The sequence below is a fragment of the Lutra lutra genome, chromosome 6, assembly GCF_902655055.1.
Source record: "Lutra lutra chromosome 6, mLutLut1.2, whole genome shotgun sequence".
Classification (NCBI taxonomy): domain Eukaryota; kingdom Metazoa; phylum Chordata; class Mammalia; order Carnivora; family Mustelidae; genus Lutra; species Lutra lutra.
Window position 1 is genome coordinate 85,692,759 of NC_062283.1, and position 144,179 is coordinate 85,836,937.

Sequence of the window (144,179 nt, forward strand, 5' to 3'; positions counted from 1 at the left end):
CTTTCATCTTCTTCTACCCATCTTGTATTTCCTCTACCATCAGCTGGAAACTCAGCTGGCTGGGATTCTTGGCTTTCTGGAGTGGCCCAAACCTTCAATTCCAGAAGATCTGAGTCCTCAAATACCCTACCATTTCTTTTCAGTTGCTATAAGTTTTCATTAACTTAAATATTAGACAAAATATTAAGTACTAAGGGGACCCCAGAGAATCTTCTGAGTTCTAGCCTGTCTTTCTTGCCTACACTGTGTGTAAGTAAGCCAATTTCTCAAGCAGTGTCACTGTTTAAATATATCATTTCAGGAGGGCCTGACTCGCTCAGTCAGTGAGCGTCCAGCTCTTTATCTCGGCTCAGGTTTTGATCTCAGGGTCATGAATTTGGGCCCCATATTGGGCAAGGGAGCCTACATTCAGAAAAAAAAAAAAAAAGAAAAAAGTGTATCATTTCACTAACTGTTTACAGCTTTGGGTAGGGATTTTACTTGTTGCTAAATTTAATTAAGTGTAAGAGTTCAAAATTGCTCTAATTTGTGTGTGAATTTTCTGTATACTTTATTTATAGAAATAAGTTTTTAATGGATTCTTTATACATTTATATGATATTTATGCAGTAAATGTTTGGTGGAAGTAAAAAAAAAAAATCACTCCAGCCAGTAAATTACCTCCTGTTTTTGTTTTTTTTTTTGTTGCAGGGGCATAAGGAACCCAATATGGCCAGGTGGTGGTCTTATCCTCTGATTTAGCGGAACCACTGACACAACTCATGAAAGAAGCACTCGCCCCTTGGGGACTAAATTCTCTACACCAGCAGCAGTCAGAGTTTCCAGATAAGGGAAGAAAAATTCTAAGTGGTTTATTAGGTGAAATTGTGAGGAGAGCCACTCCTACTGGCATACCTTGATTCAAATTTATTCTGGCAATGGAAGAGAGGGTACCATGTGATGGTCTCTGATTCAAAATATATCCTGTAAGACAGAATTTCATTTTTCCAGGGTGTTGCCTCCCAAGAAGGCTATTGCTGAGTCTTCAGTAAGTCATTTCACTGTTCAGTTAAGCCAGCTGCTTCCAAGTGATGGCAGTTGTGGGAAGATCTGTTAATTTCATAGACACGGACCCATTGCTGCACTTCCCTTTGCTGGGAAATGAGTTCCCTGATTGGATGCCGCATTGTGTGGGAAGCGCTGCTGGCAGATAAACCGTTCTGTGAGTTCACAGATAGTGGTGCTGGCAGAAACATTATAAGGGGTAAAGGCTAATCCATTTTCAGAATATGTGATTATTCCAATATGGATGAAGCTTTGCCCCCTCCATGATGGAAGAGGTCCAGTATAACCAGTCTGCCACCAGACAGCTGGTTCAAACCCTGGGAAAGTGGGCCATATCAAGAACTCAATGTTGTTTTCTACTCTTGGCAAATTAGGCACTTAACAGTAGTGTCGAGATGAGCCTTGGTTAAGGAGAGGTCCAGATTGTTGAGCACATGCAGAGCCTGCATCCTTACTGCCATGGCCATTTTGTTCAAGGACCCGTTGAACAAGCCCTGGGTGACTGGGTAAGAGGCTGGTTGACAGCCACAGATAGTGCCATTTTGTTCTCCTGATTATTAGCAGTCTCTCCTGCAATGGATACATTAGCGTGCATCAGAATGCAACACAGATACCTTCCCAGTGTGTGCCCATTTAGAGAAATTGATCTATATATCTCTTCCCCACACTTCCTTGTCACCAATCTTCCAATCTTATTCCTTCCAAGTCCCTGTATATCTAGAAAAACTGTTAGCAATTGCCCATTCTGGTCACCCCTCGCTCTATACTTGGTGCACAAACAAATATACTGTTCTAATTATTGCCCCCTTGGGAGATTTTCCTTTACCACTGACTGTCCTTCAGACCCCTGAGTGGGCAAAGGGATCCATCTGTGCTGTAGGAGGCAGATTCTAGAGAAGACTTCCGTGCTTCAGGAGCCTGTCCGGGGGATAACACTGGAACCAGGAAGCAAAACACTTTCCTACTTTAGTGTCTCTCCAGCCTTTTCTACTGATAAAACTTAACATTCTGATAGCTAGCAAACAAGAATATTTAAAGGATCAAGATCCATCTTCACAAAGCAGACACAAGGTGAATTTGGCAGTGGGAGTGACAACTCCATTTCAATACAGTTGCCCCAGTTTAGCTCAGAAATCCGCCTCTCTGCCAATCATTATCACTACGGCAACTCCCATTAAGATGCACATTGGATTGGAGAAAGGTAAAGAGTATGCATAGTTCCCCAAATAAGAGGCGAGAGTACTCTTCTCAAAGGAAGAGAGGTGTTCTGAGCTGACAAAAGGATACATGTTTCCTACATGTTATCCTTTGGCTGTTCAGTGCGCATATGCATACACACACGTGCACACACACACACACACACACACACGCTGGTTTTTACATACCTATAGTTTCTCTTAACATAAAGCAACTATACCTTATGTAATTGAAAATGTGCTTAATTCCTGTGCAGTGGGAGGGGAAAACTCAAGTCACATCCAGCCCAAATTCAGGATCTTTAAGTGTAGTCAGTCTTGATAAGGTTCCCCATCTAGCTAAACAATAAATAATGCATTTTTCCCCAATGCACAAATATATAATAGAGGGGATGGGGAAAAGGATAACAAAAACTAAAAAGAAAGGGCAAAAAGGAGACTCACTGTGCAAAAGTTGAGCATATACTGCATCCTGTTGGACAAGAATAAGGGTAAGAAGGGCTTCTCTTCTCCAGCAGAGAACTAAGATCTTTGGTCAGCCACTCTAAGTGTCGAGATTTCCTTTATCTATTATCCTCAAAGACCCTTCCTTACAGGAGTAGTGACAAGGAGTTTCCAGGGACCGCTCTAGCAACTGTTGTCATCTCTTTGCTGATACCGAGACTGGGATGTTGTCTTAGACAAGCACACCAGTAGAGGCCTTTTGCAAGGACAAAGGCTTTCTGGCAATCCCTTAAAATTTCCTTGGCTGTCTGTCAATGTCATTTGGGGTAAATCCATTAGGTTGTTATCAGAAATCTCATTGAGACAGTAAGCTTGAGTTAGGTACTTTGCCCTTCTTGTTTCTATCTCTTGGAAACTGGCCTAGCAACTCTGTCAATCACCCTGCATCTTAGTTCACTGTCTTTGCCACAGACTCTATCCATGACAGGGAGAGAAACAGGCTGGGATTGTAAAGGCAGGTTACAGCTTCAGACTCTATCCCTTAATTTGTGCACCATTCAACTGGAATAATGGGAGAAATTACTTTTAGTTGGTAAGGGGGGCACAGTGGAAGATATTTGAGAAGAGTGGTGAGGAATGAGATATCCCTGACTCCACTGCCTTGCTGTGGATCTACATTCCTGGTTAGTGTATGAACCTTATGGGGGCAGAAATTTTAGTTGTTTCAATTGGCAGAGTAGATACTATATAATCATGATCAGTAAATCCACTGGCAGAAAGGACTCCTCTTAACAGCTACATAAGTATCATCCTGTATCACTGCTCATCTTTTTCAGAATGGCTCTACTGAACCATTTGTCTGTCTCATAGCACTAAGGGAGCAAGAAGTAGCCAATATATTCCAATAGGTTGATTTTTTAAAAACCAAGCTAAAGCTAGAAGCCTTAGTGGGCATAGCTAACTGTTGTGAAGGATCACTGTCTGATTGTTTTTAGTTAGCAACCCAATGCAGGCAAATGCTTTCGTAAATATAAAACTGCATGCTTAGATTCCATGTTAGTGTCAAATTACTAGAAGTTTTGAAAGTCTCCTCTCAATTTCTATAGCTATTTCATTGCTGATTTCACTGCAGTTTGCAAACTGGCTTTGGTTCATACACCACATTTTAAGTAGTACTGATCTAACAGATAAATATCACTCTTTTCCCAGCCAACTTATCAATTTCTGTGTTAATGGAGAGTCTTGGTTTGGAACATACACTGTATATTCTAACCTCACCTACCACCTGAATAATGAATGATATTATAATCTTACCGGGCACGTAAATAATGGAGCATATTCTAAGACCAATGAAACCCACAGACTGTATCTCATTGCCTTACTTCTTTTATCATGTGAATTCCTTGGTCAGAGGAACAGTGTATGGGCTAATGTGGCAGTGTACGGACATTCAATAGGTCTATGGAGAATGGTGCTTGCAGCAAAACCAAAATCCATTTCCAGAATGTGGAACCGTTGTAGTAAGACAAATCGTTGACTAATGTATGACAAAAAGGATTCCAAAGTAATTGAAATGCTTTATACCAGGTTGCTTGCTAGTCCCCTGAAAGAAGTTGCCTCATAAAGACCTTAAAATTGGTCACCGCTGCAGGAAAATTGACTTTACAGCAATGGCACTGATCATCGGATTACGCCATTTCCCTTGCCATTCCCTTGGTAAGTCACGTTATGCTGCACATTATAACCCTTCACTTCTCCCAGCACTTGGAAGAAAATCCAATCTCTCTTCTATGTCTACAAGGCACTGAAGGTTTAAGGCCTTAGTCTCTCTCCAATTTCATTTCATGTCACTCTTTTCCTGGATTTGATCAGGATGCCCCATCCACCCTAATGCGCCAGCATAGCAAACTTTTAGCCTCTTGCTCCCTCTGCCGGTAGCACTATGAACATCCCTTTCACTCCCATCCCTTCCCGGTAACAGCGGATGTTACCTCCTAAAAGTCGTCTCCCCACTAACACACAGACATAACTTTCCAATCAAGCTTCTTGTTTATTTTCTTCACTTACACCTAACACAAGCTACAATTATTTTATATTATCCTAAAATAAGTTAGTACAGAAATTGAAACAAAATGGAAATTCCATAGATCTACAGGGCTTTTAAATGCTCAGATATTCTTCTGAACAGAGAGGGAAGCAAAAGATCAAAAGGCATTCTTCGAGACCCAGTAAATAATAAAATACCCAAATGGTCGCATACTCCCAAATCCCCTGAAGTCAGCCCTCCCCTTTTCTCCCAAAAGGACAGTGGCTTTACCATTTTTCATCCAAGAGTCACACCAATCAGAGGCCAGGTACCCCATGATCCCGCCTTGCGGCCTTTTATTAAATCAGAGCTGCCCCCCGGCCTCAACCAGGGGCCAAGGCTTCTGACTACAGCAGCTGAGCTCGGGAACGGAGGCCCGTGCCTGCCTGAGAGTAGGGCTCCAGGGGCGTCTCAGGGTTCTGCACTGCCTGGCGCTCCCCAGGCCGTTACTCGAGTCTCGCTCCCGCCGGCAGCGTCTCTCAGGCCACCCCCCCCCCCCCCCCCCGAGGGCTCCTCTGGCCCCAGCGCGGCCGTTCAAACTGGCCGGTGTGCGCCTCCCGGGGTCCCCGGATCATTCCAGGGCTGCTTGGGTGCAGAGCCGTGGAAGAGTCTCAGCCCCCAGGGGCCCAGCTTGCCAGTGAGCGCCCTCCTACGCCCGCTGGTCTGAGCCTCGGCTGGACCCACGCTCCAGCCCTAGCCTGAAGCCGCTCTCTTCCCCGTCCATCGTTCCCGGATCTGGCTACACCGCGTGAAAGACTCTGAAGTGCTCGGGCTCCAAGGCGGAGCCCCGACCACAAACCCAAGTTGAGTAAGGAATAGCGAAGGGAGAGGCGACGGAAGTGTGACCTAAACTCCCTGCCCTATCTTTCTGTCTGTCCATCTATCCATCCATCCATCTATCCACCCCTCCATCCGCCATCACCGCCTATCGCTGTTATTTTAGGACCACAATTAGAATTCCTTAATGAAACCTTTATCGCGACGTCGTACATGAACGCGTTTAACTGAAAAAGCGAAATAGGACTTTTTCAGACAGAAAATACCTTAGAAAATAAATTTTGTTGTTGAGAACTAGTTTTGCTATGTTAAATAGTGGACCTTTAAGTTGAATGAGCTAACGAGAAAGTTCTATGGTTTTGACAAAAAAAATTAAAGTTCTTTTATATTATACTGTATGCCAGGTATTACGTACTCATGTTTAAATATCAGCTAAAAATGTACAGAGATCACGCAGTTTTGTTTTCTTTTCCAAAATCTTTTTAGGTGGTCCTCAAGCAAAAAAAAAAAAAAAAAAAAAAAAAAAAAAGTCTAGCCCAATAGCAGTCCCCGTCCCCAATACCCGGACGTCGCCCAGCCAAGGAACGGGAGGGGCCTGCTTTGAGGAGACCAGGAAGGAGGAAGGGAAAGTAGGGAAAGGGGCGGGGGGGGGGGGGGGGGGAAGTGACGGGAGCAGTGAGAGCCGGAAATGACTGGCTAGCGAGGAACACAGGGGCACCCTGTCCGGCGGCGCTCTAGCCCCCGCGCGCTGTCTCTATGCTCCCCCTGCGTCTGGTCTATTTATTGTCGCGGGGAAGAAGCGGCCGCCCAGTACCCGGAACAACAAAGCGAGAAAGACGGAGCCCGAGCCTCGGGGGCTCCTAGCAACGGGCCGGGGCGGGAGTTCCATGGAGACTGGGGAGCGCGCCCGCCTTATCATCATCCTTGTCCTCCAGCTTATCCTTCGCGTCCGACGTAACCGGCAGCAGCGCTGCCGCCGCGTTCTCTGCCGCCGCCCCCTCTTCCCACGGTAACCTCGGAGGCGACCCTGGGCGGGGGGAGCGCGGGCGACTGGGCGGCCTGAGTGCCGGGGCTGGTGTGTGCGAGCCCGGCGGTGCTGCGGGTGGGAGGTGAGGGGGCGGACGACCGGAGGAGAGGAACTAAGGTGGGGGCAATTGGTCCCGGGGCCGAGGGAGGGTCCACTTCTTAGGAGGACAGGGTGATATTTGGGGAGCTCATCAGGGATAACGGCGTGGGGGCGGGGCGTCCGTGCCTTCGAGCGTTATCAAGCAGGGTGTAGCATAAGAAAAGAGGTATTTTTATTTTTCGTGTTAGCCACCCCAGGGAAGGCAGGAGAAGGGTGATTCCCCATCTGCTTCTGTGAAGCTCTCACCCGGAGGAAGAAGGATCGTGCAGAGATGCTAGGGGGTCCATTGCTTCCCGGAAAACTTCCAGCGGCCTGTGCCGCGGCGGGGAGGCTCCCGAATAGCATCTTCGCCGGTTCCTGGTGCTGGCAATGCCAACAGCCCGCTTTATTACTATTGTTATTAACCAAATTAGGTTTGATGAAGGGTCTGGAACTAAGGAAGAAAAATGAATTGTGGGTAGGGCTAAGCAAGGAGGAGAATTAGGATAAGCGCTTAATGATAGCCAGTAAGAGCCCTAAAAGTAAATGTGTTTCCGAATGACGGTTTTTCAGACTCCTTCTGCGCTGATGTGCATCTGCGGGCTCTGTCAGTGTGCTCATTGCAATAAGACTCACAGTGCAGCTAGTCCACATCTGTGAGCTCTCTGGCTGCATCTGTCACCTGCAGTTCCAAAGCGACACCGGCAGTTAACCAGCGTGGGCTTGTGTATTTAGGGTTAAGAACAGTGCTTTAAAAAGGGCTCGAGGAAAAAAAAAGAAAAAGGAAACAAGCTTGGTGTGATTTTTGTGTGAAGAACCAATTACAGAATCCCTGAGAAAATTGAAAAAGAGAAATGTAAGGAAAAATTTCAGCTATTGGAGCATAATCTGCTCTTAAAGTTTGAGAAAATGGCAGTTCATACAAATGGAGAAGGGACTTTTATCGCTATCTGTTTTGATGAATTATTCACAGTCGGCTACATCCAGTTACATATTTATCAGCTTATATTACCTCTTTATGCTTTACATCTCTATTTAATGGTTTTATACCTTCCCAAATCATTCCAGGTCAGTAACTGAGGTTTCCCTATGGCATACTGAAAAGGCTACATATACCTACTAGAGAACATAATTTTTGTGTCCAGTGAGAATAAAGCTCTTTATATTAAATCGAGGATTAAAGATGAAAATAAAACTGATAAGTCATAGAAGCAATTATGTCAACCACAGCCTCTGTTTGTCTCCCACTTTTTTTTTTTTTGTTAAGTCTGGCTTGTCTTAAAATGTGTCATCCTTATTGCCAGCCCTCTCTTTTCATATTCTCTGCCTTCAAAATCAGAAACTGTAATGGTCTGCTACTGAGTGTTCTTGATTGGTTGACTGGTGCCAGAATAGAGCTTTTAACTCAGGCATTTTCATGGAATTGAGATGAATTGAGGTTCAGTGTCTCTTGTTCAAGGAAGTTCACAGATGTGCAAAGAGGTGAGCAGTTTCCTTTAATGGGAAGTATAAACATTGGGAAACTTAAAATTGCATTTTAGGACTCCTCAGTGGAAAAACACAGTATTGTCACCTTTAGGTTAAAGAATCAAGGATTGTTTTTTAATCTTTTCACAAAGCTGTTCTTCTGTGAAGGATATCCTGGGGGATGACCCCACTCGAGGCTGTTGGCTGTTGTGTCCCAAGATTTTTATAGTGTCTATGAAACTTAGGAAATTTCCTCAATCTCAGGGTTGCCGTCACGCTGACTTCACCCAGACCTATTTGTGTTCACCTCTGTCCCTTCTGTGTTAGAGTGGGGGTCAAGCCCTATCTTCCATCTTTAGTAACAGTCCCAGTTTCTGCATTCCCTGCTCTTTACTATAACATTTTCAGTGTTCAATGGTGTTTTAGTTTCTCTCCTTATTTAATCATGTCTCAATCAAAATGATTTTTTGTGCTATTTGTATTATTTGTTTCTTATGGAGTTTTCAACATATGTGGTTGGCCTATATATCTTTTTCATTAATGTTACTTTGTTGTATTTTCCTTCTGTATCCCTCCCCTTTATTTGGAGAATTGGAGTAGTCATGTCACATGTCTGTATTCATTCTATTTGTGCAATACAACAGGTTAAGAGCCTCATGCTGAGACTCAAAAGACTGTATTGAAATAAGGCATGTACAAAATGTTGTAACTTTGCAGAATTAAAGGTGTTTTTAGAAGTTCAAGGGGGGGGCGCCTGGGTGGCTCAGTGGGTTAAGCCGCTGCCTTTGGCTCAGGTCATGATCTCGGGGTCCTGGGATCGAGTCCCGCATTGGGCTCTCTGCTCAGCAGGGAGCCTGCTTCCCTCTCTCTCTCTCTCTCTCTGCCTGCCTCTCCGTCTACTTGTGATCTCTCTCTGTCAAATAAATAAATAAAAAAATCTTAAAAAAAAAAAATAGAAGTTCAAGGGGTAGTATTATAACTCTAGACATAGTCACTTTTTTAAAGGTAAGACAGTATTATAGATTTTACTGTGTGCTTTTAATTGAATCTAAGATTTTCATAATTCTTATTCTAAAAAAGTTTCCTTAACATCAGTCATTTCTGATTATTTTGCATGTGAATATTTGACTAAAATTACATTTTGCCAAATTTGAGGAAACAATTTCAGTGATTTCCACAAGTTTTTCTTTATGTGGAAAATTTTTGTCTCAAAATTTTTGTGGATATATGGTAGTTCCCTGTTTATCTGTGGTTTTGCTTCCCATGGTTTCAGTTACCCTTGGTCAACCATGGTCTGGAAGCAGATGGTCCTCAAAATGTTAATAGTAGCTTAACACTAGGTCATAGTACCTACATCATTCATCTCACTTCATCTCAACACACAGACATTTTATCATCTCACATTATCACAAAAAGAAGGGTGAGTACAGTACATGAAGATATTTTGGGAGAGAGAAAGACCACATTTACGTAGCTTTTATTGCAGTATATTGTTACAGTTCTGTTTTATTATTGTTGTTAATCCCTTTCTGTGCCTAATTTATAAATGAAACTTTATCATAAGTCTATAGGAAAACTTAGTATATATAGGGTTTGGTATTACATAGTTTCAGGCATCCACTAGGGGTCTTGGAACATATCTGCCACAGATGAAGGAGAACTACTATATACATATATAAAATGTGCAGAATTTGCTTTAAAGTAGAACAAATACATGTGAAATATGCAACTGAATTTTTGAGAGTGTTATTTCTTACAGATCTATCACATCATTTAAAATAAATATTGTATAATCTAGTTGAGTGGGTATCAGTGTTTTTAGGTGAAGGAGGTCTGTAATAATCTGGTGATTGATTTCCTTCTGTTGCATCATCGACCATGTGATGAAATTATTATTGCTTTGAAAAATAAAATTATATTGATTTTAGAAGAATTTATAGTAGAGTATTTCCACAGTGTCTCTAACTGAAAACTTGTAGTGCTTTGAAAATTTAGCTGTGTTGTGATATTTGAATTGAAAAACAAGGATTTCCTGAAATTTATATTCATATCTGTTGCACCTTCGAGATGCCTGATGCCAAATCAGGTATGGACACCTGGATGAAAGATGTTTCTCTTCAGGTGTTTTTGTGACCTTGTAGATAGCAGAGAAACGCTGTACATGAATACCAAAACATGACACACAAATCTGAATTTTAAATCCTTTTTTACCTACTGACTGGTGCTATTGGTGTACAGATTTCATGGTGCTATTGGTGTACAGATTAGAGGTTTCTTGAGGATCAGGACTGTGAGTTGGCATCCTGTTGTGTATTAATGTCATGCAAGTGTGTGTGCATGTTTGAAGATTAACATGCTAATAAAAGGAGATATATATATATATAATATATATATATATATTTATCTTTCACTTCAGGAAGCTCTCTGGTAGATGAGGGCAGTCTTTCAGATATCTAATCTAATTAGTAATCTGATTCTTGATGCCTAAAATTTCAACTTTTCTATGCTGGCTACAAGGTAAAAGCAGCAAAAATTTCTCTGATGTGATTAGGGCCTGATTTTTTTTTTTTAAACCAATTCAGACGATAAAAATAATGGTTTACTGCCTTGAGTAGATGCAGTCTTTTCTTTTGAGTAGATGCAGTCTTTTCTCTTGTCCCCTGAATACCACCTTGGGCAGTTTCAAAAAGGAGAAAGAGTATATGCATGTTTGAGGTCTTTCCAGGCCAAGGATGCAAATTTGACTTTTGATACCGCCTTTTATTAGGTAGGGAGATGGAGTGTGTGTATGTGTAATTGTGGAAAAACCACGATTCCAGAGGTATGTCATTAATGAAAAATAATCAGGTTGTATCAGAAATTGTATTCATCTTGCAACTGGTGATAAAATTCAAAGTTTGGTTTAAATGGCTTGTTTTGTATGGGAGACATGCTGCTAGGGATCCCATTGAATGATTAAAAAAATACACTAAGGTGATTTTTGGGACAGTTCAAATTTGCCTTCATGTAGGAATCCATAGTGAAACTGTTTAAAATTTCACCAAGAAAATGCAGCACAAAACTTTGGCTGGCAACTTTGACCACACAGTATTCATTCAAGCAAGAGTACTGCAAATCAGAGTCAATGTTGTGTTTTCTCAGGACATGTGTGGGTGACCCTTGGTATTTTAAGTCGGAAATTTTTTATTAGTTAAGTAGTTCCAAAGAGTCATGTGCTAACCTCCTTTTGCCCATAAATTACAGGTATTTTCGTTGTGAGGCAGAACATTTTTGATCAAAATTCTTTCTTGGGATTAGGGTTAGTTACAGGACTCTGGATACAGGTTGTCTGTGTGCAGCACAGTGGCTTTGCTCTTCTTGGTGGTGTGGCCGTGAGCCAGTTATTTCATTGCCTGGATTCCCCAGTTTCCTCAACCGCAGTATGGGGTTAATACTAGCACCATGCCTGTGGGGGTTGCTGTGAGAGCTAAGTGTAAAGTCTCAGAACAATGCTCAGCATAGTGAGCTAAAAAACTATGAGCTGGTCCTCCCAGCAGCGGTACTGGGCAGCACATTCAAGATGAACCGGCTGTACGCTTTGTTTCTTCCCTCTGGGGGCTTTCTGTTAAAGCATTGGAATTCTTGATTTGCAATCACGGACTGTTGGACTCATCTCTGCCATTTGGTTTTGGCAGGGAGGGAAGCACTTTTTAAATTTTGAAGTATCACACAGGCATCTGGTTATCACTTAGGGCAGATGGACTAAGTAAAAAGAGACATCTCTGTTTCTTGGAAAAGGAAGGCCAACAAAGCCTGGTCTGGCACCACATTGCAGCTATTGAAATGCTATTACCCTGTGGACTTGACTGCTTATTTTGCTGTATGGTGCTTCTGAATAAAGGCAATAGACCCGGTGGTTTCATTTAGCAGAATTCGACTTTCTTTAGAGGACACTATTTTTGCTCGTATAACCTGAAATGGTGGTAAACTTGAAACTTGCTGGTGTCTTTGTCAAGCCATTTAACTTGAGTTTTCTCTTTCACCATAAATGTTCTACATAGTAGCTTTCTTGTAATTTTAGAGGTAGCTGAAACTGCCGCTCCGCTCTCGTGATTCAGGCAGCTCAGGAGTGACTGCATACGATTGGAGCAGTATTTGTTTATGGTAAGGCTGGCGCCATATACTGAGGCTTACCTAATCGGGGGAATAACTTGATAATTGTGGCTTTGTTTAGGGGGTTATTGGAAAGGTTAACTTTTCATAGTTAAATCCAAGTGTTTTAGTTCAGTTATATGGGCATTTGAAACAGCTGACAGAAAATAAATGTTTCTGCTTTTTCATTTATACACTGAATGGCAAACTGTTCTTTCCCGTTTTGGCTAATATCCAGCTCTTGGATTTAGTTGATAGAATATTTTTATAAAATGTGTGTTACAGAAGTTTATATAAAACATGCTATTAAAAATGTGTTTTACTTCAAATGTACAGGAGTAGAGTTTTATAACTCTTTCTTCCATGCTGTGCTGTTTTTGTTTGTTTTAGTTGGGTTTTATACCTTTCCGCACTAAGAAAATTGGCCAGTATGCTTGTATTTGGAGATGTGGCTTTTGTTTTCCTGTTTAAAGAGAATGAAGTCTAGTTGATCTTGCTGATTTAGTTGGGTAGTCACTACATTGGCCAGATTGATTTTGTATTGATAGAGTACTGTTAACATTATTCCTATAGCCATCATGGATTGTGGATCTGAAAAATCTTGAGATACGCAAAGAAATGGTCATGGCTATTTTACTGATATCTTTATAGATATGGATATAGATAAATTGATGTATACATACACACTTAACTTATATCCTTTAGCTTTAGATATTCGAAGGACGAAAGTGGGGAATTTTTACAAAAACGGGTCTCCAAGGTGTCAGTATTGCCCTGAATAAAAGCCTGTTTTGAAATAAAAGTTTGACTGACACATTGTTAATGTTTCCTTAGAGTTCTTTCTACCAAACTTCCTCAGGGATAGGTGTTGCTGTCCTTGAGATACAAAGACAATAAAGCTAATGTGTAATCCAAAGGTTCAAATATGAAGATGGGAATTTGGTTTTTGACTATGGTCAACATTTATAGAACCTATCATTGTTTGAACCTTAGCTAAGATTCGTGAAACCTGAAGCTTTTATGGAAAAAGAACCCTCTCATTTTTTTTTTTTTTTTAATTTCCCACATAGTTTTGTTGTGGGAAACAAAGCCTTTTTTTTTTTTTTTTTTCCTTCCCAGCTTATGGCTACAGTGAGCTTCTTAGCTATCTCCAGTTATTGTATGCATGTGTAACCTAGTGACATTGTAATGAGCATCCTTTAATTGCTCATGGGTTGACCATATCCCAGGATCCCTGCTGGTGTCACATTAGGGTAGATGTGGAAGGCACAACCAAGCTGAAGGCATATTCACCTATTCATTAGACCTTCCTCAGCATGAACTTGGTATGCTAATCTCAAAGGTACACCAGATTTCCTAATGCAGTTCTCTACTCCTTTTTTTTAATGGGGACCTAGAGTAATGTATGTGACACAGCTCAACAGTTTATAACTTATAAAGCCATGTGAATAATATGTTTTTAAGCTTCTCAGCAGCATATTGTTAATATAAATCTTTATGTCAGTATAGCGGAAAAAACCTTTGGCTGACTAGTGATCTTGAAATTTCTGCTTTAGTGCATAATACAGTACTGCTTGGATAATTGTTTAATTTGTGTGTCCATTAAGAAAGTGTGCCTTTTAATTTACTCTTCCTAGCCTGTTAAATTGAAAGAGTATCAAATGTTTGAAGTTACATTCATTTTTTTAAAAGATTGTATTTATTTATTGGACAGAGATCACAAGTAGGCAGAGAGGTAGGCAGAGAGATGGGGAGAAGCAGACTCCCTGCTGAGCAGAGAGCCCGATGTGGGGCTCAATCCCAGGACCTTGAGATCAAGACCCGAACTGAAGGCAGAGGCTTAATGCACTGAGCCACTCAGGCACCATTGAAGTTACATTCTTAAGTTGTCTTGTGTTATATATCCTTACTCTCACTTCCTAAAGAGAGGAAGGATGGCTTTATCATCATACCCATTCAATTGATAATTGATGTGTGCTATAAATAACTGACCTGTTAACTAGTCTCTGACCAGCTATTGTGGAAAGGATTTAGGATACGGATGAGTAAGGACCCTTGGGGTTACAATGGAGAATGTAACTCTCAGGAGAAAGGGAAGGGAATATACATATCAAAAGCGCTGAGGATCCGTATGCGTGTTTCAATTAAAACAATTCTTTCTTTAACATCAGAAACATGTTCCTATATTTGTAAAAGCTCCTAAAACACAATTACCTTTCAGGATTTGGGGATCTAAACGAAAACCAAGAATAACTTGTTAGCTGAATGAGCACTAAGCAGAACATACCGACAAGTTAAATAAGGAAATAATAGGATGCTGCTAGAGAACTTGGAGTGGTTTGGGGGAGACTAAGATCTTACTTGTCATCATGGAAGATGTCTACCCTTCCTACTTATTCCCCAGCCCCACCATTCTCTCTTTCAGTTGTTCTTATTCATTTAATTTAGCAACTCTTTATTGAGTCAATGACCAGTTGCCAGCTAAGCCAAATTCTAAGGACACATGTTTGTATTAAATGGTTGTCTTTAAGGAGAGTGGTGCCTACAGTCTTGCACACAGTGTATGATACAGACAGTACCTTTGCAGCACCCTCTGCTTGGATTCCCTCTCTCAGAGTTTCATGACTGGCTCCTTATTCTGCAAGATCTCATTTTAATAATTTGTCTTCTCTGAGTAAGGTAAGAAGCCTGCCCGCATCATTCCCCGTAGAGTTTCTCTTTTGTCATCTTATTTCCTTCATAACTTAAATCACATTCTCTCATTGTTTTAGTTGCATGTCTGTTTGTTGTCAGATTCTGCAGTTGCTGTGAAGGTGCCTTACCTGACCATTTTGTTCTGAGCTGTAATCCCAGTGTCTAGCCACGGTGCTTGGTTCACATCAGTTGCATGTTCAGTGACTCCAATTAAAAGTATGAGTCTGTTGAAGCAGTGAGGAAAGGGCATCGTAAGCAAATACAAAATTAGGAAAAGGTCTGCTATTGCAGGAGAAATGGTAGAAAGTTGATATTGTTAAGGGGTGTTGGAAGTGGAAGATTAATTACAAAAGGTAAATTGGGGACTTGGAGCTCACTGCATTCCAAGCCAACCAAGCTAGATTCTGTTTTGTCCGTGCAAGAGAGCCAAGAGACTTTTAAAGCAGGGGTGTGGCACAATTAGGAAGATAATTCTGGCAGCTTATTTGGTAGATGGACTGGCTCGTGGGGAATGCAGGCAGAGCTCTGTTAGAAGGCTGTAGCCATAAGAACATGAGAAAGCCTAAAATAAAGTGCCAATGCTTTGGATGCAGAAAAGAAGCTAGATGAAAAGTTCATGGGGTGGAAGAGAAAAAGAAGAGCTGAAGGATGATTCTGAAATCTCTGACTCAGGTGTGTGAGTGTTGGAGGGTGTCTCCATTGACTGAAAGAGGAAATTAAGAGACCCCAAGTATTTCTGAGGGGACTGATTAATTTCGGATATGTTGGTTTGATTTAATGAATATGCCGAACTGCCAGTTAGAAATATGGATTCAGATCTCTCATAGGTTAGGATTGATGTAGGAGCCATAAGTCAGAGACAGCAGTTGAAGCCTGGAAAGCTTAAAGAAAAAAAAGGATTTATGGGAGTGGTTTATAACCTTCAGGGATCTTAAACTCATTGAGAATATGGGAAAAAAAAAATGGCCTCCTCAGGTATGCACCCAAATTTGTATGTATACAATTTCAAGGGGTCCCTCACCTCTGGAACCTGTTGATGAGCTTTTCAGGACTGTCGTGGATTTCAATGAAGGACTTCGAGTTTAAGGAAGAGACAGAAGTATTTGAGATGGAAGAAGAATGTAGGAAAGGTGCCTTAGAAGCCAAAAAATAGGGGATGGTGAGGGAGAATTTTGAGAATCAGGAGTGCCCAGTGTTTTATCTTCTGGAGAGGTCCTTTAGGAGGGAGTTTCAACTGTGACATCAGATTCAGAGGTGAGCCACACATTCGTAAACATCTCATACCATGCAGAGGACAAGGCAGACTATAAAGGTTTAATGCGTGAATCCAGTTAAGGAAACAATGTGTGGTAAACAGTGTGCAGAAGTCTTGATGTTCTCTAATGATAAACAGTCCTGATCTGAGAATAGAGCCCATTTTAAGGACCTGCTGAAAGGGAAATTCCATTATTTTGATGACCTATTGTGGCGTTTCAGCCCAGTGGCTCTCTACTGGCTGCCCATTAGAAACAACTCAGAAATGTTTTAAAAAATTAGAGCCCCATGAAGGTTAGTTAAACAATATCTTGGGGGATTGAGGCTTTTCATAGTTTTCATTTTGTTTGTTTTATCTTTTTTCTTAATAGTTAAGAACTGGTGTTCCAATCAGAAAACTTCGTTATCACTCTTGTTTTATGTTCTATGTAAGAATCCTTTCTTTTAGTTGTATGTTATCTAATTACTCAGCTTTACTATTGTGCTGTTTTAAAATATTTTTTTACTTTCTCAAAGATCTTAATTTCCAGTTTAAAAAAACATTACAGCTTTCTTCTACTCTTCAGCTCCATTCTCCATACTGACTGTTTTTGAGTGACGCAGCCCCCGATCGATTAAAAACCCGACAGCTCTGAGAAAAATAAGGAATTCTTAATGGTGCTTACGTGTGGAAAGAGTATTCATTCTCTAATCCTGTTTGCTTTTGTTTAAGTATGTTACTTTTTTTTACTAAATAGTAAAAATTATTTTTTAGCCAGAAGTTTGCACTCTGTATACTATTTTCCCACTAGCTAACTTACCTTTCTTTTCTTAAAATGGCAGTCATGCATGACATAGACCTTAAACAGGTTGTCTACACAAGAGCACATGGTTTATATGAGGGGTAAACCTGTAAAAGCAGTTGCAAGGGAACTGCCAAAATAGAAAATTCTACATGTTGTGTTTTCACCTTGCCGTTCTTTCTCTTGATTAAATTCTTGACGAGCTGTCAGCATTCGAGTTTGCACCCGGTATTCACACCCCTGAATAAAAAGCAGAATACAGAGAAGTTTGAACTTCATGCGTTGTCAACCCTAATACCAACCAGAAGCTGAAAGAGGGGTTATTTGGTTTGTTAGCCACCTGGTGAGTTAACATGTACACTTACGAAGAAAAAAATAATCTTTTTAAAAGTATGCACTTTTATTAGCTTATTATCAGGTAATGGCTTAATTAGTCTCAGAAATTATAGCTACTTATGGGCATAAGTTAGGACAAATATCAAGATTCTCTATAAAGTGATAAACTAACTGGTTTTTTAAATGATAGCCCATAATATGGGAAAATACAGACCTAGCTAACACAAGGAACAGCTAGACCTACCTATACATAATAGACTTGGTCCGTTTCTTTTTCCCTCTCTCTTCCTATTCCCTTTCTCTCCTAATCCCTCTCCCTCTGCCCCAGACCCCACACAGTCAACACTTGGTTTGAAATGGTTTTGTAATTACGGGGGATTTAAAAAATGCTAAATTTATTTTTTAAAATACTAATTTTGCTTACTAGATAACATCAAAATTATATTCCTTATTTTTACCCCCTTGCTTTTAGACTTGAAGGAACATGATCTGTTTTTGTGTTCCAGAGCTTCAGGACCACCACGAATAATTGGAAATCCTTTCCATTTTTGAGTATTTCTCTATTCATGGAAGATGAAGCAAGGAGATTATAATTGTAGCAATGAGAATAGCTAAATATGAATGCTTACCATGTGCAAGTACTGTACTAAGTGTTTTGCATGAAACATCATCTTTTGCAAAACTCTGTGGTAGGTTCTATTACCTACCTCTTTTTTATAGATCAGCATGTTGAAGCACAGAGGCATTAAATAACTTACCTAACATGACACTACTGGTAAATGGTAGAGTCTGGATTTAACCCAAGTGATCTACTGCAGAACCTAAGCTCTTAAATTTTAGGGGGGGTGTGTGTGTGGTGTGTGTATACTGCTTTTTGATCTCAAACTGTTAAGCTCTTGCAGACATTTTTTGGAATGTGTTTAGTATCTCAGGACCTGTGCTAAGGATTGGTACAAAAATAAGTGAGATTTGATCATATCTCTGAGAAGTCTGTTGTCTACCAAGGAAACATAAATAAATAAGAAATTTTATTGTAGTGTGGGAAAATGCTGGGATAGTGGTTTGCATAGCAACATGGTAATGGGACTCAAGAGTAGGGATACCCTCGTTTAGTCTTAGGGATCAGATATCTTAGTTCCTTTAATTTCTTTTTTTTACCCATCATGGTTTTAATTACCTTCTATTCTAGGGTTTTCCAATTTTTACCTGTAATCTAGACTGAGCTGTCCTGAGTGATGGACTCGTATCTGATTGTCTGCTCTGGACCTACCTTTGGATGTCTCACAGGTTCCTTCAACATTTCTCCAAAAGAATCCTTGCTCCTCCTTCTTATCCCATCTCCTGCAACCTACTCTCCCTCCAGTGTTTCTGTCTCAGTACATAGTATATCTTAGGCCACAAACCTGGAGTCATCCTCTGTCTCCCGTTTCCTTTTCCCCATATCAGCCACAGAGCTCTGTTCCCTCATCTCCCAAAATGTCACTCTTCTGTCTACTTTTCATCTTCATCCATCCTGCTCTCCATTGCTGTCCTCTCTCACCAGGACTGTTCCACTAGACCCTGACTGAGTGTCCTGCCCATTCTTATCATCTAGTCCATTCTCCCATTACAAAAGTGCCAGTGATATATTTTTAAAAAGCAAATACGTCATGTCATTTCTTGCTTCTTTCTAGTTCCCCATCACTCTTAGGATGAATGTGAAAATCCTTAATATAGCCCAGAAGGCATGATTTGACCCCTCCCTGCATTTGCAGCCTGATCTTATGCCACACTTTCCACTCTAGCCATGCGGGCCCTTCTTCATGTATGAATAGTTCATACTCTCAGCTCACTTCAGAGCTGAGAATACCTGCTATTCCCTCTACAAGGTCTTGTTTCTTGCTGGAACCCTGTCCCCTAGCAGGAGGCCTAATGCTTAGATTTCTAGTTCATTGTTATAGAATTGATTGAAGGTGATGCTGAGCTATAGAACAAATAGAATTTTAGCAGAAGAAATAGTTTAAGAGGCAAAAGGTTAATATTCTTTAACATGTAAGAGTTTGCATAAATCAGTAAGGAATCTCAGAAGGAAAATGAACAGGGATCCGAGACAGTTAACAGGGAGTAAATATGAGGAGCAGTACTTTACAAGTTCACCCTCATTAGTATTTAAGAAGTTCACCCTCACCAGTTAATTTAATTTTGCTTTGTCTCATATCTCAGATTACCAAAGACTTTGACAAAATACTTCATTTAGTAGACATGGACCACGTATACATGTGATCTCAATCTTGTTTAATATGCAGATAAGTAAAAGGATTCAGCAGCCTAGAAATGTGCCTATATAAGCATAGGGGGAAAAAATGATCACTTTGGTAGGACTGTGAATGACTTTTCTTTGAGTATTTTTCATGTAATCAGAAAATGACATGCTATCTTACTTAAAAGTCATGCAATAAGACCATTTATTTGAAATATTAAGAAATCTTTCCAGTAGGTGCCTGGGTGGCTCAGTCGGTTTAGTGCCTGACTCGATTTCGGGGCAGGTCATGATCTCACAGATCCTGAGATCGTAGGGCTCCACACTCAGTGGAGAGTCTTGAATTCTCTCCCCCGCCTCTCCTGCTGCTTGTATGCCTTCTCCCTCTCTCTCAAATAAATAAATCCGAAAGAAAGAAAGAAAGAAAGGGATCTAAAATAAGGAATTGATGCACCTGATTTCTCATCTTTTGAGTTTGATTCCCCAAATTTCAAGTTGTGTTCAGTAAAATATATTATTTCTCTTCTTATCTGTAATAATACATAAGTTAATATTAGCATTGACTCATATGGCATTACTTTAATTGAGCTTATTATGATTTGCGAGGTGCTCATTAATTCCTCAAAACAATCATGTGATGAATAAATGGTGTTGTGTGCATTTTACAAATAAGTGTAGGAACAGTTCAGAGCGAGTCCACTGTCACATAGCTTCCATGAGGATCCAGGTTTTCTTTATAAGTAGGTTTTAGTACATAATGAAATAGTGAAATTCAAGTAGGCTACTGTTTAAACATTAATATGAGATGGAGATTAGATTATTTTTTAAAGATATATTTATATACATATATATATTTTAAAGTTTTTATTTATTAGAGAGACTGCACAAGCAGGGGGAGGGCCAGAGGAAAAGGGAGAAGCAGGCTCCCCACTGAGCAGGGCTCCATCCTAGGACCCTGGGATCATGGTATATATTTTAGAGACAGAGCGAGCATGAGCAGGAGGGGTAGAGGGTGAAGGGGAGAGAATCTAAAGCAGACTCTGCACTAAATGTAGAGCCCAGTTTGGTGCTCGATCTCACAACCCTGAGATCAGGACCTGAGCTGAAACCAAAGAGTTGGACACTTAACCAACTGCAACACCCAGACGCCCCAGATGATCTATTCTTAAATCACAAAATATCTTTTTAACTGAAACTTTTTCACAAGAGTGTAAACCATTGGCTTATCTTTTACTAAGCACTCATTCAGAAAATCAGCATTGTTTAAATTTTCTTCCACTACCTTTTAGGCACCATTACAAATATTTTTGTTGACCAAAGCATAATATTTTTTCCTTACTATTTATTTAAAGTAGATAGTTGCTGACAAAGCCCCAGTTGTTGTTAATTAATTTCCAGAAAACAACAACAACAACAGTATTTTTTTTTTTAGTTTTCTTAATATGGATTTTAAAAATTTTAGCAGTTCATTTTGATGCAAGTTGTTTACATGAATGCTTCCTGCTTACTGGTCTTCAGAATTGGTATTTAGACTAAGTCATAGATAGTAGGTAGAAGCAAAAGTAATGAAGATGCTTTAACTCTCTGTTTAACTTAATGTGATAATGGTTTTGTATATCAAATACTTTTTGCTTCATACTTGAGTATTTGTTAAATGTTTTATGTAATATAGGTGGCATAATATATAATCCTTTCCTTTGGAAAGTACAAGCGTTTTTGAGGCCAGGCCTACTGTTAGTAAAATTTTCTTCCTGTGGATAGAACCCTGTGGATAGAACACAAAAATGCCAACCCTAAGGATGGCCCCCTAAAGTCTAAGCTTTTGTGCCATGCGTGATAATGTCCTTCTGATGGAATGGCATGCCGCCACACCAGTGGAAGGGCTGGTGTTTGGGTCATGTGCCTATGATTTGCCCCTTAGTGCTGCTAACAACTGTCTTCTTTATTGCCCCTTTGAACACAAAAGAATGTTGAAGGGAAAATGGTAAGTTGAGAATTGGGATGTTAATTTAACTAAACTAACATAATAGCTTTAGAACTAAAAGCAGAATTTTGTATATAATTCCTAAGTGTGTCTATAGCATGTCTGCTTCTACAATGTTAGAATCTGGGGTTTTAAAATTAGATGGGATTTTAGAGACCACCTAGTCTCTTCATCCACTAAATGGAAGACTCCTGTAACATTCCTATCTGTTGGTTAATTCTCTAGCCCCATTGCCCCTTTTCTTGACACTTCTCTTCTGCAGAGCCTATGCTTTGCAGGTACTTGTTTATTGGTGTAGCTTTGTGAGATCTCCTTCCATGTGACTTTAACTGGTTCTCTCAGGTTCCTTTTTATTCAGGTATTTGAGAACAACTGCTGTCTTTTCTTTCCTGTGCTAAATATCCTGAGACTTTCCTCACACACTATTTTTATATTTCATACCATCCTACTTCCCTCTGGATATCTGCTTATCATTGCCCTCTTTAAATGATAATGTTAGGACATTCTAGATGTTTCAGTCACAAAAAAAGGCTATCGCACGTCCTTTGCTCTGGACACTCCTATCTAACCCCTCTTTCATTTGTTTATTTTCTAAGTAATTACAATTTCATGTTGGCTTAGTATGACCTAGTGTGAAGTAAAGTATTTTTATTAAAGACTTTTCAGACAGAATTGTAGGGAGAATAGTATAACGGGTACCCCTATGTCTATCCCCTAGTTTTAACAGTTATTGAGATTAAATAGTATCACAGCATTTTTTGGTCCTAAAAACAATTATATCTACTATCCATATCTGTTCTGTACCTCAGAGTAGGTCGTCCCAATTTGTTTGATTCCTGTGGGAAGGTGCCAACATCTAGGGGGCCATCTGAAGCCATACCCAAATCTAGTGATACTCATAGTTCAGACATGAAAAATTCTTGTATTTTAATGCAAATTATATACATGGCATGCTTCCATGAATATTTTAGTATGCATCTCTAAAATATAAGCATATTTGTCTCCATAAGCACTCTATCATTCCATGTAACAAAGTGAATAGTAATGCCCCAATATCATCTACCACTCAGATCCATTCTGGTTGCTCTCAGATATTTCTTCCAGCTGGTTTGTTCAAACCAGCCTTCGGTCAAGGACCATGACAAGCAGATCTTTTGTTTATCTTAATAAAAATGTGGGCTTTAAAATTTGTCAGTGTTACATTTTATTTTATTGATGTTGCCTCATTGTGCTAGCCCAGGAATTGAGAAACTTTTTTTTTTTAAAGGCTTAGACAGTATCTATTTTAGACTTGCGGGTCATTTGGTCTTCCTCATAACTACTCAGCTATGTCACATAGCCATTAGGTAAATACTTGAGCATGGCGTGTTCCAATAAAACTATTTTTTTTTAAAGATTTTATTTATTTGACAGAGAGAGATCACAAGTAGACAGAGAGGCAGGCAGAGAGAGAGAGAGAGAGAGGGAAGCAGGCTCCCTGCCGAGCAGAGAGCCCGATGCGGGACTTGATCCCAGGACCCTGAGATCATGACCCGAGCTGAAGGCAGCGGCTTAACCCACTGAGCCACCCAGGCGCCCCCCAATAAAACTATTTTTTACAAAATAGCCACTGGCCCATTGGCCATAGTTTGCTGATCCCTGCCTAACCTGTTGAGATCTCAACTCTTTCCGTCTGTTAATTTGACTGTTCTAAGGTTTTGCATCAGTTCATTTAATAATACTATCTGACCATAAAATTCAACTACCTGTGAATCTATCAAACAGTAATAGCTACCATTTAATGAGCACATACTGTATGCTATGTACTGGACATAGATAACTGTATTTAATCCTAAAAGCACCTTGAGAGGTGCAGTGATACCACCGATTTCCAGAAGAGGAAAATAAGTAAGGGATCTCCTGTGCTATTAAACAGATGTGAAAAAAACACTGTCTTTTAGAAGGCAAAATGTTAGCTTGGTCACAGGCATGTGTTGAGAGACTGTCAAGTAATCTGTTTGAATCTGGGCACAAAATGTCTATTTCCTAATGTGCTGTTTTGAGAGCTTCATAAAGAATAAGAGATTACTTGGATGGCATGCCTCGCTTGTAGAAAAGAACAATTTCCAGGAGACCATGAGGGTTCGGGTTGTTTGCAAATTGCTATATATTCATTCTTCCCCTACTTCTGCCATTACGCAAATCATGGATGGTAATTTTGTGGTTAGAGCGTTGGAGGCCCCTCCCTCAGTATCCTCAGACGCCACTCGAATACACTTGAAGTAGCTAGAATCTACTTTTCTGTATTCTCAGGTTTATTTGGTTTTGTTCTTTGGCTTTTTACTGGATTTTAGGGGTATTTTTGCCTTGTTTTGATGACAATGTTTATTGTAGCCTTTTCAGTTTAAATATCTTCCCTGGCGTGGAAGATATAAAATGTAGTGCAGACATAACTGGATTTATTACACTTCACAGATACTGTGTGTTTGGCAAGTAGAAGGCTTCTGACAGCCTGCACCAAGCAAATCTAGTGGCACCATCTTTCCGGCACTCTGATAAGTCTCTCAGTATTTCAGACTTAACTCATTATTACTGTATTTGTTATGTTGATCAGTGATCTTGGATGTCCCTCCATAATTGTTTTGGGGCACCACAGAATGTCCCCGTGTAAGATGGCAAACTTAGGAAATATTGTGCATGTCCGACTGTTCCACCAACTGGTCGTTCCTCTGTCTCTCCTCACACCCCCCATTCCCTGAGACACAACAATCTTGAAACTAGGCCTTTAAGTGTTCAAGTGAAGGGAAGAAATACACAGCTCTCACTTTAAATCAAAAGCCAGATAGGATTACACTTAGTGAGAAAGGCATGTCAAAGCTGAGGTAGGCCAAAAGTTAGGTCTCTTGTGCCAGGTAGTCAAGTTGTGGATGCAAAGGAAAAGTTCTTGAAGGAAATTAAGGGTACTACTCCAGTAAACACATGAATGAATGTGTGCATTCTTGCTGATACGGAGAAAATTCGAATGGTCTGGATAGAAGATCAAACCAGGCACCAGATTCCCTTTAGCCAAAGCCTAATTCAGAGCAAGGCCCTAACTCTCTTCAAGCCTGTGAAGACCAGAGAGCTGAGGAAGCTGCTGAAGGAAGTTTGAAGCTCATAGCAGTCAGTGCATGAGGTCTAAGGGAAGGTGCTGTCTCCATGACAGAGAAGTGCAGGGTGAAGCAGCAGGTGTTGGTGGAGAAGCTCAACGTGCTCCCCGGAAGATCCGCTGACCTCACTCATGAGGCTGGCTGCACTGGACAACAGATTTTAAATATAGACAAAACAGCTTTAGATTGAAGAAAATGCCATCTAAGGCTTTCATAGCTTGAGAGGAGAAGTCCATGCCTGGCTTCAAAGAATAGGCTCTTTTGTTAGGGGCTAATGCGGCTGATGACTTGCAGTTGAAGCCAGTGCTCATTCACCATTCTGATTGTCCGAGAGCCCTTAAGAATTATGCTAAAGCTAATCTGCCTGTGCTCTAGAAATGTAGCAGCAAAACGTGGCTGACAGTGCATCTGTTTAAACATGGTTTACTGACTATTTTAAGCCCGCTGTTGAGGAATCAGAAAGAAAGATCCCTTTCAAAATATTACTGCTCATTGACAATGCACCTGGTCACCCAAGAGTTCTGATGGAGACATACAATGAAATTAATGTTATTCTCATGCCTGCTAACAGAGCAGCCGTTCTGCAGTCCATGGATCAAGGACTCTTTTCAACCTTCACGTCTTACTTTTTAAGAAATACATTTCCGTAGGGTTAAAGCTGCCACAGATAGTGTGATCCCTCTGGTAGATCTGGGCAGACGAAATTGAAAACCTTCTGGAAAGGACTCACCATTCTAGATGCCATTAAGAACATTTGTGATTTGTGGGAAGAGATCAAAATACCCAGATTAACAGGAGTTTGGAAGACCCTGTTTGTCAACCCTCATGGATGACTAAGGGTCTCAGGACTTCCATGGAGGAAGTGATTGCAGCTGTGATAGGAAAAGCCAGAGAAATGAGAATTAGAAGTGGAGCCTGAAGATGGGACTGAATTGGTGCGACCTCATGAGCAAACTTGAATGGATGAGGAGTTGCTTCTTACAGATGAGCAAAAAAGTTTTCTTGAGATGCAGTCTACACCTGGCGTAGAGGCTGTGAAGATGTTGAAGCGACAGCAAAGGACTTAGGATATTACATACATTTAGTTGATGAAGTAGTAGGTTTAGTAGATGGAGAGGATTGACTCTCAATTTTGAAAGAAGTTCTAACAGTGGCCCAGTGCTGTCAAACAGTATCCCATGCTATAGAGAAACTCTTTGTAAAAGGAAGATCCAATCCATCTGGCAAATTTTATTAGTTCTTATTTTAAGAAATTTCCACAACCTCCAACCTTCTGAGGTCACCACCAGATCAGTGAGCAGCCTTCAACATCAAGGCAAGACCCTCCACCGGGAAAAAGATTGACTTGCTAAAAGCTCAAATGATGGTTAGCATTTTTTAGCAGTAAAGTATTTTTTAAATAAGGTACGTATAGTGATTTTTGTAAACATAATGCTATTGCACACTTAATAGACTACAGTATGGTGCAAACACAACTTTTATATACACTGAGGAACCAGAAAATTTTTTGACTTGCTTTATTGAGTTCTTAACTTTATTATGGTGGTCTGGAACCAAATCCACAATATTGGCAAGGTGTACCTGTAGTCTTTGATGCACTTTGTCTTAAGAGCCAGGAGGTGGCGGTGTTTTCCAAGTAATGCTTTAAGGTTGCAGTTTGTGATGGTTCTCTGAGTACTGTTTTTAAATACCGCTTGAAAGTCAGAAAACCTAAAACACAAATTTGTTCTTATCCCTAAAATCGTTGAGTGAGGAAGAAGCTGCTTCCACTTCTATGATGCATTTTTTTCTAAGACTGACTTAAAAGTTTTTATTGAGATACAATTGACATGTAACATTATGTTTCAGGTATACAACTTAATGATTCAATGTATGTATGAGTTGCAAAATAATCACCACACTATGTCATTAACATCCATCACCACACATAGTTGCAAATTTGTTTTCTTGTCATGAGAAGTTTTAAAATCTCTTATCAGCTTTTAAATACAGGATACAGTAGTATTAACTCTAGTTACCAGGGTGTACATTATATCCCCAGAACTTACTTATTTACCAGAAGTTTGTACTTTTGACCACAATTATAATGTATTTAATAAAAAGCCAAAAATATAACATTTCCTGAAGTTAGGACAGGTGAGTTTTGAACTTTGCTTTTTATTAGAAGAAAATACTTGACAACTCATAGTAGGCATTTACCTGAGACACAGGACAGAACACCTGATTAAAAGATGGACAGTGAGAAAGTTATTGATAATAATTGAAATCAAAATAGAATTAGCTTTATTTTTCTTATAGTAACTAATATATGTGTTTTACTATACAAAAAATTGAAAATTATTAATACTCATATAAAAAAACAGAATCTTAAAATTTGAGTTGAATTTTTATTTCTACCATGTTTACTTTTTTAGTTTTATTATTTTCTTCCTTATATACTTGTTTCCTTATACTTACTTACTATATTACTATATTATATATATATAATATATACTATATATTACTATATTACTATACTTACTATATTTCCTTATACTTCCTTATACTTATATACTTCCTTATATACTTCCTGATATACTTATTTACTTGATTTCTTGGATCAAATGCTTAAGTCATTTATGTTTCCTTTCTTCTTATTTTCCAATAGGTATTTCTTGTTTTTAACCTCCTCTTTAATTGCAGTACAGTTGACATATACAATATTATATTAGTTTGAGGGGTACAACATAGTGATTCCCCATTTATATGCATTACAAATTGCTTATGATGATAAATGTAATTACCATCTGTCACCATACAAAGTTACTGCAGTATTATTGACTAATATTCTCTGTGCTGTACTTTTAACCCCAGTGAATTATTTATTTTATACCTGGAAGTTTGTATCTCTTAATCCCCTTGCATATCACCCATCCCAACCCTTATCTTCCCTTCTGACAACTACCAGTTTCTTCTCTGTATTTTTTAGTTATTTATTTTTTTCAATTCCACATATAAATGAAATTTTTGTCTGATTAATTTTGTCTGATTAATTTCACATTTAGTGAAAGTGAAAACACTTTCAGGATTCATCCATGTTGTAACAAACTGCAAGATTTCATTCTTTTTTATGGCTAAGAAGTATTCCATTGTATATATACCTATTCCACATCTTTTTTTTTATCCATTCAGTCACTGAGGGACACTAGGTTGTTTCTGTATCTTGGCTGTTGTAAATAATACTGTGATGAAGATAGGGTGCATATATCTTTTCGATTTAACATTTTCCTTTTCTTCAGATGAATATCTAAAAGCAGAGTTGCTGGATAGTTCTATTTTTAATTTTTTGAGGAACCTCCATACTGTTTTCCATAGCAGCTGCACCAATTGACATTCCCACTAACAGTGCACAAGGGTTCCATTTTCTCCACATCCTCACCAACATTTGTTATTTTTTGGTTATTTGTTAACAACCTTTGTGACATATGCAGTGATATCCCATTGTGGTTGATTTTACATTTCCCTGATGATTAGTGGCATTGAGTATCTTTTCATGTGCCTGTTGACCATCAGTATGTCTTTTTTGGAAAAATGTCTCTTCAATTCCTCTACCCATTTTTTAATCATATTATTGGTTTTTACTGTTGAGTTATAGGAGTTCTTTATATTTTTTGGATATTTACTTCTTATTGGGTATATGATTTGCAACCGTTTTCTCCCATTCTGTAGGTTGCCTTTCCATTTTGTTTGCAAGCAAAAGCTTTTTAGGTTGGTGTATCTCCCACTTGTTTATTTTTGCTTTTGTTGCCTTGGCTTATAAAGTTAGATCCAAAAATCAGGGGCTCAGTTGGTTAAGCGTTTGACTTTGGCTCAGGTCCTGATCTTGGGGTCCTGGGATTGAGCCCCAGGCCCAGCTCCTTGCTCAGAGGGAGTCTGCTTCTCCCACTCCTTCTGCCCCTTCCCCAGCTTGTGGGCACAGTCTCTCTCTCTCTCCCTCTATCAAATAAATAAATAGATAGATAAATAAACTTAAAAAAAATAAAGTTAGATCCAAAAATTCAGTGCAAAGACTGGCATCAAGGAGTTGACCACCTGTTTTCTTCTAGTATTATAATTCCCAGGTTTTGAATTTAAGTCTCTAATCCGTTTTCAATTAATTTTTGTGTATGGTATAAGATAGTGTAGTTTTATTCTTTTGAATATGGCTGTCCAGTTTTCCTAACACTACTTATTGAAGAGACTGTCTTTTCCCCGTTGTATATTTTCATCTCCTTTTTTATAAATCAGTGGACTATATAGGCATGAGTTTTATTTCCGAACTCTATTTTGTTTTATTGTTTTTATGCCAGTATCATTTTATTTTGATTACTGTAGCTTTGTAATAGTTTGAAATCAGGTTCCAGCTTTGTTCTTTCTCAAGATTGCTTTTAGGTTCCGTACAAGTTTTAGAATTGTTTGTTCTATTTCTTTGAAAAATACCAATAGAGTTTTGATAGAGATTGCATTGAATCTGTAGATTGTTTTGTGGCAGCATAGACATTTTAATAATATTAATTCTTTCAATTGAGTATGGTATATCCATTTACTTGTTTATTTTTCAGTTTCTTTCATCAGTGTCTTACAGTTTTCAGTGTATTGGTCTTTCACCTCCTTGCTTAAATTTATTCCTGGGTATTTTATTCGTTTTGATGCAGTTATAAAGTGAGTTTTTTAAAATTTCTCTTTCTGATAGCTTATTGCTAATGTATAGAAACAGAACAGATTTTATATATTGATTTTGTGTCTTGCAACTTTATTGAATCCATTTATTAGTTATAGCGTTTTGGTGGAGTCTTTAGGGTTTTCTATATTTAACATCCTGTCATCCACAAAAAGTGACAATTTTACTTCTTTCCTTTCCATTTTGGATGCACTTTCTTTTTCTTGCCTAATTGTTCTGGCTAGGATTTCCAATACTGTGTTGAATACAAGTCGTGAGAGTACACATCCTTGATTCTTGATCTCAGAGGAAAAGCTTTGAGCTTTTCACCATTTAGTATGATGTTAGCTGTGGCGTGAATCTTTGTTAATATCCAGAACTACACCCTTATTTTTTAAGATAGATAAATTAAATGGAAGTGGGTTTTTTGTTTGTTTGTAATGCTTCAAAAATGTAGGATGCCACTTTCTTTTTTAAGTACTGACTTCATGTTATATCCTTGATTTAAAACCTATGAGAGCAATAGTATTTTCTGAGGCTTCTTGCCAGATTATATTCATGTAAAATATGAACATTGAGCAGCTTAAGATGAACTATGCCTGCAACCTCATTTTTAGAATCTAAGTTGCTAAAGTACAGACATAATCACCTATTTTGTATTAATTTTGAGGCTCCTTTGCATTCACCAAGATTTGTTTTACACCCAGTCTTATTTTTACCCTATATATTGCCTTTGTATTCTTCCCTTAATTTGTTTTAACCTGTTTGATGTAAAAAAAAAAAATCTGTGTGAAACAGTAAATTTGACAGAGTGTCTTCATAGTTTCTCTTTAAGTAGTGCTTTCTGTAGCCTCTCTCATGGGATGTATATCCATTAGGATTAGGTTTGGCAGCGTATAACAAAAGTCTAACGTATGTGGGGGTCGGTATGGAAATTGATTTTTCTCTCACAGTCCTCAAGTCTGGAATTAGGAAGTGCAGTGATAATAAGGAATCTCACTGTATCAGCCGTTCAGGCATCTTCTGTCTTCCTTCCTGTTCCACTCTCCTTATCACATAGTTTCATGATCCCAGATGCCTGTTTGAGCTCCAGCTCTCATATCCAGACTCCAGGCAGTAAAAGTGAAGAAGGGTGGGAGGGAACAACGGGGTCTTTGCTGGCTTAGTTGATCATTCTAAGCAGTTTTTTCTTCCCAAAAGACAAAAAACCATTTCATTTTACATTTCATTAACCATGACAGGGCCATGTGGCCTCTGGGCTATATCCATTAGCAGGGAGCCTTGGAAGTATGTTGAGTATTCATTTCTCCCACAGTGTACCCAGCTAGATTCTGTTGGGTTCTGTTCACTGTGAAGGAAGGATGGGATGGATGTTGAGGTGAGCAACTAAGAGCTTCTTTACCTCACGGTTAGTGCAGAGTTTTTATAGCAACATAGGAGACATGTTGAGGTCTAGGTGGCTCAATATCTGGGTTCTAATAGAATAGTGGGAAACGATACTAAGGTATCTCTGCTCTGCCTGCTGATTTAAACTTACTTGATCTATAGTAACATCATTTTTGTGTTATTGTTACCAGATATATGCGCTAAGTACTTTTTATACCTTCTCTGTAATCCCTACAACACTTTTTAGTAGGGCACTGAATTTCATGCGGCAAATGAGAAGATCGAGGCCCAGAGAGATTGCATAACTTGTGGCGTTCCCATGACTGGTTAAGTGATGAGTCAGTTATTAATCCCATACAGTTTAAGATCAGTATTGGTAACTGCCTCTGTCCTCTTTATGCATCTGTCTACCCATATAGCTATTCACTGCTACCTCTGCCCCACTCCTTGCACATAAAAATTATTTGAGGTTGCCCAGACACACAGAAAACAACAAAACAAGAAGATAAGCAGATTGAAGGGAACATAATCATGAGAAAACCTGATGAGGCTTAGATAGAAGTGGTCCACAGAGCTGAATGCTCCATCGTCCCAGAGAGGTGCTGGAAGGCTGGGTCTGACTTGTGTTCTATCAGATACTAAAAGACAGGAAAACAAGCTTGAATTTTCTTCGTTGGGACTCTGGGCATCTGCATTATTTTCATCATATAATAATTTGAATCCTTATAAAGATTACTGGCTTTTCATATTGCAGCTTCAACGACTCTTTAAAGGTCATTATAATGGTAATATCAGTATTTTCCGGTTTTCTCTTTGCGTGTTAGTTAAGCTGAATTACTGTTACTTATTTTTTAAGAAGTGGAAACCAAGGACACCTGGATGGCTCAGTCAGTTGAGCTTTGGACTCTTGGTTTGGGCTCAGGTCATGATCTCGGTGTTGTGAGATCGAGTCCCACATAGGCTCCGCACTGGGCGCGGAGTCTGCTTGAGACTCTCTGCCTCTCTGTCTCTCTGCCCCTCCCATGTGCGTGCTTGTGCACTGTCTCAAATAAATAAATAAATATAGAAACCTAGTCCAAGAGCATTTTTTAGCTGGATAAGGGTCGTATACTTAGTAAAAACTATGGCTCACTTTTTATTGTTTATAGAAATGCTCATATCATAGTTTTGAAAGGTACATTTTGGAAGACAGAAATCTTGACAAAAATTGTGTTGTGCTGTTTGCCAGAGCTCCTTGAAGACAAGATTTTGTCTTACTCATTTTTATGCTCTGGTGTCCTCAGTGTATGGAAGATATTTGATAAGTGAATAATGAATGAATGACTGGTAAATGAGAAAAATCTGTTAACAAATATAATTAATCTTTCTCCCTTAAGCAGGTAAGCCAATTACCTAAAATAGAGGAAAAGTGGGTCTTTTTTTTTTTTTTTACCCTTGCAAGTTGTATGAGGTGGTTTATAGTACCATTAATGATTGGACATTGGGACCACAAAGTCCAGCCCTTGAACTTGGTATATTTGGAGAATTGCCATAACTGTGCTACATCTGAAACATAGTGGTTGTAAAGGCAAGGAGCAGGAGATGAGTCTGGTAGGCTCCTGGCATGTAAAATTTCCTTATTAATTGTAAGGAATACAAGTTAGTCCCAAATTTTCAGAGATTTTTTTTTTTTTAAGATTTTATTTATTTATTTGACAGAGAGAAATCACAAGTAAGCAGAGAGGCAGGCAGAGAGAGAGGAGGAAGCAGGCTCCCTGCTGAGCAGAAAGCCCGATGTGGGGCTCGAACCCAGGACCTGGGATCATGACCTGAGCCGAAGGCAGCGGCTTAACCCACTGAGCCACCCAGGCGCCCCAAATTTTCAGAGATTTTATATGACATGTTTGTTATCTTTTTAAAAATGACTTTAATGGGGAACAGAAGGGACATGATTTGCTTTGAGTAGCATTTAAAAAATAGATAATATAATTTCCTATATTTTTATTTTCAGGATTATTTGTGAAAAATAAATTAACAGAATATTTAATTACTTTATTTTGTTTTATTTCTCAGGATGTGATCTTCGTGGTGGGAAGCTAAGTTTTTAAACTACCCCAATGGATGCAGACAGTGATGTTGCATTGGACATTCTAATTACAAATGTAGTCTGTGTTTTTAGAACAAGATGCCATTTGAACTTAAGGAAGATTGCTTTGGAGGGAGCAAATGTAATTTATAAGCGTGACGTTGGAGTAAGTATCTAAATTTTGGTATGTATGCTACATAGACTAATTTTATAGTGCTATGAATCATATTCTAAAACATATTCTCTATACAAATAGTTTATGAGCACCTTACCATGTACCAGTTGTACTGAATACAACACTGAGCCTTGTAGAAGTGGCCCCTCCTCCCCTGAAGTGTCAGCTTTTGGATATTCCCCATCTCCAGGACTCAGCAAAGAATTCACAGGCTACTAGAATTTGATTGTTCTCTCAATTTCTTTTAAATGAAGAAGGAGGCATTTATACATGGTGTATACTTATTCAAATATAATTTTTTAAGGGCTGCTGGGTGGCACATTTGGTTAAGTGTCAGACTCTTGGTTTCAGCTCAGGTCATGATCTCAGGGTCTTGAGATTGAGCCCCGTGTCCGCCTCTGCTCTCAGCTTGGAGTCAGCTTAAGTTCCTCTCTCCCTTTGGCCCTCCCCCTACTCTCTCTCACTTTCTCTCTCTCGAATAAATAAATCTTTAAAAATATTTATATATATAGTTTCTTGGTTACATGAATGATGTATGATACGTATGATGCTGTAATATATATATTGTGATTTTTGTAGTATATGTTAATACCCCTCTTTATTTAGCCAAAATAGTTGGTATTCTTTAGGAATAAATTGCTGAAAATAATATGGTTCTTATCCTAACCTGGACAGTATTAATTTTAGTTTTTGTTAGACCTGTATTATTTAAAATAGAAGCATTGATTACTTGCTTTTAACCTTACTGAGATTAATACTACAAAGGACAGTGTGTGTTCACTGGCTTTTATAAACCAAATGATGTTGAGATATAGATTTTATACATTTATTATGAAAACTATGAATGTATATGAAGGCTCTAAGCTCTAAAAATTCGATGCCAGTATACCTCAGTAAATTATCATTAGCTCTTAGTTCTAGAAACTAAGTTAAGATGAATTAAACTCAATTAAAAATTGCAATGACCCACAATTAAAGATTTTCAAGTTCATCAGTCTTGCCATCGTCACCTAAATAAAGGAATGAAGATATCTGCTAAGAAGGTTAATAAAGTGCCTAATACTGCTTTGGAACTTGAGCATGCCATGTGATAGGGAAGTCATTTTTCGTAGGAGGTTAATTGAAAAAGCTGAATTGATGGATAAGGTGGTGGTGAAAGACAGTTAAATGCAGAATAAACTCAGTTTAGTGTTTCTCAGCCACTTGTGTATGAAATTTGATAATATCTTTTAATTCAAGTTTAATTTGGCTCTTGGTTAAATTTTATCCTTCCAGACATTATAGCTTTCTCGTTTGGTAATGTGACCTATGACAGAGAAAGGGTGAAACTTGAAAAGTAACAGAAGTTTTAAGGAGAAATATCCAATTCATTTATATGTTACAGTATTCAGTAAACATTTATCTCTTATGCATTATGGGCATATGATATTTTCCATAAATGAGAAATAGTAATAAAAATTTAAATTCACATTGTTCTCTTGGACCTTAGTCCTTGACTGATTTATACTTACTCTGTAGATAATTTCATTCAAACCCACAGCCTTCAAATGCCTTTCATATCTAAGGAATCTAAAATTACATCTCTAGCTCCAACATTTGTCCTACACTCAAGATTTGTATATTGAACTTGAATCTGTAGTAGTCATCTCCACTGTAAGATAATATAATGATGAGTACCGTGAAGCAGAATAAAGTAGGGTATGAGGTGAGAGCAGTGAGGGGATGGGTTGCTTTGTTGGTCAGGGAAGACCTCTCTATCTGACATCTGATGACAGACTTGAATGAAAGTGAGAGTATTGAGGGAAGACTATTCCAGATGAAAATATTAACAATTACTGCAAAACCCCTGAGGTTTGAATACGTTTGGCATCTTTAAGGATCCATGCAAATTGCAAATTCCAGTTACGTGGCCAGGGTGGAATGAGAGTTGAAAAGTTTGCATGCTTGTAGTACATTGATTTCAAGTATATAGTAAGAGGTTGATACAGACCTTGTATTTTTAATTAATTAAATGTCTTTTTTAATTAATATGTCCTTTGTGTTCAGTATTGTACTTAAATTCAGAATGGATGATTTGGAGAGCAATTACTTATTTCAGTCTTGGGTAAGCATCGAGTACTAGTTACACTTTTATTAAAATGGCCACATGGAGTAGGAGCGTAAATGAAAATTAATGCTTAGTATGTAACCGTGTGTTTTATTTTGTTCTTTTGTAGAAAGTATTAATGAAGCTGAGAAAACCTAGAATTACAGCTACAATTTGGTCCTCAGGAAAAATTATTTGCACTGGAGCAACAAGGTAAATTTTAATTGGATTTCTTACTTTAACTTTAAAATTTTTCCTTCATGGAAAGGACATTTTCCTAGACTTAAAATCATGTGTACAGTTTGTCATATTTGTCAGTATAAAATTTATTTCCTGTGTAACTGATGATCTTTTCTTTCCTTAAAACCATAGTGAAGAAGAAGCTAAATTTGGTGCCAGGCGTTTAGCCCGCAGTCTTCAGAAACTAGGTTTTCAGGTAACATTTTCAAAAAAACATCCAAACTACAAATATTAAAGGATTTAATTTATAGAGTTAAACTTTTTAATTTGATAGACTAAGGAAATCACACAGATGAGGACCTGGGCGGCTCAGTCAGTTAAGTGTCTGACTTTGGCTCTGTTTGTGATCTTAGGGTGCTGGGATTGAGCCCTGCCTTGGGGCTCCCTGCTTGGGGATGGCCTGCTTCTCCCTCTACCTCTGCCACTCCCCCTGATTGTGCATGCTCTCACTCTCCCCTCTCTCTCTCAAATAAATAAAAATTTTAAAGGGAAAAAAAAAAATCACACAGATACTCTTTTCATGATTGACCTTTTTCTTACTGTCCTTCAGTACAAAAATTTAGTAGCAAACTCTAAACCATGTGAGTACTTGTAAAGGACCTTGGCATTTTCTCTAACCCCTTGCTCACTGAGAGACTTACTGCCTTACAAGTGAACTGCCTTTTCAGCTCTGCTAGGCTGTTCACTTCTCACCAAAAAGATCTTGTTTTTGATCATCTCAAGACTGGTATGTCGGGATGGTGAGAGTAGAGAGTAGGGCATATGTGTAAAAAGTTAAAGTGTATTTGTTTTTATTTGTAGATAGCTATCACATAAATTATAAAGAAGAAAAAAGATACTAGAATGGAACCTGCATAGATTTATGCATTTAATGGCTAAGAGTAAACAGTGTTCCTTTGTATTATGGTTAGTGAGAATATTACCATTATAACAGGATATTGTGATTATTTAAAATATGCCAAACTTAAGTAATCTGTGCTTTAGAAATAACTACATTATGTGGTAAGTTGAAAAGAATTCACATGAATAACTAATTCCAACTATACACCTGTATATAAGGAGTCAGAAAAGCCTGCATTCTGTAAAAATCAGAGGTATTAAAAATGACATAAATTCTAAACAAAATGCACATTGTATAAAAAGGGACATTTATAAGATTGGCTTGCTGTGTCAAATCTGTGGTTTGGTCTACAAAAAATACACACTGGTTGGCGGGCTCTTACATGTAAAGTGACTGTTGTTAGCCGGTTAACTTTATCAAATATAATTTTATGGAGGCATAAATTTGAGTAAACTTAGTACGTATTATGGACTTCTTACATCACTTGCAAGTGATGAGTAAATGAAAAAAAGATAAAGATGAGCTGTGGTCCCCAAAGAGGTGGGTCCAGGCTGTATGGAATGAACACTGATAAAAAGTTGAGTTTCTGTCTGACTTCTTCAGTCTTCCTTGAGGTGAAAGGTGCTAGAAAGGTATGGAAGTTCTGGTGGGTAGGGGGAAGGTTGGTGCTTGAGGAAAGTGACAATATTGAAAGTCTTGACTGACGGTGGTGCCATTTTGGACAGTTTTGTGACTCATCAACTGCCTTGTGCAGGTACTCAGCTGGAGAACAGTTAATCCGGAAGTTTTACTGGGAACATTTCAAAGCATAGTAGGATATTGTGGTATTCAAGTTATTGGTAGGAGTGGCTGAAGTTACTTTTTAGCCTTGGAGCTTCTCATCTTAGCATAACATTGGAAGTGTTGAGAAAAGTCAAGTTAAAAACACGGTTTTCTCACCCTCCCCCCCCCCCCAAAAACAAACGTAAACTAACTAAACTCATAGAAATATCATTTTATTCTACTGCATATAAGAAGATGACCTTTGGAGCTCAGAGTACACTCAGTATTTATTGACTTTTAAGTGGCAACTTTTCCATTTTGACTCTAGAAGGAGAACACTGCTTTAAATTTTTTATCACTCTTTTTTATCCTATCCTTGTAGATTAAATATCCCATTTAAAGTATTAAAAAAAATAAACATAAGATTCAGAGACCCAGGTGTTTTAATCATGCAACTATCTCAGGTTTCATTTAATTTTTTGATTAAGTTTTTGACCTTTTATTTCCCTTTAATTACAGTTGACCCTTGAATAACACAGGCTTAAACTATGTGTATCCACATATATGCAGATGTTTTTCCATAAACATAGTATAATATTATATGTTCTCTTCCTTACAATTTTACTATTTTTTTAAAAGATTTTATTTATTTATTCAACACAGAGAGAGAGATCACAAGTAGGCCGAGAGGCAGGCAGAGAGTGACAAGGAAGCAGGCTCCCCGCTGTGCAGAGAGCCCGATGCGGGGCTCAATCCCAAGACCCTGAGATCACGACCTGAGCCCAAGGCAGCAGCTTAACCCACTGAGCCACCCAGGCGCCCCATTCCTTACAATTTTAATATCATTTTATTTTCTCTAGCTTTATTGTAAGAATACAATATATAATATAAGATGCAAAGTATGTATTAATTGACTATTTTATGGGTAAGGCTGCCAGTCAACTGTAGGCTATGAGTAGTTGAGTTTTGGGGGAGTTAGAAGTTATAGGTGGACTTCTGACTGGTCGGGGCACTAATCCCTCTGTTGTTCAGGGTCAACTGCATGGCATTAAGAAATCACTCATAATCTAAAATACTATATCGTATCGATGTTTAAGATGTGCTTGTTCTTTCTTATGTGCTCTAATTCTCCCCCCCCCACTGTCTTTTTATATTTATTTATTAACATATAATGTATTATTTGTTTCAGGGGTATAGGTCTGTGATTCATTAGTCTAACACTTCACAGCACTCAACATAGCACATACCCTCCCCAATGTCCATCACCCAGCCACCCCACTCCACTCCAGCCCCACACCTTCTACTCCAGCAGCCCTCAGTTTGTTTTCCAAGATTAAGAGTCTCTTATGGTTTGTCTCCCTCTCTGATTTCATCTTGTTTCATTTTTCCCTCCATTCCCCTGTGATCCTCTGCCTTGTTTCTCAAATTCCACATATCAGTAAGATCATATGATAATTGTCTTTCTCTGATTGACTTATTTCACTCAGCATAACACCCTCTAGTTCCATCCATGTCACAAATGGCAAGATTTCATTTTTTTGATGGCTGCATAATATTCCATTGTAGATATCTGTACTACATCTTCTTTATCCATTCATCTGTTGATGGACATCTAGGTTCTTTCCATAGTTTGGCTGTTGTGGACATTGCTGCTGTAAACATTCAGGTGCACGTGCCCCTTCGGATCACTACATTTGTATCTTTAGGATAAATACCCAGTAGTGTGATTGCTGGGTCATAGGGTAGCTCTATTTTCAACTTTTTGAGGAACCTCCATGCTGTTTTCCAGAGTGGTTGCACCAGCTTGCATCCCCACCAACAATGTAGGAGGGTTCCCCTTTCTCCACATCCTTGCCAACATCTGTCATTTCCTGACTTGTTAACTTTAGCCATTCTGACCGTTGTGAGGTTGTGTCCCACTGTGATTTTGATTTGTATTTCCCTGATGCTGAGTGATGTTGAGCACTTTTTCATGTGCTCTAATTGTTTTATTTTGTTTTAAGATTTTGTTTGTTTATTTGAGAGAGAGAGAACTACTGGTGGGGAGGGTTAGAAGGAGAGAGAGAGAAGCCTACTCCCTGCTGAGCAGGAAGCTAGAGGATTGAAACAGTTATTTACAGTTGCCCTGATGAGCAGAGTTTTTTTTTTTTTTTCCTGATAATTTTTTTTTGTTTCAAAACAATTCATTTAGTTGTACTTCTCTCCTACAGGTAATATTTACAGATTTTAAGGTTGTTAACGTTTTGGCAGTGTGTAACATGCCATTTGAAATCCGTTTGCCAGAATTCACAAAGAACAATAGACCTCATGCCAGGTAGGTCTTTGCAGAATCTAGACAACTTACCAAATTTGTAATGACTTGTCAGCCTGTAAATATTTATATTAATTGTGATTTTTTTTTTTTTGGTATAGTTATGAACCTGAACTTCATCCTGCTGTGTGCTATCGGATAAAATCTCTAAGAGCTACATTACAGATTTTTTCAACAGGAAGTATCACAGTAACAGGTATTTTATGATATTGAACCCAAGCTTATGGTCAGTTATGGTTTGAATGAGGTGTCTATATTAAAATGGAAATAAAGTCTCGTTTGTCCCCTTCAGTCACTTCTGCTCCTCAAGGGGAACCAGTCTCTGGACTTCTAACACTGTAGTTTAATTTTCCCTACTTTTATATACTGTTTTAAAATCGTAAACAGCTATTTTAGGTCTGTCTTCTTTCACTCATTATTATCTTAGTGTGGGATTCATCCATATTATTCTATATAGTTAGAGATCATTCATTCTTATTGCTGTGTAGTATCCAGGATCTGAATTACACTGTCCATAAGCATTTGGATAGTTCCCAGTTTGGAGCTATTAAGAATATTTTAGTATATATTTTCATAGTGTGATTTTTTTTTGATTTGTGATATCTTGCGTTTAAAATATTCAAGAGAACCCATTTTATAAACTTAATAGAGAAGAGGTTTTACATAAGTAAAATAGTCAAATATCATTGGTAACTATTTGTCATGTCTCATATGTATTTTGTTCTGTATCTCTTGAGTCGTAAGTATTTAAAAGTGGTGGTTTAAGCAGCTAGGCATAGAGAGCATTAGCACACAGGATGGCTTTAAAGGTATTGTATTTATAAATGGTACAGAAACATCACTTAGGAGTCAGGCCCAATCTTTGGCTAAATTGAGTTCAGGAAAATTTCTTTGGTGTTCTTGAATTTTCTTTGTACTCCTTCAGTCCTTAGAGGAAAATACACATTATTGACACCTTTAGACTCTCAACAGAGGTAAGCTTAGTTTTGACTCATCCTATGGGTTTTCACATCTTCCTTAGAGACTTTTAAAGCCTACTGCCAGCATCTTTCCTGAATCTTAAAATGGAGTGACAGGGAATAAATCCATGTGTCCCCTTCTTTCAACTGTCTCTTTCTTTTGGAGCCCAGACTTCAGAGAAGCCCCAAAGTCTATCAATCAATAAGTACCTATAAATCTATATTTACTGAGTTAATAGATAATTAACATAATAACAAAGAGGATGATTGGATTAATTAGTATACATTACATATTTACATCTGTAACATCCTATGAAACATTAACAAGTCAGTGAACAGATTCTGAGTAGTTTCCACAGGCAAAGCACTAACCTGTGTGGGGGAGGCGAGGGGAATCAGGAAGAAGCAGACCTGGATAACACGTGGTCAGTACCTTCAGAGAGTTCACAGTGGGTACAATATGTATGTTTTCAGCATCTTTCAAAAGAATTAAGCGTACTTTAGTGAAACTGTTTTTATTCAAAATAAGTTTTATGAAAATATTTCCGTTGTCTCTTTTTATGTTTCTTTTTAGCTATTTAAATGGAAGATTACCTTTTTAAAAAGTTATCCCAAGCATTATGTGGATTAATTCACATATACTCTCACCCCCTTCCTGCATGTGTGTTTCCCTAATTTACTGAGTAAGCTGTGACGATGAGTGGCCAGATGAATATTAAACATGTGGTGGGTAACAAGTACTAGTAAATCTGGGTGGGGGGGCAGTTTAGACCACTTAGTTAATAACAGCTCTCTGGTTTCCCAGTACTTTGGAAGCAGCTTTGTCTTCTTTACTGGGTTCCTCAGTACTCCTGCGAGCTGTGAGCATCAGCAGTATCCTAACCAAAAGCCAGGCTACAATGACCAAGAGGATAGTGACCAAAATGTCAGTCCCTTTCATCATTTCTTCTTTAATCAGCATCTAACAGCGCTGTCAGATTTTTATATTTATATATATACTGTCTTCACACTGCCCTAAAACGAGGTGAATAATAGCATTTTGTGTTTCAGATTTCCTTGAATTGTTCAGAAAAAAATGTTATTCTGTTGGTTTGTGTTCTGGCTGTATAATTGTGTAAAGTGCAGATCTTTTTTTTTAAACAATCAATCCGATAGTCTAAACTATGTGAATGTCCTCCCTTCCGGGAAATGCAAGTTCCTAGCGCTCTTCTCACCCCTTTTTCCGTTACAGGGCCCAACGTAAAGGCTGTTGCGACTGCTGTGGAACAGATTTACCCATTTGTGTTTGAAAGCAGGAAAGAAATTTTATAATTCATCATGTAATTGGTTAGAATCCCTAACTGAGCACCTTTTAAAACCTGCTGCACATTGGACTCAAAACAAAAGGAAAACTGGACCAACAGTAATTGAGGAAATAGACTCTTTTATTCATTCACGGCTACAGTGTAAGCTCCAAGCCCTTTGGATTTTATTTCAAACCTTGCTGTAATATAAAAAGGAAGTTTACAAGACATGACATTGCTGCTTTTACAAAAGGACATTCTATTTATTTTCGCAGTAATTCTCATGTCCCCCCGTAAGCAGAGCTGTCACAGTGTGCACTACCTTGAATTGTTTTGTTATTGTCATTATTTCTTCCCAGTTTGAGCTAATGTGTTTTATTTGTGAATAGTCTTTTACATTTTTGTATGCTGAATATGGGCACCAAAGAACCTGTAAAAGTTATCTTTTTCAATTGAATGTGCACAAATAAAAGTTTGGAAAAGATCTCTCTTCATTCTGTAACTTTTACTCCCCATTTTCTATTTTAACAAAAATTGTATTCATAATTCTTTTTTCTTTTTAATCTATGCAAGCTTAGACTTTTGCTAAAGTGTGTTGGCTTCTTTTTGAAGTGTATTTTGTAAATATATATATGCCACATGTGTATAGTATCTTTTACTGCTCTTGTTACCAAATATTAAATAGGAATTTTTTTTTTCTTGCAGATTAGAAATAAAAGTATGTATATAAACTCTAGGGAGCAAACCGGAGTAGAACTTTATAGATTAAGCATAATGTTTTATGTTGCTAATTTAATATGATAGAAAATGTTAAATATCTTTTAAAAGTTACAAAGGTGTAGTTTTAAGAAGCAAAACCTCTTACCTACAAGATGGATATGAGAAAGAAGCTGTGATGGTTTGTACCTCATATGTACTTGTGTTATTCTGGTTAAGACTCACCTCTAGTTGTAGGAAAGTAGTAATCTTAGGTTGGTGCTGAAGGCTATACTAAGAGTCTTGTCAGTTGATACATTGTGCTGTTTTAACAAGAAGTGCCCACAAGCTGCCTCTGTGCCACAGTATAATTATAATACAGTTCAACTTGAACTTGAAAGCCATTTAACAAGATAGGTCTTTCCCCTTGCTGTGTCTTATTTAATGGAGCTGAAGAGTGACTATTCAGTATTTGGGATTGCTACTCTTAAAGTTAAAAAAAATATATGCATTTGTGAACCACTGGCCTCTGGCTCACCCAAGAGCCTTGGAGTAGTACGCGATCAGGCTGCACCCATGCCATACCACTTGGGATTAGGAGTTTAGTAGAACCAACAGTAATTTCACTTAGAAATAAAGCTGAGTGGAGAGTCCAATTAACTTCCTAGTAGCAACTTAATAGAGACAATATTCCAACACAATCTTCCACTAAAACCTGAGTTTTCAAAATGTTTTGGAAGTTTCATGAAAAATCACATTTAGTCCTCCATGTTCTAGTTCATTTTCCTTACGATATTATAGTCTTCCAAACCTAGCTTACATACTGCACTGAAAAACATAACCTTATTTTTACATTTTTTTTTTATCCCCTTTTCTCTCGATGCCCTCCCCTGCGGTGCCTCTCATCCTTAAGTCAGGGGGCAAAGGCTAGCTTTTATATTTTCTTTCTTGTGAAAGACTTGTGATTTTCAAACTTCTCTTATTCTCTCTCTCCTGGTTTTGTTTTGTTTGGTTTTTGGTTTTTGTTTTTTTGTTTTTTTTTTACATTGTGTTTATTTGCTTCATTTTAAGATCCAGTAGGATAGGGTAAACCTCATGAAATATAGAGGATACAATTCAGTAAAGAAGTCACAGGTTCTGGGAGACTATTTTTAAAAATTGAGATTTTCCACTTAGCTTTAACTAACAATAATAAGTAACCTGTTTGGTAATGTTCACAGAAAGAGAAATGGAGGTGGGGGGGGGCATGATTGTATGGCCAAGGTGTGGATCCAGATATCGTAATATTTTCAGTATTCAAGTAACTTGAGAAATAGGTAATCAGTAGCTCATCAAAATGCTTTCTCAGAAAAAAGGAAGAAAGACAATCTAACTGGGTCAGGTGTCAGGGCCGCCGTGTGAGCATCGCTTGGCGAAGTGTCACGGATAACCCGCTAAACTGAACAAAGCTGGGAAGAATGAGCGCGTCTGATGTCTTCTGCTGGCTCTTCACAAGTGCTGTAAATTTTTTTATAAATAAAAACTGTGAATATATACATACAAATGATAAGTTTTTCCCCCTTTTTTATTTTTGGAAATCAAAAAGCTCTGGTTAAGGGTGTATTGGGTAGAAATTTGTTTGAAGACAGAATTATTTAGTTACATACTCAGGATAGTAAAAGAAAAATACAGGAGTGTTTAAGATACTGCAGTTGAAATCACTAGTGATAAACCTAAGTTTATGAACAGTTTCCTACCCATTTATGATGAATGGCTAAAACAAGAAATTACTAATATATATATACAGTTTTGAACTTCGAAGGGAACATGTAACAGTTTTGTTAAATATCTTACAATCTGGGATGCTTGATAAAGAAAAAAATTTATCAATTACCTGTCTTGATTTTTTTTAAATCATCTCAGCATATAATTCTGCTGAGGATTCATAATAAATTTCTTTCTTTTTTTTTTTTTTAAAGATTTTATTTATTTATTTGAGAGAGAGACAGTGAGAGAGAGCATGAGCGAGGAGAAGGTCAGAGAGAGAAGCAGACTCCCCGTGGAGCTGGGAGCCCGATGCAGGACTTGATCCCGGGACTCCAGGATCATGACCTGAGCCGAAGGCAGTCGTCCAACCAACTGAGCCACCCAGGCGCCCCCATAATAAATTTCTTAAATTGATCCTTTACAGAACACACTTTTCTTTCTCTTTCCAAAATAAAACACAAAAAACATGCTCCAACTTGCATAGGAAATGAGCTGTGGTAGAAATAAAATCTCAAATCTCCCTTCCTCAGAACTTTCTCTGCCAATTCTCATTATGTAATACGTTTCAGAATCAGGACTTCAAGTCATTCTCCTGAGGCTCTGCTAATACAGTGTCACTGTTACTTACATAGATTTATAGTCTTTCAATTTTGTTATAGGGAAATTCCTAGGTCATGTACCCTCATCAAACTGGCACAGTTTGTTAGGGGCCAATAGGAAAATTCCAGTCTAAATAACAAATGGGTTTTGGCTCTTAGGATTCTCTGTTCTTCAGGCCGGTCATGTTTTATTCTTTTTCAAGTTAGATTATTCATACTTTAAGTTTCTGTGTGTGTGTCCCATAGCTTATAATAGTAATTTAATGGGTCACTACTTAAATAGATCGAGATTATTTATTGTAGATTTTCTGTCATCATATCCAAATTGGGGAAAACACCTCACCGAGTCCCAATATTCAGCTGGAGAGATACAGAAGAGAGCAGTTCACTGTTGTGTGGGGGAAACCCAAGTTCCTGTTACAGTCGGTGACCTCCATTTCATCCTAGAGAAGAACACATGGTGAGGGAACTGTCCTGCTGTCTGAATGTCACACACTGCATCTGCCGTTTTCTGCAAGTCAGCATGGGTTACAGCTCGTGTGCCATCACCTGAGGTAGTGATAGTCCTGAGGAGCGCAGAGGATTGCAGGAAGCTATGGATAGCTGGTAAGTCATCATGAAAGCCTTCCAAGGAGAGAGTTTCATAAGCTTGACTTAATAACTCACACCTAATTGATTATAAAGATTGGGATCAATCACCTGATGGCCCGACCCTTTCCTAAAGTTTTAGCAACGGACAACTAAGTAAAAATGGTCCCAGGATTTTGAAATAGCCCTTTCTAGACGTGTTTTTCCAAATGGATGGAAAAAATGTTTACTTTTCTCAACTATTGCAGAATTGTTTTAATATTTTATACATAAAATTCATAGAAGGATATTTTGTATTACACTGTAGTTCATAAAATAAGCTGCATTATCTTTGTACTTGTTGAACTATAATTAGGAATTATCACTGAAATCCTAGCCAGGAACTTCTCCTAATCTAGAACATACGTGCAACTCTCCACGTTGTGTCCTGGTTCTTTTTCACAGAAGGCCCAGTGCAAGTACTGTCATAGTGGGCAAAAACCTGTGAGTTCGTGTTCAGGCCACTGAGATGTCTGGATCATGAAGCCGCAACTGGTCTCTGCACACACATAACCTTAAGGCAAAAGTTGATTGCATTACTAGTTCATCGTTTCTCAAAGGCTGCTCTGTGAAAAGGGTGTGAGGTATTGAACCAGCCAGGATCTGTTTCACGGGGAGTCCTAGGCAGAGTAAGAAAGGGATCACGGGATCTTGTACCTCCTTTACCTTTCGAGAGGTGAAGGTTAAAGTTTGCCTTTATAATTTCAAGGTGTCTCTAAAACTACCTCCACAACACTAGGGAGAAAACATGGGAGTGGCCAATATGTCTTGGTACAAAGACACCCTTCTAATTGTTGTCCTACTTCACCAACATTTGCAAGGTTTGCGGCCATTAGGTCTCTGGAGAAAGCTGCCTTGGTTGTCCCCTACCACACAGACTTCTACACTCCAAGAGCTGCTCTTGGGGTTTTCTTTTCTGAAGCTGTTTTGGCACTAATTCCTCTTGATGATGACTCATAAAACAAATGTTGTTTTTCACATAGTTCCTGAAAGAGAAAGGCACTAATGAAAATGTCACTCATAGTTTATTGTACTTGGGGAAAAAAAAAAAAAGTACAGGCTATTATTTTTTTTTAAAACCACCCTGGGGCTTTAAGATTTTAGCCTGCCCGAAAAGACGTTTTTACTGCAAAGCCTTGATGTACCATGAAATTCAGTTTTACCCCGAACTTTGGTCAAGCTCATGCAAAGGGTAAGGTGGGGAGGGCGACTTCCCAGAAAATCAAGGCATTCCTACCTGCGAAGTTCAAGGATAGTATTACATAGAACTAATGGAGATAGTGTCCCAGATCCTATTTTATTTTCCTCCTCTTCTCAAACTCTACCAGTATGCCTGTACTGGCATCTGTGTTGTCTGCCTTCTGCCTTATGTGCTTGCTCCTGCATTAAGAAGTTCTCTTCTACGGGACTATTCCCATCAGTATAAAAATATGCCCTGGTATTTTACGCTTTTTAGAAACAAAGGCCACCTTTGACCCTCTTTCAAAGATCTTTCCCTGTACATTGAACCAGTTACTTGGGCAGATAGAGACTTCTGCTTTCAAGGAGCTTATCTTTTAATAAAGGAGACAAGTTTATAAGCATATAATTTTGAGTAGTAAAAGTGTTAGTGAGAAAAATAAACAGGAAAAAAAATGGAAACAGATGGGAGATGACTATCACACTGCTGCTATCACTCTAAAGAGATGACATTTGATCAGAAACTTTCAAGTTAAGGAGGAAACCCTGTGAAAAACTGGAAGCACTATGTTTCCAGAAAGGTCAGAACATGGCTGGTACGTGAACGATGAGATGAGCTTAGAGAAGTAGGTGGCAGCCACAGAAGTGTGCATTTTATTTGAAATGTAATTTGAACCACAGGATTTTGAGCTGAGGAATGACATCTTTAGAAGATCAATCGAACTGCTGGTTCGAGGATAGACTGGGGAGGGCAGGGGCTGGAAGACAGTGCAGAGGTTAGTCTAGTCCAAGGAAAAGGTTGTGGTTGGGATGGAGCATGGCACTCGTCGAATGGGTCAGATTCACGGTATGTTTTGTTAACAGATTTAACGAGACTTAGTGCAGACATGTGGTGTAGGGATTACCATGGATGAATCCTAAGCGTCTAGGAATGAGACTGATCACCGGGGTTTAGCAATGTAGAGGTCACTGGGATGTTAGAGCAATTTCGCTAGGGTGGTAGCCTTAAAAGTCTCATTGGGGCAGGTTCATGAGAGAATGGAGAAAGAGAAATTGATGTCAATGAATATTCCAGAACTTTGCTATAAGTGGTAGCAAAGAAACAACACAAGCTAAAGAGGAAAATGGAATCAAGACCATTTTTTTTAAGACGGGGGAAAAAAAAATCACACAGTTTCTAGTGAGAAGTCGGATCCAGTAGAGAGGTAAAATGTTCATGATGCAAGACTGAGCAGAGACAACTGTTGGAGAATGTCCTGGAAAAGGGATGGAGGAGAGCGTGAAGTGCTTGGCCTCACACAGGAATGCCGGAACTTACAGAGAGAACCTGGAAGGATGATGGTGTATTTAGATACAAACACTAATATGTGGGTTGTTGTGTACAGAAGTTGCCTTCTGATTGTGTCCATTTCTTCAGTGAAGTCAGAGACAAGGTCATCAGTAGGAGTGAACAAGGCTAAGGAGGTGGAGAGGTTTCCAGTCCATAGGCCTGGGACATATGTGACTGTCAGGCAGCACTGAAGGCCACTTGAGGTCAACGATCATGATTTTTTTTTAATTAACTTATTTGACAGAGAGAGAAAAAGAGCATAAGCAGGAGGTGGAGAGGGCCACAGGGAGAAGGAGAAGCTGGCTCCCTGCCGAGCAAGGAACCCTATGCCAGGCCCCTGGGATCATGACCTGAGCCCAGGACAGACTCTTACCTGACTGAACCACCCAGGCGCCCCCTAGAATCATGATTTAAAGTGAGAAAAACCCAACACCGGGTTTACATGCTTTCTCAGCCATGCTCAGTTGTGTGACCGCAGAGGCTCAGTTGGCACACCTCAAAATGTAAATCAGCTCACATCACCCTGTGAAAATATTTTAGTAGCTTCCCATGGCACTTAGCATGAAATCCAAGGGGAACCTGGGTGGCTCAGTCGGTTAAGGTTAACCGTCTGCCTTCCACTCAGGTCATGATCCAGGATCCCTGCTCCCAGAGAAGTCTGTTTCTCCCTCTCCTTCTCCCCTGCCCTCCCTCTGTCCTCACCCCCCCGCCACCCCAGCTACTGTGCTCTCTCTCAAATAAATAAATAAAAATCTTTTAAAAAAAAAAAAAAGAAGAAGGAAAGAAAAGAAAAGAAATCCAAACTTGCTGGGCCTGTAGGGCTCCACTGACTTTCTAACTGAATCTCACAGATTCCAACCTCGCGGCCTTCTTGCTGTCCCTGGAACAGGTCAAGTGTGTTCGGATTAGCCTTTGTGCTAGCTGTTCTCTCTGCTCCAGTTCTCCTTTGCCCTTTCTTTGTCGACTCCTCATTATCACCCAGATTTTATCCTAAGTGTTACCTCTCAGAATAACCTTCTCCTATCACCGGATCAAAAGTAGCCCCGCACTCACTCCCTCTCTTATCAACATGTTTTAATTCTCAAGGCATTTTTACTCGCTGAGTACTGTGCTGTGGCACCTTGAACAGTGAGTGCCTGGCACATATTAGATGCTCAGTAAATATTTCTTGAACAAGTGAGTTTGGATGAAGGAAGGAAGGAATGACCACATACAATAAATTGCTAGAAGAGAAAAATAACAAGTCTCAGAATGAAAATATTTCCAAAACGTCAACTTGTTCATTTTCTCTCTGTTTCCACTTAAATTAAGGAAAAGCATAAAAGTCACAGCTGAAATAGCAAATACAGCCAACACCCCATCTTGAGTTGGTCGCTGGCAGGGCAGAAGTTCAGAAAAAAATCCTTTCAAATTACATTATTGCTGAAATCTTTTCTGACCTCTCAGCTGAGTCACTGTTTATTTTATAAGAAACCTAATAACCTTGGAAGAATATTTGTTTTCTCAGCCTTGCAGAAATGGAAGTAAAAGAACTGGACGCCAAATAGGAGAAAGGAAAAAAAAAATTTTTTTTAAGATTTTATTTATTTATTTGACAGAGATCACAAGTAGGCAGAGAGGCAGACAAAGAGAGAGGAGGGGAAGCAGGCTCCCCGCTGAGCAAAGAGCCCGATTCGGGGCTTGATCCCAGGACCCCGAGATCATGACCAGAGATGAAGGCAGAGGCTTAATGCACTGAGCCACCCAGACGCCCCATAAAAATATGGAATGAGAAAGGAAAATGTTAAGCAACACTGTAATATCACCTTTGAAGTTATTTTCACATTAGAAATCATTTCCTTTCTTCCTTCTTAGGGAGTCGTTGGACTATACATGTCAGGACCCTCTCTTTCCCTGGTGACAAAATTGGACTCATTTTCTTCATTAACTCCTAAATTTGTGAAGACTCCCTTAGCACAGTCTCCGAGCTCACTTCAGCTCCCGCCTGCCAGCGAGCTCCCTGGGCTTCCAGCCCACCTGAGTGCACTGAGCTGATTGCATAACTTCTCAATACCATCACGGATTTTATCTTCCTTTTATTTTTGTCTCTGACATTTTCCTGCTGGGAACCGGCTTTAACATACATACTCCATACTTACTTTAGACAGCTGACAAAATTCAGGCTACTTACATTTCCAAGTTAAAAGAAAAAAAAGCCACCTGGGTGGCTCAGTCAGTTAAGCGTCTGCCTTTGGCTCAGGTTATGATCTCAGTGTCCTGGGATCAAGCCTCAGCAGGGACACTGCTTCTCCTTCTCTCCCTGCCCTTCCACCTACTTATGCTTTCTCTCTCTCTCAAATAAAAAAATAAAATCTAAAAAAAATTTATTCTATAGTACTACAGAAATAGGAGTCAGCCAAGGTTTCTGAGAGCAACGGTTTCCTCTCTGCTCCACAACTCACACCCTGGTAGATGCCTTCACTGCCGCTGGGAATTTTACCTGCAGGATTACTCTGTGCCCCCCACCCTTTATAATTCTCTGTATCAGACCTCGTATCTACTCTTGTTCTTCAACACCCAGCACCCGTGTGGTACATCTAGGGTGACCAGGATTTTGGCTTTCCGATTTCCCTTACTTTGCAATTTATCACTGAAGGTTTGGATTTAAATTTGAGTAACCGCATGACTCAAAAGTCACAGAAATGTGAATCTTTCAAAAACATTTCATAACTCAGAGTTTTACTAATTTAGACAGAGTCCTTCCCCACCCCGTTTCTGAATAAGTTTTGCTGAGTTTTTAGGTAGCCAAATGATAGGTTGCTAAGGAATGTCTTATTCTGGGGGTCTACTAGATAGAAAGATTGGCTTTTCTCAAGTTTTGTCCTCATATTTTTATTTGGTTGGCAATTTGATACATTCCAACAGCCCCATATGAAAAATAGACCTGAAAGTTTCTTAACCTTAATTCCAAATTATTTATTCATTCCGGTTTCGAGTTAGACTTTTTTTTAAAAAGAATGCAATAGGGAGTGATAATAGAGTAAGTAGGTCCTTCGTTTTGTTCAGCTCATTCATAATTGCTTTCTCTCCAGCTCAACTTTGCAATTAGTGTTGTTCACAAGAATTTTAGCAAACCTTTATTTTTAAAGAAATTTCACTCCCTCAGCTAATAAACAGGTAGTTAAAAAGTGCATATGCTCAAGATGGACCTACCATAAGGCCAATGACACTTCAACCCCAGGGCCCCTCACTTCACAGCCTCTTCTAAGACACACACAGTCACACCTAATTTTGCATTCATAATTTGTATTTTTTTTTTCTTCAACAAGGCCCTGAAAAGCTTAGGCTGCACAAAATGTGGGTCTGCCCCGGATTTCATACACACTTCTTTCTACACACTGATATGTCCAGGACCAGTTTCCAATGCACACTGGTCTTTTCTTCCTTCCCCTTGTGTGTCCTATAGGAACCCACAGACAGTACGCACAAACTGAACTCAGTGTGCTACGGGAGCCCCCACCAGACTCCAGCCTCCCAAGCCTGCTCTTCCTCCTTCTTGTCTTACTTTGGTGGATGTCCCCATTGTATATGGGGTTAGTTCTCTATTCTTGAGAAAGATCCTGATTTTCTCTTTTCCCTCAACTGTCTTTTCCAATCCAGCTCCAAGTCATCTAATTTCATTTGTGCACGTCATCCAGCCCCGTAGTTTTCTACCCCATTTCTTCACAAGACTCCCATTGGTCTCCCTCACTCAGCAGCCCCCCTTCCAATCTCTATATTTTGCCAGAGTCCTCCGTAAAAAATCAGGTAACTTTTATCCCCTGCCCTGCTGTTTTAAATATAACCCCACTGCCTTCAGCATAAATTCAAACTCTTTACCAAGACAGACGAGACCCTTCCTGACTGCTCTCTGCCATGTGCTCTGGACTCATCTCTCGATCCCCAACCCAGAACTTGTCCTCTTCAGACCCCACCAGTGAGCACACTGGCCTCTGAGTGTGATTCTCCTCTGACTCCCACATACTCCTCTTTGCCCAGATCACTCCTTCAGGATTCTGCTTCGGTATTCTCTCCCTCAGGAAGACGTTATAAATGACATCCTCTAATATATGTGATTTTCCTTCGTGCTTGCCAACAATGGGAAATATTTGTGATACTCTGTATTTTCTTGTCTGCCTCCTCGACAGAAGCAGCTGGGGACTCCTTGTCTCCTATGTCCTCAGTTCTTTCTTAGTACAGTGTTGGGTGCCTAAAAGATGATCATAAAAGAGTTGGTCAAACAATATCTGAAGTGGAGGGGAAGGGAGAGATGTGGAAAAGCCAGACTGTCTCACTTAATCTGCTCACATGCCTCTTCCTCCTCCCGTTGCACAGGCTGTATTAGACTGTAGATTAACTCATATCCTGAGACCGGATCAAAACGTGTTGTGCTTTTACACCATTATCCATGATGGAATTCCAACCACCCCCCCAATAAGGAATTTAGCACTGGCCTTGTTTACAAGTTATCAAATTGGTCAGTGGATACTTTTTGATCATCTGCTAGGAATCAGTATTATACTAGGCACTGCAGAGAGAGGTTTCATAGGAAGGATAATGAGCAGAAACCATTCCTGGAAATCAATATGTTAAAACTTCGTTAAGGAGGTGAAACCAACAGGGTCTTAGCTAAGGCAGTAGAGAAGAAAATGGAAGGAGAAAATATTAAAAATCCAGGAGAAATAAATATGCTCCAGGGCTAAGTTTATGCAGGACTTCAACAACGAGGATTTGCATTGTCTTTTAAGGCATAAGGATGTCGGGTTAAATCGTCAGTGATATAGAGAATGTCGTAATAGAAGGAGAGATAAAGAGATAAGTGTGTGTGAGGTAAATTCCTGGAAAAAAAATTGTTTCACAGGAGCGAAAAGAGAATTTCAAGAAAGAGTAGGGGTAGTAAATTAATGTGGTTTAAAAAAAAATTCTGTTTTCTTTATCCCATCAAAACCTTAAGTCAATTTCTACACCCCTTCATTCTGGGCAGGTCTCAGGACTTGTAGGGTGTTGGAAAATAATTGGAGTACTGCAGTGTGACTTCTAGAATGTACACTTCACAGGCCTTACAGCTCCTGCTTCCACCGCCTTGGAACGTTGCCCAGAACCTGCCATGTGAGGAAGCCATATCAGCCTTCTGGGGGGTGAGACCCTGTGGAGGACAACAGAACCACTCCAGTGAGTCAGCACCCACTCTCATCCACGTTGGTGAGGCTCTCTTACACCATCCAGACTGATTGGCCCTCCTGCCATGTCGACCCATGAGGACACCCAGGAGGAAAACGAACAGGAGCCCTGCCCAGGCAAACCAAAGCATCCTGGGAAATGGGAGTAGTATATTTTAAGTCATGACATGTGGGGATGGTGTGCTACACTTCAACAGACAGCTGATGGGAAATGCAGATAGAACAGAATGAGAAATGAAGACTGGCCAGTAGGTTTGGAAGTTTTCAGTGTCCTGGCATCTTAGTCCTGGAAAAGGCCTAGAATCTAAATCAAGTCCCCAAATGGATGCATAAGAACTGAGGTTCTCAGTTATTTGAATTGTGTATCAGTAATTCATAGTCTTGTTCCGATTCTGTGCTCCCCAAGAAACTCAGTTGGCTTCAACTTGCATAGAGCCAGGCAATGTGCTGATCAGGCCAAGGGTCTAGCCAGCCTTCTGACAATTAGATTTCCCTGTAAATGAATAACTTTCATTTTCATTGTATTTTTTTTTAAAAGGGCTTTATCTATATTAAAAATTAACTCTACAATTTGATATTTAACTCACAGCTTGAATTAAGAGAGGTCTTTCTGCCTGCTAAACTGAAATATTTTAAAAATGCAAATCACGTCTAAGTGCATAAAATACAAAGCAGAAGTTTTCCAAATCCTACTCTGAATAAATATGTCCATGTAGAGTGACCATGAAAACACCTCGCAGGTTCATTCTTCCATCAGATTCCAATAGCAATCATTTCTGTCGGGCCCACTGAGAGTGTTTTTAGAAGAAATTTCCAAACTGTAAATAAATAGCACCCTCCCATTAAAACCCAAGAACAAGTATCCCTACGTTGTCGAGTGTAATGATTTATTGCTAGGAAGAAGAACAAGTTCCACTTCATTCCAGGCCACTGAGCATCCCCTCCTTCCCTGCAGTTCAACACTTAGAGATCTGAGTTTTGTTACTCAAAAGGAGAGAGTTTTCTACAGCCCACGCCTAAATTAAGCTGCTTAAACAATCTCTCTCTGTGAGAGGTATTAACCATCTTCCAGCTGTCATCCGCAGGAGAAACTCTTCAGCTTTCTGAAATTCATCTTGATTGTGCTGTATTTGGAATAAATGCAGTCATTTGAACCCGGGGGTGTTCCTGGTCATCTCAGCCTTCACAGGTGGTTAGGGCTTCAAGATGACCTACACGTTTGAGAGCGGAAGGAGGCCCATGGTTCTAGCATGAGGTGTGGGGGGATAGGGGGGCATGACATTCCAAGATTTACCTGAAATCCCAAACAAAAAAATCCCCTCCTTCGTGGGGGACCTAGGGAGATGAGAAGAGGTTCTTCTGGCATTACTGAAAAGAACTTCGAAAGGTTCACCTGCTAGAAAGCACTGGTTATTCTAATTCCTTAGCTTAGTCACCCAGATTCATCACATGGCACAAAAACTGAAATTGTGGGGGCGCCTGGGTGGCTCAGTTGGTTAAAGCCTCTGCCTTTGGCTCAGGTCGTGATCTCAGGGTCCTGGGATCGAGCCCCACATCGGGCTCTCTGCTCAACAGGGAGCCTGTTTCCTCCCCTCTCTCTCTCTCTCTCTCTGCCTGCCTCTCTGCCTCCTTGTGATCTCTGTCAAGTAAATAAATAAAATCTTAAAAAAAAAAAAAACTGAAATTGTGCTTTAAGATATGATTTCAGGCCAAAGGGAATATCCTGAAATAATTTGAGATGTTGGATCATCATTTGGTTGTATATAAAAGCTTCTTTTTTTTTTTTTTTTTTTTTTTTTTACTGGAGCGCTGTTCAGAGAGCATGAACGTAATACTTACGCTTTTGCCAGCTCCACTGATATTTGTTCCAAAGAGCGTCCCTTTGTCTCGGGTATAAACACAACGACAAAAGCCAGGCATGCGAGGCTCATGATTGCGTATATAAAGCAAACCCACGGCAAGCCAATGAGATCTACAAGGGACAAGAGAGACTGATTAAAAATGTGCTTTGCCTTGCTTTGACCCCATTTTGTGGACAAGCTGCTTCTTGGGGTATAAATAAAAACATGTGTATTTTCAAACATGCTGGTAGTATCCTGGGAGGTAGCAAGTTGAAAATATAGCCAATCTCTGTAAGTTTCCTTTATACAGACTACCCCAGCTTTCTCTCTTACAGCCTTGTGACTATCCCACTTTAAACCCAACGCCATCTTCTTCGTGAGCATGCCTTTCTTTTTTTGAAATGGTAATATGCCTGCTCATTGCAAACAAATAAAATAAAATAAAATAAAATAAAATAAAAATAAAAATAACCTCAAATGACACAGAAACATCGAAAGCAGAAGGTCAAATATCTCCTCTGGCTCCTTACCCTCACATGTCCCTCTCTCAGGAGAAACGACTGTGGCAATTGGGTTTCTATGCGGTGGACATTTTTAAAGACACTGATACAGATGCACTTTTCTTGAAATGAGTTCACCCTTCTTTACCCTTATTATTCAAATAAATCATTTCATGTTGGCAGTATTTCCTCTTAGTAGCTGGCAGTGTATTTTAATGCCTCCTCCTGGATTCAGAGGAAGAAGTGTGAACAGTTCTAAGGAAAGGCACTCACTTGCTAAGAGTCATCTGCAAGCAGTCACACCCTCAGGTGCTGCCCTATCTGGCCTGACAGCCTAGAGTGGCCTCTGACCGCTGCTACAGTCCCTTAGCGGTTCCTGACCCTGGTCAAGTCACATGAAATGGCGAGAAGTAACCCCCCGCCCCCATGCACCCAGGAGCCTGCCATGTGCATCGTGCCCCACCCCGGGGGCTCAGGAGCAGGAAGCCCAGCCTGGGGGAGCAGCGGGGAAGAAGCCGGGTCTTTACAAACACAGGCTCTGACTGACCACAGCCAGAAACAGGGCAAACAGCCCTTCACAGCTTCACCCACCGGTCCCCCCTGGAGGCCAGGAGAACTGACCGAGCAGGTCTGTAGTGAGGCGGCACGGCAGATACAGCCTGGAAATACCGAAGCATATTAGCCACCTGTCCGTCAGTTGTGCTGAGGTGAGGCTAAGCGGGAAGAAGGGACTGCAGGACAGCTCTTAGGGTGGTTTTGATGAAAGCCCCGTCCCTCTGTGCTTCTCTTGCCGCGGGCATCAGTTTTTGCCCCAGTGAGTGCTTAATAAAGTGCTTGTAGAAAGGGTCCTCCTTTCCTCTCTAGAACACGAAACCAGGATACAGACAGAGAAAAAACCCAAACAAAACAAAAGTTCCCCTCATCAAACCTGCCCTCTGTTCCATTTGAGTACTTTGGGTAACAAGGAGCTTACCCCTTTGGAAGTTCTCACTGCATGGTGGGCGGACCCCGCCTCTTACAAAGGTCCTCCTCCCTGATTCAGAAGCCCAAGTCTCCCCTTCAGGAGCTTTAGCTCAGAGGTTCTGCTTTGCACTTGGGTCTGCTCTCCATCCCTTCTTCATGACAGCAGGACAGCCCACAGCGATGCAGATACCTGCCTGCCCCCCTCCCTTCCCTGAGCCCCTTCTCGCCCCAGCCAAACACCCTGAACTCTTGCAACCGCCCGCACAGACCACAGGTCCACACCCATTCAGGTGCACCCCCACCCCCCATGGTGGACACACGGCAACACTCTGAAATTTCTAGGCAATCCTCTTAGGATAGTTTACTCAGAGCTGAGCGCAATGCAGCTGCATCCTGACCACTGCCCAGTGGGTCGGTTTCCCCAGAACACACTGCTTTTATTGATGCGGCTGAAGTTACCCTGAAAAGGCTGGTGTCCAAGGGCTTGCTGCCAAGCAGAAGCCTTATGTCTTCTACTGGGATAATTGATTTTCTGAAAGTTAAGTACAGGTTTCCCTGCTCTAGGCAAGTTTGCGTTACGCCGCTCTGCTTTTCTCAAAGATCCACATTAGTATCTGTTTTTGCTAACTGAGAGAAATCCCAAGAGGATTTTCGCTCTCCGGAAGTGGTAGTTGCTCCTCTGCATCACAGCCTCTTGGCTTCTGAAAAGTTTCCTAGGGACGCTCTAGTTTCAGACAGTGAGAGAAACCTGTACCGAATTTCAAGCTTAGTCTAGTGAAATGTCATCTACAGGTTCATTCCAGGATTTTTAAGTGAACGTGTTTTCCGAAAATTTGCTCTAAATGCAGAAGTGCTTCTCAATGTGCATTAACTCTCCTGTAGGTCAGCTATCCTTCCGGGGGATTTGTGTCCTCTTTTTCCACCCCTGATCATTTCCATTCTTTCTTCTATTTTTTAATTAAAAAAAATTTTTAAGCATAGTTGACACACAATGTTATGTTGGCTTCAGGTGTGTACAGCATAGTGATTTGTCAGGTTTATACATTATGCTGTGCTCCCTCCATTTTTTTCTCTTATATTTCTCTTTTTCCATGTCAAAGAGCAGATAAAGGTGTGTGTGTGTGTGTGTGTGTGTGTGAGAGAGAGAGAGAGAGAGAGAGAGAAGGTGAAAGGCACAGGTCTATGCATGTGATCTCAGTAAGATCGGTGTGGTTGGTGCTAATAACCAATTCCTTCATTTCCTTTAATCTGGGTCTATTTCTAAAAATGTGGGACATAAACATTTGAAATTTTATGTAAGAACCCAAACCATACTTAATAACTCCGAAAGTTTATTTCCCAAAGTAAGTGTACTAAAAAAAAAAAGAGTGGTTGATAAGATTCAGAAGTACTATACCTTTTTGAGTATATATCCACTTTTCCAAGTTTATATATTATATGTATTATTTAATATTCATATCATATGCATATATGAAGGAAAGAGGAAAGAAAGGAAAGAGCTCATCAGTCAATTTTGGAGGCTGCTGGGGAACTACCTCATTATTTGGAAAACTAGAAAATAAAGAGAAAGTTTCAAGCAATTTTCTTGCCTTTTTTCCTTGATTCACACTTCAAGGTCAGGCAAATAACTAAGGAGAAGAACTTCTCCTTAGAGAAGTAGCTATGATCAAAATTTAAAAGGAATGATGGAATAAAAATAACGGATCTGGGCAATGATCCTCATGGAAGCCTACATGACAAAGTGGGAGACAGAGAGGTTGTGTCCCTATGGCAGGATGCACGCCATCATCTGTGAAGGAGTTTACGAATAAGCAAGTGAGAAAATCTTAATCTGTTCAAGCCGCTAGATCTAGATAGTAGTTCACTGGAAACACAAAGGACAGAAGGTCATGTGATAGGATTATAATCAGCAAAACCCAGGATGGGAAAAACTCTATGATACAGATAACTCTGTTTCTTCATTAAAAACATAAAGATGGGGAAGAAGAGGGAGAAATGAAGACGAAACCTACAAATCATAAGAAACAATCAATTGTAAGTTACATTGTTGGATCCTGATTCAAGCAAAGTATAAAAAAATAATTATCAGACAATTGGAAGAATGGGAAGACAGATTAGATATTTGATACCAAGGGATGACTATTAATATTTTGGGTCTTGATCATGATATGACAGGTAGAGTTTTTAAATGTCTTATCTTTCAGATGTCCGTGTGGAAATTTTATAGACAAAATCATGTTTGGGATGACATCATATTCAAGATGTGACTCAAAATAATTTGGGGAAAGAACAGGTGTGGTTAAAAATGAATTAAGAGTCATAACTTTAAACTGGGTGGTCGGTGCATCAGGTACCTTCTTTTACTTTGGAATGTTCTGAATTCGTCCACAGTAAAATGATCTTTAGGTGAGTCTGCTTCCCTCATATTTGTCCTAGGAGCACAAAAGGTGTTAGAGGAAAACAACAAGTCCTTACCGGTCAGAGTCAAAAATGTCAGAGAGATGAGAAGATTGATGCCCCAGTTCATGCTAGAAGTTAAAGCCATGGCTCGTCCTCTAATTCCACCGGGAAAAATCTCGCTCAGGAGCAGCCAGGGCACTAGAAGAAAGGGAAGAGTGGGTGTGGGGCAGCAAAATGATCAAAAACCCGTTGAAACTGAGGGCCAGCCCTCTGCCCTCTGCCCTCTGCCCCAGGCCTTCGTGGTTTGTGGCTGGAGAGCCGGGCTGGGTCCTTCCTCGGCAGGAGGGGAGAGGGAATGTGCTTCCTTCTCATCTCCAGCCCAGTGAGAAAGGATTCGGGAGGAACACTGACAGAGCTTGACAATAATCCTGGAAGGAGGGGTGTGGGACACGGGTCTGAGAATGCAAGTGGTGAGGGTGGTGGCTGGGTCACCCGCTGGGGAGCAGCGAGAGAGGCAGCATTGGACCTCTGCCCTGCTAAGAGCCCACACCAGACCAGAGCTCTCCCTGCCGTGTGTCCCCGCCCTTCCCATGGAGAAGTCCAACATCACAGTTAATGAGTGGGTAGGAGATGGAGCCAGGAAGGCAGGGGAAAGGAGGCCCACTGCTCTCTCTTCTCTCACTCGATCTTCCTGATGGGGGTCAAGCTGAGTGGACTGTAGCTCTGAATTAAACAGAGCTCCAAAACTCGATTATGATACTTGATGGAATGTTTGAATTTCTGAAAGGAGACTTGTTGGCACCAAAACTGATCAGAGCACTTCTCATTATCCAAGAGTGACAGGGAACATTACAGGACTTGCCCGATGGGATCTGAACTCACTTATCTTCTGCTTCCAGCCCATCAAGCCCAACGCACCCTAATAAAATAGCTACACATCCTTACAAGGGGTAGAGTGTTTTATGAACCTTACCTCCAGTGATCCTCCCCAAATCTTACAAGTCAGGAACTATTACTATGTCTCTTTAGAGGAGAAGAAACTCAGGCTTCAAGAGTTAATCATTTGCCAAAGTCAACGGATCTCGGAAGTGGCTGAGGAGGCACTGAGTCCTGGCACTCAGTCCCTGAAACTCATGCTTTTTAATCATGGTGCTCTCTTGGTGGTAGCTCAATAAATATTTGTTAATGAATAAGTAAATGCAGAACATAAGCATTTGGTTCTGCAGAAAGGACGGGCGTAGGAACTGCCCCAGCCCTGGTTCACTGCTGGTGAAGTCACCTTGTGCTGGAAAGCCAGCAGTTAAATACAGACCAGCTGCAGCGTCTTAGCCCACTGGAGTCAGTGGGGGAGGGCCCCCCCAATGCCAGCCACCACTCATGTGGCCTTTGTGGGTATGGGGCCGTCAGATGTGCCTCAAATTTAACAACTCATCTCCCCTGACAAGACCAGGCTCCAGACAGAAAACATCTGCTCATACTAAATTTGCTCTTTTAAAGTAAGAAAAATAAGTTGAATTATAGCAGAGAGCTGAATAAACATTTTTTCTAGATTATCTTTTTCCAAGTGAATCCACCATAGGGTTATCATTAGGGCACGGAAGATAATTGTAACAAAAGGAACGTGTTTATTACTATTCTAATTGACAGGGAATTCAAAATGAAAATTCTGTATCACTCCGCTCCACTTCCTACCACCCAAACCATACTAGGTTCTTGCAGATTATATCCTTGGTAGGATCACTTTGCTCTTAATGAGACCCATGCAGTGCTCAGGTAAACTTGTCTTTGAGTTTTGTGAAACAGGGTATCTGGCTCTGTCTGAGTAGAATGACAGCCGTATAGTTCCATTGAAGCCTTTGTAATGACCTGCTATTGGACAAACGCAAGATAAAATTATATAAATCCAATGCTTTTGAAGTTAAATAGTCTATGTCACTGACCAGTGCCCTGTGCCCCTGTCTGCCATTGGTATCTGTCACAGTGTTGTGGGGAATCCCTCACCACCTTTTGCTCTAGCAGCCATGAGGAGGAGGTGTGGGAAGTGTCACTCTTTCTTTTCTAGATGAGTTCACAGAGGTTTTCTTAACCTACTTCCATTCCCACTTCATTAGCTCCAAAACCCCTTCCTCCCTTCCCCACCTTTCACCGTGACCACCTTTTGGAATTACTTGGTGGGATCTTGGAAAATCATTGCTGGGGTCATGAGACCCATGTTGGCACCAGATGAGAATGCACTGATCTTGCCATCACAGAAAGTGGTGGAGCTCACCCACAAGAAGATGGGACTGTATCACCAATCTCGAGTTACAAGCACTCAGTCTGAACTGTCAAAGGCTTGCCTAAAAGGACCCAAAGTCTACACTCAAAGCCCGTCCTAGGCATGCATTCAACTTGGCACCTGAACCAGTGAGCCACGAGCTGAACGTTGAAAGAGACACTTCCCTCCATCTTTGATGAGACATTGTCAGGCAAACCTTGCACCTGACGTTTCTAAAAATAATACATCATTGCTGAAAGCTTCTACTTGTTTCTTGATCTAATAGAAAGAATTCAAGAATTGATGTTTTGGTTTATCTAATATTGACAAACTGGGTGTTGTAGCAGTTGACAAGGGTTTTGACAGGGATGGTCCAAGTTCCCAAAAAGGAGTCCATCAAGTCAAAAATAAGGAGAATATTATTTTAACGATGATTTCAGCAGCCCCAAATCGCAGATCGTCAAATCCAGAAAGTGAAATAAAGTTCTGAAATGGCCCCTGCAATAAGGTAAAACTGACTGAAAGGAGTCTTCCCAGGGCTGTCTTAGGAGCAAGATGATGCCAGAATCTGACAGGCGTCCATGGTCCCTGGAAAGGTGCTGGGAATGTCCAATGTAGAAAAAATGCAGCAGCTCTCTTTCAACTCCTAAGTCAAGAGCACAGAGATGGAAACCATCACATGGAGATTTCATGTGTTGACATTTGCAGGGACAAGTGGAAGACTTCTGGAAATTACTGCTGGTTTTTCCAATGAGATGGTCTCGTTTCTCCCCCAGAGAAAATCAACCTATCCACCACCACGGTGAAGAAGTGGTGGCTCTCTCTGGGTGTCCTCGTTCTCTGCTGCCCTGATGACAGACCCACAGGGGATGCTTGTGTTATTTATTTGTAAGGAATCCATGGAGTATTCAGAGACCCAGTGACCTCTTCTCCAGGGAGGGCCACCACAACTGTGTAGCTGGCCCTGGAACAATCCCCCTTCACCTCCATCCTTCCACCTTTGACCTTGGCACTCCAGGATGAGCTCAATAGCATGCGCTTCTGTAAATGTCAGAGTCTGCACATGTCTTTAAGGCCTCCCCTGTGCTGCAAGGATAGAGGAAATTTTGGACTTGCCAGGACACAAGTTGCCCACAGGTATTGGCACTTTCCTTCACATGGTATTAAATCACCAGGGCTGCCCGTCAGAACTTGCCTGATCCAGATGAAATCTGCAGACAGCACTTATAGACACACAGAGCATCATGAAAAGATGTGAAGGACAAATATGTTGAGGTGTCTCCATGTGCTGTAGAGAGCATGGCTTTGCTTTAGTAGGGGCAATCCATGCAGAAGACTTCACCTGTCAACAGGTAGGTAACATGCCGCGTTCGTCCTCGGCCCCTTCGTATAAGCCACTGAGGCTGTCACTTTAGCCCTTGTCTTGCCTTGGTTTGAGTCTTCCTTAACCTCCTGGCATGCTAGCTCCAAGTATGAAAGATTCACGGAGGTCTTAAACTCTTGCCGGGGAATTCCTAGCAACTCTGGAGCAGAATTTTCAACAACTTGATTTGAAGAGGAGTCGGTGTTCCCATACTTTGCCAAAGTGAAGCCAAATCCCATGGCTTTTATTGCCTAGGGAAGCGGTACACGGCACACCCAACTCTCTGTCTGCCAAGAGATCCTTTAAATGTGAATATGAAAGGGACATATGCCCATTTCCTTCCAAACAGATGTTTAAATCCTGGCTTCATTAAGTTCTCTAAGTGGCAAAGGGATGCTCTTTAATAAAAGACACTCTACCATGGGCCACCATCTCCAACATAAGTTATGATGCAGTAGCTTTCATTTGTTTTTATTTTTATTTCTCATATTCCCCTTTCTCTCAGTTACTGTGAGTTGGGCTCATGCCCACCCCTTCTAAGGTAAATATTTCATTCAACAATATTGTCTTGTATTACTTAAATAAGCCAAGAAAAACAATAAAATAAAGCCTCAATCTTTCCCAGTCTTTCTATCTTAATGACTTCTAGTCAACACTAACTGAAATGATTTTTTGAAAACATTTTAGGGAAAATTGAACTCAATGGAATAACTCTCAATTTTTAAAAATGTCAGAATTGATCATGAAACTCTTGTGAACAAATACCTGTTGGGAATAAGTAAAAGCTTTTGGTGTTGGTCTTTAAATTTTCTTACTGTGTAGCTTTAAAATAATTTGAAAAACTAAGTACTTTCTCTCATTTATAAGTCAACATCAAACTTTCTTCTCGGGGCGCCTGGGTGGCTCAGTGGGTTAAAGCCTCTGCCTTCGGCTCAGGTCATGATTCCAGGTCCTGGGATCGAGCCCCGCATCGGGCTCTCTGCTCTGCGGCGAGCCTGCTTCCTCCTCTCTCTCTGCCTGCCTCTCTGCCTACTTGTGATCTCTGTCTGTCAAATAAATAAATAAAACCTTAAAAAAAAAAAAAACAACTTTCTTCTCACTGTAAATTTAAATGACAGCAAATAATGCAATTTCTATTTTATTATAAGCTCTAACATATAAAAGAGAGCACTTTTCACTCTTCTAAATATTTCTGGTAGAATTGAAATACAATACCTATCTGATATTCGTCATCATCCATTTAAAAAATACAGGAATAAGGTATTTAAAGTAGATTTTATATTGTTTTTCACTTGAACTCAGTATTTTATCCTTTTTCAATGCATTTTTAAACTCAAAAGTCTTTTGATCACTCCATCATAAGTGCTCTGAAAAAAATTACCATAAACTGAAATTTTAGTTTTTTTTTAATGTTCCGTAAAAACTTTTAGGTAATTTTTCTCAACTATTAACACAATAATTAACACAAAATGGGTCAAAATTATGAAAATATATTATAAATCTTTAGAATTAACTGTGAGATACGAAAAGTGAAATTTATTGAAAGAAACCTCTCTTAACGGACAGGGAGTTTTTTCTTTATTATGTATGTGTGGGTGGAATGTCATTTCTAGAATAGCAGGATATATTTCTACTCTTTAGATGAAATTTATTGTTCTCAAGAATAATGAAAAAAGACAGGGAGTTGAAGAAATTTTATAATACAAGAATCACTCAGTTCTTTGAATTAACAAAAAAAGTTATTTGTGATGATATATCAGCTGATCACTTGGTTAGGTCATCCTTTAATTTTGCTGAAAGCAAATTGTTGGCAATATCTAGGCCTCTGAAAGGATTATTATCTAGTCATTAGAATCATTCTTCAATACCACACCTACACTAATATTTCCAATTATCTTTTTGATTATTGTTCCTGAGGTTTTTATAATTTGGGACATGTATCACAGTAAGTTTTCTAATGGATAATAGGTATGCTTTCTTCCACTTTAAGTGGAAGGACAATTATCACTAAGGACATGAGGAAGAAGAAATTGTAGGAAACAGATTTTTCCTAAAAATCAAGAAACTGATTTTCTTTGACATATCCTTGAGGCAGTACTCTGCAAAATCAACCCCCAGGAGCATGAATATCTGGATTTTCAGACCACTGAACTTGGATTCAAAATGGAAAAAAAAAATGTCTTCCAAGAAATTAACCTTCTCTTATTTAACTGGAATGTCATGCTTCAGGTATGTTATGTTGTGCTTTTTTGATGATTGATGTTTCACTTTAATCAGAAAGGTATTACAATTTTTAATGTTAGAAATGTTCCCTGGAAAAATTCTTAACACTGTGTTCTGGAAAACAATAAAGTTAAAAAGGAATGCTTGTGTTTATTACCATAGTGTTTTAAACCTCTGTCTGTTTCTTTAATGTCTTTACTGTCTGATATTCACAATTCTCAAGGGTACAGGACTGAGAGGAAAATTCAACACTGTTGTTTTATGTGAACAGTTGCCCATGGTAACAGAATTGATGGTGTCATTTCACTGTGTGTTGAGTTGTGCTCAGGATACAAAAATGCAATTTTTAGACTGGTTCTGTTAGGTACTGGCCGGCTCCATCACCTAACTCAAAAGAGGAAAAGAGGACTTAACTAGGTAAGGGCACATATGTCTTTAAGTTTTCCCTTCTTTGCCTGGATACAAACTTAGTGTAAAACTATTCAGACACTAATTTTTATTTACTTCACATTTTTTAATGGTTAACATCAGAGGACCGAATAACTCATCTCTTTAATCAATCAAAATTGACTTTAACTTCATTAATTGGAAAAAAGAAACAATATGGATGGAAATATTGGTGATAACTAAAACCTAAAATTTAAAAGAAAAAATGTGAAAGATCTTAAACTTACACACTTAACTTATCCTTAACACAAACCAGTGTATGAATGTGATTGTTTAATGGCTACAGTTGATACTGAAACTCTCATATTTAAAGCATAATAATTTATGTAGTATGCCTTTTCTCTAAAGGAATGTAATTATCCCATAGGAATGGCAGGGGGAAAAAAGATGATCACAAAAAGTGACTTCAACTGTGATGATTCTGAAAATTAAAGACCCAGATTCTAGGAAAAAATATGGAGAATATCAAAATCTTTTTTGAAACATTGGGTGTACTTCTGGTCTGTAAGCTTCTCTGTTGTAAACCCAGCATATCTTGGAGTAAAGCAGCTAAGTAAACCTCTAAATTAGAACCTGCTGTTTCACATCCCTGGGAATTGTCAAAATCTTTAGCTGTGCAACCATTACACAAACAATTTCTTTTTGAAGAGCTAGAGTTATTTGGGTATAAAATCTAAATTTAAATGTTATGGCAGATGAGTCTTCTGATTCCTACTGATACCCATCCTCCAAAAAGCTGGCTGAACTCCATAAAACTAAACCAAACAAAAAGTTCGATTCTACAGTTTTTGAGCCTTGAAAAAATGCTAGTTTTTTATTTAAAACAGGAAGAGTGGCCTTTTCAGGATGCTTGACTTGCGAGACAATTCTCCATGGCTCTCCTGAAGTTCTGCATGTCTTAGGAAGAAAAACAGGGACTGTTTTGTTCTGGGCTCTTTTTCTAAGGATGTTTGTAGAACAAACTGCCTTGGAAGACAGAGACAGTGTCTCCTCTGGAGCAAAGGCTTGTTTACTATCCAGTAAATTAGTATCTTCTTCCACAGAGGAAATCAGGGTGGCTTAGTGTCTATTATAAAAGATTTGGGTTCCCTGGACTTGGGGCTCCTCTTCTCAAAAATGACCCAGTGTATGTGAAGATGTCATCTGGTTCCCTTCATGTTGCCCTGTGGGTACTGGGGCTTAAGAAGACAGGGCAATGCTGATATTTTGGCCATTGCTCTTCTGGGGGGTAATAAATTGTCTCTGTCTCTGATCAAGAACTCTTCTGTTGTTTTCCAAAATCCATAAAACTATGACAGGATAACTTGTTAGCTTGCATGTGAGCTAAAATATTAGCCAGTTTGCAGTTCTTGAGAGTTTGATTACTTGTGGCTATGGTATGATTTTCCTGCAAAGATCCTTTATTATTGTTATTAACTACAGGGTGCCCATTTACATCTGAGGGATTTTTTTTTTTTAAAGATTTTATTTATTTATTTGACAGAGAGAGATCACAAGTAGACAGAGAGGCAGGCAGAGAGAGAGAGAGAGAGAGAGGGAAGCAGACTCCCTGCCGAGCAGAGAGCCTGATGCGGGATTCGATCCCAGGACCCTGAGATCATGACCTGAGCCGAAGGCAGCGGCTTAACCCACTGAGCCACCCAGGCGCCCCCATCTGAGGGATTTGATGGGCTTGGTAAGCCTGAGATAATCCACTGAAATATTCCTGAAACTCTAATATTAATTAAATAAGAAAAACAAACCCCAAATGTCAGGTTCAGATTTTCACATATTTCTCTTAGGAAAACTGTGAAGGAATGGTCTCAAGTCTTCTTTTGTAAAGAGTCAGGTTCAAATACATCTATTTACTAAACCAAGGTATGAAAAATTAACCCAAGATATTGCTAATCTCAATCTTTGTGTTCAAAGTAAGAGCTGGATTTTGTATTTGGAGAAATAAAATAGAAATCTGGAAATGGATATCTTGTTTAACACTATAAACTTTTTAAAATGACTTTAATTTTAGGAAATTTAAAATACACAAACTTTAGGTCATCAAATACTAGAGATGGCCTTGTGTCCTTAATTGAATAGCTTTATTCAGATACAACTTTTGGTCAAATGTACATGGAGTTCTCCACACCATACATTTATCTCTAATTCCCTATAAATTGACTCAGATATATACTGGGGGATCAGGATATATCAACCACTAGTCAAGAAGCTGAGAGTCCCAGAAACACTTTTTTGACTCATTCAACACATATCTATTGAGCCTCTGTTGTGGGCCAGGCTCTAGGTTGGGCTAGAGGAAACAGCAGTAAAAAAAGGCAGAATTTGGGGAAACCTGGGTGGCTGAGTGAAGACAGAGCCTCTGTCTTCAGCTCAGGTCATGATCCTAGGTCCTGGGATCAAGCCCCGAGTCAGACTTTCTGCTCAGCAGGGAGCCTGCTTCATCCTCTCACTGTCTGCCCGCCTCTCTGCCTACTTGTGAGCTCTGTTTGTAAAAAAAAAAAAAAAAAAAAAAAAAAAAAAGGCAGAGTTTGTGTGCACATAGGACACATAGGACAACTAAACCAGTTGCACCAACTTAGAAGAGTGGACATTGGAGTGTTTCTCAGGCTATATGACACCTTTCATCCTTCCCCAGTGCCTCAGGGCTTTCTGTAAAATCTGTCTGATTTTCTAGGAAGATCTCTTGACTGTAGGCAATCCAGAATTAGCCTATATTTCAAAGCACAAATCTATTCTTTTTAGTCTTGACCCAACTGGAATAGTGTATGGGAAGGAGGTGAGGAAGACCACGGCATCATAATTCAACTTAGGGCCATGGAGCACTTCCTGCGTGTCCTGACATGGCTTAAGCAAAATGCTTGCTGAGGTTGGGGTTGGCATTATCAGAACTATTCATGTCATGTGTAGACTAAAGTCTGACATTTATTAGCATTAATAACTAACTGAATAGAGTCCATACCACACACGAGGCAACGAACTAAGAATGTTTTATAGAGATTGCCTCACTTGTCCCCACAATTACTCTGTGAGGCAGACAGGATTGCCCCACTTTCTAGTAAGGAAACTGAAAACTCGAAAGAGGCATTCACTTGCCCAAAGTTCTACACACTGGAGCTGGGACTCAAGGCCAGGCAGCCAGATGCCAAAGCCTGATCAGAATTCAAGCATTCTGTGTCACAGCCTCAACAGGCTTTCTTACTGTGCCTCTAAACTTTCAAGCTCGTGTCCCCTCAATGCCACCTGACCTGCCATCACCCTTGCTTAAAACTCCCTGCTCCAAGATCTTCACTTTGCTTTCTCCATACAAGCCATGGCCCAATGTCACCACCCTAGAAAGGCCTTCTGTGACCATTCGACTTCTTCCACAGGTGTTCCTTCATTTATCCTTCCATTGTTTCTTTACCACTCTTACTTCCACCTAGATTTGAACATTTTGCCCCTCCTGACACTATATTGTACAGGTATTCATGTTCTTATTTCTTGCCTGTACCTACCAGTAGCTCCATGAGGGCAAGTTGTGGACCTCGCTCACCTGTCCCCGAATTGCCCACCCATCCCTGAATCGCCACATTGAACACTGGGGCCAACAATACACATACGTTGCATACACGAGTGAATGAACAAAACCCCACCACTTCCTCCCTCTCCTGTTGGTCACCCCCACATTGTTTTCTTGCTGGAACTCCTGTCTGTTTGGTAGAAGAGCTCGGGGAGGTGATTTGGTGGTACCTGTCTCTCAGCCTCCAGGGTGAGGTTCTGCTTGAATGAGTGAATACAAAGGTAGTTAAAGGATAACCGTCATGGTCTCATTACTGAAGTTAACATGTGGCGTTGGACAAATTCCTTCCATCTGCTTTCATGAAGAGATACCAGTCATGAGATGGAAGAGGAGGTTGGTTAATTAATTTATGAACATAAGAATGTTTGGATTTTGAAAAGCCCTAATTATTGTGAAAAGAATAACCACACACTTTTTCTATGTCACAGTGGCTAATTTAAGGAGGGCTGGGTTTCTCTACAAATATCACCTCAGATGATAGTAAAAGTAAAAGTAAATAGTAAAAGGAGCTAAGTGACGATCAGGAGCCCCCCAGAAACACAGTGGAGGGTAAGGTTAAGATTTTGAACATATCTTAAAGTGAAAAAGGAAGTATGGAAAGTCAAATAAAGAAAGGTCTCTAATAAAAACAATGGAGTCTATATCTTGATTTCACTTGATGGAGGAGTTTTTGCATTAGTGACTGACAAACGGAGGCAGAGGCTCTTAACTTCTTCAGGTCATGAACCCTTCGGCAAGCTGGCAAAGACTATGGATTCCTTTGAATAACATTTTAAATGCATAAAATAAAATAACGTGAGATTACTTGGTACCAGCCAAATTCATGGCTCCTCCTGGATTTAGATTCTAAGACAACCTTATTATTTTACAGTTAGGGAAACAGAGGACCAGAAAATAAAATGATGTAGGACATATGCTTTAACCTAAAAGTAGAAACACTTTTTATGGCTGGAGAAACTATGTTGTGATCTAATACGATGAAAGAATGTTGTTCTAAGCCAACCCGTATTTAAGAAGGTTTAATAAAAACGGTCTTAGTCTTGCTTTCAATTTTACTTTGGAAAAGCAAGTACTTCTCCCTTTATATTACTGTTTATGCAAAGGATTTGCATCTGTTACAAGCGATAAGCACTCTAAATGAAATACCTGGGCAAAAATCACTTCAGGTTTATAAGTTTTATAATGCATCCAAGATCTGGCATGAAAACCTTGCTTCTAATAAAAACCTTCTTTAAACTCCAGTTTGTGCAGTTTATACCAATCCTCTAGAATACAATTTTGGTGATTGGATTGGAATTCCCAGGATATGTTTTCTTTTACAATAGAAAAACTGCACAAATACAGACAAAAATGACTGACTCTTGGCAAGAAAAACAAGGACAATTACCAGATCCCTTCTAAAAACTCTAGGAGAATCAACAGCCCCAAACTATGGGTGTGAAATAACTGCTTGTTCTCTTTAGAGGGGAAGATTTGGGATTCTGTCTCCGACTCATGCCTCCCTGTCTCACGTGTAAATACCCAGCTCTTTAGTCCTGTTTATTTTACTCAACAAGTGCTTAAATGGCACTTCTTAGGGCCAGTCTTTAAGGACTTTGTTATGAGCTGACTTACTCCTCACAATGTTATGAGATAACCGTGAATTGTAACCACATTTATAAGTGATACAAGATAAGGAACAGAGAAGTTGACTAACTTCCCTAAGGTTGCACAGCTGGCAAGTGGCATTGCTGAGATTCGAGTATGGGAGGTGCTCTGCTTCAAAGTCTATGCTTTCCTCTTTCTAAAAAATTGAAACTATACCTTGTTACTTACATGTAACCCAGCTCAGTCCTTGGAACTGCAGTTATAAGTTGGAGAAACCATGAGATGAAGGGTCATTTCTTTTTCCCATACCCAAGCCTCCTTCAACCATGAGATTCTCCATCTCATTTGCAAAAAAGAACTGTTCTCCATACAGCAGGAAAAAGCAGAGGTACCCAAGACAAACCCAGAGCTACATTTAGATACTCTGAGTCTGAAATTCCCAAAGAACTCCTCACAACTTGACAAAGAAAAGCCCTATTTCTGAGCACAACTGACTTCCCAACATTTTATCTTAGGAGCAAAACTAGAAAGAGATTTTTGGAACTATGGCCAAGTGATGGATTGTTCTGCCGAAAGCTTCATGACAGTGACTGGCAGGGACAGTAGTGTGTGCAGAAACTTCTCATTTCCAGCTGATGTGGCACTCGGCCTGCCCTGGACAGCTTGACCCATGTAAAAACACACTTCAAGATCTTTCTTATTTTTGTATCTCGTTTTTAAACCCCTTCTTCCCCAACTTCCCTCTTAGAAACAGTAATGTATTCCTTAGTGGTTTCAAACAGACTTTCGCAATGCTCACTTAGAGGCAGAGAAGGAAGAACATATGAGATGTCATTTCTTCCATTAAAGAGCTTATTCTAATAACTATATTTGTTTAATAAGCCAAAACAAACATACAGAAGAAATCCATTTCATCATGAAGGACTAAGTCGTGTTATCACACCGGTTGTGACTTCTCCTCCCACCATATGCAACAGCAACCCCAACACACCCGTGCATCAGCTCACAGGACACTCACTACACCCCATGAGATGGAACAAGCATTATTATGCACAATTCATAGACACAAAACAGCTTCAGAGTTGATAGCTAACTTAAAGATCACACAGCCGGTAGGCAGGAAGGCTGGAATTGGAAGAACCCAGCTTTTCTGATTTTAAATTCAGGCTCTTGGTCTCCCAGACCTGAACTATGTTACACTAGAAATACTTCCTAGTTCATACAAATAAAAACCTCTAAGAAACGGGGTGAATTCATAAAGGAGATCAAGACTTCTACTAAATTTTAAAGATAGGAAGGATTTGGGTAGAGTAGAAGGGAATGAGAAGGGCCACCAGGGCCTGTGTCCCTTGACCTTGACTGGGGTGTGGAGCAGTGGAGATAAAGCAGCACAGAGAGCACTGTACATTGGCAGGGGGCGTCCCTCACTTTGCAGTTCTGGCATGAGGCGTCTACATGTACTTCTGTACGAATGGTAGCCCCAGAGCACAAAGCCAATGACTACAAGGTAAATGGTGCCCCCAGAGATGTGCAGGCATGCAGACAGAGCTGAGTAAGATGATGATGGGCCTTGAAAATCACATCATCGGGCGCCTGGGTGGCTCAGTGGGTGAGGCCTCTGCCTTCAGCCCAGGTCATGGTCCCAGCATCCTGGGATCGAGTCCCGTATCGGGCTCTCTGCTCGGCAGGGAGCCTGCTTCCCCCTCTCTCTGCCTGCCTCTCTGCCTACTTGTGATCTCTGTCTATCAAATAAATTAAATAAATAAAAAATTTAAAAAAAAAAAAAGAAAATCACATCATTTTTCTCTCAGAGATGGGTCAGATAGTTGTAGAAAGAGGATGGAATGGGGCTCCAGATGCCTGGGGTTCTAGTCCTAAATCTGTGTCACCTCTTTCTCTTGGACTTCTTTCTTTTCTACAAAAGAAATATGTTGGGCTAGATCATTTCTCACCTTAGTTTCATCTTGAAAGGTATTTGACTTCTCTGATTTGGTAGAAAGTAGGCGGCCCTGGAAGATTCAAGAGCTGTGCTGACATGAGGAACATGGTAACAAAGGTGCTCTCCCATGGCGGATGGGTGGACATGGGAAGGACCTGCAGTGTTTAGAGAACTACAGGAAGGGTCTTCCAGGAATCTAGGCATGAGCTCATATGGGGTAGCCTATGGAAATGGAAAGGAAAAGATATACACAGGAGCCATTTGTGAGGGGAAATGCAAGAACATTTGGTCATTGACTGGATTGAGAAAAGGCCCAGAACACCAGACTGAATGACAGCAAGGGACATTCCCCTGGCATAAGGGAGAAAAGAATTCAACATTTGGGCTTCTCACCTTGGGCTGACAGTAAAGCGTAAAAGTAGAAAAATCCAGTACTCATTAGGAGAAAAGGAACTAGAAGCCATATGACATGATAGAACTGGAGAGATATGTGAGAGTCATCAGCTCAAGGGAGATTATGAACGCCCCTGAGAAAATAAATGTGGAGGCTTTTACAATGCATTAGCAAATGAGTGTTTTTTGGTTTTATAGCTAGAGAAACAAAAGCCAAGAGACATTAATTTAATGACCTCATCTCTTTTCAGAAAGAGATGGAATGGAAGCTAGTCATCCATTTTAACAATTAATGTTTTAATTAAAAGAAATAAATACCTATCACAGCATTTGAAGAGAGAATTCAGGGCCATTGACCTTCTGGAATTTTTTTTTTTTTCCATATTCACAGCTATTCTCTCTGAGTCCAGAGTTTCTTACTTGGGCGGTTCTATACTGTGTCCATTTATCCCAGCTGGAACTACATTTCCCAGAGTTCCCTCCTCTGTGTAGTTTTTGGTGAGGGTTGCTGGGAAGATATATTTGAAAGAAACTTGGAAGGCCAAAGTGACACATCAGCCCCATGCTGGGTCCTAGACATTATGGCAGCTTGTCACATTGCTGTGACATGCTGCCTCTCCTCGCTGGTCTGGGGGAGCAGCCGGTGAACGGGTCCCCTCCTCCAGCCTTTCCTACTACTAGACCAGGCACACAGTCAGGATTCTGTGGAGAAGGACACCGGTTTTTCTGAAAGTGACCAGTGTCCTCAGAGTTGATGTGGTGAGAGACAGATACGGGCTCCAGTCGCTTCTCACAGATTCCAATTTGTCCTGGCTTTGAGTCCAGCTTTTCTTCCCTGCACCCTGCTGACCTGCAGAGACCTCAGGCCATAGCCAGAGGCAGAGGCAACAGGCTTCCACAGGCTTCCACAGGTTTCTTCACCAGTTTCCCTTTGTGACCCTGAGAAACAACCTTCTCCTTTTCCTCTCACCATCCCCTTTGTCTTCCCCTCTCATCTTCCCCAGTGTGAGGCGCAACCCTAGTAGGAAATTCCTTGCCGCCATTCCTCACAGTGGTTCTGCTTCCTTGATGGAATTGCTCACAGTGCCTTATTATCTAGGCCCTTCTATACCCAGCCTCCCTTTCATTGACTGTACTTCTTGCCTTTCGCTTATTCCCAAGGGACCATTAGCCATCAGAAAAGGGTGATGAAATTTTAAAATGCATCTTAGTATTTCTAAGTAGTCATCATGATAGAGAACCAACAGTAAAGCACTGACTACAGGGAGATTTGGGAACACCATCTATAGTCTTCTGGCACTTGATCCTGGAAGCCTCCACAGCCCCCAGAACTACTCAGGTGCTAAATGAGAGATAAACAAACTCCAACCTTAGTTCACCCACTGTTACTTTGGTCTCTGTATGGCTGAGCTTGAATTCTAACCAAATACACATAAAACATTATCTGAATCAAGTTCAGTTATTCAAGTGAGGACACATCAAAAGTTATCATTATCCTCCCTCTCTTATCCTGTATAGCTCAGCCTCATAAACAGACATGCTCGCTTACAGAGCAGATTTTCAGAAAAAGAGAGACTATCTCTTTCTTGCATAAAATGCAGAGTGGCCCAAAACACAGTGGACAGTGATTCACTATTTCCATTCATTCTTATTTCTAATGTATTTTCATGGCAGAGGGAACTAAAAGGAATTAACATTTACTAACAAGACCAACACTGGACTGTCTATTCGTGTCCTCGACGAGGCATTACCACTGAATTTCAGAAGACAGGAGATATTTTCAACTATTTGAGAAAGTTACTTAGCCTCTCTGAGATAGAGTGCCACCATTTATAAAATTTGATGAATACTCTTTCTTCACAGGCTTGTGGTGAAAGTAAAATGAAATGCTCCAAAGTATGAAAAGCCTTCCTCTTATGTATCTGATGTAAGAGGTGTCAATAAATATTAGTCAAATCTAAAGCCCAAATCACATTTTTAAAAAATTAGCATAGAATACTATTTAAAGAATCCTAAAAGGCACATAACAAACAGCCCCCAATACTTTTTTCCAAAATCAAACTAAGTTTCCTGAAAAGGGGAATTCTTGTTCTAATAAAATAATGCATCAAATGATACACTAGTGCTAAGAATTTGCTGCATTTTTTCAAAGTCACCCAAAAACTAAAGGGAGAAGGGTAGTATGGGCTGGGGAAAACTCTGACCATGAATGGGTGGGTTCTGAAGTTTAAGATCAACGTCTCTGACTTAAAACAAAGAAAGCATCCTTTTCTTTTTGCTAAGCTTTCCTTAGATTCTTAGTTGATTCTTGATATTTCAAAAAATCGTATCAAGAAAATTGATGTAAAAATATTTTGTTTTATAATAAATCTATAGAAAAAAAGATGCTGGCAAAGGAAATCAATGAGGACAATATCACCTGATGTTTATCATATGAGCAAAACTGACTGTACTTATTCATACAGGAATGTTCACAAAGAAGGTTAAGTTATTCCTTGGTACAAACTAACACTTCTTTCTTGCCCTTCTGGTAGACTTTAAAGAGTTTCTAAAAATAAAAGTATAAGATGCTTTTTCAAAGTTCATTAGCTTCATGTACCAGAGTAACGGCATTAAGTATTTGTCTGGACTGCATGTTTGTGTCCTCTCTACAACTCATATGTTGTAGTCCTGATTCCCCATGTGATATTTGGAGGTAGGGCCTGTAGGAGGTCATTAGGTCATCAAGTAGAGCCCTATGATGGGGTTAATGCCTTATGAGAAGAGACATAATAAAGCTAGCTAGGTCTCTCTCTCTCTCCATCCCTCTGCCATATGAGGACACACCAAGAAAGTGATGGCCATCTACAAACCAGGAGGGGGGCCCTCACCAACAACCAAATCTGCCAGCACCTTCATTTTGGACTTGCCAGCCTCTAGACTGTGAGAAATAAATCTTTGTTGTCTAAGCCATGGTCTTTGGTGATTTGTTATAGCAACCCAAACTGATTAAGACAAATGTCTCCCAGGTACACACCCAAGATAACTAAATCCTGAAATATAGTAGAAACCTGTTTCTAGGAAACTGTTCATTAATAATATTTATCTTTGTTAAGTCCTAACAAGGTGGGCCAAGGTTCAGAAACAAGTCAGAGAGATCAGAAGCTGATGGTATTGTAGTATTTACTCTATCAGTCCATGTACAGGTCTCGTAAGCAGACTCATCTACTCTTAATGCCAGAGGAAGGGCCAGCTCTGGTCATCCATAGTTTGGACCATGTGGCCTAGAGGTGTCCCTGAACAACCAATTATGACTCTGCATGGCAAAGAGCAGAGTCAATGAGATTCCTTCTCTCATTCTGGAATTTGAAAGAGTCAATATCCAGAGGCTGATCTCACTTACAGCCCACCGCACGGTGAGGAAACAGAGCTGCAGGAGAGGCTGGATCCGCCCTGTGCGAATCCAGTTAATTACCTGAGATTAAGCAGGCCAAACCCACCAGTCGCCGACCAGAAAGCAGCAGACAGGGGGAATATAGCTCAGTGAAGTCAGGAGTAATCTCCTTGAAGACAGGGACAGTGTCTGTCTTGTTCATTACTGTTTCCCCAACATCTGGCATGGTTCTTTGTTCTTGGGAAAAAATAGCCACTTGATACATATCACCTGAATGAAGAGTTAATGACTTAACCATAGATCACCAGAGCAAGCCCTAAAGTGACTTTCTTTCTGGAAACACTGACACCAGAAACCAAAATTTGTCCATGAGATTCCTTCTCCTTCAGCATAACCTATGTCTTCTCAGGCTCCCAAGCTCCACTACTTCCTTCTCTTTGAGCACATTTGTTTGGTCCTTGATCCTCGTAAACAACAAGACTTTGTGTGAGAGAGGAAGGAAGAAAGGGAGAAGGGGAGAGAAGTCTGAGAGAATAAAAGCAAGGTGTAAGAGGTGCAACTTTACTTCGCTAAAGAGAGTTTTAGACTGGGTAAGAGGCTGCAAGACAAGGAACAGCAACAACCTGTTCTAGAAAACTCTAGAGAGTTTGTGCAAAAGAAGCGTTTAAACTTCGTGGTTGGAGTAGACTGGCTGCATAAAATAAGACGATCATGGAGCTATCTCCCTGTAAATTGTTTATATTGTATGGAATAGGAGTACCTTGACTCCCATTCTCCTACTTAATGAGTAAAGTGCTCAGGGAGGTTACTCTGGTGATAAAACACATGGTACTTAAAGGAATAATCCGCCCTCCTTCCCAACTCATTGTTTCCAGTTCTTCATTCTTTACTGAATGCCTCCCGGAGTATGCCTTAAGAAAATCAGAATGATTGATTTTTTTTTCTTCCATTTATAAAGAACTCAGGAATGATACAGAAGAAAATGTTATCCCAGTAAACTGATTTCATAAAACAATATATTCTCTTGGGCAATATGTATCTTTCGAGGTCTGGGTTACTCCAATCAATCGCTCTTAAATTATCCTCATGTGACAGATAATGGAAAACTAATCTTTCTGTGGAATACCAGCCCTGCACATTTCACAAAGGAGGTATGAGCCAAGCATACTTTCCACATTAGTAGAAACATCAGGTGGCCAGTATTATCCCCATCTTACTTCTAGTAGTTTTATGTAAAATGTACCATAGCCGTAAGATGCTCTGATGGTCAAAAGCAATCTGTTAACATTCATAAGGGCAAAGAAGGAAGGAATAAAAAAATAAAATACTTACTTGGTCCTAGACCAATTGAAAAAGCAGCAATATAAACAAGCAAGCTGGCTAAGGAAAGCCATTTCAAGAAAGCTGGGATGTCCGCAGGGTCTGTGACTGTCTGGTATTCAGCTTGGCTCAGTCCAGCACTTGGAAAGGTCGTCACCCCTCTCTTATCCACATCATTTTTCGTGGGCATTAGGGAGTTTCTGGTGTGGGCAGTCATCCCCTTAAAGAGTTCTCTAAGAGTGTCATCACGGGCTGACAGATTTCCTGGCCCATAAAACACAGACTCATCCAGGGACTTGTTGATAGGGCTATGGCTTCTACAGATACGGGTGAAGTTCATGGGGATGTTGAGATTCACGATGCCCATGGTCACCAATGAAGCTGCCATCACAGAGGAGCCGATACAGAGGAAGGTTTTGCTCCCAACATGGTCTACAAGGACAGTGGCAGGGATGGTGCTGATGACCTTGACAACTCCAACCCCCGTGGAGGCAAGACTGGCTGCCTCATTGCTTTGGAACCCAACAGACTTCAAAACAGTTGATGCATAGAATAGTATGTTTGGCTGACCAGTGACTTGCACAAAAAATACCAGTGTCAGGCCTATCATTATCCGGGTCCTCATGTTGTCCTTTGATCGAAACAGATCCCCAAAACTATACTGATACTCATCTTTCAGGGAAGATTTTATTACAGCGAGTTCCTCCGTTGTATCTGAGATGCCTCTCAACTTTCTGAGAACCTTGCTAGCAGCTTCCTCGTGTCCTTTCATCACCAGAAACCGGGGACTTGGAGGAAGAAAATACATTGCAATTGCCTGCAAAACTCCCAAGGGAATAACAAGGCCAAACATGTATTTCCATCCATGGGTAACACTGGCAAACACGTAATTTGAAATGTAGGCGAAGAGTATGCCAGTGACAATCATCAGCTCATTCAGGGACACAAGAAAACCTCTTCTGTGTTGTGGAGCGATCTCTGCGATGTAAACACACGTGGCAATTGAAGAGAGCGAAATGGAAACCCCTATAGCAATGCGGCCTACTATGAGAACTGTGTAAGATAAACTCAGGATCAAGACTAGGCTTCCGAGGCCAAGGAGGCAGGATGACAAGATGATGGCAGCCTTTCTTCCAGACCTGTCAATCAGGACCCCTCCAGTGAGGGAAGCCAGAAAGGCCCCGATGAGGAGGGAGCTCACAACCATTTCCTGCTCATGGCAGGTTAGGGCTAATAAGGTTCTTATCTGAAGAAGGGCCCCAGAGATGAGCCCAAGTTCATAACCCACCAGGAGGCCACTGACAGCAGCTGTGGCAGATGACAGGAGAGTAAACATGCCGCAACCTACAGGCAGAGAGGAGAGACAGAGAGGTCAGTTCTGCACTGTTATTTTAAACACTTTACGTCTGAATGGAGACTTAACCTTATATAAGGAAGTTTCTCGGAGCACTGAGTAGAAGCACACACATAAATATATATAAAAAATAAGATAAATATATTAAAGTATATCAAAATAATAAATATGTAATAATAAAATAATATATAAGGAATGTATTAAAATATGTTATAATAAAATAATATCTTAACAAAAATGATCAGATGTAAAAAGAAAAATCCTTTTCTTTCATTTTTGGGAGGAGAGGGGATACATTTAGGAAGTAACTTCCTTCTATTCGTGTTGCTGATGCTGTTTTTAGTTACTAGCAGAGAGCTATGCAAGATAAGCAGATGACAGATGATGAAGACTGAGCAAACAAGAACACCGTTTATTTCCTGCTTTGGCGTTGGATCAGAAATTCAGACAGCCCAATTCCTCAGGTCCTGCTGCAGGCTGTCCTCTAAAGGAGGACAGAGTAGAGAGGGTAGGAGCCTCAAGAAGTGCTACAGGTGTCCCCTGGTGGAACCTGGGGGAAAATGAAGCACAGCCTCCAGGAAACCTGACCTCATATCTCCTTGGCCACATCCGACCACAGTTGGCTCTTGCTAAAACATATGAGGATATTGGTCGTGGGTGCGTGCGTGTGTGCCTTAACAAAGTTAAAGTTGCACCAGAAAGAAGAAAGAAATGGATGCAAGGGAGGCAACTAATAGCACCCATTACTTGTTCTGAATAAGGAGGCAGGGGAATGGAACTTGGGGGGAAGAAGAACAAAAGGGACTTCATATTGTTTTATAATTTAATGTTAAAAACTGAGGAAAAATAGCAAAAGGTAAATAGTCATTAATTTTCAGAAAGAAAATTTCTGGATGTCTGTTATATATTTGTAACTTGTGAAGAAAGAAACAAAATGAAACAAAAACTAACCAACGGAAGAGCATTGCAGCAACAGGAAACAATAGTTTGCAAGGTGTAACACAGGAAAGCATGTTTCTGGAACTGTTGGACAGCCAGTACATCATATGTGGGGCACAGCAGCTTAGAGAGGTAAATAGGATCCACTAAATTTGGAGAGGTACAGAGGGGATGCTTCAGTCAGGGTCCTGCAAGTCACAGTGACAACTTTTTATGGTTTTCCAAGTTATAAAGGGGTTGATGCACACTGAGCGGTATGGGGGCATTGACTTCAGAGTTTCTTGTTGCTGGCTGCAGACTTGTTCTTCCAGGAGCAAGACTGATAACAAAGAGTAGTATGTTGCCTTAGGGTTAACAAGAGATGATGGTAGCTTAGACTTGGATGTTCAGAGTAGACCTGGAGACAAGTAGACAGATTCAAGGGAATTTGGAGGTAAAAACGACTACACTTGTTCATGAATTGGAGTTAGAAGGTGAAGAGGTGGGTCAGAACCTAAGACGCATCCATGGTTTGAGCTGTTGGCTGGGTGATTTTACAATGTTCAATACCCTGTGTACAGGCCTATATATTGTTCAGGGAAATATACTGAGCAAAGGAAGACTGAGAAGAGAACTGGTTATAAGTGGGGGTAAAAGAAGGAGTAGAAATCAGAAGATCTCTGTTTTAGATTTACTGAAATGTTTTAGTTGTTTTATCTATAAGACCTTCAGTTAAAAATGTCAATTCAGGGTGCCTGGGTGGGTTAGTCAGTTAAGCAGCTGCCTTCGGCTTAGGTCATGATCCCAGAATCCTGGGATCGAGTCCCACATCGGGCTCTCTGCTCAGTGGAGAGCCTGCTTCACCCTCTCCCTCTCCCTGCTTGTGTTCTCTATCTCTCTGTCAAATAAACAAATAAAATCTTTTTTAAAATGTCAATTCATACTAATATACAGATTTGGAATTTAAAAGTCAAGGCTGGAGACACGTATTTGGGATTCCGCAGCATGCATCTGGGATTTAAAATCATGGGAATGAATGAGATCACTTAGGGAGAATAAACAGAGGAGCAGGAGAAGCAGGACTACGACTGGGACCTAGGGAATGCCAACATTTACAAGAGGAGAAAACAGCAAGGGAGCTGGAGAAGAAAAGACCTGAGATGTGTATAGACTGGACTAGACATGTATGCGGGTACATTTTTATCATAGGCTGAGCAAGGGCCATTTAACCCTGCCGTTGTAGGGGGTTAGAAAAAGGAGCTGGTCAAATAAAGTTGGTCTGAATTTCCTTCCATAAGAAATATCCAACGCATTTTACATTTCCAGGATCCTGGGACATAGGTAACTTTAAAAAAATAATCTAAAAAAGATTGACTATTTAGAGGGAGGAACAAATAAAAATGCAAGAATCCACAATAATATAGAATTTAATTCACGAGCATAGTGAACACAAACCATTAAATGAAAATTAAATCAGTGGTTTATCTAGCGAGTCAGAAAACAAATATTTAGTACCAGTACACAGCAGACATTTTCCTAGGTACTGGGAGGCATATCTGTAGCAACGAAAGAAACCAGATGTAGTTAGTAGTTGCCCCCCAAGAAACTTAACATTCTGGTGATATCTCTATTATCTATCATTTATTATGCACTGCTTTAATCTTTACTTGTAAAATGACTTAAAAGTACTCTCTTACAGGTTCATTCATGTCCTAAATTTCCACATATTTTCCCCATTGTGGTCCTAATATCCTCATATTTCACTATACACAAACACACATAGACACACACATCAAAATTTGTGCTAGAACAACATATTTCTCTACCACAAGGAGAATCAGGTCAAATTCTCACATTTGGATAAGAATATCATATTACTTCATATCTCTACTTGTCATTCATTTTATCTCTGTTTGCCATATTGATTCGCTTCTATGTGTTCAGGCGATTGGTCACCGATATTCAGATTAAAGAAATAAGTAACACTGGAGAATGAAACACTTAAAAGTTAGATTGAGGGAGGCAACCCAGGAGGGGATTTTGAGTGACACAGGCCAGCATGGGGATACTGAGTCAAGGACATGGCAGAACAGATGCCGGAGCCGCTTGAATAGCAGAAGACTGTCCTTGCCACTCTGCCCTTCTCCTTTCCCTTCCTAGTTTTCCCCCTTTGCTGGGTGGGAAATAGGGTTTCCCTACCAAAAGAAAGACCCATTGAGATACAAGAGTCCCTTCCTTTGGTGCTCTATCATTCTACTTCAGACAGAGTCTGAGGTAGTGAATTGAGGAGGAGTGAGTGTGAGGTGTGGGGCAAGTCACAAGCCTGCTTCTTGTGTTGTGGGGGAAATGCTCTTGACAGGGGAGAGACCCTGTTTCTTTGTCCATTTTCTGGACTCAGGTTCATATGCCTTGTTCTTTCTGTCAGTGTTTATGGGACACTGATGAACTGGGATGTGTGCAAAGGGTCTGGAACCCATCCTGGTTTGTCAATGTCCCTCTGGAGACCCAGCAGCTAAGAGTTTTAAAAATATGATAATAAATTATCATGCACAAGGATGAGAAACTTTAAAAATATGCTAATAAAAATTCTTTAAAAATATGATAATAAAATTCTTTAAAATATAATAAAATTATTTCTATATGAATTATTAAAAATTATTTTTATAAAATTACAAGTTCTAAAATAATTTTACATAACACATTATCTATGGATCGATCGATCGATCGATCTACGTATCATCTATCTAGGGAGTTGGCCTTTAAAAGCCTAAAAATGTACACTAAGACATTCTGTGGCCTTATTCCCACACAAGGAGCCTACCCACATGGGTTATATGCCACAGAATTAGGCTAAGGTCTTCACTGTCTGCATCTTATTTGAGGGGTTTGTCTTCCTTGTGATATGCTTTAAGGGATACCGACCAAAACAACTTCCACTCATCTCGATACTGCTACTTGGTACTGCTGATGTTCCTGTACAAGTCTCACGATGCCCATTTGGGATTTTGAATTCCAGCAGCCTGTAGAAGGTTAGTGCCTAATGCTCCTGGGATCGTGGCCCTGTGCCACTGTGGGACTTCCACCACAGGACAATTTCCTGGAGTTATTTGATCATTTAAAGACAATGAAAAGAAGCATAAAAAGTGAGCTTCTTTCCCTACCTACGTTTGGTTGATGGTAATAAAAGCAAGGTCAGTCCTATGGGCATCAGGAAGCAGAAACAGCTTTTCTAAGAGATCTGCGCACGAACAATGAAAGAACATGTGGCAGGAAGGTGGGCTTTATGTTTGCCTAAACACTGATGGGAGAGTTTAGGCAGCTCGCTGTGCCCAGAAAAAGCAGCCAGAGCTAAAGGAGAGGGCAGGACAAGGAATTCCAATGAATGTCTTTTCAAAGAACATCCAGCCATGAAGTCAAACACTTTGCACTTCATGTTCTTGGTGAAATTGAGCATCTCCATCCGTTTTGTTCGTGGCCTTGCTTCACAGGGGCTGTTTCTTCACATTCATTTTCCCCAAAAGGGCCACAGAGACGTCTCTGTCTTTTTCAGACATCACAGAAACCACATGCAAGTGGCACCTGCCGTCTCTTGGCTCGTGCCTCCCCCTGAGTCTGGCTGCTTTGCTGGAAGACCAGCGGTGTGCCTTTTGGTGTCATGAGGACGCTATAACAAGGTAAGAAGGTAAAACCGCTCACGAGAGAGGCACTCACGAGCAAGGTGCTTCACACGAAGGCCTGAGACCCACACGGAAGACACAGAGGGCAGGAGCCTCCGCAGCCTTAGCGAGGTCACAAAGGCTGCATTGTCTGCTGTTCACGGTGACTCACAGGAAGCCACGCTCTAACTGGCTCGTGCACGAGACACTCAGTTTTCCATAATATTTGAGTTGCTGCCGGCTGTCTGCTTTCCTTTCTTCCCTGTATGCCGACTATAGCCTATGCGCATAATGGACACACAGTGAACACTTGCCCACTCACCAAGCCCTACCACACCCGGCAGAGCGTGTGTGCGCAGATCCTTCTGGCAGGCAGCCAAGGGATTAGACCACTTGGCCCCGTGCCAAGGTCTCAGAAATGGAGAAGACCCCCTACTTCATGGTTTGCTCAAGAAAAACTTGCAGTGGCCCCCAAATGGCCTTGCAGATGTGGTTTCCCCCTTTCTCCACTCCTTCTGAGTATCTTTAATCCCAACTCTTCTTTCAAGAGTCATCTCAAGTGCCATCTCTCCCAGTAAAGCCACCCAGCTCTGCCTTATTCTGCAGCCTCACCTTAAGCCCTCGGTGCTCCTCCTGCCCAAAGAATGTGTTTCTAGGGCACCTGTCATTCAAGGTGCTCATTTATTTATTCATTTGTCTTCTGTTCAACCGAAAGTCCTTAAAGCAAGAACTCAGCTTTCTTTATCTCTGTATTCTCATCTCTGGTCTTTGGCACAAGGTAAATAAATACTCAACGAATGTTCCTTGAGTGATTGAATAAAAGAATGAATGATAACAGCACTCCAGAATATGGATCCTTGGTCCTCTTCTCCCAAGTTTCTGTCAGTAGACTAAAAGATGAATGCGTAATATTCTGGAACAGTGAGCATATACAATTCTGTATTTACACAAATACTTAGCGTCTGAGCAGCACAGCATTAGCATTTCTATAAAGCTTTCAGCACTATTATTAGCCTGTTAATACAGCACCGTGGTAGAGACCATAAATTGTTTCATTATCGCTCATATATTTCTGCATTATGAAATGGCAGCCCTGTGCACGGCCTTGTTCTCTAGATGTTCAGACTGTGTGCAGCAGCCCCATCTGGGACTCAGCTTTGCAGGTCCCACAGCGGTCTCCATGCACCAGCTCTTCAGCCCATCCCCACCACTTGCTGTTTCTGGAAAATGCCATGCACATTCCCAGGTTTGTGCTTCTCTTGGAGCTGCTCCCCCTCAGGGCATGTCTCTCCCCTAACTTCGGAGCTTAGGGAGATCTGAGTCATCTCTGAAGATACAGTCTGAAATTCCCCTTCTCTACAAAACCTTTCCAGACGGCCTCTCTTTGGTTAGCATTGCTCTCTCTCCTCTCCCTTGCCTTTCCTCCCGTGGCCTCACAGTACCCTGCATTTTATTCAGTTATGCCAGTCACTTTGGATCCGGAGCGCCTTGAGAGTAGGAGTATCACCCTCAAGGGACCCACACAGGGCCTGACACGAGAGCTCGTTAGGCTTACTGGATGTCACATGGAGGAACACTGGCTTGACCAGAGAGCTCCCGCAGACCCATGAGAGCTGAGCTGGTTCCACCAGCGGCCAAAGGTCCCAGATGCTGCCTCTCAGCCCCAGACCACGTGTGGGCCCCCCTGTGATGGCAAACACTGGGCTCTAGCCTTCTTCTAACCCCTCTCCCCCTCCTCGGCCCCCTAATCCTCTTTAGCATACAATGAAACTCAGCCCAGTGGAAAATTTGGCCTCCCTCTACACCTGCTAGGGTCTGACCTTTCTAAAACAAAAGGATAGGAACTTTGCTTTCTTTTTCATTTTTCAAATCTCAGGTTTGATTCAGTAGGACTTGTACGGACACACTTTCCTGAAACCAATCTTCTCCTGACTTCTGTGGCCTACACAGGTGCACAGAGGGGAATCTGCTTACGTGGGCTTATTCGCCTGTCCCTGGCTCTTGCTCCCGTTAACTGTCCTCCTCTGCAGATGACATGTAGGACTTTCCTTCTTTTCTTTCTTTCCTTCCACTCGTTTGCCTCTGATTCCTCCCCTCCTTCCCTCCTTCAGGCTGCGACTTTCACCAGGATAAGTCTGGGCTCTTGCTTCTTCCAAATTCTGCTGCTACTACTTGAGCATTTTTCCTGAGAAAAGACTTCTAGTGTTCAGGGTTTTCCCCTTATTTGTTTAGTGATAATTATGTAGGTGTTCGTTATATATATTCATCTTATTTCCGGTCTCCGTCTTCTTGTGCTCTCTATGTACACCTAGAGAAGTATCTCCCATTTATCCTCCATGTCACAGATTCCAGATAATTCTACGCCTGCGGCTTTCTCGTCCTCACACTCGTTACAGTTTCAGATGGGTCTGTCTGTACCTCCAACCTCAGCCCTGTCATCACCTCAATTTATTCTCATTGTCAGACATTGTTCTAATCTCTTTTTTCAGAGTCCACTTTTACAAAATTACAGAGAACAGAAATCAGATGCTTTTCAAAACTTACGAATGGTCCCTTAAAAAAGAAATCTCAAAATGCATCCCTTCCTTGCCTTTGTTTTTAAAATGGACTTGCCAATGGCCAGATTTGCTGCCTTCTCTTTACCTAGCCCCCAGATCAGTTATGATATTTTTGACTGTGAGAAACCAAAACCTAAAAAACAAGGATTAAAAACATTATGGCATTTACTGTTTAATTAGCGAGAAGACCAAATTGAGTTTGGTGTTTCCAAGGATTCACACTCTATCCATCCTTCTGTTCCTGCCTCCTCAGAGGATTGGCTTTTGTCCCCGATTTGCCACCATATGTGCAAGGTGGCTGCAGCAGCTCCACACATAAAAAGCCAAAGTTAAAGGCAGGTGACAATGGAAGAAGGCGTGGGGCAAGGCCTTTTTGCTTTTATCAGGGCCGAAACTATCTAGAAGCACCGCGGAAGATGATGGATTTCAGGATATGCTACTCCTAAAATGTGGTACCTTGGCTTATTGAGTATTTTAATCTGAAGGAGTTTGAGAAAATAGCAGAAGCAGGAGGGTCCCTCTGACCTTCCCCCTGCCCTTCTCCCTGGAAGCAGGTAGCAAATCCTCACATGAGAGATGCCCTCCCTACACCCAGAGGAAGGGAGCAATCTTATCTTTGAAGACACAGAGCGGCCACAAAGAATCTGAACAAACAGGCCTTGCCAAGCCTCCCCTAGCTTCCTATGCTTAACCTCATACAGCTTGACCTGCCATGTTACTCCATGCCTGTCCACTCATCATCAGACCGAGAGTACACACACTTAGCCATTTCTTACAGTCTTTATTTCCTAGTGGAGATTCCCATGACGTGCAGAACCTACATTAAATACGTTTGGATGCTTTTCTCTCTAATCTGTCTTTGGCAGCTTCATTTTCAGACCCAGCTGAAGACTCACCCAAATGTCTCATTGACCAGAACCAATGGGTTCCATGGTCCATCTTGGCAAGAAAGACTGAGACGCAAGCGTTGGAATATTTTAGTTCCACAGCTAGGAAAGGCCGAAAATGAGAAGGGAGTGAGAGCAGCTGTTGGCTTTTTAGTGTCTGACACACCTCATTCTAGCCACTAGTTCCCTCTTAGCTAGGCCAGGAGGCGCAATGTTGATGAGGGAGCAGAAGGCCAGCTGAGGGCAAAGCACGAGCTGACACCCCATGGCCCCAGATGGGATCTGTGTGATATTCCTCAGACACTCCTGGTTGCCCTAAAACTAAGGGAAGGAAGGAAAAAAAAAATCCAAATGGTTAAATACTAAAGATCACAGTCCAAAAAAGACAGGAGCCTCTATCAGTTTACCAAGTGTCTTAGTGATTTACAAGAAAACTGTATTCTTATCCGTAACCTAACTTCCAGAAGGAAACTCCCAACTATCTTCAAGTTAATGCTTAACTTGACAATGGTAAGGCCTCCAGTGTCTTGTAGGTCATCTTCAGCATACAAAAGTTCTTTAGAAAACCTCCCTTTTCTTTGCATCCCCCAACTCCCAAGTATACAATCGGTCACCCCTCATGACCCAGATGCAGCAGCTCTTTCTGCCCCCAGGTCCTGTACAAATAATAAAACCACCTTTTTGCACCAAAGGCGTCTCAAGAACTCTTTCTTGGCTGTCAACTCTGGACCTCGCCAACATTCAAAACTACATTGTAGCTGCTAGCCAAATGTCTGATGTCTGTTAGTTATTTTTCTGGTGTGACTCCATTGGATTGAGGAAGGAATTTTTTTTGCTTCCAGTTTTTGGGCCCCTGACTAGGAATAAGAGGTATCATTCCTGCTTGGTTTAAAGGGGCCCGTAGTCCTTCACTTGTCAAAACAAGTACCTGCCATACTACAACTTCTGGAACGCACCATTCCAGTGGCTCATCCGGCTTTGTCCCTTCTTAACACTGATTTCATGTCCCTCAATCCAATAAGCCGCTGTCCTTCCTACCTCACCGGAGTGGCGGACAACTTGGAAACCGTAGTTCCTGTGAGAGAAAGAGAAGTAACGGTAACAAGATGGCTGGGAAGATTAGGCTGTGGAGCAAAACTTCGACCCTCTGCCAGCACGGCTCCAGGGGTCTGTGGAGATGACTGCCCTTTAGCTGATTCCTGAAAATTCTTTCAATTAGGGATGCCCCGTGGGAGTTTGTTCAACACTAAAATTTCACTGCCTTTTATGAATTAAGCTCATGCCTGCATCTTATTTAGGGTTAAATCCTAACTCACTGATGAATACATCTGGCTTTCATGCTTTTGTGATTTTGCATCTCTTTCCATCTTTTCCATGTTTTTATGGATATTTTTAACAGACAGTTGGGGTGGGGGGATGAATGAGGAAAACAAACCAGCAGATAATCTTACCTAGAGACCTCTGAGGTTTCCTGGGCAGGGCTCTCAATGTGTACAAGCTGGGGTGAGCTAGGGACCTTGGAGGATTAATAAAATATTTAAAAAGGGTCTTCATTCCATCAATGATTAGTGGATGCTGGAAAAAAAATAATAACACACGTACCTGAACTTTAAGATTTCAGATGTATGTAGATATGATGAAAAATTTTTTAAAAAATGCAAAGTTCCACTGATTTCACAGTAAGTTTCCATCAGCCCATATTTTCAAATCAATAAATATAAAACTTCGAAGACTATGGTGTATTTAAAGTTGTTGAAGGAGTTGTTAAAGGAGTCTACATACTTGAAAATGGCAGCGAATAATCCTTAGTGCATTTAAAATTTGTAAATTAGGGAAATACAAAGGGAAGAAACAAATAAGATTGTAAACCTTACGGATGCAAAACACATGGGACACGTCGATGATACACAGGTGGACTATGGGAAGGGGAGAGAAGAAAAAAACGTCAGGCGTTTTCATGTAATATAAAGGACAAATTCTGATGTGTGTGTGTGAAAGACAGAGAGAGAGAGACAGACAGACAGAGAGAAACAGAGAGAGCAAGAGAAAGAGAGTTCAAGAAAGAATGGAGAAGAATGTCCAGAAAGAGGAAAAATGGAAGAAAAAGAACAGACATGTTGTCGGGTTTGGGGGAGGGGGGCTGTAAAGTCACATAAGGAAACAACAGGGTCACAGGCATATGTGTTTTACATAAGTCAGTTTACAAGAAATTTCCTACGGTGGATTTGACAGGAAAATTTTAATGGGCCCATCAAATATTTAATTGTCCTACAGTGATCCACGAAGAGCTCCTATGAATGGGATTTGAGAATGGGAAGGAAAAGGGGCGGTGATCCACACGTGGATCAGAGCAATGACACGAGAAAAGGACTCGCTACACAAGGTGAAAGTTAACAATCAGTAAAGGCAGGAAGTTGGCACAAAAAGCGATCAGAAGGACCACAAGGGGGGGCGCCTGGGTGGCTCAGTGGGTTAAAGCCTCTGCCTTCGGATCAGGTCATGATCCAAGGGTCCTGGGATCGAGCCCCGCATCGGGCTCTCTGCTCAGCAGGGAGCCTGCTTCCTCCTCTCTCTCTCTGCCTGTCTCTCTACCTACTTGTGATCTCTGTCAAATGAATAAAAAAAAAAAAAAAAAAAAATCTTAAAAAAAAAAAAAAAAAAAAGAAGGACCACAAGGCTCCTAAGGGAGACAGTGTGAGTTTGAGGATGGGCAGAGAGGGGCGGGGAGCAAGGAGGCATATGGATCCAACCTTAGAGGGGCTGGAGCTCTGTCTGTTGAAATATTAAAAGAATGGTGATCCCCAGGAAGCTGATTTCAACATGCAGGTGAGGCTCTCTAGGGCTCCCTAATGCTGTCCCCACTGTGATCATGTGCAGAGACTGGCTTGGTTTCTCTAAACTGATAGAGCCTCTTCTGAAGAATCCCTCCTCTCGTGGTGCTTAGCACAAAGGTTTCCCGATATGGTCCCTGCTTACATCTTCAGATTCCTCTGCCATCCTCTGGCCCCTGGATGAACTCTGTGCTCTCGTCATACAGAAATACCCGTAGGTCCCTGAATGTGCCATTCTCTCTTCTGAGAACTGGCGCACAAGGTTCTAATACTCTCTGCAAATGCATTGACCTCAGTTATGCTTTCTGGACTCAGCTTCGCTCTCCTATCTCCCAGAATCCATTAAAAGCTGGTGGAGCTGCCCGCCCCGCCCCCCACCTGGGTCCTAGCAGAGTATCATTCATCCGGCTACTTTCTCCATTGTGGGCTCCCCGATCTCTTTTCTCTCTCTACCAGTTGGTAATAAGCATCTACATCACATGATTGTCTCTTATTCACCGCTGGACCCAGGGTCTAGCATCATGTCTGAGTTTTAGTGGACTCAACATTGGCTAAGCAATCATCTTGTAATTACTTAGATTCTTATCTTTCTGATGAGTTGGAAAAATCTGTAACCATGGATAAGGTTTTCTGTGTCCTTTTTCACTCTGAAGTATCCAGCTCAATTAGTTTTGCTGAAGCAAAATGTTCTTTAGTTTAGCTGAACACTTAATTCATTTACCCATGTAACGATGAAGGATGGACCATGGGCTGGCACTGTGTTGGGCACAGATGGTGAGAGGTTCATCTGGATAAACAGTGCGATCAGCACGGTGGTCACCGCAAGCACTGCGCTGAGAGATTTCCTACCTTATATCTGGATTTGATGGCTCAAGATGGTGTTTCCTTGTCCTACGTGCTTGTGACGCCTGATGGAAATACAGAGGAAAGACGTAGTTCCTACTTCTCATGAGTTGCCCAAGCTCATAGTACCTGCAGTCAGAATTCTGATAGGTACCAGAATATATATTTTATCCAGAAACTCATAACCTTATAGCCAAAGACATGTTGCATGGAAAATTAAGGAAGTAGTTATAATAAAAAAGAAAAAAAAAGTTCTGAAATGAGTGTAACAGAGACCCCAAATCCCAGATCAGATCACAGAACAGAGCAGGAAGTAGAGACATCAGTGCTGGATGGTATTAATGGTCAGGTGGGCAAAACTCTGGACTGGATCTTAGGATACTGAGACTCTGGCACACGTTACCCATGCTTCCTGGAGAGCATCCCTTTCTTCCCCCTAGAAGGTGCCTGGGCCGAATGGTGAAGGTACAGTCAGGAGTCAGAGTGCCTGACAAGTTATCAGCTAGCTTGTGACATGTCCCTTAACCTTTCTGTTCCTCTGTGTCCTCATTCCCAAGATGTAGATAATAACATTACCTACTTCATAAAGTTGTTACGAGAATCCATGAGAATGAAAACTGCGTTGGGCATGGTAATGTTTGCTGTTATTCTCTTAGCCTCAGTTTGCCTATCTGTGAACTGGGGATAATATTATCTCATTGAGGTTGTTGCAAAGATAAGAAGCAATAATAGTAATAGAAGGCTTTGACCCACAATAATCGTTCAATAAAGATTTGTTTAGCCTGAATCTGTGGGGTAAAATCGCCATAACATGGAAGTAAAACTTTGAAACAGTCTCCCTTACTGATAGTGCAGGAAATAAAATGATGCCTTGATTCCAGCATAACAGTTATGCCTTTCCATAAATTCTTGAATTCCTTCGTTTTTGGCAGTACCTACATAACTGGGCTTACCTCGTGAAAAATTCTTCCCGTAATTTTGCCTTGGGGTTTCAACAATTTTGTTTCCCAGTGGAATTGAAATATTTCATTAGTTTGGGAATACTCTCTCACCTTACAAATTGATCTTAATCACAACTTTTCTCTCCATTCGTAAAAGTCCTGCACATCTGAGGCTGAAATATCATTTCGGGCAGGTTTCTAAATTAGCACTGCACATTGCTACCAACTCCGACTTCCACAAAGTGTGGAAGCAGGTGCAGGCAGGAGCATAACATTTTGAGGCAAATAATATGGATGTAACCAACAGCCCCCAGACTCTCATTATGCCAGCAGACCTGAGTCATGAGTGTTTCTGAGAAACAATTACTTCCAGGGGAAGCACCAGATAACAGCTTAAAGGTGAGTTACACTTGATTTACTCCAGGTAAAAAATACTCCTGGGGTGCCTGGATGGCTCAGCGGGTTAAAGCTTCTGCCTTCGGCTCAGGTCATAATCCCAGGGTCCTGGGATCGAGCCCCGCATTGGGCTCTCTGCTCAGCGGGAAAACTGCTTCTCTTCTTCTCTTTCTCTGCCTTCCTCTCTGCCTACTTGTGATCTCTGTCTGTCAAATAAATAAATAAAATATTTGAAAAAAAAAAAATGCTCCTAAAAGTCAAACAAAGGATGGCATTTTTCTCCCTCATATTTTGGCAGAACACTATAAAGTGAGCAATTGTTCAAAAAAGAATGAAAGCTACTAAAATTAAAATAATGTGATCATTTATCTTAGTCTTATTATTACTTCTATTAAATTGTATAGAAAAATTAGTATATCACCAAGGCATAGCCATTTAGCAAATGCATAAATGACTGTGCTTGTGACATAGGAGGTAAAATGATACCAATGAGCCAAAACAAACCAAACATAAATTGAAAAGAACCCTATAAATTCATGATTTACTACAAAGATTATGTATTTGACTCAAAGTTTCAGCTGGGAAATATCTGCGGTGATTTCAAGTTTTGCCTTTAACAGAGACTGGGTACTTTCTGAAGGAAGATGGATGAGAAATTATCTTTATTTGGTGTTTGGTCAAATAGCTCCTTGGGAAGAAGTCTATGTCGACTTTCCCCCTTACTCCCCACAAAAACTCGGTGTCTTTTTACATGGCTTTCATCCCCTATTTTATTCAATAATTCATCTTCTTGGGGAAGATTGTGCATGAGAAGAAAACAGAACTAGGGAGCCCCAACTCTGCATCTTTAAGAATCTCATACAACTGGTGCTTTCCCACCCAATCTGAGTAAAGAGCCATTTCAATGCTTAGAGGCAAAAGCCAACTGCGCACTAATGGAGGGCCACTGGAGGCTCTTAGAACATTTCACAACCTTAGGCTAAGTATTACCTAGGTTCTTACTATTGAGAAAATGCTATCTACAAAACCATATTCAAGAACTATTTTTGAATGGAAAATAGAATTCCACATATCTACAGCAACTAAAAATAACACTTTAAAATTGGCCAAATCACCTTTGATTTCCACATGTCAGTTGAAGTTTCCTTAGGCAGCTCCAGGGTGGAGTCATTCTTTGTCGGGATTGGTTGTTGTTTTGTTTTGTTTGTTTAACCAGCTAATAGAAGATCCAGCCCACTAAAAAGTACCCCATTGAAAATTCACAAACATGGTAAGTGAAGGGCTACCACTAGAACTGTTCCTGGGATCTCGGAGACCTTGACTCCTGACAGCAGTCCTACCAGAAAGAAGGGTGATATTACAAATATTTAACAGCTGGGAAAGGGGCACTGACCTATTGGAACAGACATGAGCTGTAAAACCAGCTCGGGCACACTGGTGCCTACTGATTAATTTCAGTCCCCCCAGGTCAGCCACATTGCACAAAGGCTCTGTTGGTGTCTGTCAGGCCTTGCCACCTGCCGACTCCCACCAAAGCGTGTCTGCTGCGCAGTGGCCCCTGGGAGCTAGTCTTTGGCAAGTGGCAACCTCTCTGCCCTCTCTAGGTCACAGTGATCTCCAGAGGAAACAAGAGCCCTGCTGTGTGAGCGACACACCACCCAGAGTTTGTGGTGAAACAACGTGCCGCCATGCTTGTTTAGAGCCTTCTCTCTTTCTAGATCTTGGAGAAGCCCCCTGCTGGAGACTCACAGTCACAAAAAGCCTCAAATTAAGACTTTTGATGTCAATTCCAAGTGATGTGTTATGCACAATCACGGAGAAAAGTTGACTGAAGTGAAAAGAGAGGTGATTATCTTTAAATCTGGTCTTATTTTCAGACAAAAGAGTCTACAGCCCCTCATAGATTCACATGTCTATAAATCCCGGCATTCCCTTGGCAATATCAAGCTTCATACAATAACTTTTTGTTGTTATCAGCCATTAACTTATTAAATATGTGTGTTTTTAAAACACAATAATTTTTGTCAGAGGTTTTGTCACTCTTTGATACATGGAAAGCCTGGAGGAATGGTAGTGGCTAAGGCCCTGGGTCTTCCCAAAATGACTGGTTCACTGTTAGAACTGTTCCTCTCACAACCAAGGCTCTGTTACGAGGTCAAGCCGGTTGGTCTGACTTACTCTTCCCTGGGGATAAGCTTGCTTCTAAAAGTCTCCTCAGCTCTCTAAAAAGTAGACTTCCTATGGGGCTGCCTAAAGAAGCCTGAGAAAGCTAGGCCTGACTGAATTCAAGGAGGCCTAGTTTAGGTTAACCAAAACTCAGTAGGAGCATAGTAAGAATGCCCTGACCTCTTTAAGCATGGCCTGCATGAGCAGAGAAGTGATGGACTTGTGGCTTGCTAATGTGGTCCCACCCAGGAGTCTGCTCGGGGATACAAGGGGTGGGAAGGGAGCAGGGAGCCACCGGCCTCAAGTTTTTCCTTTCTCTACCTCCCCTCTTTTCTCTAGAGAAGTGCCATGATGACTTCTCTTACATATCGATCACCTATTCAGCTTCTCCTTTATCAAAAGGAGTTTCACAGGTTTAAACAAGTCTGAGAAAACTGCCTTTGGACACTCATCTGATTAGACCAAGTATGCATTTCTTATGTCTCAGGCTGTGGCATTTTGGATTGAGAAGGGTCTTAGGAGGGTGGAGCCCAGCCCTTTCAGCTGGGTCAGTGAGTCCAGTTCTAGCGACCTGAATTCCAGTGCATTCGACAGCAGGATCTAACATGCTGAGAACCTGCATTCACACAATGAATATTGTTCTTGGTTTCGGAACATTGGGGCAGTTGCTGCTGGGGTAGAGGGGGCCTTAAGGAAACCATCCCCTCAGCCAGTCATTCGAAACATGAAATTAGAAGAGCCTGGGAGACCCATCTCCCGAGATGGAAGAGCAGGCATCCGGCCTCCCAAGCCAGAAACACCACACTCAGTTGTGCACCAGCACTGAGTGAACTCAAACCAACTGCACATCTTCGTTCTCTTGTGTGAGATGTTCTGGTACTGCACTTTTCTAATATCATGTATGTTGGGGTCGGCACCAGGATTGAGCTCAACCCTTCCTATGAGGTCAATTATAACATGTCTGTAGACACTTTAAAATTTACTGAAAATATATGCACTTTGTGTCATAACTTCTTGAAAATGAATTTAAGTTCATTAGCTTCTAGTCATTGGAACAAAGCATTCTCACCAGCTCAAGGAGGGTTGGCCAAACAAGATCTGCTAACACTCTTCATTGGACAGAAAAGCATTTGGATATGCAATCATGGAGTTTGGGAATTTTTGTTTTGATTTGTTTTTCGGTCTCTCGAATGACTTAATTATCTTCCCCTGGGTTGTATGACTAGTTCCTCCTTGTGCTTTAATTTTCCCATCTAGGAATATACAAAAACTTCAGTCATCAAATGTAGGATTAGAATGATCATTATTGAGCATCTGTAAATACTCTGAATTTCCTGGATGAAACTATGAAAGTTTGAAATATAAAGACGTCAAAAGAGGTATCTGGCAAGCATTATTGTATGACGCCTCAACATCTTCATAAAACAGACTAAAGTATCATCCCAAACCACACAGCGAGCCTGCACTATGAATTCGGTAGACATATAATTGCCTTTGAGGACCAAGAGATGTGTCAGACAACTTAGGAAAATTTACAAGTGACACTAAAATATTTGTATTCATCTAAATGTAAACTATTGCACAAATCAGTTGTATTTATTTAAGTTTGGGGGGAAACATTTCGGCTTCCTTTTCTATATAACAAAGATTCATTTAGAATTAAATTTAAAAAATAACTTAAGGTACTTATCCACTTCTCATTTCTTTAGAACACAAACAGTTGTACTTTAAATTAATTTTGTAAATATATTCAATCTTTCCAAACACACATACTTGTGACCTTATTTCAGGATACTTGTGCACTTGCACAATTTAACCTATTAAGAATATACCGTGCTTTCAAAGCTGTATCAAAATTAAATAGTGCATTTTTTTAATTGTTGCTGCCGAGGCCCCCTCAGGACAAAGTTTCTTTTCTTCTTTGTGACATTATCAAGGACTATTTAGTGAACTCTTTTGTTGATTTGGCCACCTCAGCAAACACTGCAGCTCAATCTTTCAGGAACTCGGAGAGAACATTGCGATTCTTTACCTGAACCCTCAAATACAAGCTTCCCTGGGCTGCTCTGAGACTAATGAGCCAGAGAACACATGTGGAGGAAGGTGCAGCTCTGCTTCAGAGCGGGTCTCAGCCATCCTGAAGGACGGCCCCAGACCTTCATTCTTGACCAGAAGTGGGAAAGCAGGAGAAAAGCTGAGCAGGGAGCAGGGAAGGGAAGACCAATAGCTTCTCATTGCCAAGGACCCAATCCACGCCTCCAACAGAGGGGTCGTGGATTCAAATCCAAGATCAGACAAACCCAGGATGCAAACATAACTTTATAGATCCATTGCAAAGTGAAAGGTACGTGCCTTTTGTATCGTTTAGTGTTCTGGATTACTCATGAAATTCCAATCTCTGGCCTGGAAACCTATCGAATGGTGAAGGGGAGAAGAGCTGAGGAAAACCTTAGAGAGAGAATTATTTGTGTTTGATTCTATTTCCTATCATGATTGGTTTCTATTTCTTTGGGAACCAACTGGAAGAGTAGGAAAGGATAGCCAAGAGCTTGCAGCGTGTTCGTGGGAATTTGTCAACGTGGAGGTGAAGAACAGCATTCCACAGAGCCAAGATCACTGAAATGAATTAAAACTTTTTCAGATTTCACCTCAAAAGGAAAGAGTATTAAAGGCACCTCAGTTTGAAAGGGCTGTTGGAAAGAGCAGGAGCAAATCAAGCAGTGGTTTCAGGCTTGAATTCATTACAAAGTCTTCTTAACAAACGGAGGCTGGGAACGTAAAAAAGAAAGTTGTGTTCATTAATTACGTAACTAATACTTATCTGAAGCCTCCTGAAAACACTGATGTAAAACATGGGGTTTCTAAATGTCCACTTGTTACAGATTGCCCATTTGGGCCAATAAATGAAAAAGTGTGTGCGTGTGTGTGCGTGTATGTGTGTTTACACACGGGACTCTCTGGCTGGTCAGTCTTCCCCAAATGTAAGAGTTCTACACTCCGCCAACACAACCGATGGACCCATCCCGCCAGGAGTGGGACCTGGATCTTCACACTACAGCTCCTTGTCATTCCTGCTCCCACCGGATCCTGTCCCCTTCTCTCCACGCACCTCGCCCGCTCACGTGCACACACACACACACACACACACACACACACACACACACACACACGAGCGAGAGCCGAGTACCGCCGGCCTGTGCCTCGCTTTACCTCTGGCCCAGGGAGGATGCCGGCTGCCGCCGGCTGCGCCGCTGCCCTCGGTCTCGGCCGCTCTCCTCCCGGGGCTCAGCAGCCCGGGGCCCTCGCTGTTTTCAACAGGTACCATGGTCGCGTAGAAGTTACAGGCGCCCCCGCGGCCCCGAGCCACCCGGGCTGCCCGCTCTGACGGCAGTGGTCACTTTCCCCATGGTCGCCTGCTAAAGAAGGGTGGGAAAAAAAAAAAAAAAACACAGTGTGATTTGTAACCAACTTTGTTTCTATTTCCGAAGGCTTTGCCCTTTTCGGTGACACGGGCTGTTGCTATTTCAGGCAGCCTATCACAGGCAGTGGGAGGGCCGGGCTCCGAGGATTGTTTTCGCCTTCAGATGCCGGGCTGGAAGCAAGGGGTTAAAAGGCTTGGGGAAGGCGCTCAGACCCAGTGTTTGGCCGAGAGCTGGGGGTGGGGAGTTGGGGTGGCAGGGGACACTCTTGTGTAACTACACCTTTGAAAAGAGGCAAAGAGAAACATGCAGCTTGAAAGGGAATCAGGAGAGTGGCGAGCCCAGAGCGCTCACAGATGGTATCGGTTACTCCTGCAGCGAGGGGAACAATTTATGCAAAGACATACCAGGAGGAAAAGTGTGTCAGTTTTTCAGCACAACTGTTATTCCAAAAGTCGTGACACTTGCCTTTAAACAAAGCATAAACCATCTTTCCTGTGTCAGCCTGATTTTGTTTTAGGTGGATGAGGTCTGTCCTCTCTCTCTCTCTCTTCCTCCCTCTCTCTCTGCAAGGCCTGGCGGACAAATCCAGGCCAGAAACCAAGCATGCACAGCCCCAGACTGATGAGATTCTTTGGCTTTTTACAGCAAAGCAATCCAGTTTATCTGCGCATCATTGTCTTTGAGAGAGGAACCAACCCTCAATTTACTATCAGGGTGTATGATAGCCTGCTTTGGGAGGAGGCTAATTCCAATTCAGAGAGACCAGACTAATGACCCCATTATGTGGGCGTGAGGGGCCCTAGATATTCACAAATCAGGGAGTGAGAGGTAGAATTTTTTCCCCCTGATTTGTGAATATATTTATACAAAAGCTCTTTGAGATTTGTGACATTTTACCTCTAGTTATATAGTTAACAAATCATGTTTAGTGAAAAATCTTAGAGAGGAAATTGGGATTATTTTAGAAAATCATTAAGAGTGAAAACTAAAATTTACAGAATACTTATTATGTGCCAGAAATTGTGCTGAGGGCATTAACTCAGATGATTTTCTTTTTTTTTTAGAGATGATTCTTTTGAGGACAATAAAACAAAACAAAACACTTGTGAGCAGATCCCCGTAATACAGAAGAGACCATGGAGGCTGAGTAGCTTGCCTAAGTGTCATAGCTTGGCAGTTAGTGGAGGGGATGAGAGTGTGAAGCTAAGGCAGTCTAATGCCATAGCTCTCCTACAGCCTAATTTCCCAGCCTTGTTCTTCTTCGATTTTCTTGACTTCGTTCCCTTTCAGCCCTTCTTGATTTTAAGAGGATGCCATGAAACATGCCCTTCCGTCCTAGTCATTTCCCTGGACAGAGAGGCAGATTTGCACTGTAGGCAGACGCTGAACCATTCAGGACCTATTTTGACTTCTTGGCTGGATCAGAACACACCTCTAAATGAACGTATCATTTGTACCTTTCCTTTGCTCATCCCTGGGTATTTCTATATTTTTCTTTTCCGTCCAGGAAATCAGGGAGCAAATGCAAAGAAACCTAGAGTAATTCAACTAGTATTGGTTGTGCACCTGTTGTATGTCTGTGGATGGTGCTGGAAAAGGGAAGTTCTCCAAACATAGCCCAGCCCCCTCCTGGTTCAGAGGTGAGTGGTTCGGAATCCCCCAGATCAGCCTGTCCCCACAGAAGAATGTGTAGTGCGATGATGTTTTAGTGTTTATTTGCTCCCGAATGTTTTACTATTGTAGGAGCAGCAATTTTTGTGACACATACACACCTTTCATCAATTCTCCATGTTCTCTTTGCTGCTACCTTTTCTGCTCAGAGCCACTGATCTCAGCTGAGGTGCAGGGAAAATGTCCTTGCAGTAGGTCAATCATGTAATTGCTTCGTTTAAGGATCCCAGACCCTGTGTCTCCTCCAGCAGCTTTTTGGCACCATGGAAGTGTCGGGGTATTTGCTGTAGTCTCGGATCGGACTGAAGACAAACTTAATTCTAGAATTCCTCGGTATGGCTAAAGGCCATTCTCACTTTGCTTTCTGTAGCCGAATTATACTGGGACTTCTAAGGCATAAACCAACAAAAAAATAAAAAAGAGTGAGCAAACAGCGTGACTGACTACATTGTCTCCTGGTGTAACGAATTCTGTTCTTCGTTCCATTGTAGACGTGGCATGTGGCATGGCTCTCCCGGTCTGCTCTCTGCTCAGCTTACTCTCCTAACTCCAGGCAAAGTTTAGTGGGAAAATTCTTTTCACCCAGATGACAGGGGAATAGCTTTCTCTTCCTGTACTTCTTTGAAGTCACCTGTACTTCTCCTTCATAGTATTTTGCACATTTCCAATGTATACCGGACTTTTTGGTGTGGATTGATCAAATTTGGCTTTTCTGTTAGGTAGTAAGCTCTGTGAGAGTGTGGAGTATGTTTGGTTCATTATGGTATTATGGTATCAAGTCTGGCACAGAGTTAATACTCAGTAAATATTTGCTGCCTAGCAGACGGATTCCTGTAAGTCTGACCAACTTTAGCACTGCTAGAATGTCAGCTCCAAGCGGACAGGCACCTATGTCTGTGTGAGCCCTCGTTCATCTCTGCAGCCCCAGTTCCTGGCACAATATCAGGCATGCTGTAGACCTTGGATAAGTATTTCTTTCCTTTTTAAAAAATATTTTATTTATTTACTTGACAGAGATTGAGAGCAAGAGCACACAAGCAGGGAGAGAAGCAGGGTGAGAGGAAGCTGGCTTTCCACTGAGCAAGGATCCTGATATGGGGCTTGATCTTAAGATGCTGGGATCATGACCTGAGCCTAAGGCAGCCGCTTAACCGACTGAGCCACCCAGATGCCCCTGGGTAAGTATTTCTGAAATACATGTGTGCTCACAAATGGAGCTTTTAGTGACCTGAAGAACTATTTAGTTTTTAAATATTAAAATCTATTTGATGACTGCCTATACTACTCTGTCCTTCCTCTCTCTCTTCCATCAATCTCTTCAGAGCAAATATCACCACAGGCTCTCCCTCCTTCATGGAGTCTGAGCCACTGCCATCCATAAAAGCTGTCCCTCCACTCAAGAAATAGATCATCCACGGACAGCACACAGTTCATTCCCCATCACCCCAGTAATTGTACTACAGACCATTTCAGACCACCTGCTCATAGGCAGTGCTATGGAATCCTAGAAGACATATCTTTTACATACTATAAACTGGCAAGACAAATAAGAGGGGGCCAGAGAGAAGGCAAACAGCATTGCCAGGCACATGAACGTCTACCATACAACAGACCTATTTTTGTGGCAATTTTTATTTTTACCTTCACAACTTCATCAGGTATATATGACCACCCCCATCTCGCAGAACTTGAATTTGAGAAGCTCTCAAATTCTAACGAGCATGCTCAAGATCCAAAAAGGCTTTCCAATGTTTTATCATGAACATTTTCAACAACACAGGAAAATAGAGAGTCTGAAATCAATGCTCGTTCATTTACCTGTCTATTCCTCAATCCGTCTATCCAGCCATCAACCCATCTTAGTTTTTATGAATTTCAAAGTAAGTTGCAATACTTTTGTATGTGTATCATTAACTAGAGTTTAATATTTGTTTAAGTTCTTTTATTTTCTTCGAGACATGTTACATACAATGAAGAGCACAAATCCTAAAGGTCCCATGACATGATTTCAGAAAAGCACATACAACCCCCATTAAGTTACAGGACATGCCCTTCATCCCTGGAAGTTCTTTTCTGTCTCCCCTGTGCAAATTCCCACCTCAACCTCTGGAAGCAACCAATGTTCTGATTTGTGTGTGTGTGTGTGTGTGTGTTAACTTCACCTGTCCTAGCTCGTCACATCACAGAATCATAAATTATGTAGTATTGTGTAAGACTTCTTTCTCTGACCAGAGTTTTGAGAGTCACTCACGTTTTTGTGTGTAATGGGAGTTCATTCTGTTATTGCTGAATCCTATTTCATGGGCAAATATACCACAGTTTATGCGTTTTCCTATTGATGTACACCTGGGCTGTTTCCAGTTTGGGTTGTTATAAATAAAGCCATTATGAGCCGCCTTGTGCAAGTCTTTTTTGTGGAATGTACAATTTCAAAGCACAGCAGTCCATGTCCACTTGATTCCAAAACCCACATGTTTTCCACTACACCCCATTGCTTCTCTGTGGTGTATCTTCCAGCACTCTGTTTATGTGGAATGTACCTCCAGAGTTTTTAATCCTAAAATGGTTCATTACAGTGTAAACACAAATGGGGAAATATGATCTTTAGACAAAAAAATATCCAGATAGAAATTCACCTCTTAAGAAAAAAGAAAAGAAAAATAAATTCAGCTCTTCATTAGCCATAGTCCAATAAAATATTCATCTTGGTATGATTTTTTTGAAGGGTAGTTAACATTATACCTGTTTATACTATCTAGATAACTTCTTTCTCTAAAAGATTTCAGTATAACTTTGTTTCCTATATGTAGAATATAACCAATCATAACTGTCCTGGCTTCCTTTACACATAGGGCCAGGCTCTGCTGAGCAGCTCACACAGCCCGGATTTTTCTTCAGAAGACCGTGGCAAAAAATAATAGGGGTCTCTGGCCCCATCCAGGCCATAATGGTGGTGGTCGTTGTGGCTCCCAGGCACTTCGTGTCTAGTTAAACTCCTGCTGGCTCTTCTTGGGAAAGGTCTTCCAGAAATTCTCCTGCTTCCCACTGGGCCACATCATGTGGCACGAATTCCACATTGTCACTCATGGGGCACAATGAGGAAAGAGCCAGAGCTCGAGGGTGTCTCTCGATGGGAACCTGTCTTACGGCTTCTGGCACCAGGGGCCACGCTAGAGGATGGGCTGGGTTCTTTGCATTCTCTGTGCAGGAAATAATGTCACCAAAAACGTGTGTATGAAGAGGAGATGGGGAAAAAGTAATGTGAGATGTCTGAGGCGATCTGGGAGACTGTGATGTTTGTAACTCCTGGCAGCTTTTTTGTATTTGTAATTTAGTGAAATGAATATTCCCTTTCATACTTAATTCTGCATTTTTATTTTTTAAAAGTGAGAGCCCCCCAAATTTAAAAACCTTCAGGCCCCACAAAATTTGGATCTGACTCTGTGAATTTGAGAAATAGTGCTCTCTCCAGATGCACATGCTTAATAACCATTCTTCTCCTCTTTGCTGCTGCTGGTCTCTGAATCCAGGCTCCCTGACTGCCTGCCTTGTGGGCAGAACTTCTCATAGTTTCCCCTGACTGTGTTCTTGCTCCCCAGGGCTATTTCCATAGGGCAAAATATTTCTCATATCTAGACCCTTAAATGAATTCCAGCCCTTTTAAACCTTTCATCAGTTTCCAGTGTTCCGAGGATTGGTTTAAGTTTCTTAATGAGGCTTAAGATACCCTGAACAGTCTGACTCTAGCTGAGCTGACATATTCAGACCCATCTCCTGTCCCTGCTGGACTTAGAACTCTGCAATCTCCTCCCATTTCAGACTCTACAGCGTCCCCCCCCCATCAGCAGCTTCTTGACTTGGTTCCCCTCTCAGAGGGTCTTGTCTCAGTCATCACTGTGGAGGTTCCAGTCCTAACTCAGCACAACTCACTAAACCAGGAATAGACTTGTCTTGCCCAGGGAGCCCACAGGATGGGCCAGAATCCCCTCTTTCACATCTTCTTTCTCTGAGTTCAATTACGGACTGCTGGTATTAGTCAGGGTTCAGTGCTGGAATTTTAAGAAGGAAGAAACTCAACACAGGGAAATGAATGCTTATAAAATCATTAGAAGGCCTGAAAGATGAGATTCCAAGCAAGAAGAGATGACTCCCAGAATAATACAGAGCTGACTTAGCTGAGGTCCTGTATCCAAGGCCACCTAATAGATCTGTGAGTTCAAGAATGTGTTGCTTAAATCTAGGGATCAGACCATAACTGCCACCATCACTGCATTCTTCAGGAAGCTATTGATGCTGGAATGCTGCCTCAGGAAAATTTCACAACTGCCTGATCCCATAGGCTAGCAGAAACTCCCCGAAGAGACAGAGAAAATAGCCTCCACATCGTATCTGTCTGCGTGCAGATGCGTGTAATTGACAATCTACAGCCTGATTGCAAGGAAGTCTGGGAACTGAGACTGATATCCTTGTCTCTAAAATGAGATAATAGCATCCATCTCCTAGGTTTCCTATAAGAATGAAATGAATTCATATACAAAAGTATCTAGAACAATATCTGACCACAGTGATCCTTAATAAGTCATAGCTGTTGTTATTACTTGCATCCAAGGGACTCCACAGAAATATAGGAAATAATAGAATAATAGAAAAATATAATAGTCAAGAGGAATAATAGAAAAAAATACTAGTTCAAGAGTAGGATAATATAAACTCTAAGGCTGGATTTTTTTTTTTTTTTTTTTTTTTTAATCCAGATGACTTTGGACATTTTACAGTATCCATCTAGGCTCAGTTTCCTTATCTGGATAGGGAGACATATATTTTCTTTGCCCAAAGCTGCTTTTGCCAGGTGGCCAAGCTCCCTTCTTTTGGCAATACCCTTGTAATTTTCTTTTGGGAAAATTATATGCTGTTTTGGTGGACCTGCCAGCTAACGCACACCACCCTTTAGTCAAGGAGTAGGCTCGTAACTGCCTGCCATGACAATGAGATGTTCTGTCTTGGGAATGTAGGTTGTCAGAGGTGACACAGGGACTCTAAGTCAGTCATTCCCAATGGCAGAATTCAGGAAAGACCATGCAATAATTCCTATTACCCATTTCTCTAGAACTTTCCTGGTTGTTCCCATGACTTTGTTCTCCCTATTGCCCCCCTCAGTTCTACAAACCACTCCGGAAACCAAGCAACAGATTCATTTTTGACTAATATTGGCCAGAGTCCAAAATTCCAAACATGTACTCTCTGAAAGGATTTTAGTGAAGATAAAATCAGATGAAGAATTTGAAAGCACTTTTATTTTATTTTTTTTATTATTTTTTTTAAAGATTTTATTTATTTATTTGACAGAGAGAGATCACAAGTAGACAGAGAGGCAGGCAGAGAGAGAGGGGGAAGCAGGCTTCTTGCTGAGCAGAGAGCCCGATGCGGGACTCGATCCCAGGACCCTGAGATCATGACCTGAGCCGAAGGCAGCAGCATAACCCACTGAGCCACCCAGGCGCCCCTTGAAAGCACTTTTAAAACTGTTAAGGTGCTACATTAAATACAATTTATTCACCAATGCCATAGCAACAGCAACTGTAGAAGAGAAGCTATTTGTTTATCCATCCAGATCATGCACTCCGTTTCTAAATAAGGACAGAAACAGCATATGACGGTAGATTGGCAAGGGATACAGTGGTGATAAACCAGAAAAGTCTACGAATCCCCAGCTTTTACAATAGCATGACCTGACTCAACGGTTCACAGAGCCGCATTACCCAACTGGAGGCCCTGGGTGAGATCTTTACCTTTCACATGAAAATATGGGGGCTGGCCTGGCTTCCTAGGAGAAAAGTGAGAAGGGAAAGCTCCAAGTATAAAGGGTTGAAGGTGTATCTACATTTTTCAAGCTCCATCTTTAGACAATTCACTCTAAGAAATAGCAAGGGCAGCCCTGTCGTCCTTCCCTCCCTGCTGCCAAAGAAAGTTCTCTCACCTTTAAAGCTCAGAGAGTCAACCTGGGCATCAAGACAGAACGGATTTGCTAGGACAGAGCTTCCTAATTTGTTTTCTACAAAGTGTCCTTTGAGAGGTTAATAGGTAGTCTGAGGAATTAAAAAAAAATGGGGGGGGGTGTCTTCCATTATCCAGAGATTTGAGAAATTGTCCATAGGGTATGCTGTTCTTAGAACACCCACACTCTTAAGAAATTTTTCCATATAGACACTAAGCACTTTTAACTTAGATTTCTGCTACCTTTAATTTTAGATCTGTAATTTCTCTACAAAACAAAACAAAACGAAAAAAAAAAACACATTGCTTTTTAGAAGATCACAGCTTGGAAAATCTACATTGAACTATATCTGTGGGATTGGGGTGGGCTTTACTTCCAGAGGCCTCGGTCCAGAATTTGCTCTTCTCTGCTGCCCCCTTCTGATAGGTAGAGGGAAGAGCAGGTCCCCCTCCTCGAGGGGCTGAAGAGATTGAAACAAGTTGCCCCCAGGGTCCGCTAGGAAAAGAGAGTTCCTAACCAATGGTGGGAGTTGGTCTTGACAGCTGCTCTGTGTGGTTTTTGTGACTCAGGTAAGCTGTTTGTTCATGCTACATCTGTGCCTCCCCAGGTGTCCTTGGGCCCTAGAGGGAAAGGAATATGGACAATCTCAAAATCTCACTCATCCATCCATACAAATATTTATTATGTGCTTACTAATACAACAGTGATAACCCGGTACAAAGTGATGGGGATAGAACCATGAACAAGGCACTCTTGTGGGAGTAACAAAGACTTTTCCAGGCTGTGTGACTGGATTCATTGTGCCTGTACCTGACCTTCCTTCAGTGTCCAATATCCTTCCTTTCTCTCTGTGAATCTCGAAGACTGCAGCCGCCGATAGAGACTTCTTTCTTATCTCAGAAAACAGCCATCTTTTCAGTTTTTCAGATCCCAGCTAATGTTCGTAAGGACCTTTTGCTGGTTCGTCATAAATGACCTCCTCAGTTTCATATAATTTTTACTGTCTCCAGAACTCTTATTTTATTCTGTTTTGTACTGATATTTGAGGCAGGATCTGGGCCAGAGTCTACTTGAAGCTACCCTGGGCATGAAAAGGTATTCACTTTGGGAATAAATACAAATGGAATTCTTTTTTTTTTTTTTAATTTTTTTATTTTTTCAGCATAACAGTATTCATTATTTTTGCACCACACCCAGTGCTCCATGCAATCTGTGCCCTCTACAATACCCACCACCTGGTGCCCCCAACCTCCCATCCCCCACCCCTTCAAAATTCTCAGATCGTTTTTCAGAGTCCATAGTCTCTCATGGTTCACCTCCCCTTCCAATTTCCCTCAACTCCCTTCTCCTCTCCATCTCCCCTTGTCCTCCATGCTATACAAATGGAATTCTTAAGATACATGTGTCATCTTCTTGAGCATGGCTTACAGCAAATGGAATATTTAAAAAATTTCTCTCTGTAAGGAACATTTATGAGGCAGTTTCTAGCCCCTCCATCTCTTTCCTGGACCTCTATCCTCATAGAAACTTCTAAGTGACATAAAGAATCTACTGGCAAATTCTAGTGTCTTGCCCCCCTGCAGAGCACCACAGAGTAGCCCAGATAGGCTGAGACACTGTCACTTCAATCACCCTTATTGTATGTTATTTATGTTATTCATTGGCTGGAAGAAAATAGTTCTATTTTATTGCTCTATGAACTTTTGCCAGAACTTATATCTGCCTTCCGAAAAAGGTAGAAGAACCAAGACCTGTGTATTTTGAAGGGCAGGACAGCAGTGGCACCCCCCTCCCTTCCCCAGACCCTGTTACCAACACCATACTCACCAGCAAGCAGAGTTCGAGTTCACAACTCACCTTAAATGGTGCATCACAACTCAACTTAAATCTTTCCACAACCCACGTAACCTACTCGAGAATCTTCAATGGATTCCCTACTTCCTAAGTAGAGATTTGAGGATGAAAGAGAGGAAAACCCAGGTTTGAAGATTTGTATGTCTAAGAAACATAATAAAATTGAATTAGCAGAGATGTTAATTCAAAGAGCAAGCATCTTTCACAAGATGAGCACCATTCACATGTCTTTATTGATTTATTTCTAGAAGACTAGGAGATTTGCACTTTTCTAAAGGGTTCTGCCCACAGCCTAACCTTTCCTGGGCTCAAGAGAGATCTCCCTGATGCACAGTCATTGAATAAGTAAACTGATCCCTGGCCATTTCTTCTCTTCAACTTTATAATGACATCATTAAGAACCACAACATGTAAGAACTGAAAGAGACCTCAGAGACTATCAAGTTCATGGTGCCTTTTTGACAAGTAGAAAAATTGAGGCCTTAAGTGCTTAAGTTACTAGCCATGTTGTGACTTATTCAGTAACTTTAGTATATAAATGAAGCCATTAATTATTATATGGTAGAATTACTAACTTCATGTCATCTTTGATCTCTATAATTGTCAAAAAACATTAGTAACCTGAGGTCACTTTGAGTGCTGTGCCCGAAGATGGGCTGCTATGCTCAGGGCCCTGTGGATGCCACTCTCCTATTGTTTCACCCCTGACAAAGGACTGACAAGGAGAGAGTCTTATCCAAGGCCAAGGGGCAGGTGAAGAAGAGGACAAAGATTCACGTCAAGTGCCAGTAAATATAACTTTCCTTTTCCTCAGTCTCTCAAGGTGTTTCTTTTCCATTTCCTTCTCTACCTTGCAAAACATTTAAACGCCACGGAGGGCAACAAGAAATCCAAAGAGGTGGGCCTGGGTGACGCAGTTTGTTGGACGTCCAACTCTTGGTTTGGATTCAGGTCATGATCTCAGGGTCCTGGTATCTATCCCGGCACTCCGAGGGGAATGTGCTTGAGATTCTCTGCCTCTCCCTCAGCCCCTCCCCCAGCTCATGCACTTGGGTTCTCTCTGCCTCTCAAGTTCTCTCTCTCAAATAAAATCTTAAAAAAAAAGAAAGAAAGAAAGAAAGAAAGAAAGAAAGAAAGAAAGAAAGAAACCTAAAGAATGGCCAGATTTGAGGTGGCTAGGCAATTAGATGATGAATGAGGCTCTTGATGAGCATTCTGAAAGATATTTCATTTGAAACATCAGGCCGATATTGTATTATATGCTTCCCTGCCTTAGCTGACATAGGGTAGGAACCAGATGGAAGGTTTCCTGGGTTATCCTGGATGATGACTGTGTTCAGTTGTCATGCAGTGACGTCCTGAAGAGTAACTAACGTGAAAATACGAAGCTGCCTTTGCTCCTTTACTTATTTGCTTTTAGCTTGTGACCCTCAAACATCTTTGCTCAAGGATACTGTAAAAGAATTTGAAAAACTCTTGAGAAATTCAGTAGCTCTTCATACATTTCTAAGCTGACGTCTAAATGTTTTACCATGAATTTAAATCCTTGCAAAGTCTGTATTTTCTGGGATACTGCAGAATATATATACTCTTTGGATATATTCATTAAAAGCAAGGAACTATTTAGATTCAATCTGTGAATAACACCTGTCACATACCATGATGGGCCTCAATGCCAAACCGAACAGTCAAATAATATTTATTCTCCACCAGGAAATATTTAAACTCATTTTTGAGCTCAAATAACCACATTAGTATGCACCTTTCTGTGATGGTCTTCACATTTCTGAATTCTTGTTGGAAAATAGACTGATGATAGATGGAAAGAAAAAAGAACATTTTCCATGAGTTGGAACTTGAGACCTGAAGTTTGCATGAGGAACGGGAGGGCCCCCCACCCATCTCCTGAAAAAGAAATTGTTAAAAAGCAACTAGAGCTGTCAGGTCATGACAAGACATGGAGGAACCCTAGACCCATATCACTAAGTGAAAGAAGCCATAAAAACAGGCTTTTTCAACTATAACATCCTGGAAAAGCTAGTATGGTAGAGATCAGTGGTTGCCAGGGGTTGAGGGGAGGGAGGGAGGGATGAACAGGTGGAGCAGAGAGGAATTTTAAACCAGTGAAACTACTCTGTATGATAATATAATGATGGATACATGTCTTTATCCATTTATCTAAATCTACAAAATATACAATAGCAAGACTGACCACTAATGTAAGTTATGGACTTGGGGTGGTAATGATGTTAATGTAGGTTTATCAGTCATAACAAATGTACCATTTCTGGTGGAGGATGTTGATGGGAGGGCCAGGGAGAATATAAGTAATCTTCATCTGCTCAATTTTGCTGTGAACCTAAACTTACTTTAAAAAATAAAGCCTTAAGAAGAAGAAGAAGAAGAAAAAAAAAGGCAACTGGACTGGATTTGACCAAGTTCGGTCTGAACTGATGTGTCTGTGTCTGACAGGGGCTGTGGTACCAGCCTAAATCACTCTGGCCTGGAGAAGTGTGCTAACATTGGTTGGCTGTGTCTGGATACTGTTATCTTGCCAGAGTCAAGAAAGAAAGCCACGCCCTCTGGACTGGGAAAGCAATTCCAGGAAGCAAGTAGAAATTTCCACAATCATTCCTGTGAAAGGGGACAGATCTAGAAACCAAAAACGACAACTTGGAGGTCTGGGATGAGGTTGGGCAGGGAGGTAGGGAAATGTTCTTTCTTTGGGGCTTTAAGAAAGAAGGGCTCAGGAGTGAGGCAGGAAGATACCCCAGGGGAAACCCTACTGGAGGACCAGCAGGTAGAGAGTTGGCTCCTGAACCTGGAGGCAGGCGGGTGTACAGCAGGCAAGTTAACATCAGACCAGCCCTGAGCCTCTGAGCTGTTGTTCTTTGTGTCTACACTGTCCACAGCTTTGGCAAAAGGTAGTGGCCAGTCTCAGCTACTTTGGGAGGAGTGAAGGCAATCGTCTGTGCACTTACTTAGGACCAACGCAGAGAAAGGGGAGCAGTCTTTTCTCCCTCCTTGTAAATCCTGATCCCTGACCAACCTGCTGAGTTCCCGGGGAGCCTGATAGGCTGTGGCTCTTCACCCCCTCTTTTCCCACATCTCAGGTTCTCTACATCTCCACTTGGAATCTAGGAAGGAACTCCAGGCTAAATGACCCATCAAATGGGTCTTACTTGGTCCTTAATGGAGCCTAGAACCGAAACAAAGCCATTGAAACATGGAGTAGGCCCCCCGTGGCTCCGGGGGAGACAAGGAGCTCCATGGTGGGAAGATCCAAAGCAAGCCACCGAGGGTTTAGGGAAGCCCAATGGGCTTGTGTTTGCCTTTCTTGTGGTGGGCTGTACCCAGGAGTGAATGTACAGCTAAATAGAGGAAAGTAGGGTGTGTTTGTGTGAATTGTGGAGAATCTGGGAGGGAGCAAAGAATGGAGACATGACACACAGTAAGAAATTAGGCTTAGCTGTCTTCTTTGGATTTCCCTTTTACTCCACACTACAGAGATCATAAAAATGAGGGAAAGAATACTGAGGAAGAAGAGGGCACAATCCTGAGTTCGGAGACAGGATCTAGTTTTGTCAAAAATTGACTCTCTTCCTCTCCAGCTGCCTTTGAGCCAAACATTGCTTCCCAAAATTAAGGTTTTACTAGGGGCCTCAGAGCCTAAGACAATTCTACACGTCAGGCACATGATGAATTGGGGAGTCGTTTCTTGCTCCACTTTCTGGGGACCCGGATGCCCCGACTAGTAGTCCAGAGAACATGGGCAAGATCCCTCACCAACTGAGAAGCTGCTTCAGTCCGGGGAGCTAACCTCCTAAGAAACCTAGACCTTGTCCTCTTGGATGGACCACGGGACAGGAAAATGTTTTCTTCTCAGAGACTCCAAGATCCGGTGGGGAGATGGGAGGTAGGCAAGAATGTTATAAGATCATTCTTGGAAAATATCAGTTGGTGTTTCTGTCTTGCTGCTAGGGAGTGTTTATCCCCCCCCCCCCCCAGAATATCGCCAGGCCTTTGTGTTCCAAGCCAGACCCAGTGCTTTTGTGCCTCCCGGCAGGAAGTGGCGGTTGCCAGGCACCCAGAAGACACCCCCCTTCCTGGCTTTTGTTTTGCGGAGGCCTCAGCTGCTGCAGGAGAATTATGCTGCCTAAGAGGGAGATCAAGAGAAGTGAGTGCTCAGGGTTGAAAAGACCCAAGGCAACTACAGGGGAGGAACATTTCTCCAGAGCTCCCCTCCAGAACTGAGAAGGAAATGGGGGCTTTTGTGATTTCTATACCTAGAGAAGCAAAACTCTACCATCCCAACATATCCACACTGTCTTGAGTATTTTGGAGCAGGACTGTCAGAAAGCTCAGAGGAAGGGATTCTAGGTTCACTAAGAGGCGGCTCCTCCTCTCCTTACCCAGTCCTTGTGGAAATTAGGACCCAGCTGTCCCTCTCACACACAGGGGTTCATGAACAGACTGCAGAATGGCTTTTAGTTCCTACTGGCTACTTCACTCAGACAAACCTGTCAGTACCAGTCTCCGTTCCCAATTCATTAGAGTTATTTTTAATTTTTTGATTGGATTTTTCCACATGCCTCCAATTCTCACTATAGCACCTTCTAACTTCTAAAATTAAACTTATTTTTACATGCTCAATATTTATAGCATCTGTGTTTATAGTCTCTTCAGCTTTAATTAATTTCTTCATACTTTGCCTATAGTTTTTTTTGTTGTTTTTTTTTAAGATTTTGTTTATTTGATAGCTAGAGAGGGAACACAAGCAGGGGGAGTGGGAGAGGGAGAAGCAGGCTTCCCAAAGAGCAGGGCTATGCAGGGCTCATCCCAGGATCCCAGGACTGATCCCAGGACTGATCTCAGGACCCTGGGATCGTGACCTGAGCAGAAGGCAGAGGCTTAACGACTGAGCCACCCAGGCGCCCCAACCTATAGATTGTTTTTAAAACTGCTATTCACCATACCACGTTTATAACAAGATACTATTTGTAAATACATTCTTCACTACAGAACTAACTGAAGTGGTGTGGTGGGATACATACAGAAATGTACTCATGTGTCACTAAAAGCTGTAATATTAAAAGGAAAATATGTCCAAATGTTAAAATCAAATAATTTATTTTCTTATACTCTACCAATTATTTAAAATTGTACCACATTTTTTATTGCTTCGTATTTGAACCTTGATTTTCTTACGGATGTTTGTTTTTAAATCTCTAATTGCCTTTTTATTTTCCTAAAAGAAACAGATACCACATTTTTCACTAAGATCATCTAGCTTCTTAGAGATATTTGTGGAGTTGAGTTCACTGACCTTCTTTGACTTCATGTATTAATATGAACATTTTGCTTTTCAGCTCCGCTATATAAACTTCATCATGGATTAGTCTCCTCTCTCTTGACCTCCTACTTTTTTTTCCTTGGATTTAGTTTAAGTTTTTCATTTTTTCCCCCAAAGAGAAATAGTAGAAAACCTTTTCAGCTATGCATGTCTCAGAATACCTCTGTCTTGCCTTCATGTTGGAGTAATGGTGGGGGTTGGTATATAACTCTAGGTTAAGATAACTCTTCCTCAGAACGCTGAAGGCATCCAGCAATAGGCTGGCCACCTAATTTTCATTCCTTCTAGAGAAACTGTATTCTTCTCCCCCTCTCAAAATCTCTTAAGCTCTTTTACTTACTCCTGGATTTTTGAAACTTCCTATCTTGGTATAAATCTTTTTTTCCTCTGTACCCATTAATCTCTCAGCAGTTTTCAGTCAAAGTTGTTAATTTTTTTTATATTTTAGGAATTCTTATATTGCATAATTTATTATTTCCTCCCCTTTATTTTCTGTATTTTTTTTTTTAATTTCTAGAACTTTCCTTTACCAGACTTTGGCTTGATTTCTCATGTACTAGTTATCTATTAATGTGCAACAAAATGCCACAGGCTCAGCAGCTTAAAACACATTTACTATCTCAGGGTTTCCATGGTTCAGAAGTCTAGGCACAGTCCAGTTGAGTCCTTTGCTCAGGGTCTCAAAAGACTGTAATTAAAGTGTCAACCAGGTTGCTGTCTCATCTGCAGCCTTGACTGGGGATGAATCTGCTTCCAAGTTTAGGAGAATTCATTTCCTTCCAACTATAGGACTGAGGGCCCTAGCTTATTGGGGGTTTTGGCTAGAGACTGCCCTCAGCTCCCAAAGCCACCCTCAGATACTTTGCCACATAGGCCTCCCAACACAAATATTCTCTTCTTCAAACCAGCTGGGGAGAGAGAATCCCTAGCATTAGTCTTCTAGCATGAAAAGATCTTATATAAGGTAATGTAGCCACAGAAGTGACATCCATCAACTCTGCCATAGTCAAGTCACGAAAAGAAAGTCATAGGTCCAGTACACACTCAAGAGGAAAAAACTGTACCAGAGTGTGAATATCAGAAAGTGGGGATCATGGAAGAGCCACCCTATCATTTGTCCCCTGCATCCCATGTCTCTTAATCACCCCTCACCTGCCTTGTCTTTCTCCTGCAGTTTTCATTTGTTAATATTTTTCATCTTTTAATCTATGCTTTTTAAGGATTTCCTCTTCTTTATTTGCCTGTTCTTCCTGAGAATACTTCCCATGAAGTAGGAGGAAAAATTACAACAATGTGATATCCTGGATGTCTAGTGAAGGATATGATTAAAAGAAGGGAATGATTAACAATGTCAATGCTATGTTTTATTTGCTAATGAGTCAAGAAAAATGAGGACTGAAAACTTCCCTATTGGATTGAGCAACATGGCATCATTGTGAGCTTGACAAGAACAGTTACGGTCGAATGATAAAGGTAGAAGCCATTTGGAGTGGGTTCAAAAGAGAATGGTAGGGAAAGAACTAGAGTAGGAACTAGACAACTCTATGGAGTTTTTTTTTTCTTTGAAGTTTGTTCCTAATTTTATTGAGAAATAATTGATATACTGGGGGAGTTTTTCTTTTCTTTTCTTTTTTTAAGATTTATTTATTTACTTGTGAGAGAGAGAGAGAGAGCAAGCAAGCAGAGGGAGAGGCAGAGGAAGAGAGAGAGTCTTGAAGCAGACTCCCTGCTGAGCGCAGAGCCCATGGATGAAGGTCTCAATCCCCAAGATCATGACCTGACCCAAAATCAGGAGTCAGATACTCAACAGACTGAGCCACTCAGGCACCCCTGGAGGAGTTTTTCTATGAAGAGAAACTGAGAAAATGGGGCAGGAGGTGGACAAGGACGAAGGATTGAGATTATTTAACATGTGAGAAGTTATTGCCTGCTTATATGCTCGTGGCAGTGATCTGGAAGAATGGAGAAAAATATTAAGGGATACAGGAGAGAAGGGAACAATAACTAGAGCAATAGCTTTTAACAGATAAAAGACAATGGGATCTGATGCACAAGTGGAAAGGTTTGCCCTAAACAGCAGTGTAGAGAGTTTTTAGTAAAAAGCAGGATAAGGGTTGGGAAGGGAAATATTACTAGGAATGTGACCTCCTTCTACTAAGGAGAAATGGCAGGTGGATGGTTGACCTTGACCACACCCCCTTATAAATATGTTAATGATGTTTACTGTTAGATGGACACACACACACACACACACACACACACACACACACACACAGAAAGAGAGCTGCCAGGTGTCAAGGTGGTCAATTAAGACAATAGAGTTAGTTATATAACAACCCATACTCTTATTTCAACATGAAGGCAGAATGAAGGCATTTTTAGACATGGGTACCTCAGAAGATTTTCTACATACACCCTTCTGAGAGAAGAACACTGAAGCTATACTTCAGCTAAACTTACAATGAATCCAAGAAAGAAACAAATATCAGATCAAGATTGCTTATTATAAAGAAGCCTGGAACTTTAGGGAGTTTTGCTGAGTGACAGGGTGGGGAGCAGACAGTGCCCTATACCACAGACATTGTTCCAAAACCAATTGTTGATCTGAAAACAAAATGCATTCTGATGAAGGAGAAAGAGACATTTTTTAAAAAGCTGAGTCTGACAGATTTGGGCTCCTCCTTCCTCCCGAAAGAAATGCCACATGTGTGCCTAGTTCTTGCCCGTAGTCTTCAAATTATCAGTGAAGTTTGCTGCTGGGTGAGCTCTATTATTCAAGTGAGTTTGCTTTGACAATTCAACCCTTCTACTCAGAAGGCAGGTAGGTGGGCAGATGTTAATGTGGGAGTGTGGTGGGCACAATATCTTTTCTATTTTTTTTTTCCTTTTGGGTTTCTTGGGTAAACTTTGATTTCTCCGGGATTAGTCATACTGTTTATTCCTCTTGGTCCTTCTCTTGATGACTAATTTTGGGAAATTGTTCTTGGTTCCTTGGCAACAAGCTAGTTGAGAATGATGGCTCACGCCTCTCAGGGGCAGAGTCTGAAATTTCCTTTGTAATCAAGGGCCTTCACAAGGAGGAATGGTACTGAAATTCAACGTTTCACAATTACAGGCACCCTCAAAATCTCCAGATGAGAATAATGGCATTTCCTAGGAGGGTCCTAAATCATTGATGTCTAGGCTCAAACTTCTTTGTACCCTAGACCATAATGTTTATTTTTCCTCATCCAAGACAACTGTCATGCTCACTTTATACAAAGCAAGAGCAACAAAAGTTAGGGTCTTCCTCCTGGAGACCAGCCCCACCACGTGTTCCGCTGCTCCCAGATCAAGCATGCCTCCTTGGAGGGTGTCAGAGACCACAGTCCTCTCAACTGGCCTCACAAATAGCTTCTGGTGTTTGCCTAGATCTCTGTGGTAAGGATCTGGTGATCCTTGGCTGTCCTTTCCTATTTTTGCATGCAGGGCTAGACTGATTAATGGAGGAGATTGGCATGGTTTCCAAAGCTATTGCCTAGGTCTGTTCTCCCAATGAGAATCTTCCTGAAACCAGCATATGGTCAGGGGGAGGGGTGTGTGTGTGTGTGTGTGTGTGTGTGTGTGTGCGCACGCATGCACGTCTGTGCATGCATACACATGACTGAATGACAGGGTTTACTCCTGGGTGGAAGCCCTACACGGAACACATAGGCTCATTTTGTCAACAAAAAGGCTAAGGTTTTAGTTTGATTTGCCGACATCCACTCTTGGAGCCCTTAACTCTGTGTAACAGATCACTCCCTTTCTTTAGCTACCATATCTCTGTGGCTTTTCCCCCCTTGGGCTTAAGACAGCAGCCAATTACTTGTTAAGTGTGAGGTGAGGGATGATAGATGGGAAGGCAGCCACTAGCACTACTGTTCTGGAGCAAGCCTTCCAACAAATGAAGGCCTCCCACTCCTTGGAACCTGCCTATGCTAAGCTTAGCACTTCCTTGGACCTTGCAGATGGGAACAGCTGTCGCCAATAGAGGCAGCCTTCTCCTGGGGGTGCTTGGAACGTACTCCCCAACCTTCTTTCCATTTTCCAGAAATCAGTCAAAACCACCACTGTGGTTTGCCTGTTGTGTTTGTTTTCCCCTCTGTATTTCTTACGTGTAGCACATACATTCATCCAAACCTTTGAACGAGAAAGCCAACCCCTTTATTTTAAAGACTCTGGATATGAACTAACAGGCTACTATGAACTCTGCCTTCTGTGTTTGTATAGGATGTTAAAGTAGACACTTGCCCTCAATTTTGGTTACAGCTTCGAAAGGTTGAGTAGAGGCTAATCTGCAGCAAATGTTCCTGTATTCTCAAGAGAGGTATTGCACCTCCTAGGCAGGACTGGTATAGTTGGTGATCAAAAGCTGTTTCCGTGACCCTTCCACCCTAAGATCCAGCAAAGGGTATGAGAGGTAGAGGTTGCAGAGGAGTTTCTTTGAAAAAATGCTAGTAAGGTAGCTAGTAATGCCTCTTCTCTACTGAAGCTGGTGACAAGGCCTTGTTTCAGAGACACACTTGGAAAGCTTGATGGGTGTTTCTGAGTTTAGGAATTAATTTGAGCCATTCCTATGGAGCCAAAGCTAAAAGGCTAAGCTGAAGCCACTTGTGGAGATGGGAAAGGAAAACGGGCTGTGTTGGGCAGGTGGTACAGTCAAGATTGCTTGAGCATACCACGGACCCAGTGGACAGTGGGGACTGATCCTGGATGCATCTGGAAGGAGCCCTACACAGAAGAGCTGTGAGTGAGGTAATGCCATCAGTATCAGGTCAAGGGAACACATTGGCTCTGGCGTTAAGGGGAGGGGTTGGCACTACAGATCAGTTAGGGACTGCAACACCCACATCAGGGGACTATATGATGTGAGGTCTCTTAAGGGGCCTCTGAAAACCCCCACAGGAGCATTGAAACAACAAGGTCATCTTGGAATGGGGCATGAATTAGAGCGTCCTGAGTTAGAGCGTCAGATCGGTTGGTAGAAAGGAGAAAGAAGCTCAAGGAGATAGAAAGGAATCTGACCATGTCCCTCTTTCTCACTGCAAGTTTCCAGCCCAGAGGCAGCCTGGGCTGGCTAAGAGAGAAGACTTTACTCAATAACGTCTGGAATTTTTACAACACGTGGAAGTACATACATTGATGATTGGAATAAAGCTTTTACTGTGACTAGAAGAAACTGGAGGTCTTTTTTATTTTCTGAGAGTTATTATAAGATTCTTGGGGCCCGCCTCAGATGTTATCCAACACGCAGAGAAGAAATATCTCTATAGGGCAGGTTGGTAAGGGCAACGAAGAGAAAGAAGAAATTGTTTTTTCTGCTTGCATGCCATGGAAATTATATTTCCATTCTGCTCACTCAGATCCAATTTTCACATGTACCTTTTGAGGAAAAATGAAATTGGAATGAGAGGTAGCAGTTTAGATGAATAGAAACAGCTGGTACATTGTTGAAACTTCCAAATGTGAGAACATTCATTCGTTATTAATTCATTAAAAATAAATGGACCACCTACTGTGCACCTTGACCTGAGCTAGGCATGTGGGATACAAATGTGAATAAGAGTGAGCCTGAACAGTTCTTAGTCGAGTGGGAGAGTCAGGTGTATAAACAAATTGTGGCACAACATCATATCATACTATAGACATAGTCCCAGAATTATATGGAAGCCTCTTCATAGCTCATTCTGCTCATTTGCATTTCTTATCTGCATAGTCATAAAATTAAAATATACTAGGGGAGACCCACTAACCTTAAATGTGGAATTTCCTAGCAGGAAAGTAGAGAAGGAGGCCTCAGTGGAATCCGGGGTGGAGTGGGGACCGGGTTTAGAAAGATTGAACTGGATGAGCCCAAATAGTGTTTGCCCAATTCATGACTTTGCTGAAAGCCAGAGCACCTTGCCAGGAAACAAGTTTTGTGACAGCTATTATACAAATTAAACCCAACTTTCTGTGATTAGAGCATGGTGGGAATTGGCACAGTGATATGTCTTTTTTCTATCACATATTAAAAAAAAAAATCTTAAAAAAGCTAAAGCTATTTCTTGCACACCACTTTTGGATTTGGCAAATGTGGCGAATGAGGAGAAAATGGAAAAATTTTTAAGAGTTTGTGGCATTTAGCCCTTATCAAAGATAAGAATTGAAAGTGAGAATAATACTAATCATTAGCATTTCAGTCTTCAAATCCTTTTCCCTTGGAGATTCTGAAGTGAGCAAGGTACAAGGACTACAATGTTCTTTTCAAAGGTCTTAAGGATGATAATTTTTTTCTTTTATTCTTCTGTCACATTAAATAACATTCACTCCTCAGAAATATGGTATTTTGGCCATCCAGGTATGTACAAATTACATTAAACTGGAAACCCACTGGATTAACATATTTGGATTTATTTTTCTGTACAATAACTTGAACTTTTTGTTTGTTTGTCTGTTTGCTTGTTTGGTATGGAAAGAACAGAGAACTACAGCTGCTTTTTATTTGCCTTTTTTTTTTTTTTTTTTTAACATTCAACCTTTCTCTTTTTGAAACTAATTTACCTGAAGTTTAGGATTTTTTTTTCCCAGGCAATAGAGTAGCTTTATGCCAAAAGACCATCAAATTTTACACTGTATAACTGCCATACCACTTGAGGGAAGGCCCTATCTTTTCTCTTCCCATCCTACCCTCCAAATGTCTCAATAACAATCACCCTTTCAAAAATATATTTAAATTATTAGTAGCAGTTATTAACATGATCTACAGTTCTTACATGTGAGAAGGGTTGTATTATTTATTCTAAATTAAATACATTAGTCATATTTTGGGGATGACATTAAGGATCTGAAGCCTCTCATGGAGCCCTCAGACGTAGAAAAAAGGTTTCTGGTCTTCACAACAACATCGCCATGGTTGAGACACCCACCTGCTGTATCCCCCTCCCCATTAGAACTGTGCCTAGCATACCGATGCAAGTTTGATAAATAGATGAATGAATGCTTGAAAGGTTATTCAAAGTGGGCAAGAGCTCTGTAACTCCAGTGTCCAAGGCCATGATTCTTAGTTGTTGGTATCTGAAGGGGTCAATACACAGGACCCCCTTTTCTTCTCACTTGAGTTCAGGGCGAACTGGGAGATGCAGCAACCATGCAGAAGGAGATGGAAAGACCACTTCAGATACGATAAAGCTACATCAGAGAGAATGGCCAAATGGTTTGTTGAAACTAAACTCCAGAGCTCAACTGGTTTACCCACCAGGCTAGACTGGTTCACTCACCCAGCCAGGGCTGCTGTGGGCAATGGCAGTCCTCCTCCATTAGAGGCAGAGCCTGGAAAATAGACAGTAAAACAGAGCAGAAAACGGTGGAGAAGAGGTTGGGTGTGCAGGCCTCTCTTTCTCCCATCTCATTCACCAGAGCAGTTCTTCTCTCCTGGGAGGATGGGGAGGTACTGGGGGTAGAGAGAGATCAGGTGTTTGACTTCTATGGAGGTCTCTGGTCAAGGGAAGAAACATTAAGAAAGGGAGTAAGCACACTACCCCTGACATCAGTATTCAGTTCCTCCTTCTGTTAGGAGCCACTTCATGAGGGAGGTCCTATGTCCCTGGGAGCACAAACAGCCACCCACTGTGAACCCCAAACTACCTGTTCCTCCTCAGGCTCTGGAATGAGCACTCCTGCAGGCTCCTCTGGCTGGTCCTGGCTCTCCACCCACAGTAGCTGCCTCCCTCGGTGGACCATTTTCCAGAACAAAAAGGTTGGTAGGGCTGGGAACGGCCAACTCTGAGTGTGTCCTACCTTCTATTCACCATAAAAATATCCCTGAAGTCATGGAGCCCATAGTCAGAATCTAGTTTCTTAGCATGAGAAAGGGGAAAAAACAATTCTCCTCCTTCAGTTTTCCTATAAATTAAGAAGAAAATGCAAGCAAATGGTCTAAATATGTATTCTTTTCACCTTTTAAAAATTCTATTTGCTATTTAAGTCGTAGGCATTTCTGGTGGATCGATTTAAAATTCAGCACTGTTGGGGCACCTGGGTGGCTCAGTGGTTAAAGCCTCTGCCTTTGGCTCGGGTCATGATCTCGGGGTCCTGGGATCGAGTCCCGCATCTCTGCTCAGCAGGGAGCCTGCCTCCTCCTGTCTTTCTCTGCCTGCCTCTCTGCCTACTTGTGATCTGTCTGTCAAATAAAATAAAAAAATTTAAAAAAAAACTTTAAAATTCAGCACTGTTAAGGGAGATGAAAGATAGCGAAGTTTCACTTCCTTCCTCTCAGGCGCATTGAGGTTTTGGGGTGGGGGGAATGACAGGGGGTGGGGTGGGGGGAACAAATTGTATGCAAATCTTTTTTTTGGAAGGATTGAACTCTGGCCAGTTACAAAGTCATCAATTCTGAATGTTCCCCTTCAAAGTGGGTCTTCTAGTGGTGGAGGCAACTGCCTGCTACAGATATGCCTGAGTCAATAGGTCTTTCCAAACAGATCTGCCTCCAGGAAGGCCAGCATCGAAATAGAACTATAAATACAGCACGGACAAGTTTTTTCCCTGGACATGGATGAGGAAGCAGGTCGCCCAGATATCTTTTGCCACCATCTTGTCAACACAAAGCAGAGCCAGATTTACGCAGTTAAAATAATAAAAGGAGAGATGCTTGCTCCTTATAACACCTTTGTACCTGTAAATCAAACCGATCCTATCCTACGTTTGAAATTTTGAATTACACCGACCCATGCTATTTGAGCCAATAAGTAGATAGAGAAATTTTTAAAGAAATGGTAACTTCTTTAGCTGTTTTTCACCACAAATTTGGTGGTTTGAGTTGATTAAATCAAATTAATCACAAGATTGACTTTCAAGAAATAGAGCACAAGTGGTTACATTTTGGTAAGAGGGGAGGGAGAGGAAAAAATTGGAAGAGAAAAAGGAGGAAGGGAAGAAAGAAACAGGAAGCAATTTTCAAAGCCGGCCCTTTGAAAACTATGTAGTATTGTATATCAGATATATCTCAATTTAAAAATTAATTAGGGGCACCTGGGTGGCTCAGCGGGTTAAAGCCTCTGCCTTTGGCTCAGGTCTTGAGCCCAGGGCCCTGGGATGGAGCCCCACATCGGGCTCTCTGCTCAGCAGGGAGCCTACTTCCCTTCCTCTCTCTCTGCCTGCCTCTCTGCCTACTTGTGATCTCTGTCTGTCAAATAAAATAAAATCTTAAAAAAAATAAAAATTAATTAAAGGTAAAATGATGGGGGTTAGGATTTTGCAGAATCTTGCTTTATTTTTTTGGAATTTAAATTCATTAGCCACAGAAGTACATTTGAGAAGACTAAAAAGCATTCTGGCTTCTTTAAACTCATGGAACTTCCTTAGAGAGATGGGGTGGGGGGCAGTGGGATTAAACAGACAAGCCATTATTTTATATCTTACTGAAGTGGTACTGGGTTCTTAATTAGCAATAATGGGAAAGGAATACAACATAAGTGAAAGACTGGGAACTGATTTTTAGAGCCTCATAAAGTTCATTTTACACACACACACACACACACATATACACATATATATGTTCACTTTACATATATATATAAAGTTCACTATATATATTCATAAATATAAATATTCACAACTATATGCACAAACACACACACATAACATAAAGGGAACATTAAACACAACAAACAATGAAGTTTACTCCAGAAACCTTGTTTTGAGTATGAATGTTCTTTAATCCTAAACTTGGCCATTATTCATAAAGTGTTTCATGTTGATACATCTCATGATCAACCCAGAGACTTTTGTCAGGAATTGTATTTTTGTCTAATCTACAGCTGAAACATGATGAGGCAGCTGGTTTAGCACTTAGTAATAAAATAAAGCTCATTCTCCCAATTCTGATCTAGACTAGATTTATATATCCTTCGGCCACAGATAAATCTGGAGCTTTGCACAGCTTTGATTTAAAAGTTTCTCAACAAGGACCAAACCTAGCATCTATCCCTTCACCCTTGCTGAAACACTAGAAAGAAAAAATTCTCACTGTCACAGTAATTCAGAACTTCTTTAATGGAACAAAAATATATGGAGCTTTCGAAAGCTCCATATATCCAAGAGATGTTAGCACAGCTCTCTGCCCTTGACTCTCCATGGAATGGAATCTGCCTTTATATATAAAACATGGGGATTGACTACTTCATATATTCTGATAGTACATTTTCTAGTTTATCTTTCTACTGGCAAAATTTCGACTAGGGTAAAGTTGGCTTTTGGGGGAAAGAATGAAAAAAAAAAACACTCTCTCTTCAAAGGAGAGTTATATAAGAGCTAACGTTGAAGACTTTAATAGTTCAAAAAGAGAAATAGGCACTATGCTCTTGGGAATACCTCCTAATCAGCAAAATTTTGATTAGGGTGAAGATCTGGAAATCATAAATTAGTGTCCTGTGACCTCATTTCATCTACCCTTGATCAAAAAATAGAGTGGGTTAAGGGTGGCGCCTGGTGGCTCAGTTGGTTGAGCATCTGCCTTGGGTTCACGTCATGATCTCAGGGTCCTGGTATCAAGCCCTGTTCTGGGCTCTGGGTTTCACTAGCCCTGGTGGCTGGTGCTCCTATCTAAGTTCTGTCCCTCACTGTTGAATGACAGCAGATTCACAGAACATCAACACTAGGCAAGGCCAGCTGGGACGGTGATGGATTAGGAGAAGAACAAGTTTGCTCTTTATTTTTTTTTAAAGATTTTATTTATTTATTTGACAGACAGAGATCACAAGTAGGCAGAGAGGCAGGCAGAGAGAGAGGAGGAAGCAGGCTCCCCGCCGAGCAGAGAACCTGATTCGGGGCTCGATCCCAGGACCCTGGGATCATGACCCGAGCCGAAGGCAGAGGCTTTAACCCACTGAGCCACCCAAGCGCCCCCAAGTTTGCTCTTTAATCATGTCTGAGCACAGAGAAGCACAAACATTCTCCAAACCACAAAAATGACCAAACATCCTCCTAGCCTGATCAGTGAAATTGACTGCTGCCTCTTTACCAGGCACAGCCTTAGCCTCCTTGTCTTGTTCTGTCAAGGTAAGATTCACTAAGATGCCATGTATGGATGGAATTGTGCCACCCTACATGTACTGAAGCTCGAGCCCCCAGCACCTCAGAATGTGACCTTGTTTGCAAATGAGTTTGTTGCACATGGAAGGAAGTTGAAATGGGATCATGCCGAGCCCCTAACCCAACGTGGCTGGTGTCCTTGTAGGAAGGGGAAGTTTGGACACAGACATGCACACAAGGGAGAACACCAGGTGTTCTCCCTTGTGTGCATCTCAAGACAAGGAACTGCTTACAAGTCACGAGAGAGGTCTGTACAGAGCCTTCCCTAGTGCCTTCAGAGAGAGGCTGGTCCTTCTGACACCTTGATCTTGGACATTTTAGCTTCTGGAACTCTGAGACAATATATTTCTCCCCCCCCCCTTAAAGATTTTATTTATTTATTTGACAGAGAAAGAGATCACAAGTAGGCAGAGAGGCAGGCAGAGAGAGAGGGGGAAGTAGGTTCCCCACGGTGCAGAGAGCCCAATGCGGGGCTGGATCCTAGGACCCTGGGATCATGACCTGAGCTGGAGACAGAAGCCCAACCCACTGAGCCACCCAGGTGTCCCAACAATACATTTCTTTTGTTCAAGTCCACCATGTCTGTAGTACTTTGTTGTGACAACACTAGGAAACTAATAAATAGCCAATCATAGAATAACCCTCTTCCCCCACAGAATCAAATCCAGAGCAAAACTTTACTTCCTTGAATTCTCCTCAGAATCACCTAACACAAGCCTGGGTCCTTTTGAGTTTTTTTCTTCTATCCTTTTACCACAGTTCCCCACCATGTGTGTCCTCCCTCCTGCAACAAACAGATAAGACAGACTTTGTTTAACTGTGAGTGAATTCCTGGCAGCCTTCCACTAAGGGGCATTGACACAACTCAGGAACCTTTTTTTGGTATGTGGATAATTATTTCTTATTTCAATTGCTTGAGTCATTTCTTCAGGGAACCCTTAACCTTGTATTGTGAATGTCTATTTTCTGTCACCTTCTGTACATTATACAAAGGCTCCTACACATTACCAGTTGGATTTTACCTGATATCAAGTCTGTTCTTTATTGGCTTAAATGTGGACTTTTAACTATTTCTTCATTTTTTAGCTCATTTAAAATGCTTCACAATTTTTCTACTTTTATTATCCTAGCATCCTTTTTTTTTTTTTTTTTTAAATTTCAGATTTTTCTCTCCTTATAACTTTCTGGTCCTATTTGACATAGACAATTTCATTTAGAATTTTACTGAAAATTTCAAACAGTTTTCTCAACTTTTGGGGGTGGGTTTTACAAGAAATCATTTTCACAGGTTTCCTCTTTTCTTTCTGCATCTTAAATACCACAAGTCTCTTCTCTTATTCTGAAAGACATTTCTTGAATCTCTATGTTTTCTGTTTGTGTATATGTTAGATTCGATTATTGCTAAAGACTATTCACCTTTGTGGAATACACTCAATCGAGTCCACCCCAGATCATCCAACCCTTAGCTGAGCCACAGATCCATGAGAATAAATATTTATTGTTGCATGTTACTACCCTAAGATTTTGTGGCTGTTTGTTATGCAATAATAGCTAATGGATGCATCATGTTTTCTCATTTATTTGTTTGGATATTCATAGTCCCACGGTGGGATAATTACTGTATCCAGATCTAGAATTTGCCTAATGGAGTGGATGGTGCCCTTGGTTTCAATTTCTGACAGTTGGGTGTTAGCTAAATTTTCTGTTTAGATCTGTGGCTGTTTAATAGGTTAGCAATCTCAACTCTTAACTCAAATTCTAGCAGTTTACAAATTATGTTTATCTAGCTTTGTTCTGTGGAACTGATAGGATTTTATTCTACTCTACCAGTTTTCTGACATTGAACACAAAAAGATTATAAAAGGTGATTCCCTCTGGACCTGGCTCTACTGATAGCACTTGAATTATAAAATTACACATCCCTAGATTCAATGCATTTCCTCCTTGTCCAATTGTCTACCTCAAGCCCTGGTTCCTAACTAGATATATGAAGAAAGGCACTGAAAGGAGAATGGGAATGGTGGATAGAGGGGAGAATGGCAACTTGGGAGTCTATAAAAGCAAAATCTACAAGGGACAGGGAGAGATGCCCAGATTTCTTTTTTAGATCAGGACTTGCTTTTCTGGCTTGGGGCCACCTGATCTGGAAGGTACTAAAAACACGGTACAGGCAAGTCATTTCAACCCAGGTTGAAATGGAATTCCCATAGAATTAAGGAAAATTTCTTTTAGTCTTAGTTTTTAGTGTTGTAAGCTTTCATATATTTCTTTTTTTCATGTACTTCTCTTTTCCCAAGAATTTTAATAAGCAGAAAGAAGACAGATTGGAGGATCCTTGTTAGATGCCATTTTGAATTATGGACTACAAATGAATACAGTGAAATAGCCAGAGTATATGTTCCTTATGGGCAGAGACTGATTGTACATCTCTTAACTAATTTATAGCATAGTATCAGCACATGATATTCAACAAAATTTTCTTTGATGGATAAAATTAGTGTGATCTAAATCATGGATGATCCTTAATTACCCAGCTGGTGGTTTTTGGCAACTGAGAAAGGAATTCCATAGCCTTTTCCAAGGTTAAAATATGCTGTTCAGGTATGAAGCCAATTCACAATTCACAATTCATATAAATGAGTACCAACTTCGTAAGTTTATTGTGAAATGTAGAGTATTGCTTAAAGCAACCCGTATAATTCCACTATAATAGCAAATGGGTCTTCCCCTAAACTTATATGTTAGCTTTTGTTATAAGTCACTCTGAATGTCAGTTTCTTGATGGCAGGGCCTTAACGGTTTCCTTCAACCCTGTAACCCTAGCATCTAGGTGCCTGGTACACATTTACTGAATGAATGAGTGAATGAAAGAACGCACTAGTGAATGCACAAATCAAGTCACATCCAGACTTAAATTCCCTGACATCCTCTTTGGAATATTAACCAGGAGTTACTATAATCTGTATTAGAAACTGATGAGTCATTCCGCAAGCTTATCATTTGGTGGCACCAACACAGGTAATGGAAACCGCAGAGTGATTAAGCTCAAAATAGGTGTAATCAGCTAAAATGAAATTATTCCTAAGTCAAAGAAAATATTCCCTGTCTAAACTTGTTCCTGATTTAAAAGATCATGACAGGCATTAACAGCAGTTAATTCCATTTAAATTAGTACTTGAGCCCTGAAACAAAGCCGCTTAGAGAAGTTTCCTTTAATTTTGGTGAAGTGACTCTGAAATATTCAGCATTTACAGCAATGTTGCCGTATGTTCATTACAGTCTTTTTAACTACTGTTAGTGAAAAATATAGGTTGGACAATAAAACCAAGTCCCTTGGGACAATCAGGCAAGTAGATATTTACAAACAATATTTATGTAAGACAAAGGATTTACTGGATTTTTCTGTTAAATGATCTAATTTATCTTATTTTATGGTGCTTCACCTCAGTAAATCTGTAATACGATGAGGGATTTAACATTTAATTACCTCCTAGCCTTTACATTCTGTGATTTTACAGCTCTTCAATCCTGGGGACAATTCACGTCTCTTTTAAAGTAAATGAGATAAAAATAAATGTTTTAAGTTTTCGAAGTGATAAACAAACCTGATTTTTATTTTCATACATGCATGGTTTCTTTCTGATACAATGAGTCCAACCAAAGTATTACTACAGAACTCTTGTAAATTTAAAGTTTCTAGAACATTCCTTTGCTCCAAGTTTAAATTTAACGCTTGGAGATCCGAGAGAAATCATAGAGTAATAAAGCAAAAGCATCCCTCTATAAACAAAAGCAAAGACCCTCTTTGAAAAAGCCATAAAGAGCTGTTTGTTGCTCCTGTGCCAGAATTTTCTGTAAGGGTCCTTTGTAGTGGGCTGGTCAGACGTTTCCGAGCCAATGCTGCCATCTGTTGGTGAAGTTACTACGGTAGTTTACAAAATGTAATTGTGGTTGATAAACGGTGAAGGCTTTGTGTTTGCTTTTGCTTTGGTTTATTTTCTGAATTTTATTGAAGCTGGCATGGAAAGGGAAGGAATCTTCTTCTTTTTCAAAGAATTTCACAGTTTGGTTTACTGACGAAGGACGCTGGGTACGTTATTTCCCACTGGTGTGAACAAGGCAAGTTAGTTAACCTCTCTGGGTTTTTCTCATCCATAGAGTGGACCTACTTAGCACAGTGCCTGGGGCTTACTTGTGCTCAGTGAGCATTAGTGATTATCATTGTTTCCTTCTTAAGGCAAACCTGAATGAAAGCTTCTTGATTGCTTTCTAGGAATATTCCTGATTTCTAAGATATTTCTTATTTGTTTGTTCATTTGTTTCAATAGCTCTGCAATAGCAGAACATAATAGAAATTCTCAAATGTTATTGAAGTTTTTATTTCCATCTCTTGAAATTATTCAAGTTCTTAAAATTTACTTCGTTGAGAGAGATTTCAGGTGACAGCCTCTTTTTTTGGAAGCACTAGTTTTGCTCTGAATTTTCACATTTTTCTGTAAACTCAATTTATGATGGTGACAAAATTTGCAAAAGAAAGCTATAAACAAATAAAAAAGGAGTCGTGCTTTTGGAAATGCAGCATAGACTTACTAAAAACAGCGTCTAGAATGTGGGTATTATCACAGAAGGCAAGCAGTAAGAGTCATTCTGTGCTCTCTTGGATTGGGAACTGACTGAGGGCTACTGTGACATTTGCACCTTGTTTTTTTTCTGCCAACAGGTATCTTGTCCCCCTTTTTTTGCTTTAAGATTTGTTCTGTAGGCTCATGCCCTTTCCAATGTAAATTTACCTCTCTTTTCTCAGCTCCTGCCAAATCTCCTCTTCATCAATTACCCTGATCAGTATTAAAAAGGCCCAGGAGAACAGCAGACCCCGGAATAGTTCTTCTCAGAAGGTCAAGGGGAGGAGCCCTGGGGATGGTTCCATGCTAGCCCCTGTGACCAGCCACAGACATATAAGTCACAGCTAACACATAGTGCAGTTTAAACAATAGTTCATGTTCCTCCTCGTCAGAGACTTGGTAAAACTGCTACCAGAAGTTTTTGCCTTAGTCCTGCTAGGATCCAATGCTCTGGACTTTTGACTCCCACATTGTCTCCTTTTCTGCCACTTACTCTTGTTCAATTTGAATAGTCAATTTTTTCGTATCAACACTTGAACACTAATTGCAGGGAATCCCTTAAACCCATCCAGATCTGATGTTTGCATTACCACACGCCCTCCTGTCCTACCCACAGCAGCTTCCTTTGGTTTCCACCCATCGTCTTCAATGATACCACCTCTCATCTCCTGGCTCAGTCCCCAAATCTTAGAGACATTTTTAATTTCTCTTTCTGCTCACATCTCAAATTTAGTCCATGGAAAACTCGCCAGCTCTACCTTCAAAATACATGTGACTTTTAAAAAATCTCCCCCACCGCTAACATCCTCGGCTAAACCAGTCTTCTCTCCCAGGACGACTGAAATGTCTTTGAATGGATCTTTTAAGTATATAAGCCAGATCTTGCCTCTTCTTTGTTCTAACTCTTCAGCATCCTACTGTATTATTTAGGGTACTATCAAAACCCTTCATTGTGGCCTCCTGCCCTACAGAAACTGGGCAGTGATGGCCTTACTCTTTTCCATCCAGGCCCCCATCACTGTGCCTGGTGCCACCTGCCTGCAGCTCTTCCTGAATATTCCAGCACACTCCCTCCATCAGAGCCTTTGCACCTGCTGTGGTAGTCACCCAGCATACCCTTCTCCAGATGCTGCAACAATGTGTTCCCTCACCTCAGCCAGGCCCCTGCTCACATGTCGCTTCCACAGCTAGGCCTCCCCACACATGCCGGGTGAAGCAACCACCCATTCTTCCACATAGGAGGCATTTCCAAAAATGTGTTAAATTTGTGTGAGAATAATTGAGTAAATGCAACTTCAGAGTCTCTGCTCACTATTTCTCAGACATCACACTTGATTATGAAAAGTATTAATTACCTCTCAGAGAACTTACCAAGGGACAGATGTGACACTAGGCACTTAATACATGTTGTCTGATTTAATCCTCACAGTAATGCAAAAAGAAACCTGGGTGTTTCTGCCTGATAACCTTGTTTTTCTATGAATTTCCACAAATTAAGAAAGCTGTTCGTCAATTGATGAATGGAATAGATTTTTCTGTGACATTGTGCAGATAGGGTTCTAAGACACTCCTTTCGCCCGATTGAAACCGGTCTAAGCTCATCTGCCCATTTGAAATAGCTTCTTTTTTGGGACATGTCAGTAGTCTCCAGTGATGAGGTAAGAGACAGAGTTAGGGGTGCACTCCACAAACTTGCTATCAGTGTATGTTAGCATGAAAGCAACATTCAGGTTGAATTATGCTACACAAACAGCTTTGAGCAAGCTGTCACAGTAATAGCCATGCAGTCTATTGTTAAATCTCTGTGACTACCTTGCCCCAGAGATTCACGGGATGTGACGATATCCTGGCAGCAGGATTGAGCTGATCTAGTCAGATCAGGTGATTTGGTGATCGGGTGATTTTGTGAAGTGGGGGTGGCCTGGTCTTATCTGAAGCTTAGAATGAGTTTTCAAGGGTCCGGGCTGTGGTGCTCATCTGAGCCTAGGATTCCAGTTTACACAGGGGCAAACACTCCTGTGCAGTAGGTTTAAGCAAATCACCAAACTTGAACACCACTCATTTTCACAATGTAAAATTAATCCTAACAACTCTTCTGCTGATGAACAACCCTTACAGGACTGCTAGAAACAGTGGGATCCCAGAGCTGTGGCCTCTGGAGTGAGATCTCCTGATTAGAGGGTTTCCAATGCTAACTAAGTACTTCTGGAGTGTGTGCTCTTGACTAGAGAAAATACACTTCGAATGTCAAGTAACCGATCCTTGAGTGTTCCTACTTCATTTTTACATCACACTTTCCAAGATAAAGTACTGAAAGGGGAATTATAAATGATGGAGCACTCTCCCAGGCTGTGCGTGTGCGTGGGCAGGCTGGGGGCACCTTCGTGACACTTTCCTGGCCCCCGAGCAGGCAAGATGGAGAAGATGAAGCCCTCAGTGGCCAAAGGGAGACTTCTCTCAGTTGAAGGCTGTACAGCATCGAGAATTGGAGGGAGCTGTCTTTACCTTTGTTCTCACAGGGACCGTGGCTGGCTGGAAAGTTTGCTCGGGCTTTCATCCACATCTCTTGGTCCCTACTTGGAAGCTCTCTGAAGTAAGCACCCACTTTTCTTCGAAAGCTGTATGGGGGTTGTGGAATTAAACGAAGATCAACCCAATGAGAAAAGCAAATGCTATTTATTCAGAGCTACAAGGGAATCAGCCACCCACACGTGTGTTTTGGTGGCAATTTTAAGGCAGAGGAGTGGGCAAGTTTTAAAATAAAAAAAGGGAGAGAGAAAGCTTCAGATGTGCCCTGATGGGGGGTGGTTGCACTGGGGAAACTATGAGCAGGCTAACTAGAAGTGGGGCATCCCAGGTGACTGGTTGGGGGTACGAATTTGGCTTTCTCTGCTTTATCCTAAATTGGAAATGGGGAGAATTAGGGGAGTGGTCAATGATTATTCAAGTTCTAGACATTTTGAGCCAATTGGTAAAGAAGTTATTATTCCACTTCCTGGATTGTTACTAAACATAGCAGTCCAACTTCCTCCCAGTCCGACTTCTAGCCAGCTGGCTTCCTGGGCTGGTTACTGTAGATAAGGAGGTTGGTTTCCTGGGAAGTTTGTTGCAAACTGTGGATCAGAGTTCTGTATTTAAATATGACCTGGCCATTGTCTGTTTGTATATTCAGTGTGTCCTGGTAGCATGAGAGTGGGTTGAGAAGACTACCCAATGCCCAGTTCTTTCCTGACCTTGGCTATTCCTAAGCTTGTTGCTAGAGGCTAGGTGCTGTGGGTTCCCTAAAGAAATAGTTAGTAGGGGCGCCTGGGTGGCTCAGTGGGTTAAGCCGCTGCCTTCGGCTCAGGTCATGATCCCAGGTCCTGGGTTCGAGCGCCACATCGGGCTTTCTGCTCAGCGGGGAGCCTGCTTCCTCCTCTCTCTCTGCCTGCCTCTCTGCTTACTTGTGATTTCTCTCTGTCAAATAAATAAATAAAATCTTTAAAAAAAAAAAAGAAATAGTTAGTAGGTTGGACATTCATGGGACCCTGTAGACATTATGTCATGTTTGATAAATTTTCATTTTAAGGAACCACATTCTCCACTGCTGACCAACGTTGGCAAAGTTACATATATTCTGTAATATTCAAAGGAGGTTTTCAGAAATACATCCAGGAAATTCTCTTCCAAAACTTTGCTGTATTCAGCAATATAAATATATCAAATCAATATATTGTATCCCTTAAATTTACATAATGTCAAACACAAATCAATTTTGTCAAACATAACTCAAATCAATTTTGCTGGATTACAATAGGACTTAAAATAGATTTTAGGAAAAAACTTACATATTGCTGCCCATCAAGATCACCTTCCTTACTATGATTGGTATTCTATTTAATTTGGAAGTGTTTACACAGTTCCAGTAATTCTGCAAATTACTTTGATAATCTGGCACTGAAAAAGCCATAATGTTCTTTTGATATAGTGACCCTTTCTTTTAATTCTAGTGCTTTTACATCAACTATAGGAAAAGAACTGATTTTGAAGTTTAGTTTTGGCTCTTAGCTGGGACAAATCTTGTGATATTGAGTTAAAATAAATCTTAATATTTCTAATGTTTTTTATGTAGAGAAGTTGGCATTAATATCAATGTACTCTGACCTCTAATACCAATTACACATTTTTCATAAACACAGTTTGTTTTTCCTCAAAGACTTTCTTAGGGCCTTTGATGATTTCAAAGGCTTTGTTACCCTAAATTCTGTTTTCTACCCTCTTTTGCTTATAACATTAATTTTGCTTAAAATATCATGTCAGACTGGGGCGCCTGGGTGGCTCAGTGGGTTGAGCCTCTGCCTTCGGCTCAGGTCATGGTCTCAGGGTCCTGGGATCGAGCCTCGCATAGGGCTCTCTGCTCGGCGGGGAGCCTGCTTCCCTTCCTCTCTCTCTCTGCCTGCCTCTCTGACTGCTTGTGATCTCTGTCAAATAAAAAAATATATATATATATATCATGTCAGACTGATATGGATAAGATGAATTTAATAACATTTATTTTTTTCAGAGGTATACTTTTTGCTTGTATTCTAGAATTTATTAATGCATCAATAACTTCTAAAAGATGGTTGCATACTGCCATTATTTGAGTTTTTGTGTTGATTTTCCACTTGTGGTTTAAGTAAAGTTTTTAAATGTGTGTTTGTTACAAGTGTTTTCATACACCAGATAGTTTCATTGTAGCCTAACTTAATACTTTTTAAAGATCTTCTATTGAGGGGCACCTGGGTGGCTCCGTTGATTCAGCACTCAACTCTTGATTTCGGCTCCTGTCATCATCTCAGGGTCGTGGGATCCAGCCCCACATAGGGCTCCATGCTCAGTGGGAGAGTCTGCTTGAGATTTTCTCTCTTCCTCTCCTTCTGCACTCCCCCTAAAATAAATAAACAAATCTTTTTTTTTTAAAAAGATCTTCTATTGAGGGGCGCCTGGGTGGCTCAGTGGGTTAAGCCGCTGCCTTCAGCTCAGGTCATGATCCCAGGTCCTGGGTTCGAGCCCCACATTGGGCTTTCTGCTCAGCAGGGAGCCTGCTTCCTCCTCTCTCTCTGCCTGCCTCTCTGCTTACTTGTGATTTCTCTCTGTCAAATAAATAAATAAAATCTTTAAAAAAAAAAAAAGATCTTCTATTGAAATCTGGTTTTTTAATTCACATTTCCAGCAGTATACAGATACCGTGTGTTCATATATATTATATATATATATTCCATTCACAGTTCAAGCACTCTGTGTGTGTGTGTGTGTGTGTGTATGTAACCTATATACACAGCATTATTTTATATATTTGTATATATCATATATATAAGTATGTATGAGGAAAGGGTTAACAGAGATCTGGTTGCTTACTCTGCATGCCTTCAAGGAGACCTAGAATCATGATTGACCCTTGGCCAACCTCTGGGCATGTGGCCCTTGGAATGTTCTTTACATTGGTGATTGATGATTTTTTTGTTTATATCTGGAGCAGTGGGTCATCCTGTATTGGCCGGTCATGTTGATCTGCACAAACAGCAAGATGGATAAGGTTTACCTATTTTCATTGTTGAGGTTCTGAGTTTCAGTTACTATGACTGGTTGACTGGCAGGGTATACTTATGTTTTTAGCACCTCATGAAATCCTCAGACCCTGGAACTCGGATAGACTTTCTTGGGTGTAGACACTCTCCATTCATGTCACTGTAGCTCTCCATCAGAGAGATCGCACATTGTATGTGGCCTCAGATGAGGAAAGACTCAGAAGCCCTTCCTGGCCTAACTGTATCCCACCAGTGCACCTTTTCTCTGCTATTTTTGCTCTGTGTTTATTATCACAATAAATCTCAGCCACAAGTACAACTGGCTATTGAGTCTTGTGTTTCTAAGGAATCAACAAATTTGAGGCAATTATAGGAATATAAAAACATTATACTATGAACCATATTATCTACCAGACACATTTCCCTAAATATATAAATATAGAAATTTTTACACTTAAGGAATCCACAAATCCAGGCGTAATTATCTGGATTAATCCCTCCATACATCAGAGGTTTTATCAAAAACAATTAAGCAATATTTAGTATGCATTATCTTATTCAAAATTATTTCATTCATTCATCTACTATAACTCTAATTGCTTGGTTTTGCATTTCATCTTTTAGGCCACGTGTTAGCAAATTTGTTATGGTTTCTGCCAAAGGAATAAAATTCCCAGTATCACACTCAAGAGGTCTCTTGGATGATCTTCTTGTGTCTTGTGTTGGACATTTTTTTTTTTGGCCAAACTCTGTGTTGTGTATAAGTACATTCTAGAATAGCCAAATAACCACTCTCATTGTCTCTGCAGCCTTCATGTGTTTTCAAATCAGATTTTAACTTCAAATACATACCACTATTATTTAAGTCTTATGAAAACTAATTGTTGAGTTGTCTTCTACCACTGCATAACAAATTACCACACACTGAGTGGCTTAAAACAATACCCATTTATCAGCTCAGATCTGTAGGGCAGAAGTTCCAATATGGCACACCTGGATTCTCTGCTATCATTTTCCCAAAGCTGAATTCATTCAGCAGCTATTGTCTGGCTGCTTTCTCCTCTGGAGTTCAGGGTCCTCTTCTAGCTTCCAGAGGTTGTTGTCAGAATTCAGTTCCTTATGGTCATAGGACTGATGACCCTCTTCCTTTGCTGGTTGTCACACAGGGCTATGTGAAACTCCAAGAGGCCATTCTCAGTCCCTCAGCCTGTGGTCTCCTCTGTCTTCAAAGCCATCATTAGAGACTCTTCCATGGGTCAAATGACCCCTCCCATTCAAATCTCCATCGCTAGGAAGAGCTCAGTCCCTTTTAAGGGCTCACCTGATGAGATTGGGGGAATCAATCTCCTTTTCCCAAAGTCAGCTACAGGAATCTAATGATGGAGGGACTAGTCTGTCATTCATAGTCCATGCTCACACTCAAAGGGAGGGGAGGGGATTATACTGGGGGTGTATATCACCAGGTGCAAACTTGGAGACTATTTAGAATTCTGCCTTCTACTAAGTCATTTTACTTTCTTCATGATTACTAAGACTTTATGATAATGGTGACTTTCTTTTTATACATTCTTATTTTTCAGTTAATTTTTTTCCATCCTCAAGGAATTTGCAATTTAGCAAAATATTTAGAGGTAAAATAAAGAAACCAAGTGTAGTAGTTTTCTGGATACTTAAGAGATTTGTGTGTAATAGGTTTCTAAAACATCATATTTGTAATTTGGAAGAATTAATTTTCTTAACTGATAGAGTTAATTTTCTGTAGTAACATCCTATTGTTTATTATTTCAATTACAAGGTCATATGACTGGATCAGGGGAAAATATATTAAGTTTAGTGGATTCTTCAGGTGTTGCCTCCTCAAATTTTTTGAGATTCATTTCTGGTTGACATGAAGCAAAAGTAAATTTACATTCTGCCCCATAAGTCACATAGAATGTCCCATGCTGTTGAAACTAGTAGTTTTAGTCTTTTCAATTTTTGCTAGTCTCAAAATACGCCCCCCAGTGAATCTCACTTCCCAGGATCCCATTTTGTATGAATTCCACAGTGAATGTGGGCTGATTCTAAGCCCCAGTTTAATCAACAGAATGTCAGAAATGATATTAGGCCAGTTCTAGAACTAACATTTAAGAAGGTCTGGCACTTTCTATCTTTTCTCTCTTAATAATCAACTATGAGAAGACACCTATTCTTCAAGAGAAAGAAGCCACACATGGAGGCCTGGAAGTTGGGATGCCACTTGAAGAGAAAGGCTATGTGGAAGAGCAACAAGGCTCATGACTGAAGAAGCTACCTTGGACGCCCAGCCCAGCAAAGCCTTCAGAGGACTCCAGCCCAGCATCTGACCTGAAGGAATTCAGGTGACTGGCAGAAGAATAGCCCAAATAAGTCTAATCCACCTGTACAACTGTGAGAGATACTAATAAGTTGTAGTCGACCACTCAATTTTTGGGACAGTGTGTGATGTTTTATATTGTTATAATAATGGAGATCCAAAACAAAACAAATTCAGACGAAAGCTGAATTTGTCATAAAGGAATTTTAAAACATACGGCATATGTTTTGGGAATGGTTTTGGATTGAACAAATGGGTAGAAGTTTGTAGAGGCTTTAGAAGACTAACAAAGGCTAAAAGACCACTGAGAACATTACTACCAGAGGCAAGAAAGGGGTGATATAAATTAAGTACAGACAGAAGAAATGAACAAAGCTGTTTTCTGTAGTAATATGGACTATATAAGGGGTGGATATAGTTAAAGAAAATGTTGAAAATGTCAACTGATATTTTTTGGCCGCCAATGATAAAGTACAGGAAGGGTGAGCAGAGCTAAAGAAAGATACGTTCAGTTTTATAAAATAATTTAGAGAAAATATTTTCATTCTAGGACTTGTAGGGTTAGAAACAAACTGTTACTCATTCTCAGGTTGTTTAGACAGCAAAAGATTCTTGAACTAAGAAATGATCTCTGAGGAAAAAAATTCTACTTCATGGAGTACCCTATAAAACATGTTCTCAGGATAAAAAATAAAGATCAGATGAAAGATGTAGCCATGAGACCCTCTCAGTTGTTGAGATCCTCAATTAAACAATAGGGCTTCCCACATTCTGAAGGATGTTTCTCATTTAGCAGCTTGAGTCTCAGCCCAAAGAAGAGAGAGAAGTATATGTCAAAGAGACTTGTGAATGTGGCTTCTGCTAAGGGGGTGCATTATAATTTGATATATAGGAAACCCACATCGGTTTTAAACTGCCCTGAAAGTCCACAGTTTTATACAAAGTTTGAATATAGGAAACAAAGTCAGTTCAAAATAAGAAGAGGCATTTGGGCCCCCAACTTTGTACAAGTGAGAAGCAGGGAGACACTCAGTTGCAAACACAAGCCATTTCTTAAGAATCAGAAGAATAAATCAAAGGGTAACTTCAGGAGTCAAGGAGAACTACTCCCAAGGAGAAGGACTGGATCCAAATAACAACTGTTTTCTGTCCCTACAGTTAGAGGAAGTGAAAGCATGTGTCTCTTTGAATTTTAGAATTGTAACAGCTAGGTGCTTCCCATCCCTCTTCCTCTTCTTGAATGGGTATATGCAATGTAATTATCCCATCACTTCTTCACCATGCACGTTGTGTATTAAGTTCACAGGGCTCTGTGACCCAGAGACCTCATCTGAAGAGCTATATCTAAAGGTCAACACCTGAGGAGATCCTTGATTTAGAGGACGAGATCTAGAATTTAAGCTGATACCATAATGAGAGGAAAATTTGGAAAGAGGGAGGGAGTAAATTTCTACATAAGCGATACATGAATGTTATATCGAAGGCAGGCTGTGGTAGATTGTGCTGGGATGAGAGAAAGGTCCAAAGTGATCTCATTACCTTGACTGGCTATTGGTGTTGGCCATCAGTTGGAAGTTTAGTTGGGGGCCTCTGTTCTCCTCTTTGTTACCCTCTCTAACTCGCTCTTTAAGCTTCATTTACAACATGGTGGCTAGTATGTGGTAGTTTCCAAAAAGAAGCATCTTAAGAAGAGAAAGCAGAAGTTGCAAATCACTTACATTGTGTCACTTGTGCCATATTCTACGGGTCAAAACAAGTCATAGGACCAGCCCAGAACTAATATGAGAGGGAGACTACACAATGCAGAAAACTCTAAGAGGTGTGGTTCGTTAGTGGCCATCTTTGGAGCCTAACTGCCGCAGTTTAAATTTTACAATTTTTTTCCAAAATTTTGTTCTGTAATAATAATTAAAAAATTCCATTTTCTTCTCCAATGGCTATTTTCCATTTTCTTTTTTTTTAAAGATTTTATTTATTTATTTGACAGAGAGAGAGATCACAAGTAGGCAGAGAGGCAGGCAGAGAGAGAGAGGAGGAAGCAGGCTCCCTACTGAGCAGAGAGCCCGATGTGGGGCTCGATCCCAGGACCCTGAGATCATGACCTGAGCCAAAGGCAGAGGCTTAACCCACTGAGCCACCCAGGCGCCCCTATTTTCCATTTTCTAATTATCTTTAGAGAATAACATGTGTATATATATACATTTGCATGTTTTTCTTTCTAACATTGGAGGATAATTAATATAAAAGCTTAGTATTTTAGTTTAGATGTTGTATTTTTTCAGTTAAAAATTTTTAAATGTGGTAAGAACACATGTGATATTTACCATCTTAATCATTTCTAAGTGTACAGTTCAGAAATTTTAAGCATATACACATTATCATGCAGCAGGTTTCTAGAATATTTTTATCTTGCCAAAATGAAAATTTATGTTCATTAAGCACCAATTCCGCATTTCCCCCCAATAATTTCTCGATTTTAAGTAATGTTAAATAACTTTATTTAATTTTTTATGATTATGAAATTTCCATAGCAACAAAAACCAATGGCTATAATTAGCATATCATTATATTATAATCTTTCATTTATGTCTACGTAATTCTTATTTATTGATTATTAATAGTTACCACATCATAAGTCACATCACTTAAAATGGAAGTACTTGTAGATTTGAGCTGAGAACTCAGCAATACAGTTCTGGTACAGTAAATGAGGAGCAGATTCTCTGAATTGCATTAGGGCACATCAAATTTGCTTAGGCATTAAGAGTAACAAGAAATTTTCTTTGAAGATACTCATCAGTGTATCAATTGAAAAAGCATCTTCTTATTTAGATGCGAAGGTCATTGCAATGTTGTTGGATCAAAAAAGTCTTTCAATGATGAGACTCGCTCCTCTGAAACCAGTTCCAAAGTTCCACTCTCTGTCCATCCGCATTGTCCGCTGCACTCTGTCCCCGCAGGCCTCCCTAGCTAATTTTATGCTACTCCATTGGTCTCCTATCCATCCTTTCCCTGAAACTTCTTTCGGCGATGATCCACCCCATATATAGTGTTGCCAAATTAATTTCCCTCAAGCCAAGTTCTGATCTTGCAACCACAACTGAAAAATGCTTAATGAATTTCTATGGCTTAAAACAGTGGTTCTCAAATGTTGCTGAACTTCAAAAGCAACTGGAGAGCTTTTAAATATTCGGATACCCAAGACATACTCCAATCTAATTAGATCAGAATCTCACAGCAGTAGACTGGGGTGGGAATGAGCCCAGGCATTAGTGGTTTTACAACACTCCAGGCAATTCCAGTGCAGTCAAGGTGCAGATGTGAGGCTTAGAAGAATGGTTAATTAGAGGTAACTTTAGCCCCATCTGTGAAGCTTTAACAACTACAGATGTCTGCTTCCTCTCTTTCTTCTTGCCTCCAGCTAAGAGATAACAAATCCTTAGAATGAACTTGGGCATTTTGTCCTTTCTAAAGGTCCACATAGGACTCTGTTGCTGCTTATTAAGAGCCACTAGCCTAGACTAATTAAAGATAACTTGATCAGATCAAAAATTTTAAAAGTGGGGCACTTGGGTGGCTCAGTCAGTTAAGTGCCTTCCCAGGATCCTGGGATCAAGGCCCCGTCCGGCTCCCTGTTCAGTAGGAGACCTGCTTCTCCCTCTCCCTCTGCCATTCCCGTTGCTTATGTTCTTTCACACTCTCTCTGTGCCAAATAAATAAATAAAATCTTTAATTTTTTTAAAACTATTGCTTGATTATGGTGGTTTAACTAAGTGGGAACCAAGAATGAAAACTCCATGCTCCATCTATAAATGAAAAACAACATACATTACAGTTAACATAGATGGCTTTACTTTTAGAAATTAAGAGGCAAGTTCAAATCTGAATTAGGCTTTCTAGATTATTACAATGACCTTGGCCCATCACCTACATGGAGCTGGAGGGACCATGTAATGCAAATCCTACTTTACAACTTGCTGGGGAAATAGGGTCTTAACCTTTAAGCATCACCAGAGCAGAAACTTCATCGATGCTATTCTAAACCACATTCTCAGAACGTGGAACAGTGTTTGGTTCATATTAGATATTCAAGAAATATTTTGATGGCAAACAAACAAAGAAACAGACTCTTGGGATGGCTGGGTGGCTCAGTCAGTTAAGTGTCTGCCTTCAGCTCAGGTCATGATCCCAGGGTCCTGGGATCAAGTCCTATGTTGGGCTCCTGGTTCAATGGGAAGCCTGCTTCTCCCTCTCCCTCTACCACTCCCCATGCTTGTGCTCTCTTACACTCTCTCTGTCTGATGAATAAATAAATAAAATCTTTAAAGACAACAACAACAAAAACCAAAACAAACAAACAAACAAAACCCCAGACTCTTAAATACAGAAAACTAACTGGTGGTTGTAAGACGGGTGGCGGGAAGGGAGATGAAATGGATAAAGGAGATTAAAGCTACAAATTTCAGTTTTAAAATAAATAAGTGACAGAGATGAAAAGCCCTGCATAGGGAATATAGTTAATATATTGTAATAATGTTTTTTGTGACAGATGATGATTCTGCTTATTGTGGTGAGCACTGAGTAACGTACAGAATTATTGGAATCATGCTGACCACCTGAAACTAACATAACACCATATGTTAATTAGATTTCAATAATAAATAAATAAATAAATAAGCAAGCAAGCAAACATTTTGATAAGGAAATGCAATTTTCCAATTAATATAATCTAATTTAGTCACCTCACCTCAATACCTCCTGCTCAATTGTAAAAGAAGTCATCCATCTTTCAAACACCAGATGTTCAGCCCACAGGTACCCTAGATTCTCTGTTACATGCTACCTGTTAAGCACCAACTGCACAGATCAGAGGACCTTTATCACCAGATCCAGTGATGGCCACTGGTTCTAAATCTCAGTCTCTCACAGGTCACAGAGGTACCCCAACTTTGGCCTCCGTATTTGTTTCCTGAACTGCCATAAGAAAGGACCATAAACTAGGTGGCTTAGCATAACAGAAATGTTTTGCCTCACAGTTCTGGAGATCAGCGGTCCAAATTCAAGGTGTTGGCAGGGCTGTACTCCCTCTGAAGGTTCCCAGAATCTGTTCCAGGCCAGGTAGTTCTTTGGCTTGTGATGGTGTAACTCCAGTCTTTACATGGAAGTCTCTCTATGTGTGTATCCGTTTCTAGATTTCTTCATTCTGTATGATGCCAGTCACATTGGATCAGAAGCCTATACTATTCCAGTATAACCTCATCTTAACTAATTTCATCTGTAATGATCTATTTCCAAATAAGTTTGCATTCTGAGATACTGGGTGTTAGGACTTTAACATACACAATTTTGGTGAGGGACACAATTCAGCTCATTATGGGCTCTAAGGACAACTATTAGTTCATAACCACTGGCTCAGCCATTATTCCCAAAGCATTATGAAGTCCAGGGGAGCTTCCAAAGCTTAGCCACCAACCCCCAAGTTCTACTGTGGGGCCCAAACTTTCCCCTTAAGATTTGTTCACAGGTGGGGCCAATGGTGACCTTTCTGTCCACAGGCCATCTGTCTACCCTGAGAGAAAACTTTAACTTAATATTCCAAAGAGAGAGGATTATGGTATTCTTCCCCTCCTTTCAGAGAGCACCTGGTTTCCTTTTTCACATTGTTCCTCTTCTAAACATCCAGAAAACCAAGTAGAGAGGCACAGAGAAGGGCCAGCTTAAGCCCATCAAATATCCCAGCTCTCTGACTGCAGCAATTTGCTCATTGGTAGGCAAGTGATCAAACCAATCAAGGACAAGACCCTTGTTTGAAGTTTGGGGAAGTTCTCTGCTTTCTGGAAACCTAGAGCTCAGAGCATTTAAACCTGGATCTCCATCACACAGGGAGATACTGTGTATTAGAGTAAAAGCCCTCAGAGCCAGAAACAGAGCACAGTGTTAGAATTCTTAGAACCTTCTTTAAGCTCCTGGTTCAAGCTCTATCTGATGACCTTTTTAGGTATATAAGTTATGAAACTCTTTTTCATCTTTTTTCCTCAAGTCCATATGAGTTAAGTTTTTAAAGATATTCAGTGAAAACCAATGTTAACTGGGAAAGCCCACCTCTTACCTTAAATCTTCCCTATGTCCTACCTTAGCAATGAGAGGAGGATAAAATGTGGTATCAGGATGACCTTTCTGTGGTAAAACTAGCCTCCTCTTATTACCTCTCAGCCAGGCCTGGTCATGTAGTAATCCTAGCCAAAATGACAAGAACTTGAAAGATATCCAGAAGTTCCAAAGATTCTTAAGTCTTGCAGATACTAAAAGCAAAGGGAAAGCCTTAGTAGAGTTTAGAGCTGGAAATGATGACATACAGGCCACTAACAAGATTCAAACAGAATTTTTTTCTAGGAAGCATTTACCCAGCTATACCTAAGGGGTTAGAGAGGAAGAAGGTTAGTGATTTACGTAGGGGAGGAGATGAGACAGATAATGAAGTAATATTTTTACACAAAAATTTAATGGAAAAATAAAAGTGAAACACCAAAAAATAAAAAAAAAAATGTATTAGCATTATTATACTAAGTCAGGGTCTCAGAAATTTTCTATATAATTATAATATTGCATAGATTCTGATACAATAATACAAAATGGGAAAAAAGAAGATCTCAGGAGAAGTTAGAGAAAAAAGGAAAAATCAAGAAAAGAGTCTGGAATAGGAAATTTGGAAGTCACCATGGGTAAAGAAGAAATTCCATGAGCTTAGAATCCAATGGAATTGAAATCCGAGTCCTGTAACTGTAAACCTGTTATTTACTCTCTTTACTTTTTAAGTTTATTTATTTATTTATAAATTAGTTATATAAATATATATATTTTATATATTTTTATATATAACATATAAAAATATATTTGATAATTATATAAAATAAATAAAATAAACATAAAAAATATATATATAATTATGTATAATTGTATATAAATATATTTTTATATTTTTATATATTTATAGATATAAATATAAATAAATTAATTATTATAAATAAATAAATACATCCTTAAATATTTATTTATTTATTTCAGAGAGACAACATGCAGGAGATTGGGGTAAAGGGCAGAGGGAGATAAAAAGAGAGAATCTCAAGCAGACTCCATGTGCAGTGCAGAACCCAGGTGGGGACTTGATCTCAGGACCCCAAGATCATGACTTAAGCCAAAACCAAGAGCCAGACGCTCAACCGACTGAGCCACCCAGATGCCCCTATTTATTCTTTTTTGACTCACTTTCTTTACCAGCAAAATGAAGTTTACCAACTTTGCATTGAGGTTGTGACCATTAAATGTGAGATGAATGTACGTAAAACGTGTGGCGTAGTAGGAGCTGAATTATAATTATCTTTGTTCTTGCTTTAGAAGGAGCGTTCATATTCAAAGATGACACATTTGATTATTTTAGGTGCTAGGAATTGGGTGGTGAGTATGCAATTGCTAAGAAATTCCTTCAAGTGTAGAATAAATGAGATAAAGTGATTTAACTGAAGTCTTGAAGGAAAAGGATTCAATACCACATGCGATGGCAGAGTTTAGAGGTCCACGGAGCTGAACCACACTCAGGGCGAACAGCTGAAAGCGGCTTCACACAGAAGTAGGAGCTCGGTGACAGTAGCAGCATCTGACCAGAAGCAGCTCTCTGTCACCCAGCCCATTGCTTCCGAGACGGTTGGCACCACAGCTGTGCCTGGTGGGAGTGTTCCACAATCCATGGTGACACCCTCGGCCAAACAGAGCCCCTCCTCTGAGGCCCTGAATGGGAAACATTCAGTCATGGACACAGTAAGTGACAGAAAAGAGAAGCACAAAAGGAAAAAAAAATCCAGTCATGGACACAGTAAGTGACAGAGAAGAGAAGCACACAAAGAAACTGAGTGGGGGACACATGAATAAACAAGACTCCTGCTGTGGTGAGAAGGCAACATCAGGCTTTAACCTCAGGGGCAGGACCCTCGACTAGAGGGGGAGCCCTGGGGCCCCACACTGCTTCTGAAGGGGCATCACTTGGAGACCTGACCTGGCTCAGGGGCAGGTGGCTGGGAGGGAGAGAGGATGGTGGAGGGGAGAGGGGAGGGGGGAGAGATTGGGAGAAAGGGAAAGGGAAAGGGGGAGGAATGTGAGGGGGAGGGAGAAGGGAGAAAAAGAGGAGTGGGGGATGAGGGAGGCAGGGGCTCTTGTTGCCTCTGCTTTCCCTCCACAGTGTCTTTGGATTGCCATAATACTTTGTAGTTTTCAAACATTCTGACACCCATTATCTTATTGAATTCTTGGGAAGTTTTTTTAATTTGTATTATTATTTATTTATTTGCTTGTTTGTTTGTTTATTTTTGAGACAGCAGTGTGATGGACAGCCTGGCTTTCTACAGTTGACCTGGAGATACGCCCAAGATCAAGTGGTTACCTTGAGATTTTCTAAACTCAGGAAACAGTTACAGCAAACCTTCAAAGACAGAAGAAAGCAGAGAGGAGAACCACCAGACCAAACTGTATGGAAGGAGAGACAAAACAAGGGAGGATGGGATGTACCAAAGGCACGTACAGTCGATGGATTCCGAGGAGTCCCAGATGAATCCACTCATGACAACAGCACTCACCATTATGATGAGCACATATCTCCACTGTCCACAGGTCTGAGGACCCACACAGTCCATCCAGGCTGGCCTTTGTCCCATCTCCTTTCACTCTCAGATTTGTCGCAATCTGAACAATAGGTT

At 40.7% G+C, this 144,179-nt stretch overlaps 2 protein-coding genes across 14 annotated transcripts; one reads left to right on the forward strand and one right to left on the reverse strand.

Annotated features, from left to right (window-relative positions):
* Positions 1–5,213: 5,213 nt before the first annotated feature.
* TBPL1 (TATA-box binding protein like 1) lies at positions 5,214–41,937 on the forward strand. 3 transcript variants are annotated; one of them, XM_047733006.1, is made up of 8 exons: positions 6,258–6,556; positions 12,180–12,262; positions 32,784–32,962; positions 35,188–35,270; positions 35,430–35,493; positions 39,111–39,214; positions 39,313–39,407; positions 41,402–41,937. In XM_047733006.1, the coding sequence occupies exons 3-8, from the start codon at positions 32,828–32,830 to the stop codon at positions 41,479–41,481; spliced, it is 561 nt and encodes a 186-aa protein (XP_047588962.1). In that variant the 5' UTR covers positions 6,258–6,556; positions 12,180–12,262; positions 32,784–32,827; the 3' UTR covers positions 41,482–41,937. The 3 variants fall into 3 exon arrangements, with proteins under 3 accessions (XP_047588963.1, XP_047588962.1, XP_047588961.1); XM_047733007.1 differs by lacking the exons at positions 6,258–6,556; positions 12,180–12,262 and adding an exon at positions 5,214–5,574; XM_047733005.1 differs by lacking the exon at positions 12,180–12,262 and having other exon boundaries at positions 6,262–6,556.
* Positions 38,924–97,033, reverse strand: SLC2A12 (solute carrier family 2 member 12). Of its 11 annotated transcripts, none has more exons than XM_047733003.1 (5): positions 96,748–97,033; positions 77,000–78,331; positions 58,608–58,730; positions 54,668–54,800; positions 38,924–40,647 (listed from the first exon to the last, which is right to left on the reverse strand). In XM_047733003.1, exons 1-5 carry the CDS (start codon positions 96,860–96,862, stop codon positions 40,641–40,643), a joined length of 1,710 nt encoding a protein of 569 aa, XP_047588959.1. In that variant the 5' UTR covers positions 96,863–97,033; the 3' UTR covers positions 38,924–40,640. The 11 variants fall into 11 exon arrangements, with proteins under 11 accessions (XP_047588959.1, XP_047588950.1, XP_047588951.1 ...); XM_047732994.1 differs by lacking the exon at positions 38,924–40,647 and adding an exon at positions 43,161–43,646; XM_047732995.1 differs by lacking the exon at positions 38,924–40,647 and adding an exon at positions 44,240–44,937.
* Positions 97,034–144,179: the final 47,146 nt, after the last annotated feature.

What these genes read in the sequence shown, in the direction of transcription:
- TBPL1 (XM_047733007.1), top strand. Translation starts at nt 32,828, where the DNA reads ATGGATGCAGACAGTGATGTTGCATTGGACATTCTAATTACAAATGTA. An exon ending in TTTATAAGCGTGACGTTGGA is followed by an intron (nt 32,963 to 35,187) that starts GTAAGTATCTAA and finishes GTTCTTTTGTAG; the next exon opens with AAAGTATTAATGAAGCTGAG. An exon ending in AGGAAGTATCACAGTAACAG is followed by an intron (nt 39,408 to 41,401) that starts GTATTTTATGAT and finishes TTTCCGTTACAG; the next exon opens with GGCCCAACGTAAAGGCTGTT.
- SLC2A12 (XM_047732993.1), bottom strand. Translation starts at nt 96,862, where the DNA reads ATGGTACCTGTTGAAAACAGCGAGGGCCCCGGGCTGCTGAGCCCCGGG. An exon ending in GCATCCTCCCTGGGCCAGAG is followed by an intron (nt 78,332 to 96,747) that starts GTAAAGCGAGGC and finishes CTCTGCCTGTAG; the next exon opens with GTTGCGGCATGTTTACTCTC. An exon ending in TCAGTGGAGCTGGCAAAAGC is followed by an intron (nt 46,108 to 54,667) that starts GTAAGTATTACG and finishes TTTCTCTTTCAG; the next exon opens with GAACTATGTGAAAAACAACA.